This window comes from Ceratotherium simum, chromosome 27, assembly GCF_057802395.1.
Source record: "Ceratotherium simum simum isolate JZ-2026a chromosome 27, ASM5780239v1, whole genome shotgun sequence".
Lineage (NCBI taxonomy): Eukaryota > Metazoa > Chordata > Mammalia > Perissodactyla > Rhinocerotidae > Ceratotherium > Ceratotherium simum.
Genome location: NC_141926.1, coordinates 11,208,797 through 11,352,975, shown reverse-complemented (window position 1 = coordinate 11,352,975; position 144,179 = coordinate 11,208,797). Strand labels below are relative to the sequence as shown.

Genomic DNA, 144,179 nt, shown 5'->3' with positions numbered 1-144,179 from the left:
CTGGCCAGTAGCTTCGGGGTGTGGGCGACCCCCAGGGCCTGGCCCAAGTCAGAGCCTCTTCAGTGAGTGGCATAACCTTGCCGCTGATGGGGCATCTTCCCCTGAAATTTCCAAGAGCATGGTCCCACGCATTCTTGGAGAAAGAGGAGGGAGATGGCAGGGTCATGGAAGGTTCCAGATGCTCTCAAGTCCCTGAGTGCTGTGAGGGTGCAGTCCAGAACATTTATATGAGGGACCAGTGCATACCTGCCTCACGACACATCAGGCTCTAAAAAGCAAAGAGAAGTTAAGAACACAAAACCAGACGCGAGGGTCCATTGGAAGGCTTTTCTGCCAACCCCTTAAGCTGGCCTGTTTGTGACATGGACAATAGGTTTTTGGAGGACAAGGTGAAATCAACCCTATGTGTTCCTGTTCCAAATGCTCTCTATTCACTTACTACATGTGTCTCTTATGGATTGTCCTTGAGCTATAAGGGGAAAAAAAAATCAATTGAAGACTACATAATAGAAAACAACTTAATAACGCGTTTTTGAGAGAGGGATACGTACAATGTCATCTACTTTTTTGGTTAACAATGTGGAACAGAAAACTCCATTTAATAAAAGCAAAAATAATAAAATATATATGTTGGTTCAACATTGAGTTTAGTTAAGAGAAAGAGACAGAAAGTGGAGGAGAATAAGACTAGATAGAAATAGGAAAGATGGAGAGAGGTGGACACATAGAGGCAGAGAAGGAAAATAGAGGGAGAGAGAGAGAAAGATGATTGACAGAGGGGGAGAAAGGGACCCAATACATGCATAAAGCACATAGATGCTCAGAGGCAGAGAGAGACTCTCAGAGACTAATAAAAAAAGATACACACATGGGGGCGCACTTCTGAACATAGGAAGGCCCCAAGACCTGTTAAGGAGAAACGGTTCCAGCTTGGGATCTCTTAAAGCATCCCTAAAAGATTAAAAACGATGCTACTTTTCCACAACTGCAGCACAAATGAAGATTGTGCCTGATGCTTTCACCGTGATCAGATGGTATTAAGCTAAAGGTCAGGTATCAGATAGACTTTCCCTACACCTGATTTATTTGGATGACACACGGGTCCCAATTTAGTGATAAGCTTTTTTATTTCCATCCTCAGTTAAGACAGGTTTTTAAGCACCATTTATACCTTTAGAAGAATTTGTCACCAATTCATTGGGCATTGGGTAGGCATCATGGCCCCATAAAGCTGTCCAGATCCTAGTCTTCAGAACCTGTGACTATGTTATGTTACACATTAAGGGAAAATTGAGGTTACAGATGAAACCGAGGTTGTTTATCAGCTGACGTTAAAGAGATTCTCTTGGATTATATGGTGGGCTCGATGTAAGCATGAGGTCTTTAAATGGGGAAGAAGAAGAGTTGGAAGCAAAGAGGTGGCATCATGAGAAAGATTCAACCTGCCATTGCTAGATCTAGGATGGAGGAAGAGGCCACGAACCACGGAATATGGGAGGCCTCTAGAAGCTGGAAAAGGCAAGAAAATGGATTCTCCCCTAGAACCTCCAGAATGGAGTGCAGCCCTGCTGATAACCTAGATTTTAGCCCAGTGAGACCCATTTCAGACTTCTGGCCACCAAAACTGTAAGAGAATAAATTCGTGTTGTTTTTAAGCCACTAAGTCTGTGATAATTTGTTACAGCAGCCAAAGGAAATGAATACAGACATAAATCCATTGAAAATCCATTTGAAAAACTTAAAACTCTTTAGTACATGTGCAGTGAATACTTCTCTTTCAGGCAGCCTCTGTATCACATGTGTGTTTGAAAATCTAAAACCCTGATAATTCTGTCTTGCAGATCAACAAGCTAACCATTATGTTTTTTAAATAGCTGTTTATTAAATTCAGTTGAGGAGTTTTCATGACACTTCAATTAGTTGGGTGTGTGTTTGTGTGCAGGCATCACCTCAAAACCCACATTACACAGAGAACTTGAGGGGTGGCCCAAACTCTGGGGAGCTGTGGAAAGATTGTGATCATGCAGAGAGCTGGAAGTGTAGAGACCTCAGCCATTTAACCATATTTGCGGCCTTCTCACATTGATAAAAGCCTTCGTCTTTCCCCTTACATAGAGCTGAAGCCTCCAGAATTGCAAGTCTTTGGCTCAGAGAAGGCTTAGAACCGAGGTTTCTGATCCTGGTTGCATGTTAGCACTGCTTGGTAGCTTCTAGAAATCCTGATAACCAGGCCACAGCCTAGACCACATAAATTGGAATGTTTGGGAGTGCCACCAGGTATGAGTACTCTGTGAAGCTTCTCAGGTTATTCTAGTGTGCAGACAAGGTTAATAACTGATGCTTTAGCAGGATGGAAGGAGCAGATCCCAGGACCTTCAGGGGCATGGAGGCAGGCTCACCTTCTGTGGACTGGTTGCATGGGTAGACACAGAGATGGGGAAAGTGAAAGTCTACCTGACAAAGGAACACAGATTTGGGTCTTAGGTGGTGTACCAACTGTTAATTAAGACTGTAATAATGTTTGCAATGAAACCAAGATGCCTTGGGAAGCATTTCCATCAATTGCCTCACCCACATCAACATCAGACCATGATGGTCTTCAGCTCTCAGTACTCTGCACAAGGATTTGGTGTTGATGGATGCCCCTCGGCAGGCAGCACTCATAGAGGTAGAAGTCCCGGAGAGGTTCAAAGCTGGGATTGACAACTACCAAGTGGGTCAACCTCATCTTGCCTCAGTTGCCAACATATCCTCCTTGGTTACAGGGGCCCCACTTGTCCCCTCGCTTCTCTGCTTCATATGATTATGGGAGATAAGATGATGAAAGTCGTCCACTGGAGACAGATACCATGAACACTCAGATGTCTGTTGAATGAATGGGCAAACAAATGTGGGAATGGAATTTGTGTTAGTGTTGTTATCCCACACCGTCCTCTCTGCCCGCAGGTGGTAAAGGGGAAATAATTGAGTCCAGGGCTGTTCTTCCTTCTAATGTAATTGTCAAAACAAATCTAGCTGTAAAATCCTACCCTGCTTGTATAAATAAGCAGGAACCTCATAACTCTGAGCAAGTGGAAAGTTGGAAAGTTTTCTCAGGAAAAATTTGTAGGCACAGGCAACTTTTAAAGAACTATAATTTCTCAGTCACTGATACAGCAATAATGTCACTAATTTGGAGTCTGCTAATTTGGAATATGCAATAATTTATATTTGTCCAACTAATTCTTCTTGAAAAAATGCTCACAATAATATGTTTCAATGGAAAAAACTTGTATTTACGAGCCAAACTTTTGACTGAGTCCAAAGTTTGGAAGCCTAGGCTCAAATCCCAGATTGGCAACTTATTAGCTCTGTGATGTTGGAAGAGTAGAGCCTCTGTGGGTCTATTCTGCAAAACTGAAATAAAAATCTCTGGTTTGTTGTGAGCATAAAGGTGATGAAATCACGTGGCCAGCTGTAGAATGCTTTGTAACTTGTTTAGAGTCTTTCATATAATCCAAAACCAGCCTTCTTAAACTCAAGAGACATCAGATTCCTTCACATGGCTTCAACTTCTGGGCCTAGCAAGTGTTTACCATTAAATTGTACAAAATACAAAATTTGTAGGTACCACCTTTCTTTATCACATAGGCACTTAAAGTCTAGGGACAGTGTGTCTTTAAAATGTGTTTAATCTCAAAATCATCAAGGGGACACACACACTCATATGTATGTTATGTGTGTGTGTGTGTATGTATGTGTATGAGTGTATGTGCATATGTATGTGTATGTATAGGTATGTGTGTGTATGCATGTGCATATGTATGCGTAGGTGTGTGTGTATGTAGGTTTACGTGTGTATCTATATGTGCATGTATATATGTGTATATACACATACACGCACATATACACAATATATAGGAATATATATGAATCTATACTATATATAGTATGTAATATATATGTACATACATATATATCCGTATATATGCATGTACCTATATTCATTTATATGCATATATCCGTGTATAATATAAAATATGTATATACTGTATATGAATATGTGTATATGTATATGCACATATATGTGTGTGTACACACACACGCACATAGAATCTCCTTCCCCCGATTCAGTAAATTCTGGGTGGGGCCAGGGAATGTTTTTTTAAAGTTCCACATTAATTCTGATTATCAGCAGTCTGGGGGAGGCCTCCCCTCTCTTTTTGTTCAGGAAGAAACAGAAGTCCTGAGAGCTGGAGACTTGGCTGAGGGCACACAACTGGTTAGAGGCGAAGCTGGAAACAGCCCTGCTGTCCTGATGCAGCTCAGTGCAGATTACAGCAAACCACGCTGCCATTGTACCTACAGCCTGCTCATAACTGAGCTCTAAAAATATTATGTCTTGCAGATATTTGGCTCGCCGGGCTAGCTCCCTCTGCCATTTCTGCACGTCATTGCTCTAGAGTCAGGTGGAGGAACTGTCGCCGGCAGATGGCCCTGGAGCCCCTGTGTGCACCCTCCCACTTGCTCTCCCCAGGCCCAGCCCTCTGCATCCCGCTCCCAGCTCCCTCCAGGCAGGGGGGACTCATCGTGGGGGATGCTGTCTTTCTCCCTGGTGTACTTTCTGAGGAGGCTCTACGTTTGAGTCAGGCTCCAGCCTTCCAGGCCAAAATGGCAACGGGAGGGCAGTGGAAGTTTTGACGCAGAGGAATAAAGATCTTTATACTCTTTACCAAAGTCTGTCTGGTACCAAGTGGAGGATGGACTGTCAAGGAACAAGAATGGAGGCAGGAGATCTGTAGGGAGGATGTTTCAGTACCTTGGCAAGACATTTTGGTCAAGGGCAGAGGTCTGCTAACCACAGCCCTTCCGTTTGTGTGTGGCCTGTGAAGTAAGAACAGTGAACATTCTCAACTGATTTCATGATGGGGAACACTAACTCTGAACCCCAATAAAGTGAAATGTTATCCCCCTCAAAAACAGAATTCCATTCTTCTCCTTAGTTGACCTGTATTTAAAAAATTGTACTCGATTATTAATATTGTTATCTTTTAAATTTCATCAATAAAAATGTGTGGAAATATGTTTTCTCTCTTGTCCTGTGGGTACCTGCATAATATCCTTGATTTTGCCTCTTAGCTCACAACATCCAAAATATTTGCTATCTGACTCTTTACAGGAAAAGTTTGCTGACCCCTGGCCTAGGTGCTGGCGTTGAGGTGGAGAAAACGGGTGGACTCAGATACATTTTGGAGGGAGAGCCAATAGGACTTTGATGTTTAATGCTGGCAGAACACGGACCATAAGGCAGGAGGTTGATATGACATGGAGCTATCTGATCCCTAAGACCTTTTCTAAGACTGGAGGGGCAATGGGCCAGCAGCCGATGGGTCCAAGAGGCCGCCATTATGGCCACACAGTAGCCCTCCCTGTAGACCACTGTGGGCTGGATCTTTCCAGCTCCCGCCATCCCCTGGCTGAGCCTGCAAGTCTTATGTGTGTAAACAGCACTGTTGACTGGGATGAGCAGGGCCTGGTGCAGACGCTGGTACAGTCAGTAAACAATGACATGTTTATTGATCAATTATTATTGTCAGGTTTCCAGCCACCTCCCCACCTTCCATGTGACCAACAGGCTGGCTCATGGTTGGCACCGAGAACGAGTGGCTTAAAAATTTAATCAGGTTCAGGTAACAGGTAAGGACTGGTTCCCCAGCAAGGGGAAAAACACAGCAAATATTTTGGATTAAACTGTGTGTGCCGTATCTTGCTGGAGCTTGCAGGCCCTTTGGAGGCTCTCAGACGGCTCTTAATTAATTGCTGGAGCCAAGTGGGGCAATCTTGTAAACGCGGTTGGTTTTGCTAATCTGATCCAGTCGTGCTCAGGGGAGGGGGTGGGGCTGGCCTGGGGTTTGGGGGATGAGTGGGACAGGCTCGAGTGTGGGAAGAACTCACCCCGGATGGCTGGGACAAAGCTCAGAACCGCCAACCTGTTGTTCAAGCAAACAAATGGACAGACCTTCTCTTCTAGGCTTAGTTTCTTGGCTTGGAAAGGAGGGACCTGGAGTGGAATCCTAGCTCTGCCACCAAGTATCCCTGAGACCTTGGGCCAAGTAACACCTTTGAGCTTCAGTGTCTCATCTGTACAGTGAATTCAGGACTACAATCTCGCAGGATTTTGTGGGAATGAAATGAGACAAGGAGATGCTGTGTGACACAAGCCCGGGATCCGCCCCTGCAGGGTCGCTTGATCAGCTGGGCATGCTGGCAGCTAGAAGCAGTGCTGACCCTGGGGATGGAGGGTGGGGAAGAGATCTAGGGTGGGCCCATTTCCCTGAGGGCAGGACAAGCTGTGGGTCCCAGGGGCACCAAGTACAGGAGATGCTGGTGGTGGAAGGCTGCAAGTGCTGGGGACCGTCTCCCTAACTCCTCTGCAGCAGTGGAGGCAGCTCCCACAGAGCTTGGCAGAGCTGGGGCCTGGAGGGGGAATGTCCTGCCGACCTAGCCTAGGACCCGTTGGGTGTAAGGGGACCCTTCCCTTGGAGCTGGTCCTCTGTGGAGCCCCACTGTGCTTTCACTCGCCCTGACTTGGTCCGTGCCCTGGTCACAGAGGCTGAGGATTCCTTCCACATGCTCCCATGGAGGGCCACAGTTAGAACGCAGCCTCCTGGAGAATCAGAGTGGGCTGGACCTCAGGAAGGGCACGTGGACAGCTGCATTAGCCCCTCCTTCCTGTCCACACGGACACTTCAGTAATCCGTGCGGCTGGGACTTCCCTTATGTGCCTGGTTACATGTTTGTTCTTGCAGCTCTCTTTGCCTGGGACACCTTCCCCAATCCACCCTCTCCTGCAGAAGGTCCTCCCTGAGCGTACCGGAAGGGACAGCCCTCTTCCAGGCCCCAGATCTCCCTAGAGACACCTCTGGCGTGGTCCCTGCCACACTCTGTTACGCTTGTCCTTGTCGTGGCTGCTTCCTCCACCAGCCCGCGAGATGCTGAGGGCGGGCGCTGGATTTTATGCAGCTTTGAGTCTCCAGGATAGATGTCTCCTCCCAATAAATATTTGCTGAACCAAACTGATTCTTTTGTTTATAAGGCAAGAATTGACGCCACGAGAAGGATGGTGACCCACCTAAAGTCACATGCTTATCAGTAGACTCGACCCATGCTTCTCAGGCAGGGTCAGGCCCAGCCTAGATTCTCATCGCATTCTTATTAGGTTGAAGAATGTCATATTCATGACTCCATAGGTTCAGAATCAGTCAATCAGTAAACACTCCTTGAACATTTCAATGTGGAAGATACAGGTAGAGCAGGTAGTATATTTTTACAAGTCTCAATCTTGGGGGTGCAGAAATGCAAGTTTATTTTTTTTTCTTATTTTTCAATCGATCATACAATTATGTTACATAAAAGCAAAATATAAAAAAGCTGTAATTTAAGATGTCTTGCTCCCATTTTCCTGTGAATCCATTTAAAATAGAACAAATGTGGTATATATTCTTATTCCTCCCTTTTTACATAAAATGTGGTGTATCATTCACACTGCTCTGCACCTGGCTTTCTTCATTTCCTTTCCATATCATCATGTAGAGAGCGTCCTCATTGTTTTACAGCTATAGAATATTCCATTATTGATTTAACTGTCTCCTGTTGATGGACACTTGACTGTTTCCAATCTTTCTTTATTATAAACAAAACTGTAGTGAGTAACCATGTGCATGTCACTTTTCACAGGTGAAGGTAGATCAGTAGGAGAAATTTCCAGAAGTGGAATCACTGGATTAGAGGTAAACTCTTTTGTAAGTTTTATAGATATTCCCAAACCTCTCTCCACAGGGTTGCGGCAATTTAGACTCACATCCGCCCTGGAAAGAGTGCCTATTGGCACGACCCCACTAACAGAGCATCAACTCAGTCCCTGTTGGGAGTCCCCTTTCTCCCTAGTGGTAGCACCGTGGACTGAAGTGTGTCCTCCTAAATTCATATGTTGAAGCCCTTACCCCAAGTGTGACTACAGTTAGAGATGGGACCTTTAGGAGGTAATTAAGATCAAGTGAGGTCATGGGTTGTGGCCCTGATCCAACAGGATTGGTGGCCTTATAAGAAGAAAAAGAGAGGGGGTTTGCCCTGTGGTGTAGTGGTTAAGTCTGGTGCACTCTGCTTTGGTGGCCCAGAGTTCGTGGGTTCGGATCCTGGGCACGGACATGCACCACTCATCAGCCGTGCTGTGGCAGTGACCCACAAACAAAATAGAGGAATTGTGGCATAGATGTTAGCTCAGGGCAAATCTTCCTCATGATAACAAAAAAAAAAAAAAAAAAAAAGAAAAGGAAGAGAGAAATCATTCCCTTTTCTTGTGTATGCACAAAGAAGAGGTCATGTGAGGACAAGATAGCCATCCACAAATCAGGAAGAGAGCTCTCACCAGAAACTGAATCCTGCTGGACTGTGATCCAGGACTTCCAGCCTCCAGAACTGTGAGAAATAAATTTCTGTTGGTTAAGCCACCTAGTCTGTGATATTTTGTTATGACAGCCCAAGCAGACTAATATAGGTAGAAAAATCTTACTTACTTCTGTTACTTATTCATTTTGGTGTTCTTCTTGGTTGCTCTGGGATCACGCTCAGTGAGTTTAGGAGATTCTGCCTACCCCTTCCTTCCAGGGCAGCATCTGCCTAAAATCACGGCATATTTTCTCTAACTTTCTCTGCCCTCCTTGGCTTCAACTGAGAGGTCTATGGTCCCAACATGGTTGCCTCTAGGCAACCATGGTATGTCTTTCTCCTTATCATTTTTCTTCTTCTTCTGGCTCTCAGGTGTGCAGAACTGGATTAATCATAACCCTTGGTTCATGCCACACTATCACCAAGACCCATAGTTATTGAGTTAGTTATTTTTAATAATGAAAGGTTTCTAGTTATCAACCATGACTCCATTTCCTTCTTGTCCTGATTATGTGGCCCTGGGAACACAGCTTTCAGGGAGCAAGGAAACTTCTGATGCTCTCTGAGTCTCTCTAGTGCCATCTCAGGCCCTCTCTTCTAGCCCTGCTGCCTTTTCTATTCAACTGCTTTTGAGAGTGGGGGATAGGGGAGCAACTCTGTGAGGTTCCAGGCTCAGCTGTGCTGGCAAATGTCGGCAACTGGCTCTGATGTGGGGGGGAGAGGTGCAGAGAGGCCCACATTTGTAGCATTTGCTGGTTTCAGGGGTGTGAAAACTCCCACTAGGGCCAATTTCAAGCTACTAATCTCAACCAACTCACAAAATTCCTGAAAATTTAGCAATTGGCTGCTGGTATGAGTGGGCTCCAAACTCGCCACTGGAATAGGGCACAGGGGCCCTTTTTATACACCCATAACTTTCTCCCCTTCAGTTTTCACCTCCTAGGTTGGGCAGCCCTCTCCAGTCTCTAGAGAAAGAGTCATCTAGCTCTCTTTTGTGCTTTTTCAACCCATTATGCTTGACCTGGACTTGGCATTCTTTGGGGATTACCTTAGAAAATTTGACTCTTAGCTCTGTACTCTGTGTAACTCCTCTCATTAGTGAGTGCAGGAATTCCTGTTTCTGCAGGAATAGGAGAAGAGAGTTGTGGGGAGAACAAGGCAGCAAGAGAGAGAGTACCTCCACCATGGAAGGGATTTTGATCTGTTTTGTCTCTGTTGTCTTGCTCGTTGGTATATTGTTGATGCACAATAAAAATTTACGGAATTAATACGTATCTAAAAATCTTATCTTGCTCCTCAGAGAAGTAGAAGACAGTCTTTGGCCTCATGGAGCTTACAGTTTGTGTAAGATATGGAATGAACAAAGTGATAAGTGGCAAATGCCAAATTATGGTCCAGACAATGAGATTTGGTGGTTGTCTAGAGGATAGGCCAGGATGCTCAGAAAGTGCTCCATGGAGATGGGCTTTGTACTGAGCCTTGACGGATGCTGTTTCTGGAATAAGCCAATAACTAATTGAAGGCACATAATTGAACTTTGACATTATGTCATGGTGTCTCACAGAAAGCCAGCAGAATTCTTTTTGCTTGGCCAAGAGACATACGTACCATGTCACCACCAAGCAGCTTTGATGCTCAAGGGTACACTCTTGAGACTTTAGCTCCCCCAAGCAATCTATGGCCCAAATTTGAGAACAGTCATGTTGAGCCAACCAATGAGCAGTGAACCAGGAACTGAAGTGTGTGAGGCAAGATCCCTATTCTCTATGAGATACCAGTCTGATTAGGAAGATCTTGACACACTCGACTAACAGATACACGAGCAACAACAGAGAAATCCAATTTTCCTTGCTGTCCATCTCAGCATGGGTTGGAGACTTAGGGAGGGGATGTACACAGAGCCTCCCATCATAGCTCCACACAGCCAGAACTCAACCTACCACCTCCTCTCATAGATGTTCAACCTTTTGTGTTCTTTATCTCAAGGCCTGATGGCAACATCTACCTGGTTGCACAATTTGGAAAACTTAGCAGTAGCCCTAGCTTTCTGCATGGCATGTAGTAAACACTGAATCCATAGTTCCTTTCATTCACTCATTCATTAACTCATTCAGTAAACAAGAGCCTATTCGTAGGGAGGCGTTATAGTATATGGACCAAGAGCATGGGCTCTGGAGAGAGATTACTTAGGTTGGAACCCTGGTTCTGTCACTTATTAGCTGTGTGACCATGAGAAAGTTGCTTAACCTCTCTAAGGCTTGGGTACTTTATCTGTACTGTGAAAATAATAATATACCTCTCGTATGGTTATTTTAAAGATTAAATGAGATAATCCTTATAGAGTGCTTCAGAGGGTTAGGCACAGAGTTAGCACTCAATACAGGTTTGCTATTTATTATTATGATTGCTGGCAGCACCATCATTGTGTTTGTTCTCCTAATTTAGTAGGAGTATGGATGAATACGACCCTGCCCTTGCACCAGAGAAGTTCTGTTGTCTTTTTTCTAGAGAGTGCATGTCTCCCACACCAAAAGGGTGTGTGTGGTCCCTTTAATTCAATCACCTCTTGGAGGTAGTGTCGACTAGGTAGACTTGAGCCTTGAAGGGAAACTGTGAACCTGTCCTCTCCCTCGCCTGGAGATCCACGTGTGGAGGACCTCTATCTGGATCCTTCCCAATGCAGGGAATGGAGCCTCAACTCCTACCTCAAATGCCCTTGTGACTGTGGGCTGCCCCAATCCATGGCTGGTTGACTTCAGCTGCTTTTGTGTCTCAGCAGGTGCTGCACCCTCATTCCCAACTTTAGGATGGCAAAAGATGGTCCCAGATGCACTCTAGAAACATCCACCTCTTGCTGAAAGGATGTAGACATGCACAAAGGGACCAAAGAGGTAACCATTAAGCCAAGTACTAGCCAGGAACAGCCAATTATTCAAGCTGAGGCTTTGTGGTGGAGGCAGGGAGGACAATGCCACATAAACCACAGAACACCCCACAGGGAGCAAACATGAGGCCGCAATTATTGCATCACACCATCCAGACGTACTCAACTGTGATATTTGAGAAGGCTGGGCCACGTGGGTGTGTTTAGCAGCAGAACTCCGGTGAGGTGGCTGCCAACCCAGCACATATTGACACCTGTATTGAGAGATTCAGGCCTCTGAGCAGAGTCTCCAAAGGTGGCTTGGTGGGAAATTGGGTGTAAGGGGTAATATTGGAGCAGACAAACAGGCAATGGAGTCCGAGGCCTATGAGATTAAGTAAGCAGTCTCAGGTCTAGTTTTCTTTATGAGTTAATCAAGGGTCAACTTCATGGCTTCTGAGAAGGTTCCCTCTCTCCAACCCCACATCTTCCCCACCTACTTTCCTTTAACAAGGGACCAATCCTCCTGTAATTCTAGGGGATACTTGAAACGCATATTCTACCTGGAAAAACAAAACAAAACATAGTGAGTCCTAGTCACACTAGCACGTAAATCACTGGCCTGTGCTTTTTCTGAGAGTCGGTTGGAATGAGAGGACGTTGGAAAGGTGGAAAGAATCCTGACCATTTTACAAGCCTCCGTGGGGTGAGAGAGGTCATGAGAGAGAAGGACAAGGGCACAGAGAAAGAGGTTGGGGCGTTTAAAGACAAACCTTACTTTCTTTGCCCCCAAATTAATTTAATTTCCTTCCTTCCTCCCTTCCTTCTATAAAAAGTTTTTGAGATTCACTACATTATTTTTTTTGCACTAGGCATATAAAAATAAATAGTACACAGACCCTGTTCTTTCTGAGTTCCCAAGAGAAGACTAAGGGTAAACTAGCAAATTATCACAATGAAGTGTGACTATGCGCTCTAGAAAGGTTAAATAGAAGATGCAATGGGAGAAAAGGGGAAGGAGTGATTGCTTCTGCCTAGGGTGAGCCCTCTGTCTGCACAGCCTGATCTTGAGGGATTTAGGTGAAGTTTATGTGTCTCCCTCTTACCTTTAGCTGGGATGCAAGCAGAAACAGCATTTCTCCCCAGAGGAAAAGAAAGGTTGTTAGTGGTGGAGGATAGATCTATATAAGTTTGGGGAACACAGGTGGGTTTTAGATCTAGGTTTTAAGTCTAGCTTGGGCCTGACTAAGTAATGACCTTGAACGAATCAGTTCATCTGCAAGGGCCTCTGCTGGATTAGGTAAACTCAGGTGTCCATCTATGCCTTATTCCACTATTATTTGAAGGGCTTTTGAGTTGATCTTCAAGGAGCAGATGACTCATTTCCTTTATGAAGTTGGTGACTGGGAGGGAAGGCTGGAACCAATATAACTGAGCACCGGTCACTTTGAGGCACCACGCTAGGCAATTTTCCCGTGTCATCTTATTTACTCTTCACAACTTTATTGAGAGGCGTATTATTAGTCCCGTTTTGTAGATCAGGAAAATGATGCTTCGAGCAGTGAAGTACCAAGTCCAAGTTTACACAGTTAATCTGTGATAGAGTCTGGATTTTTCCCCCCAGATTTGATCTTACTTCGGAATCTATGCTCCATCCACCATTCCGCATGGGGTAATCTGGCTTTGAAAGGAAATAGGAAAAAGGGAATCTGTATAGCCATGTTCACGAATTTCGCCGAGATGGTCTAAATAAGGCTTGTTAAATTAGACTCCAAGGGGAAAATATGGTCAATGGTTCAATACTTCTGGATTGTTCTGTTGTGATTAGATGACCTGGCATTGTGCTAGTAGCTATACCATCTTGGATGAGTCACTGAACTTTTCAACATTTCAGTTTCTTCATCTGTGTACAGGGGATCATGATAATACACTCTACACTACCTCTGATGACTGAAGTGAAGAGCAAGTAAGGTAATGCACGTACGTACTTTTTTGAATTATAAAGTGCTATGCAATTTTGATTTGGTATAATGTGGCTTATTAGGTCTTAGATGTCTAAATGTCAGCTTTTAGTTTTGAAATTCAAATCCATTTAGATTTTTATTATAGTGAAGTATGCATAGATACAGAAAAATATACAAACCATAACTTGTGATTTAGCTTGTTGAACTATTACAAAATGAACACATTCCTATGGAACTACCACTCATATCAGAGACAGAACATTATTGGTGCACTAGAAGCCCCTCTTGTGCCCTCTCCCAATCACTATCCCCTTCTCCTTTCCTAGAGATAATTGCAATCCTGACCTCTATAACTTTAGATTAGTTTTGCCTATTTTTAAACTTTATATAGATGGAATCCTACAGTATGTATTCTTTTTTTGTTGAGCTTTTACTTGTTTAGCTAGTCTCTATTGATATGATGCTATCAGCTAGAAATGCCTGGGGGCGCTAACCTGGGCCCATGGCGAGCCCCACACAGACGTCTTCCCTTTCAGAACCAGTGTTATGGCTGGACTGGTCCTTGTGGTTCTTATTACGATTGTAAGACGTCCTCAGCAATAACCATTTAGAAACTGTAGGGCAGGAAGAACGTTTCCTCTACCCTCCAGGTCCTTCTGGCTGGCCTATGAATTAAATTGACATGAGAAAAAATAACAAAAGAAAAGCAAACAAAGCTTTATAACCTGTATACATGGGAGAAACTCAGGAAAACTGAGCAACTCACCAGAGTGACTGAGGTCACCACCTTAAATACCATTTTTAGATAAAGACAAATGAGGGTGTTGGGGGTAATGGTTTGGGACTTCAAGGGGGAGGAAGGCAATTTACAGGGAGATGGAAATGCAAATGGGCCAACTATAGACAATGACCTGAGAGACACATTTTACTTTACATTACAGTTATTTTATGGTATTAGCTCATTCCTAGAACAGTCCTTCTATTTCAAATTCTTTTAGGCAGTTGTGGGGGAGGTCAAAGTTTCTTTCAGTCTTTTGTTCTTAAAAATAATCAAGCCAAAGAGACACACTGTGGGGTGACCAATTCTGATCCCCCAGAAAACTTTGAAAAAAGACACAAGTCCTGGAGGGTACATAGCACACCTGGGGCCACAGTGAGGTCACTGGGAAAGAGAGAGAGAGTACAGGCCTGGGGTTCTGCTTTTATTGGGGTCAAGGATGGGGGCCTAGGGTTTTGCAAGTTCACTCTTTCTTGGTGAATTTAAAACATAAAAATGGGAATTAAAACACAGGCAGGGAAAAACAAGTGGCCAAATAGCAGAGATCTGGAAAACAAAGGAAACTTCAGGGGTGGGGTGGCCGGGCTCTTTATCTAGTCTGTGGCTGCCAATGTGTTTATTCAGACAGCTGTCTTTGAAGTGGATGCCTCTGCAATCAAAAGCTTAAGTCAGTCACTAGCATTACAATAAAAAAAGAAAAAAACTGTCAGGCACTTATACTACAATGGTTACTCTAGACTACAACATGCATCTCTGACATGAAAATCTACTATCAATTAGTATTTTTTATCACTCATGGACAATGCGAGTACCATAGGACACTTTAACTTTATTTCTTCCTGCCTTTGGTGTTATTACTATCACATATTTTAATGTTCTCTAAATTTTTTGAACCTCACACGACGTTATTAGTGTTTCACACCCATGTGTTTGACCATTCCCATTGCTCTTCATTCCATTGTATCCTTCCATATGAAACCACTTTCCTTCTACCCAAAGAACTCTGATTAGAATTGTTCTGTACTGCAGTCCTATTGGTGACAAATTCTCTGTTTTTGTTTGTCTGAAACTGTCTTTATTCTGTCTTCATCTACAAATATATTTTCACTGGGTAAGGAGTTCTAAGCTTGCAGTTATTTTTATGCAACACTTGGAAGATGCCACTCTATTATTTCCTGGCTTCTACTTCTTCTGTTTAAAAGTTATCCATCAGTCTTATGGTTACTCTTTTAAAGGTAACATGTCTCTTTTCCTCTCTCTGGCCTATTTTAAGAGTTTTTTTTTCTTTGTTTTTGGCTTTCAACAATTTTACTATGATGTACCTAGGTGTGTTTTCTTAGTATTTATACTGCTTGGTGTTTTTTTAACACTGTTAAATCTGTGACTTGATGATATTCGCTGTGGAAATTTCTTGGCTGTCATCTTTTTGAATATTGTTCCTATCTATTTCTTTTTCCTCTTCTGGAATTTTGATTACATGTATATTAGACCTTTTACCATGTACCTTATTTCTCTTATGCTCCATTCTGTATGTATTGCTTTTTTTTTTTCCAACTCTGTATTTCAGTCTGGCTATTTCCTTTGACCTATCTTCTAGTTCACTAATCCTCTCTTCAGCTATCTCTCATTTAATAGTAAATTTATTGGTTAAGTTCTTAATTTCAGTTCAAGTATTTTTCAGTTGTAGAATGTCCACTTTTTCTTTTTACAGTTTCAAGTTCTCTGCTGAGGGTCTACATATAGCCATCTAAGTTTCTTGCATTTATTAATTGCACATATTTTGAAGTTTTTATCCGATAACTCCTGTGGGACTGTTTCTTTTATCTATTTCCCTTGGTTTTCAGTTATTTGTTCATGTCTTTTGGTGTGCCAAGTAATTTCCAATTGAACACCAAGCATTGTGTATAAAAAAATTGTTGAGATAATATGAGGCTCTGTATGCTTTGGAAGGCAATGGAGTTTAGTGAAACTTACCTTAATCCATGCAGATTTTAAGGTGATTCAAATCTGGGTTTCAGTATTTGTGAGGCTGTACTCCCTAGTATAGCTCTTTGAGCATCCTAACAGAAAGCCTGGGCTATTTATCAGCACATCTTTCACTTCTCTTCCTTAAAGGGCCCTGAACCCCAATTTTTGTCCCTGTACCTTGTAAGACTAACAGAAGTATTTTCTTTTCAGAATCCTTGAGAAATAGAAGATGTTACTTTTCCCTGGAGGGGAAAAGCAAAAGCAGTGTCAAATGTCAGACTCACCTCAGTTTTTACTTCTTTTCCTCTTCCCTTTCGTTCTAGGATATTGGCTCCTTATGTCTCTGCTACCTTGATTTGATGTCTTCAAACACACGCGCGTACACACACACACACACACACACACTTCAACGTTTTCTTAAGTTGTTCCCTATGGGAATGTTGATCTGCAACCCATTACTCCACCATTACCAGAGGCAGAAATCTTTCAAAATCTACTTTTCACATACCAAATTCATAACTCTTCCTAACGTCAGGATAGGCAGCCTGATATAATTCTGAGAATCAGGTCTGCGAAACCTAAATTATTTTTATAATTTCAGGGAGTGCATCAATTTAAAGTCAAAGTTTCCAGTATTTTATTTCTTTATCTTCCAGTTTTACACTTCCTCATATCTGTTCCACAGTCATCTTAGTCTATGTAAGAAATACTTAAACGGTTTCAAAGGTCAGATTTGAACTCAGTGTTGAACTTAAAGACGTTGCCAAGAAAACACAAGGTAAACATGTAGAGACCACGACTGTTAAGCAGTGTGACTTGTTCCCCAGGCTGTACATGACTTGGGAGCCATTCTTTACACTTCAAGTTCTGGCAGGATCCAGAGAAGTGGTGTCTTGTGAGCTTTTACCTTTTTCCTGACTTTGTGATGGTTTCTTTTGTCAACATGACCAACCAATTTTGAATCAGAGTTATGGCATCTTCAGAATGACACATATGGAGGCTCAGATCTGCACGCTTTAACATTCAGCTCCATTAAAGGGAGACACTGAGCCCTTTAACATGTTGGAAATAGAGTTGAATCCTCCATTAAAGGCATTTCTTTACACAAACTATAGGATTCAGTGTTAAGAGAAGATGGAAAGAGCCTAATGGGCCCTTCTGAAAGAACTACCCGTTAGATGGTAAAGTACAGTATGTCTTAAAGTGACAAGCTCAAGAGCTGAAAATGACTCTTTGATCTTTAAAAGGCTCATAAACAGGGGCAGTGCACTTGCAGACCTATATTTATGTATGCAAATATTGGGAGAAAATCCAAGCAAAGTCTCAGGACTGCAGGAGTTTGCAGTTCAGATGAAAAGAGGCCAAGGAGGAGAGCAATTATGTCAAACTTTTTACAGCATGAAGCAAGCTTTCTTCCCTCCTTGTTAACCAATGAACTGAAATCTTGCTAAGGGCTTGTTTTTCAAGTGGGGCTTGAACCAATCATTACACAGACGTGAGGTATTTGTGAAGAAAGAAAGAGACAATTGAAACCAAAAGAAAGACTGTTTTGTTTCTGAATTAAATTTGTGGTTGTGCCACCTTCTTTTACTTTGATGAAGGGTCTCCAGTTATCTCCTACCCCTCAGTGCCACCCACAAACACATAGCCCCTTCTTTAGTATTGAAATCATTAACCACATCTGGAGAGTTAATCTATGGACAACAGGCCTATTTCTTCTTTTTCATGGAGCAAAGAGAGAGGGCTCATAAATAACTTCAGGGACATTGTCAGGGGTTTTTGGGAGGTTGTTGTGAAAAGACATTCAAAAGAAGTCAAGAAACATTGTGACTCACACCCATGGATACTTCTAGTCTCAACAGCATGTTGGTGTTTTTTCTTCCTCTGACCCAAATGATCCTATCCTTGAGAAGAAATAAATTCCACCTTGCATATAAGAACCATAGGCACTGGAATGTGGGATCTAAACTGTGGTTCCAACAGCAGCCATTTACTCTTTTACCTGGTTCCCATGGTGACCACAAGTATGTACTTGTCATGTGACAGGTTGGTTCAGGGGATCCAAGGGGACCTTGGAGCAGAGCAAACTCTATTGATCCAAAAGTGAGTTTTGATCTCACTAGCTGTCTACTTGAAACAAGCTCTATGGATAAAGATAAAATAAATATGCATATGTTCACCACCTAAGCTAAGAAATAGGACCTAACTGTGTCCCAGAATCTCTTATGTGTCCCTCCCTTGCCCGCCAAATGTATCCCGAATTTTGTGTTAATCATTCCCCTAATTTTCTTATGACATGTGTGCATCCCTAAAAAAGAATATTTAGTTTTGCTTGCTTTCAAAGTTTGTATAATAGAATTGTACTCTATATATTCTGACTTTTTCCCCGTATAATTTATCTTGCTTCGTGTAACGGTAGTCCATTCACTTTCATATCTACATACTATTCCATTGTAAGAATACAACACAACTTATTTATCCATCTTCTGTTGTGGACATTTGGGTTGTTTCCAGTTTTTGCTATTACAATCAGGGCCGCTATTAGCATTTGTACACCTCTCCTGGTGAGTATAAGAGAGTGTATGGGGTATTTTTTAGTAGTGGAAATGCTGGGACTTAGGGTAAGTATGTGTTCAGTTTTTTAAGGATAATTTCAAACTATTGTCCAAAGTGGTTACACCAATTTATACTCCTGCCTGCGAAACGTGAGAGTTGTAGTTACTCCTCATCCTCTCTAACATTTTCTATCGTCTTCCCTTCTAACTTTTGCCAAACATATTTATTATTCACAGTAGTTAAATGAAATGGACATTTTTATCTGTACTTTACAGGTGTGGAAGCTAAGGCTTAGAAGTTTCAAGTCATTTGATTAGGTTTAAGGAGCACAGATTCTGCAAATGTGTCATGTGTAGGAATGAGATCATATCAACCAAATTTCATAGAAAACCTTCCTAATGATCAATTGTTTAGTGGCCAATTCTCTTCAAATCCACCTATTTGAAGGTTTTGCATCTGTTCAGAAGTTTTTAATGTAAAACTAAATACAAAGCAACATAACTAAATAAAAAATAAAAAGCAATGTTGCTTAAAATTTGAGAAAAGAATCTTTAGAAAAACTGGCTAAAAAGTCCCTCATTTATTCACAAGGGAAAAAAGGACACCCAAATGTTGAAAAAAAAAAAAACCCAAAACAACCCATTATCCATAAAACACTGCAAATTTGATGACTGCTTACCAAAGTTTTTTTAAAAAAGTTAGAAATGCTCTTAGACATATTCAACAGTTGAAAAAACAAGATGGCAAATGAGGATGGGACATGGAAAAGAACCCAAAAACCTTTAAGCTGGTTTGAATTTCAGGAGATCTTGACTATCAGGCAAATAGACCACAGGCAAAGGGATTTCCGACAAACTGACCTAGATATTTTGGGTTGTTGGGATGAGCTATCTGGAGGCACCAGGCTGTTCATCATGGTGGATCCTGGAGCAACCCTACCACCTCCTCTCACTTCCTCACTACTTTGTAGTCCTGGGGCAGGACTCTTAAACAACTGGAAGGAATAAGAGTCTGAGAGAAGAGAAAGAATGTCTTCTCCCAGTCAGTACTTCTGCCAGAGGTAACACCATGGAAAACATTTTTATGTGTGTGTCACTTAGGATTAAGTTTGTCTGCAGTGATAGAAAATCTCACATATAGGTGGCTTAAGTGAGAGATAAATGTTTAGTTTTCTTTCATGTAGATGAATCCAAATGCAGGGAGTCCAAGGCTGGGATGGGGGCTCCACAAAGACATTGGACCAGGCTGCTTCTAAAGCCATCTGTCCTCCTTGGGATGTGGCTCTCGTCCTCTAGCCATCATCTCCTTATTCTAGGCAGCAAGGCTCGGGAAGGGATGAAGAAGAAAGGGCAAAGTATGCACACCAACTCTCCTTTAAGGAGGTTTTCCAGAAGCTGCCATACCCCACCTCCCTTTAGATAACATTGGCCAGAAATTTGTCACATGAGACACCAAGGTGCAAGGGAGGCTGGGAGGTGTGGTCTTTCTTCCAGGCAGTCATGTGCCCAAAGGAATCTATTATTAAGGAAAACAGAGTAGGCAACTAGCAGATTTTGGCTCTCTAAAATTCATTAATGGAAGGAAGGTACAAGTGTTTCAGCTATATTAATCCTATTGTTTTTACAGGTTTTAACATGCAGGCCATTCTGTTTGACAATCAAAATCAAGGCACACACAGACTTAGTGAAATCTTCCCTTCATCCTTGGGTGCCAGCTGGTTGGTGCAGGAAGAAAGTCAAGCCAATACCTACGCCATTGCTGTGGGACTGCTTGCCCATGGGTGGTAAGGCCAAAGGGAGAGGAAATTCCTTACCTATCAAAGTGGACAATGAGAACACGGAGAGGAGAGTTCAAGGGTCCCCCTGGTTTTGCAAAGAGTCAGATCTAGATCATGGAGTACTTGTGGAAAATGGAAAGCTGCTTTCCTATTACACCTATGTGTATGGCTCTCAAGCAGCATTCCCAACAAGCAAGGTGGACCAAACTTTTTCAGCTACCATGGCTTCTATTTCCACCTGGATGGATGAAATCTTGAAGAGCATATGTAGTCCAGTCTCCTCTTCCCCTGCCTCACCATGAGACTGGAGTCCCTAGACAAAGTCAATCTTCCCCAAATTTCCATCTCAGCGAATGGTCACTTCATTCTTCTAGTTTCTCAGGCCAAACACCTTGAAGGTATCCTTGACTCCTTTCTGTCTCACACACCATATCCAATCCTTCAGCACATCCTGTTGGCTCTACTTTGAAAACGGCTTCAGAACCCAACCACGTCTTACCTCCTGTACTGTAATAATCTCCTCCCTGGAGAACGCAGCTGAGCAAATGAATGGGAGCTGAAATCCAGCCCTGCTCTGCTTGCTGAGCTGTGTGCTTTGCTCCAAGGCTGCATCCCTTTGGAAGAAAGGGCACCCTTTTCCATTAGCACCAAGATGCCCTGTAGACAGGCAACTGCCTAGTAGGTGAGCTCATGTCACTCCTCTGCTCAAAACCCTCTCAGAAGAAAAACCAAAATCCCACAATGGTGGCTCTATGTGACCTGGCCCTGCTACTTCTTTTTTTTTTTTTTTTTTTTTATAATTTTATTTATTTTTTCCCCAAAGCCCCAGTAGATAGTTGTATGTCATAGCTGCACATCCTTCTAGTTGCTGTACGTGGGACGCAGCCTCAGCATGGCCGGAGAAGCGGTGCATCAGTGCGCACCCGGGATCCGAACCCGGGATCCGAACCCGGGCCGCCAGCAGTGGAGTGCGCACGCTTAACCGCTACGCCACGGAGCCGGCCCTGGCCCTGCTACTTCTGTGATGCCATCTCCTTTCACTTCAGCCCCACTGGCCTTCTTGGTCAATCTCAAATATGTCAAGCAAGGTCTTGCCTTGGAGCCTTTGCACTTCTTGTTCCCTTTCCCTAAAATGGCTCACTCTCCCACATCCTTTGAGTCTCTTCACAGGGAGCCGTTCCCTGGTATCTTAGCACTCCATCTCTGGTGCACCCCATCTTCCTTACCATCCATAGCCGTATCCTCATCTGTTGTGGGTTGAATTGTGTTCCCCAAAAGATATGTTCAAGTTCTAACTCCCAGTTTCTGTAAATGTCAATTTATTTGGAAATAGAGTCTTTGTAGATATAATCAATTTAAAATGAGGTCATACTGGATTAGAGTGGGTCCTAATCCAGTAACTGATGTCCTCATAAGGATAGGGAAATTTGGCTGCAGAGACACACAGAGGAGAATGCCTTAAGGAAGGAGGCAGAGACTGGAGTGATGAGTCCACAAGGCAAGGAACACCAAGGATTGGGGCAAGCACCAGAAGCAGATAAGTGTGGAACAGATTCAACCTTTCTGACACCTTGATCTCAGACTTCCAACTTCCAAAACTGTGAGACAATGAATTTCTGTTGTTGTAAGCCGTCCAGTTTGTGGTACTTTGTTACAGCAACCCTAGGAAATTAATATGCCATCTGACATACGATATGTTATTCGTTAATTTGTTTGGGGTCTGCCTCTCCCATTAGGAGGGAAAGGACTCTGCATTGTTCACTGCCATAGAATAAATTTTTGATGAAGCACAGCCATTTTGTAAGAGAGACACTGCAGCTTTTAACTGCCTGTAGAAACTCTCACATAAACACTGAGGTGAGGGAAGAAAGTGGCCGCATACAATTATTTGTAATAACAAACAATCATACTGTGTACGCGTGTAAGACTTTTCATCTTCAAAACACTCTCAAAACATTAATTAATCCTTACAACAGCATCAATGAAACGGAAACTGGAGGGGGAATTTGAAGTATGCAAAACTTAATTACCAATATTAAAATTTGGCGCACAACTAACACTCCTCCTGCTGGGGCAGTAAACACGTTCCATGCCGTCTCTCTCCCTTTGGAAAAACGAGTGGGGAACTTAGTTCTGTTATATGTCAGGAAGGAGGGAAAGCTATCCCTGAAGAACCCCGAGGGGTGTGGAGGGGTATTTATGCATCATTAGCTCACCTTAGAGTTCCCTTTGGATCCTGGGATCTAGGATTCTGAGACCCCACCTAAGGGGAGTCATGGACACAGGGTGGGTTGGTTTTGAACAAAGATGTGGGGAATTCTGTCAGCTCACAAGATAAAGCTCAGCCAACAATCCCAAAGGACCTTATCAGCATCATCTGGGGGGTGAAGGAAAGTTTGGTTTTGTACAAAGGCAGCCAGTGGGCCCAAAGGGACCAGACACCGTGGAGCAGCTTCTAGAACCCTGAACCTTTGGATTTTCTAGGCTGGAGGGGAGGAGATCAGGCACTCATGCATATAGAGGGGGAGGAGCTGCCTGTCCCCTCCGGAGCAGAGAGAGCCCTTCAGCCAGGGGCCATCAGTCCTCTGCATCCCACAGGGCATGCAACCTGCTGGCAGGGCTGTCCCAGTGATCTCAGCCAAGGACTCTTGCCTCCTGGAGGGACAGAGAGCATAATTCCCCATTTCTTAATGTAGTGACTTATGTAGTGACTTCCTTCCAAAGAGTACAGTGTGGAAAGGGGGAAATTGAAGGGTAGCTTTACAGAGGAGAACCTGACAAACATCACTTCTACCAGTTGATCAAGGTCAACATCAACAGTCATAAATCTTGTTGACAGTATATACCCTTGACATAATATGATAAAAACAGCACATTACTTCTGTGATCTTCCTCCACAAAGCCCATAACCATAGTCTAATCATGAGAAAAAACAGCAAATTCCAATAGAGGGGCATCCTACAAGCTACCTGACCATAAACACGAGAACTCTGAGAAACTGTCACAGCCAAGAGCAGCCTAAGGAGACATGACAACTAAAGGTAATGTGGTCTCCTGGATGGGATCCTGGAACAGAAAAAGGACATTAGGTGAAAACTAAGGCAATCTGAATAAAGTATGGATGTTAGTTAACAATAAAGTATCAATATTGGCTCAGTAATAGTTGTAAATGCACCATATTAACGTTTAAGGTGTTAATAACAGGGGAAGTTGTGTGCTAGGGTGGGGGGTGGGGGAGGTGGGAACCCTCCAGACTGTTTGCTCAATTTCTCTATAAATCTAAAACTGTTCTAAAAAGTAAAGTTTATTAATTAAACATAAATGAATAAATGAAGGGCAGAATGGAGAAGGTGTGGAGAATGCCCCCTGAGGATTCCACGCAGACTTCACAAGGTCTGCTTGACACCCTCGGTCATGCAGGGAAAGGCTTTTAGCCTGGAACATCTCCATGATCTTAAGCACTGAGCCAGGGTGAACAATTTCTTTGGAAGCCCTTGGGGCTCCCCTCCTTTTCCAGAAACTCTCATAGAGCAAGGAGTCAGCATTATTTGAAGAGACAGGCCACTGTTGAGAGTTTAGACAACTCTTCTGGCATCAACGAATCTCCAATGTTGCTCAGAGCTCCAGTAGAGAAAGGGGTTAACAGCAGGGAGCCCTGTGCCGGACTGCTGGGGCTCCAGTCCCTACTCCTGCACCCATAGCTGTGGGACCATGGGTGAATTGCTTAACCTCACTGTGACTCAGTTTCCTTATCTGCAAAATGGGGATAACAACAGCATCTCTCTCATTAGGGCCATTGTAAGAATTGAATAAGCTGGTCTATGTAAGGCAGTTAAACCAGAGCCTGGCTTGCAGTAAGCATTTACTAAATGTTTGTTGTTATTTTTTCTTCAAGCCTACATTCCTCCTCTGGAATACTCTGAGCACTTCAGAAAGTATAAAATCTCTCTGATGCTAAGGTCTGGTTTAAAAACCTGCTACAGACAGTGGTAATCAAGCATCTACCTGGCAAGTTTCTGTTTTCTTCTTCCTAGTGCACGGCCCCGACCCTAGAAATCTAATTGAATAAAGCTTTTGAAAGAGCGATCTGGAGGTATCTGTCAAAATGTAAAATCTTTTTGAACCAGCAGTTCCTTTTAAATGTGCAAAAATTCTAGCATAAGGGCATAAGATATATGCAGAGAACTGTTGTGATAGCAAGAGTTTGGGAGCAATCTTGATGCCCAACAACAGGGGAAGAGGTAAAGCAATTAGTACAACCATACAATTTGATGCAGTGCAGTCACTGAAAAGATTGAAGGAGATCTAAGTGTGCTGATGTGGAAGGATGCACATTAAGTGAAAAATGATATGATATGTGCGATGATATGTATTGTATGATGTCTTTTTGACCAGGTCAAGATAAAATATATGGTGTATATTATAAGTATAGAGAAACGTCTAGAATGATGGACACGAACCAGTTGACAGTAACAGCATGGCATGGATTGGGAGAAGTGCAAGACATTTTAACTTTTTGTTTGATATTGTTTACATTTTTAATAATGAGCAGTATCACTTTGCGTGTGTATTTAAGATTTCTTGATCACGTATTTCACGCCAAGCACTTTTTAAATTATTTGACTTGTATGAATGTATTTAAATTTCATAACTTAAAGCATTATTTTCTCTATTTTACAGCTGAGAAAAACTAGGCCACTAGTTTAATTGTTCCCTTGGGTGAGACAGAAGTGGGACTCAAACACAGGCAGTCTGACCACTGACACCTGCTTTGAGCTGCTCCCCTAGGCTCCCTTTCTGAACATAGACCATTTGATCTTTCCATCCATTTCCTGCCTCTGCTCAGTAGCCATTACTTCCTGTGTCAGATCCTTTCTTCGGATCCCACTTACCTTGGTCCCTGACATTCTTCGTGACCACCCTACAGACCATTTATTTTTTATTTTATTTTTTGTGTGAGGAAGATCAGCCCTGAGCTAACATCCGTTGCCAATCCTCCTCTTCTTTTTTTCTGAGGAAGATTGGCCCTGGGCTAACATCTGTGCCCATCTTCCTCTACTTTATATGGGACGCCGCCACAGCATGGCTTGACAAGCCGTGCAACAGTGCGCGCCCCGGATCTGAACCTGCGAACCCCGGGCCGCCACAGCAGAGCGTGTGCACTTAGGTGCTGCGCCACCAGGCCGGCCTGCCGGTAGACCATTTAAGACACTGAGACGGCAGTGACAGGAGTGGGAAGGAGCTTTCGATAGTGGTTCTTGGCTGGCAGGTGACTCGGATCACACACAGAATCTTGAGACTGAAATATTGATAACACTGCACAGGGGTGGTGGTGAGGGAAGAACTTCTTTTTAAAATCTCCCAACCACTCCTCAAGCCTGACTCCTGTAATTTACAGAAATGGAGGCACATGACGGTGATTTGCTTCAGGTTGAACATACACCCTTTCCACTTTGTGTTTGTAAACCCCACGTAGTTCTTTATTTTTTAAGCAAGTACTGAAGCATGCTCTTTCATGCCCAAGGAAGCAACACCAGGAGCCTGGGCCTTCCCTGGGCCATCATGCCCTCAGGAGCCAGGGTACATTGGAAGCACTGGGGGGAGAAGGCACAGACTTCAGCTTGAAGACCGGCAAGGCTGGGAGGGGCTTCTTGTGAAGGTATTTTCCTGTGTGTTGCAGTGGGCTTCATTCGCCTTCCCAGCCCTCCATCTCAGAGAAAAACGAAACCAATGTGATAAGGTGTAGGTACTTGCCAAACTGTTTATTTGCCATTCACTAGTTATAATATTGGATTTACAGAAGAAACTGTGGTACAAAGACAGTAAGGCTCCACTGGTTCCTGGGCAGCAGCAGTCCAGCTGCCCTGCACAGGCTGGGCACGATGAATGCTCCCGGCAGAGCGGGGCGGCCACTCTGACTACGGGCATTGGACCACGCACGATGGAGTGCCAGGTCTCCTGCACTATCTAGAAACACCTTGCAGAGGGGCTTCTGGGGTGTTTTCTCATATCGTGTCTGGTTTAAAACCGAAGATTGACAGTTCCCTTTCAGGAAGTGTTCAATATGTCAGTACCAGGGAGAAAGAAACACAAATTCCCAGGATGCTTTGTGAACAGATCCAGTAACTGCTACATAGAGACACTTGGTGGGGCCTGTTCAAGAAGGACTGTATTTCCCATCCTTATGTTTTCAATAGATGTGTTATACTGTCATTTCAATTTGGAAGTTTATTTTTTACCATTGATTTTTATACATCCAGAATAGCACAAATAATAACAGTTTTTTTTTGCACATTCATTTCCCCTAGAACAAAAAGTGAACTTTAAAAAAAATTGGAACCATGCTATGAGCTCTTTACAAAAGTGAATAAAAAGTAGCTCGTTTTTAAGTCTAAAATAAACAAAGTAGAAAGAAGCATTTTTTTTGTCTACAGTATTTAGCAAACATAAGAAAAAGTCTTTAGAAACACACAAAAAATTGAAAAAAGTTATTACAAGTATTAACAATATTTTATAATGAAGCTTAAAATCTATTTACATACATAAATACAATTAACTTCGTTGATGCAACTCTTCTGGAAGGAAAAAAAATGCCAAATGATCAGCTTCATCAATACTGATCTGGCTAAAGGGAGGAGAAAAACTCCAAACAGACAGACAAACAAACAAAAATCCCCAAATCATTGTATACTGCAGGTAAACAAAAAGGCATTTTGTTCAGATGTAAAAAATGTTTTCTGAGATTATTGTTAAACCGATTTTTCATGTATAAAAGATCCCAAACATGTCATTCCCCCAGAAAAACAAAAACCACCAGGACGGAATGTCCCAAGGAAACAGGTATTTCAAGACAGAAATCTGCAATCCTAAATTGCAGGACATTTGAGTGAAACCATTCATTTCCTTTCTAATCAGAGCATTTCTGTTTATCTGCACAGAAACCTTAGGCAGCAGAAAGGCTGTCTATTAACTCACTGATTGTAATTTGCCCAGGAAGGCTTCTGTTGCGGCACTTGGACAGCAAGCAGATCCAAAATGGTTGGCAATGTCTCTGTTCTGCTGGAAGAAACCCATAAGCAGGAGAAAGGCTGACTCACCACGTTCCTTTATGTAAAGGGAGGGGAACTGCAGCTCCGTGTGTTCCCGACAGTTGGTGTTGGGGGTGGGGGGTATGCTATCTCCTTACAGAAAGCCAGAGAAAGGAGGAGGGAGAGGAAGCGAGAAAGAGGGAGATATTGGGGAGGTGGAGAGAGAGAGAAATATAAGCATTTTCAGATAGTCAGAAAAACAAAAAGAACTGAAACGTGTCCATGTTGAAATTATAAATAAGGGCAGGAATAAGCAGAAGAAATGGCTTATTTAACCTTTCTTCTCTTGGACCAATGCTCCCAGATACATCCAGTTATTACATTATTGGCTTAAGGGTCTCCCTGATATAAAGACCACCTTAATTTTCCTGAAGGCAATGAATGCAATTCCTCAGGGAAAAAAAAATGCGTTGTGCGAGACCTATCTCCAAAACAACTAAGATTTCATATTTTTCTTCTGGAACGATTAAATACTATAAATGCTGGTAAGGGTCTGTGAAACTCTGAATGGCCAATCCAGTGGGTCTACAACAAGGTGACAAGCCCTCCTCATCCTTGGCTTTGAGAGTGAAGATTCAGTGTGAGACAATATTGGATTCCCCTTGTAGGGCATTAGGCTGGTTTTGAGTTGGAATATCTTCAGATACCAGAATTGAACTGAAAAATGTAAATTTTTTTCCTTCATTTTTTCCCAACATTTTGTCAGGTCAGATATGGCAACATGTGCTGAAAAGAACATTTAAGTCCACTTTGGGGTAAATGAGCTAAATGGTCCTTATCAGAAATAAAATTTTTAAATTTACTGAGAGTAATTTTAAATTGGAGGGCAATTTTGCTGCAAAAATGTAATAGAGACTAAACATGAAACGGAATTGTGGAGGGAGAATGATGTCGAAAATGAAAATGAATAGATTCTGAGTTTCTCCAAGATCTGCTTTAGCTCTTTTCTAGATAAAAACGACCTGACTGACAACAAACTGTTTTATTCTTTAACTCTTACCAAAGTGCTACTGCATCTGTGTAAAACAAATAATCAATATATATATATAAGAAAACTCAAAAACAAGTTGTTTTAAATAAGTCCAGCTGTTTTGCTGCCTGCAGCCAAAGATCTAATTTGAATCCTTAAATTTATAAAATAAAAATCAAACACTGTTCTGAAGTCCTGCTTTCAAATACTCTTCAGAGTTGACCTGAAATTGTTTCAACAAATTTAAGAGGTACATTAAATAACAAGCAGATCATTTTGAGCACACACGTCAAAATCAGCAGTTAGTATTTATGAGTTGTACTACAACTGCATTCTGACCAAATCCTCCAATAAAAATAGTGCCATAAAATTTACAGTGACATCGGATACACTTAAACTGTAGCCATGGGCAGCAGTGACATGAATCTTTCCTGTCATGCTGATGCACAGGGAAAAGTGCACACCCCCCACAGGGCAGGGTCTCAGCCTGGTGAGAGCAATGCAAAGATGGGTGGTGAATGAGCAGCAGGGCATGGGGTCCTGCACAGATGGGATGCTCTCCTACGTGACTCCACTGAGCACACAGGGAAATTGGCTTTTCAGGCCTGGGCCCACCCTATGAAAATTCAGCTGGAGACCTTCCGCCGTCAAAGGCAGCTGGTCTAGTCCCTTTCAGTCTCAGCCTTGGGGGACAGCTACAAGTTTTGTTCTGCATCAATGAACAGGTACTGTATCAAAGAGGAACATTTTCTTGGAACTAACAAATCTAAACTCTGTGTTCAGATGATCTCCTTCCTACCCCAGAATCCAGCCGGTAAGGAACCCCTAAATTCATCCCTCTGGTTCCCATGTGAATACTGCTCCTCCACACAGCTTACTTTGGATTCGTTTTGTTACAAAGTATGTTTGAAATGATCAAGAGGCCATGGAGTGAGCAAACCCTTAGGCAGAATATAAATCTTCTCCAGAGGTGCAATTATTGGCATCTACCTTAACCCTCTGGAAGCAGATTTGACCTTCTCTGTTTGAAAGGAGGGAGTCAGATATGAGACCCTTTGTTGAGCTTGGCAGAAAATTCCATACTTCAGATCCTTGGAGTGACCCTCAGTATCTAAAAAGCCTTTCAAAAACATTGCTGCATTAGCTACCAACTCGTTTGATTAACATGAAAGGGAGTTTAATGTAAACAATATTTAGATAACCAAGTGATCACAATACCCATCCTTTTTTTCCAGCCTTCTTCAATGTGATACATTTAACTTTGGCTACTATCAAAAACAAAAAATGTAGTACTTGATATTTTTCTTCTTAATATAAGTACATTTAAATAATAAAAAAAGTATCAACACATAAGTAAGTGTCTAAACATCAAGATACATAAATATCTAGGGATTCCTTGTGGGAATACAGTAGTTGAAAATGACCCAAAGCCGTAGCTGTTTCTCAAAAAAACAACTACACAAAAGTCCAAAAGAAAAGTTAAATAAAACTTAACAGGAAAAGGAATCATATTTCTTTCAATTGTCAAAGCAAGAAAGAAGCAAGCTCAAATTCATACATATAAAAATAAAAACCACCCCAAATGCAAATACGCATTTTGCAATTTATAAGGTGCTGGAAAAGAAAATTAAAAATATGAATCAGATGCCAAACAGGATGAGTTGCATTCCCCCCTCCCCCCCAACCCAAATTCCACACTCTTTGGAATAAACAACTTGGTTAAAAAGTGAAGTCAAGGGTATAAAATCTTTCTTTTATTCACAGCATTGCTAAATCAGAAGCATTCACAGTTTCCCTCTGGGAATCTTCCTGTTTGCCTTACAACGTGTCCACGTGGTGGTGGAACGGACAGCCTCAAGTTGTGTCAGGTTTGAAAACTCGGAGACGGGCCAACAGCGACGGCAAACTGCACGGACTTCAGAAGCCAGGCGGCCTGGGGGCCCAGGCCCGGAGCGAGATCCCCGATCACAGGGGGATGACACGGGGGTCACAGGGGCGCGCTGCCCCTAGACGGTGGCGGGGCCCACGCGGGTTTCAGAACAGAAGGCTGGGCCTGGAGGAGGCTCTTCCCGGGGCGACGTCCGGCGGCGCGGCCTGGAGGCCGGAGGCCCGAGGCCCGAGGCCCGAGGCCCGGCCGGCGCGGGCCGCTCAGTAGGGCCGCCACACGGCCTCCTCGAGGCGCGCGGCGGGGGCCATGTTGGTGGGGGAGTTGCTGTGGCTGCCCTCGGCCTCCACCACGTCGCTCTGGTTCGGGAGGCTGGGGTTGAGCAGCGCCGAGCCGGTGGAGGCGTTGGTGCAGGGCGGCAGGATGCGCGGCGGCGAGCGCTCGCCGCCCACCATGGAGAACTGGTAGGAGCCGGCCGAGGCGCCGTAGTACAGGTGGTAGGACGGCGAGCTGGCCTGGAACGGGCCGCCCTGCGCCTGCGACGAGCCCGGGTAGGGCGGCGGCAGGTACGTGTGGTAGCGCGTGGCCGAGCTCATGGCTGACATGCCGATGCCGATGCCCGACGTGACGGGCGTCGGGGAGTAGGTGAAGGCGCCGGGGTAGTGCATGCGAGGGTCTGAGATAGAGGGCAGCGCGGGGAACTGCCGCGGGTCTCCGAAGGCCGTGAGGTCCGGCGCCGCTGTGGGGCGGGCGGGAAAATACCGTCAGACGGGAGTTCAGGGAGGCCACGCCCCTTCCGCCGCTGCCCGCCCACAGGAGGATTACCCAGAATGCTGCTGCCCAGGGAGGAGATACGGACTTCCTAGAATGCTGCTGCCCAGGGAGAGGGGGTCTACCCAGAATGCTGCTGCCCAGGGAGAGGGGGACTACCCAGAATGCTGCTGCCCAGGGAGGAGATAGGGACTTCCCAGAATGCTGCTGCTGCTCGGGGAAATGGTATGATAATCTATAGTAATAGAAGATAGTAATATATGATATCATGTAATGTAATGTGGTATGTGATGTAGTATTGTTATAATATAATATATAATAATACAATATATAATACAGATAGTCTAGACGTAATATGTATAGTACAGATATAACATTGATATAATTCTGGGGTTGGCAAACCCACCTGCCAAATCCAGCTGCCACCAACGTTTGTATGGCTCACAAGCCAAGAATGAGGTTTACTTTTCAAAATGGTTGAGAAACAATCAAAAGAATAATAATTTTCCTGACGTGAAAATTGTATGAAGTTCAGATTTCAGCGTCCATATGTAAACTTTGATTGGAATAAACCTCACTCACTCTGTTATGTATTATCTACGGCTGCTTCTGAGCCACCACTGCAGAGTTGAGTGCTTGTGACACAGACCACAGGGTCCAGAAAGCCTAAAATATGTAGTATCTGGCTTTTTAAGAAAAAAAGTTTGCCAGCCCTCTATAGAACCAATATATTAATACACCAATGTTAATATAAATTTAATCTGTGCTATTAATATAACAATATATAACTTATAACACAATATAACACTATATAATAATTACTAGTGTAATGGATGCACTCCTAGATTAATATTAATAATTACTAGTGTAATGGATGCATTAATAGATTAATATTAATAGAATATATCATATGTAATATGATATTGTGTCATAAAAATATTAATATATAACATTTTAATACATTATACATAGTATTTAGGTTGAATCATAGGAAATTGCCATTTCTGTAAGCCTCGAACAATTAAAAATTGGCAATTTCCTATGATTCAACCTGATGCATGCCATAGTAAATGACGGTGAGTGAATGTCAGTGGATTTCAACACCACTCTTTCTCCCCCACATCCACCTTCAGACTAGTTCCACATTTTTAGAAACAATACAGCCTCGATTTCACCCAATATTCTCTACTATGTGCTTCACCGTTTTGTTAACATGAATAGCTGCAGGACCTGGTTTTATCTACTCCATTTTTTGCACATGTTGAAATTTTACCAGGAATGGCGAAGCTTTGTCTATAAAGCTCATTTTGTTAGGATTATGCATCTACAGTTTCACAAGCTGGTTTTGGCTGTCCTTCATTGCATCCTTCTGCATTTTTCTTAACCACAGGCTGCCCTTGGGAACTCCTAGGGGGTTTGGGTGCCAGGAAGGGTTCCCTGTGTCCTGTAGATTGGAGTTTTTCAACAGTGGCTCTATGACATTTTGAGCCAGATAGTTATTTGTTGGGGCGGTGGGGGGCTGTCCCGTGCATTGTAGGATTGCGGCAGCATCCTTGGCCTCTGCCCACCAGACGTCACTGGTGACCCCACTCCCTGCATTGTGACAACCAACAATGTCTCCAGACTGCCAAGTGTCCTGGGGGTAGGAGTGAGGGGTGCAAAACCACCCCCCGCTGAGAGCCACCACTGTAGACATGGCATCCTGGGGTACTTTCTGTTCCTCAGAGTTATTCATCAAATGACCAGGCCAGGACTATAGTCTTGATATCAGCAAACCCAAAAGACAGCAACAAAACAGAGCAGAGGCAAGAATTAATGTTTTAAAATTTGTTAAGTTCTCAAATCAACATAGAAAATAACTTCCAAGCTCAGGGTGGCATGTGGCTTGTGCCCTTTTGTGTTCGGGCCCATAGAGCAACTTGATGGAGCCAAAAGCTTGCTCTGAAAGGAAAGCTACCAGGGTGGATTAATCTGTTTTTGGAAGGCATCCGCTGTTGATCAACTTCCTCATATTTCAAGCCTATTATTCCAGCAGGGAGAGCTAGTGTTCTGGTTCTCTCTCTCTTTCTCTCCCTCTCCCCTCTCCCCTGTCTCCTTCCCTGGCCCTCCCTTCCTCCTTCCAAATGAACTCCTCTGTAAATTTGGGGTGAATGTCTTGAAGGGATATACTCCTCATCAGAGAGGTAATTAAAGTTTATAGAAACAACCGAAGTCTGCAGCAAATCTCTCCACTGATGAAGAAACCAGGAGTCTGACTTTCAAACAAACACTCCTGTTAATCTTTTCAAAGCGAGTCAGACATGTGGGCAGGGAAAAAGCTGTAAACTGACAGTGGTACTACGGCTGCCCTTGCATGGCCACTGCTCGTCCTGAAGCCAGGCCGCACCTCATTCCACAGGGTTTGTCCCTGCCTGCTCACTGAGGCCATCTCTGAGCAAGCCCTGTGTCACTTGTTTTTGCTCCCACGGAGAGCTGTGACATGTTTGAGAGTTAACAGGAAGCTTTACTCCATTTTTGCAGTTAGATTTCTATAGTCTAGGGAGAAGCCGAGGCAGGAGGAAAAGCATCAGGCAAATATAATCAATTTGTTGTCAACTGATGCAATACTCCGGACACAAATAAATGACTCCGCCCATTACTCCTCTTGCTTCACTTGCCCTGAGACAAAAAGGTGAATCCACTGCAAAATGAATGAAAGGTCACCCTGTTTCACGGCGATGTCTGGACATGCTCCGCCAGTCTGTTCCAACTACTATGTGGTAACCTGGTGATGGGACCAAGTTACCGGAATCCTGAGCGAGTCCGTGATTTGTCACGGACAGAAGTAATGGAATGATGTTACGGTCTCAGCTGTCAGGGGAAAAGAGTTGTTTCACTTGTGGGCAGAATATCTGAAAGATCTTAAATATCGCCCGTGATTCTTCTTCTATCCACACAGTCCCAGTGTCATACTACAAAAGATCATCCATTTGGTCAAATTATCCTTTTTATACACATTTTGAGAATAAAACAACTTTGGCCCTCTAGATGCTTAGATTCAAACGATCTATTCAAATATTTGTTTTCATTTCTGTGTCCAGTCTGACACCTCCTACCAAGCCCTATTGGTCATGCACAATTCACCCACCTGGCAGTAGCTCATTTGTCCTTTTGACTGGCCTGGTTCCCCCTTATTCAGTAGCAGTGTGGGCAGAGGTGGGGACCCCTGATAGTCACAGGGAGCTTTTAAAGAGTAGGAAATCTGGGGATTAGGAGAGTCAGGTATTTTAGTTGGAAATGTTTCCCCACCGCTGGGGCTAAATATTTGCCATGACAGCTCAAGCCTTCCTTCTGCAACTTGACATGGATGAAAGCAGCCCCCCTCCGGGCCCCTCCCACTGCCCCCAAAGGATTAAGCAGCCTGAGCAGATAATGGCTGCCTTAAAAGGATCTTTTGCATGACTCAGATTAATGCATGCTGTCTGTCGCCCAGGTTGGCAGCTAAACATTAATTTTTTGAAAAAAAGAAAAAAAGAGAAAGAAAAGAAAACCTCCAGATGACAACTCTTTTCAGACAAGGTATGGAGCCTGTCTGCAAGGAAAGAGAGAGAGACCGACAGAGTGCCGGTCTCCCATGCAGAAGAGGGCCCAGGTGGGGCTAGGGGCGGGGAGAGGGGCAGAGCACAGAGCTGGGGGGCGGGGTTAAGAGGAAGAGCAGGCACAGAGCAGTGTCGGGTTCTCAAAGCTGACCGCCAGGCAGCCACTTTTCTTTTATGCGTCCCACCCGCCTCCTTCCCCCAAGCGTATGACAACACTTTTCAGGCCTGTGCTCCAGGCTCGATTTCTCAGAGGGCAATCTGCCAAGTTGAAGAGCAGTCTCCCATGCTGTTCTTTGCCACTGGTGAAAGCTCATCTGGAATTCTCTCTGGTCCTGCCTCCACGGCAGCAGAGGATCATTCTTGGGTGCTAAAACGGGACGTGGTTTTTATCTGCTTCACACCCTCATGCCATAAAACGTCCTTCCATACTCCTTGGGTAATTGAAGTCTAGGTTATTCAAAAGTGTAACTGATATGACATGTGGGAGTACACACGTTACTCATTCCTTTAAAAGCAACAAGTCACCCTTGCATCTGAACACTGGTCAGTGGGAGCAGCTGGCCCCTAGGGTTCTTGGACTGTAAGGTGTCGATCTTGGGTGGTGACCAAGTCCAAAGACTTACATAATAAATTCCAAGGGACAGACCCACAGCAGGGACATTTCCAAGGAAAACAGTAATTCTTTCAGTTGTAGACCATAGCCAGTGGGCAGAGCAGTGCCACCGAGAAGAATCAATAAAAGCTGACAAATGCCCTTGGAATCAAACCAGTCTTGAGGGAGCAGAACTTCTAAAGCAACAAACTGGACAGACATCATGATTCCTATGCTTTTCCCTCAACTCCTTAGCCCAACAGGTGCCATGAAAATCTTGGCATTAATGGCCGAAAATATTGTGAAAACTGAGCAACTATGTTGGCTTTCCTATTTCACCGTAGAGCCCAAGAAACTTGAAGGCAATTTGTTGTCAACTGGGGAACAGTTTTGGCCTTTGGGACATTTGGAATGTCTGGAGACATTTTTGGTTGACACAATTAGGGGGTGCTACTGGCATCTACAGGTCAGAGATGCTGCTAAGTATCCTACGTTGCACAGCCCCGACCCCCCACAACAAAGAACTCTCTGGCCCAAAATGGCAATGGTGCTGCTGTTGAGAAGCTCTGAGAAGGTATTCTGTGAAGCTCTGAGAAGAAGCTAAAGCATTTGGTGAAATCTCAAGTAACACAATTGTCTGCAAAACACAACATTACACAACGTTTAAAATGGCAGACACGATGCCCTTGCCCCTTTGCCTCCCCCCCAATCTGCTATAATCTGATCCCAAGAGTTGAAAAGCAAAAATAACCGCCCTCCCCCCAACACACATGAAGTGTGTTTGCAGGCCTCATAATGCTGAAGTTCTCTGAAATGTTTTCACAGTTTGGTCCAGCTCCAATTTCAAAGCCCCAAAAAGGGAGTTTCTTCTTTTGCTTTCAACAAAGGAATTTTTCTCTGTAACTCTAATTTCCCTGCCCACGAGCAAGGGTGAGTGCCAAGCCCAGAGGTCTCATAGGTTAAATGACTAATATTTAATGAGTGCGTATTCACAACGATTATGCTAACCACGACACCTGAGCTTTCCAATCCAGTATGAGCAGTTCTTAGTTGGAAATGGCTCTTTTGGGGTATATTTGCTTCCCATTCTACATGTACCCCAGTGTGCTGTTCATGTGACCTGTGAAAGCTCACCCCCACCAGATGGACCAGTCCCATCTGAGTTCTAGAAGCTGACTACGTTGGCCTTTTATATTATTAACCCTTCAGCTGCCACCCTTGCCTGCCAAATGTGAGCAGCCCGCAAAGAATCCACTTCTCCAAGCCACTTCTGTCTCCACATCCATAATCGCTGCCTCTGGGTGTTAAGGAAAATCAGTGCATGGGTGTGGGACTTAGAGATAGACAACCTTGTCTTTAAAACATATTTTATCCAATTAAAAATGACTGCAACCCCTTCATGCATCTCCTCTAGTCTCCCGAACTTTCCACTCTAGCGTGACTTCAGAATGTGTTTTCAAGCAGCTTACTTGAGAGTCGACTGGAAAGCTCTGCAGAGAGGGTTGTCATGCCGCTGGCCCGGCCAGGCGAGATGGGTGTTGCTGGATGTACGGAAGGGGAGGCAATCGATCCCAGGTACTGGTAGGACTGATCATAGGACCACGGTGGGGACGGCTGGATCTGCCTTGTATCTGCAGAGAATCAGGGAGGTCAGTTATATGTAGAGTGGGGTGGGATTTAAAAAAATAAGATGTCTTTTAATAAGAAACTCCAGTCATGCACTGCATAACGATGGGGATCTGTTCTGAGAAATGCGTTTAGGCGATTTCATCATTGTGCGAACATCATAGAGTGTACTTACACAAACCTAGATGGTATAGCCTACTACACACCTAGGTACTAATCTTATGGGACCACCCTTGTAGGTGCAGTCCGTCATTGACTGAAATGTCGTTATGCGGCGTATTACTGTAGCCACCTTTGTTTAAATATGTTATACGTGTCTGTGGCCTGTTTACCAGTGTTCAGTAAGCCTACTTAAGTCCAAGTATTTGCTTTTGTTCTATGATTCCCCCCCCGAAGATACTGAAATATAGTTTATGTTTGATTCTTCAAGATTTTCATCTGATAACTGTTCCTTCCAAAGATTTTATTGAATCATGCTAATAATGATGAGAGGAGCTGATTATGCTTTCCAGGTAGAAGTGTTCTGTGGAACTACACCACGTATTGGCTGCTCAGACAATTACAGCCTTACCAAATAATTACAATTAGCATCATCATAAACATTTTATAAACTCAGATGATCCTCTATCTGTACTTAGTAAGCAAAAAAGAACATAGGGTTTTGGTATTTTTTTTGTACCTATGGCAAAAATATTCCATGGGCTTTTAAATGTTTTCTGTTTAGGTGGATTCTCTTCCAAGAACCACAGCAAAGGTCTAGCTGGGAAACTGGCAATGAGGCCTGATGACCAGTTCACCCAGTTCTCCATCACCCAGACTAACAGAGGTGACCTGCTCCTTTTCAAGACCTCCAGTTTGCAACTTTTACAGGGTCAAATGTTGAGCAAGTATTTTATAGATTGCCATTAAAAGAGGCCTGGGATAGAGAAGAGACGAAAGTCTGACTTCAGAAGATTTAGGTAAAATGGTTTTTGTAAATTTCACTCCAGCATTCACAGGAGTCTTAGATATCAGAAGCATCACACTGTTACAGATGAAAAGGAGGAGAAAAAAACCCCCTTCTATTCTTAGGCAAAATGTTGAGGAGATTTAAATTGAACAGTGTCCTACCACAAAATAGCTTTATATTTCTTTAGAGTTAAACATTCATTTTCTGTTTGTGTCCCACTTTCTTTGTGGACAAGGGTGATGGCAAACTGTCCACCTTCCAAGGGTCTTCATAGCCACGGCTTCATGATGCTGGGAGAAAATCTAGAATGAGCAAACTTCCTTAGGAAAATACTGGGTGTAGGTTTTGTATTTGCCATGACATAAAGAAATGAGTTGTTCCTACCCATTATAAAATATTCAGCTCTGCTCCCTCTAGGGGATTTCATTTGCAGCAGTCAAAATGTGCCTTTTCTGTTGATCTCTGAATTTGTATTGGACAACAGAATCAGGCATTTGGAGATCCCAGTCTTTCTCCTCACTCTTCTCCTGACAGCCCCTGCTTTCCCTCATACCGACCTATTTCTTTTCTTTAAAATAAGTGAATTTTTAAGTTTGAAAAACCTGGGCAAGGGCCCGGCCCGGTGGCACAAGCGGTTAAGTGCACGCACTCCGCTGCGGCGGCCCGGGGTTTGCCAGTTTGGATCCCGGGCGCACACCGACGCACTGCTTGGCAAACCATGCTGTGGCGGCTGCCATATAAAGTGGAGGAAGATGGGCATAGATGTTAGCCCAGGGCCAATCTTCCTCAGCAAAAAGAGGAGGATTGGCAGATGTTAGCTCAGGGCTGATCTTCCTCACAAAAAAAAGAAAAACCTGAGCAAATATTTTAACTTAGGATCTTTGAAATCTACATTAAAGAAAGGTCTTCATTTCATTCTGAACTTTAGAGAATTTGAGGAGATGGCAAGGAATAAGAGAGCTGGTCCATTCTAAAGTCAGTGGAAAATAAATGTTCAACCACAGTCAGAGATCCTGCGTAATCTTACAGCTAACAGTGTTTCCAGTAATTGAAAGCAAAGAGCAATCGCAGGTTGTTCAATATTCCCATATTACTACAAGTATTTTTCTCTAAGTGAAAAAAAAGATTATATACTCATATATTCTATAAGACATGTGTATGTCCTAGATACGCAGATTTGCTAAGTGAATATATAGTACTCAGCTATTTTAATCATTTAAAAAGCAAACAAAAGAGATTTTATAATTGTCATAAAGTCCTCCGGGGTGTGAATTGCGGTACAGAATTCATGCCTTGTTGTGTAGACAGCCCAGCACCCCACCCCCATGTCTAAAACCACAGTAAGCATAAAGTATTATGCCATGATTCATGCTCTGTCATGTTTTACTGTAGTGAAAAAGTTGTGCTAGGCTTTTCTAAACTCATAATTAAACCATGCAAACGTTGCATAATGTTTCACAGCCTTTTAAAAATATGCTTTGGTAAAATGATCTTTATGATTAAAGTCCAAGTTCCATGTTTTTTTTTTTTAACACAGGGTTTTAGATTCAATATATTTTTCCTTCCCACCACAACTTAGCTTTCCAGTGTTATAGGGGGCATAGCACTAAAGACCCAAAGGCCCCCTCTGCAATCAGTTTTCATTCATGTGACCACAGGGAACTATCCTTGGGTTCATTGCCAGCGGTGGGCCAGAAGGTGGTGATGGCGAGCTTCTCATGTTGAGTTGATTTTTTTCTTCTATATGTATTATTAATAAAAACCAAAAACCAGAAAAACAAAACACAATGCTAAGGACCAATAATATGGTGTATGCTGAGTTTACTATTCAGTTACCGTCCTCGCTCTGATGGCTAATGTGAATGCATGAAGGCAAGTATAGAAATGGCAGTGCTGTGGGCGGCCCCAAGCGCTGGACTGAGAGGCAGGAGAAGTGACCTCTGGGCTGGTCTGTGTGGGGACCTTGGATTACTTGCTCACACTTTCTTATTCTCATCTCTGAAAGGAGATGATCTCCCAGCCCCCTCCAATGTGACAGCACAGGATTCTAATTCAAATAGGTCCTTTACAGTACTTCTCTGCTTAACTTGTATGTTAAACAGAGTCAGAGAAGAATCAGGTGGAGGTGTGGGGTGAAGAACGGTGCTTGTAATAATAAATATGTGTATTCTGGGAAGAGGAAGTAGACAGGATAAGATGGGGGTTATCCAGAAAAGAAGTCATAGTTTGAGGAAAAGAACCACTGTCAGTCATTCTCCAGAGAGTAGGGCTACTTATTCTTGAAGGGACTGCCTCGGATAAATCAGTCCATCAAAAAAAAAACAAAAGTTTATTGAAAATTTCCTATGTGCCAGGCATGTGCTAATTTAGCTGGTAACAGAGTGACAAATAAGACCAGTATGGTCCCTGCCCCACTGGAGCTTATAGTGTGATATTAGTGAAGATCCCAGAACTATATGATGCTTGGAAAGGCTTCTTCCTATTGCATTAATCATCACGTGGGGAGTTCCTTCCTTCCTTCCTCCCTCCCTCCCTCCTTCCTTCCTTCCTTTCTCTATATGTTCATGAAGTTATTCACTTCCTCATTCATTCATGTTGCCAACGAACATTTTTGCTTTACTAGGGCCACTGTGTTGGGGACTCAGTAGTGAATGGATTATAGTCCTTGCCTTCAGGAAGTTACAGCTAGTGGGGGACCTATGGGCTGAATCCAGGCGAACTGTTGGATTATCTGCCTAACCTAGACTTGCAAACAGCTGTTCCCACGTTAGAGATGAGAACCGTAGTGGTACTTATGACATGCTTATGTTCTGCCTCTGAGAGGAGCAGACTAGGGAAAGCACCTAGTCTAAGTCATAGACAGATTTTGGGTTGAATCCTGCCTCTACCGTAAACTAGCTGTATGACTTTGGTTGAGTCACTTATTTTCTCTGATCCATAATTTTCCTACTTCAAAGGGTAATAGAGAGGAATAAGTGAGATAAGCTATATATAAAGGAGGTATCACAGTTTGGGGCCATATTAAATGCTCAATATGTCTGACTAATTTTTTATGATTATATTACCAAAAAGGAAAAGAAATCCAAGCCAAGGGACTTATCTGATATTTATTGATAAGGCCACACACACCTGCTCCAGGATGAGGCTCAGATGATACAGTTTTGTTCACAGAGGGCTTGACAGCCAGAGTCTTCAGCACTGGAGAGGAACTGGACTCAGGAGATTAAATGGTAAAGAGGGAAGAAAACTGGAGAATTGGGGTGAGGATGGAGAAGATGAAGATTCAATCTCGACCAGTTCATGTTTCATTAAAGAAACCTACTAGATTAGAAAATTTAAAGTCGAGCCTTTCTGCATCTGTTTTTTCTTGGGTACATATGTTTTTATGCATCCACTTTTCTGAGGCCATTTTGTGATGGGTTATTTTCAGCTTTTTGATCATCAAATAATGAGTAAAACACATCTCTTTCCATGTTCCTGAGCCCCAGCCCCTTCTGTTTGAAATGAGGTCAAAGAAGGGGGGAAGTTAAGGATAAGTGGGGTTGAGGCTAGTTATGAGCTCAGAGGTATCCGTGGCATAATTCACTCTATAAGAAAGTAGAGTGCTCTTACCTTTTGATGCAGCAATATCAAAAAGTCTCCAGAGTAAAAAATGACCCTATCATATAATTCATGTCAGAATGTTCTGCTGTTTCCAATTTTAGCTCCAAAATGTAAAGAGCTTGGGCATCATCACTTCCATCTTTACAATGAGAAAAAAGCTGAACAAACTGATGATCATGACTTTTCTTGGATCTGTTAGAGAATTGAGGTCATAGGGCAAACTGCCACCCCAAAATCTTGAGAGGCAGGCAAATACAGAGAATCACACTAAGGTCTGCTTACTGGGAGCAGAAGCCACTGGAGCCATAAATTGGAAGGAACACTGAAATGGTAATTTTAACAAATTGTTGGAGGCTGAATATAGACTAGTGTGAGAGTGAGAAATCCCTTGGGGCTTCAGTCCTGTGTGTGTGTATGTGGGGGTGGGGTGGGGACACTTTTGGGGTTTTTCATTCAGGAACTCCACCAGGTTCTCATGTGATCCAGTATAATAACAATGGGTTACAGCTGAAAGAGCTGCAAGACACAGACTATTTAAGGAGGAGTTCTTAGGGAAGCCCAAAGACAATAAGGGAGACAAAAACAAAGACACTAGAGGAATTTGAAGCCTCTGGCACCTACAGCTAAGAAAACATTAAACACAGCCTAACTCCTGACTGTATGAACATGACACCTCACACTAGAAGCCCATTTACCTCAGTTCCTATGACCTGATACATCATGTCCAGCTTTCAAAAGCAAAAATAACAAGGCATGCCAAAAGGCAAGAGAAAACACAATCTGAAGAGAGAAAACAAGCATCGGAAGAAGACTCAGATCTGACACAGATTTTGGAGTTACCAGACAGGGAACTTAACTATGATTAATATTTTTAGGGCTCTAATGAAAAAAGAAGACAACATGCAGGAACAGATGGGTAATATAAGTAGGGAGACGGAAACTCTAAAACTCAAAAAGAAATTCTAGGAATGAAAAACTGTAACAGATATGAGAAATCCTTTTGATGGGCTCATCAATAGATTAGATATGGCTGAGGAAAGAATCAATGAGCTTGAAAATATGTCAATAGAAACTTCCCAAACTAAAAGGTAAAGGGAAAGAAGAAGAAGAAGGAAAAAACCCAAAGAACAGAACATCCACAAAATTTGGGACAATTTCAAAAGGCGTAACATATGTGTAATGAAACTACCAGAAGGAAAAGGAAGAGAAAAGAGAGTGGGAGAAATATTTGAAGTATTAATGGCTCAGAATTTTCCAAAATTAATGACAGACGCCAAACCATAGATCCAGGAAGCTCAGAGAATATCTAGTAAGATAAATACCAAATAATCTACATCCAGGCATATCATATTGAAACTGCAGAAAACTCAAAGGCAAAGAGAAAATCTTGAAAGAAACCAGAAGTGGGGGAGTGAGGGACCCCTTACCTTGAGAGGAACAAAGATAAAAATTACCTCCGACTTCTCTTCAGAAACCATGCAAACAAAAAGAGAGTATAGTAAATATTTAAAGTGTTGAAAGAAAAAAAGCCACCAACCTAGAATTCTGTATTCAGCAAAATTATCCTTCAAAGGTGAAGGAGAAATAGACATTTTCTGACAAACAACAACTGAAATAATTTTTTGCCAGCAGACCTGCCCTACAAGAAATGTTAAAAGAAGTTCTTCAAGAAGAAGAAAAATGATGTAAGTCAGAAACTTGTATCTACATAAAGAAAAGGAGAGCATCAGAGAAGGAATAAATGAAGGTAAAATAAAGTCTTATTTTTCCTATTCTTAATTGACCTAAAAGATAACTGTCTGTTTGAAGTAATAAAAGTAATAATGTATTGGGTGATTATAACATATGGATAAGTGAAATGAATGAGAGCAATGACAGAAATGGGAAGGAAGAAGTGGTATAGTGTTATTTGATGGTGACTTACCTTCATTATAGATGTATTTTGCAAACTCTAGAGCAACCAGCAAAAAAATTTTTTTAAAAAGTATAATTGATATGCTAAGAGAGGAGATAAAGTGGAATCACATAAAATGCTCAGTTCAAGCCAGAGAAGGCAGCAAAAAGGGGGAAAAAGGAACAGGTGCAATAAATATAAAACAGTTACAAACATGGCAAATATTAATCTAACTCTATCAGTAATCACTTTAAATATGAATAGTCTACATGCACCAATTAAGACAGAGATTGTCAGTGTGGATTGAAAACAAGATTCAACTATATGTTGTTTACAAAGAACCCAGTTTAAAGATAAAGATTCAGGTTAAAAGTAAAGGGATGGAGAAAGATATACCATGCCAATACTAATCAAAAGAAAGCCAGATTAGCTATATTTATTTTATACAAAACTGACTTCAGAGGAAGAAAAAATTTCAGGGATAAAGAAGGGAATTACATGATGATAAAGGAGTCAGTTGTCTAAGAAGACATAACAATCCTTAACATGAATGCACCTAATAACAGAGTATCAAAAAAATAAGGCAAAAACTGATAGAACTACAAGGAGAAATAGAAAAATACACTATTACAGTTGAAGACTTCAACATCCTTCTTAGTATTTGATACATCAAGCAGGCAGAAAATTAGGGCATAGTTAACCTGAACAGTACTACCAACCAACTTGATCTAATTAACATTTATGGAATACTCCATCCAACAGCAGTAGAATGCACATTCTTCAGAAGCTCACGGGACATTCACCAAGATAGACCATATTCTGGGCCATAAAACACACCTTAACAAATTTAAAAGAACAGAAATCATACAAAGTATATATTCTCAGGCCACATGGATTTAAACTAAAAAATCAATAAAAGAAAGATAGTTGGAAAAATCTCCAAGTATTTGGAGCTTAAACAACATACTTCTAAATAACCATGGGTCAAATAAGAAGTCTCAAGAGAAATTATAATGTATTTTGAACTTAATGAAAATCCAACTTGTCACAATTTGTGGGGTGCAGCAAAAGCAGTGCTTAGAGGGAAATTTATAGCATTGAATGCAAATATTAGAAGAGAAGAAAGATCCAGATTCAATAATTTAAGCTTCCCCCTTAGGAAACGAGAGAAAAAAGAGGAATATAAACCTAAAGCAAGCAGAAGAAAAGAAATAATAAAAATTAGAGTAAAAGTCAATGAAATCAAATACAAGAAAGTAATAGAAAAAAATCAACAAAACCAAAAACTGTTCTTTGAAAAGTTTAAAACATCCTGCTTTGTCCTCATGCTCCCACCAGGCCATAGGAGAGGTTGTCCAGAAACACCTCCTGGGTCTACTCTGACCACCCACCTTTATGGGCTTTTTAACACCTACCCTCAAACCCTGGGTTCCCAACAGCACCATGTGCACTGGGACATCTCTCAGCCTGGGGCCAAGAGAAGGTTGCTGGGGCTCTGGTGCAGAAAGCCCTTTCCTTGGCTATTCCACTGATATCTTTAAAGACCTGCTCTTTCAGTCACCTTTCAGAGCCAGTAAAAAACAAAGAGCAGACAGGTATGTATGCCATGGGGCCCTAGCATCTATTTTTAAAAGAGCCAACCTGCCTGGTGAAGGTATAAACCCTCGGGCTGCCCTGGTTTTTTCCCTAGAGGATTTTTTTTTCCCTCTTTCAGCTTGGAAGAGGCAGAGCAGTTCCCAGGGTGCCCTCCAAGTTCACCTCAGTCATGGGTAGCTGGTGTAATGCCCTCTTGGATCCCTCAGAACACACAACAGGATGTGACTCAGGACTCAGAGATGTGAGTCAGTTTCCAGGGTGATGTGTCAGGGCGAGCCCCAGTGGTAGCTTGCAGCTCCCCCTCTGGGACCCCTGGGAGGAAAGAGCTGGGCTCCCCTACAAACAAAAGGGGTGCCCCCAGATGCTTCTCTGCTACCTTCAGAATTGTGTGATATCAAGCGTTCATGGCCCCAGGATTGGGTAATTCTCTGCTATGAAAGAGGCATTTCCTTGCAAGTTCCACCGTCTTGCAGTGTCTTCCAGGCTGTTTCTTCTGGCCTATGCGGTAAAAGTGCAACACAGCACAACAGGCAGAAATAGCAGTCACCCACGAATGCACCCAGGTAGCAGACACTGGATTAGCAGTCATTGCTATCGGTGAAACCTCATGATAACTTGAGCCAGTTCCCACCAGCTCTGGATCCTGGAAAAAGAGAGGTTGTGAAAGAGCTCTGTATTTGCCAACCGCTTGTCTCCGCTGGCTGCAGACATCTTGGTTAGTCATGTACAGCTAAGATGCATTCATTGTTCCAGCAATTACTTTGAAGGGAAGCATCCAGCACCAAGCTGGGGCAGAGACCTGCCCGGGGAGACTGTGTTTTAAAGGCCTTCAGGGTTTTGAGGGATTCCATCCTCACAGCCGACTGGTGGGCCTGGGAGGTGGCAGGCTGCCTGCGGGAGGGAGGAAGGGAGCTGTGTGGCCACGTCTCCACCACTCACTGCCTCTGGGACCCATATTCCGCTTGGGGAGGCTTCGTGGCTTTGCGGTCAGGGCGCTGGGAATCCAGAACGTTGGCTCCTAACATCAGAGCCGCCCCAAACCCTAGTGGTTCACTACAGTCCTTTTCCTCTCAAACCTCTGTTTCCTCATCCCTAAAAATGGAGGCAGCCAGGCTCACCTGCCTCACAGGTGTGAGAGTTAATTAATGTTTGTGGCGCAGCTTTGAGAGCCACAGATGAAAGGCGCTCCATAAATGCAAAGTGCTCTTCCTCATTAGAGTTGCCAGACGGTTCCCAGGGGAAACAGTTCAACCCTCACCAGGGAGCCTCTCCCCTCGGCCAGACCAGCCTGAGTTGCGTCTGGAAAAAGGCTCTGGACTCAGGCACCACTGTCTCCGAGGAAGGGTTCAGGGATAAGTCAGTGGCTTCTAGAAAAGACGGCAGCTTTGATAACACCTCTTATTCTCTGCCGGCACTATCTCCCTGAGCTGGAGGGAGAGTGGGCTTCAGTTCACACAGGTTAGAGGGATCGCGGTTCCGAGGGAACGGAAGGCACCTTCTGGCCTCTGCTCTGTCCTCTGTGGCAGATGAATTATTTCCCTACTTTGTTAAACAAACATCCATTGTAGACACCTTTCCCGTAAAGGTTTTCTGCCCCTCTGCCCCCTGTACACATTTTCTAGGCCTGAACTGATTCTACAGACAGGCTGGAGAGATCCCTGTAAGACTAGGCCATTATGTGGCATGTTCAAATTAATCTCTGACCACTCTGCTAATTTCCATCCGTTCCTCCATTCCTTCTCCTCCAAAAAAATCTCAAGTATGGAAGGTAAACATGGCTTTCTGTTCCCATCCACTCATTCTCTGGCATCTTTGCCTCCTTTGTTAGTTCCTTGAAAGGGATGAGCCAGAGATACTATGTCGAGGGCTGGGAAATGCAGGCGGCCTCTGGCGTGGGACCGGGCCCTTGGAGTAGAATGAGGACCCTCTGTGAGGAATGAAGAAACCAATGACTGACCCCTCAAAGTGGGAAGCTACAAGCGGGAGAGGCACAGCATGGCCCAGGACTGCCCAGAGCTGAAGAAACAGAATTTTCTGAAGGAACATTCCACTGAGGGTAGCACAGGCTATAAGAGGACCGTGCAGGTTTGAGAGTCTGTTCCATGGCCCAGGGTGGGAGACTGTCAGAGCCAAGCCACAGTCCAGACCGGCCATGGAAGGCCATGTGCTGACGAGTGGCGAGCCTACAGGACTTCCCAGAGAGGCCCCAGCGATCTCTCCAACTAAGTGGATACAGTAAGAGCTGTCCCTTGGGCAGATCCTATTAAATAACAAGGCCAGGGCTTTGCCAGGGTCCTTGTAATGCCTCAGGGTGGCAGCAGGCAAGAAAAAAAGGGGAGATGTTATCTTTGGGATTGCAGGGACTGTAAGATGATGGACCCCTGCCCCAGGAGTTGTCTGTATTGGAGAATACGCTCTTGAGCCCAGCTCAGAACGAGGTCTGGTGCACCACAGGTAACTCTCATGTCATTCTGTGGCCTGGCTTCCTCTGAGGCCACTTCATCCAGCTCTGTAGCCCACAGCTCTCTGTGCCAGCATGCTGCCCTTCAGCCAGCACCTGGCCTCAGGCAGACCTCTGGTGGAGAGGCAGAGGGGGCGTGGGACAGAGAGACCCCGAGGCCACCCACCCCACCAACCCGCCCGTGGCTTTCCCGTTGTGCATTCTCCTAGCTGCAACCCGAGTTTCTGCTTTAGCACTTTTGTGGTTTTGTAAAATGTTGGAACTGTTTGACACATTGTAGAGCAGCTTTAAGCCCTTCAAGCAGCCTCTGTGTCTTCTGCTCCCATGTGACAGGGGCTCTAATGCGTCCTTACTGGATCTTACGCCAGGCACTTGCATTTTAAGCAGCAAACTCTGAAGCACGGCATTCTAGTAAAATCAGAAGAAGAGCTCATGTGAATGGGGAAAGAGAATGTAACACAATGTGATCTGGAGAGTGCAGAAAGAGAACATGAAAGATGCTTAACTAGCCTTCGGTTTGTGTTGGCCCCAAACATTTCCAGGATTTGGGAAACTTGTCCCTGGGCTCTCCCTCATGGAGCCAGAAGGGCTTGAGCAAGGGCCTGGTTTGGGAGCCTGAGACATCAGGACTAAGCCCCTGGCTCACCCCTCACTCACTGTGTGCTGAGGCAAGCGACTTAACCCCTTGGAGACTCAGTTTCCCCATCTGTGAGGAGGGGTTACAGAGGATGAAATGCGATCCTGCGCTTGACCATGGTAATGCGGTACCTGGCACCTCGTAGGTAAGGCTTCTCTCCCCTGTCCCTTCAGAAAAAGATACTGTGTTCAGAGAGCACCCACTCACTGCCGCCTGCAGAGATTTCACACCCACGATGGACAGTGCCCCAAGTGAGGGAGGAGGGAGAGGCTCAGCCCCATGGAGCCACTAGCACCTTCCTTAGCCAGCCAGAGTTCCAAGGTGCAAACTGTCCCCGAGCCCCTCACTGGGGAAAACGTGGTTTAAAAATCAATGTGTGTGCTGTTGGGCTGTTCCAGCAGGGCTGTACACAGACTGCTAAAATGAAATGTAAGCCCTTCTGCCCACTGAGTACCAGCCTCCTTCAGAGAAAGGACCACGGCCGCCCTGCAGAAGGCAGCTGCATTGTGGCCACGTGGCCGAGTCTCGTGGTGCCGGCCACAGCACAGAAATCCGAAAGCTAAGTCTTGCAAATCGAGGACGCATCATTCTTTACCTTCTGAGGACTCACATTGAATGGCAAGAGCTCTTTCTTTAAGAGCTTCCATTCCACGCTCCCAACTTGAAGAAGAATATTCTGACAAGGGAAGTGGACTAACTCCGGCGAGCTGCAGTGCCTAGCCCCCTTTCCTAAAGGCTTGCTAGCTAAGCCAATGTTGCTTCAGCACTCTCCTGTTCCCCCATGCCTCGCCCCTGTCGACACTGTCCTGTCACCTCTTCTCTTTCCCTACGTGTCCCCTCTGCTTGTTTTCCTTTCCCACACACCAGGCCCCGGCTCCTGGAATTCCCAGCAGCAGGAGCCAGGAGGCCAGAACCCCTCAAGGAATCGCCCCTTCTGCGGCCCCTCTAGCATCCTGTCTTTCACAGGGGCAGGAACACCCAGTGTCTGCCTCGAGGGAGCAGCGAGCACCGTGTGAGTCCCGGCTGTCCCTTCACCTCCAACACTCTGAACTTCCATAAAACTATGGGGAGAGTCTCTGAATGTACATAACAACGAATATCCCCCTCTTAAAAGACACTGCCATTCTGCTTGGCCTTTGACCCCTTTATTCCTCCCCCTCTGCTATGCCAGAGATAATGACAGAGCCAGGAAGCATATTCGCTTCACATATGGAGGGGCCTTACCCCCCACTTCCTCCACTGGAGAAATAAGACATACACGATTCATGGATTTACTTGAGCTCAACATCGTCCTTCATGCCTAGAACGCAGCACCCTACAGACTCATCAGCTCTGGTTTATTTTTTGTAGACACATTTTTGGAGGAGCAGTGTTTATTACACTTCTCAAACTCAAAGCTTCTCCATACATAATAAGCCCCCAAGAAATAGCTCCCTTATGCTTCTCTTTATTTTTTGAAAACTGCTAAATGACTCAGATATTTGCTGTCAGAGCAACAGAGTGAGGAAGAAGAGTCCAAACTCTTTCCTCCTTCCATGGTATGTTCCTATGCGTGGGAGCCAGGGAGAATTGCTCAGTTTCTCCTGTGGGATCAGACGGCTCCCTCTTTCGTCTAATTCCTCTGCCGCAGTCTTCTCCCCCACTTCACGTGAGATCTACCGAAGAGGGATTTGTCCACTGGAGTCTGAAGTCATTTCACACACCCCAAAGAACTGACCTTGATGGGAATTAATTGGGATTGCAATAGATCGATAGCACAGGTTGCCGAGGTGGAGTTCTGCAGCATAAAGGAGACCTTTGAAGATAAGAGCCATGCGCGCTTTCATGGCTCATCCCTGGTGCTCCGAACAAAGGACACAAACTAATAAAGTCAGATTGATCTCGGGGCAATCTACACTCGCAAAGGAATATCACCCCAAACCCTGATTCAGAAAGGCAAATTGAAATCTGCCGGAATTCTTTTAAACTCCAACACAGCTCTTGATTGAAAAAATGACACACGCACACAAAAACTCTTGGTAATAAGCAGACCTCTGATGATCTAAAGACCCACAGCTTCAGTTATTGACTTAGAGAAAGTAAATGGCATTTCAAATACAACCTTCATACTTGAATAGATGAGGTCACCCTGAGAAAGATGATACTGAGCCCAGCAGTGGGAAACCTCCCTCCAGAGAACCTCTTTGATTTACAAGGTCAAGGAAGGCTTTCTCAGAGAAGCAACTGGTTTTCAGTGACTTGGACTAAAATGGAAGAATTAAAAAAAAAAATTAAAAGTAGAGGTTGAGATCACAGACAACTAGGAAGCTCTTGCTCAACGCAAGGGATGACCTATGAAGAACAGAGATCCTAGAGACCTAAAGAAGTCAAGAGTCAAAATGGATTTACTGCTGAGTGTAGATGCCCAGGCAACTCCCATTTGTTGCAGGTGTTCAGATCCTGCGTCGACTGACTAAATCCTTGTGCACTTCCCAGATTGGTCTAAACAGTTTCTCCTCCAGGGGACATTGAGCAATGTCTGGAGACATTTTTGGTTGTCACAATGGGGGTGAGGGCAGTGCTACTGGTATCTAGTGGGTGGAGGCCAGGGGTGCTGCTAGACATCCCCTATTGCCCGGGATGGTCCCCCACAGCAGAGAATGATCGGTCCCCAGATGTCAATGGTGCCTTAGGGCAACCCAGCCCAGGGTAGGAACACACCACCACCGTGGTTTTCAGTCACTGTGTCAAACCATGATGACAAGCTGGAAGATGTGACTTCTAGAGGTGCCCCCAGACTCGGAGAAATTTAATGCAGCATCATGCCCTGGGCAGAGAGCAAATGAAAACTGAGGGGTACAAGGAGATAAGGGGTGTGCTGGGCGCCTTCAGGAGCCCTTGTGGGAATGTAGGAGTGGCTGGAGGCCATTCGTCTGCCTGAGTAGGGTCAGCAGTCATGAGGTGCCCAGGAGAAATCTGTCCCCACACCAGGGTTTGGGACGACTGCTTTCTCACAGTCTCATGGCCTGGCACCCAGACTTGGGGCTGGCATGCCGAGCCCGGGTGAGCTGCAGGTGTCAAGGACCAACAGGATCACTCCTGAGCTGACCGTCAGCTTTGCCACCTGGGAAGGGACAGGCTAGTGCTTGCCTAGCCCGAGCTTCCCGGGCATGAGTCACATGTAACTAGATAATGATGCAAATCACTGTCAACATTTCTAAGGTTTCATTCCAACATCTCATGGAATGATAGGGCAGAAAGCAACCTCGGAGACTTTCCCAGCCAGCCCCATCTCCGAGAAAGGGTGGAGAGGAGAGGTGACAGGGCAAGCACAGACCTTCTGGTTCTTTGTAGAGTGCTGTTTTTACTATATGGTGATTGAAGCCATTTCCCCCCACACCTAGTTACCATATACCGACAAAACGAAAAAACTGGTCTAAACCTCGAAAAAAAAAAAAAAGATAGAAGTAATCACCAAGCGCAGTGCCTGCTGGCCACTGGGGAGGGGCACCTTTTCCTGCTTATAGGTCTGGGATTCTGATTGGAAAGTCCTTACTCCATTTACGTCTCCTTTCTGCCCTGAAACAACCCCAAATTTCAAATAAAGGTTGGTGTCTGTTGTCGCGAATTCATGAATAACCCGAGTCAAAATCGGGGCGAAAGGTTACCATTTTTCCCTCCTTCTGTGTTTTGGGGGTGTAGTGGGGGAGGAGGCAGAATTCCAGAAACAAGGAGGTGGCAGCAAGGATCACATGTCTCCCTGGTTCCGCCTTTTCTTCTAATGGCCTTAAACTGCCAAGTGGCTGCAACGGGCTGATTTTAAACCCTTTTATGGAAAGTGCCATACCCTTTTCTGCTCACATCACTTAAAATAATGAGTTAGCCGCACTTGTATTAGTCTGTCTTTCAAGTGGATTAAATTCATGGGCTCACTCTCCTCCAGTCTCGCAAGCTTTGGCCTGGCTGTCTGAACCTCCAGATTAGACTGATGAGCACATGCCAGACAGCAATGAAATGCAATTACCTAGGCAAACTTTTGAAGGATTTGAGCCCTGGGGCACAGGCTGTTTACGAAAGACTAAAAGCACCGTTTGTATTGAGCAGGACCAGTTGCCTCCATCTCTTGGAGCTCTGGATCCCGCCTGCCACTGGACTCCAGGCAGGATTTCTAGGGGCCCGATAACATCAGGCTTCTGTCCGCACCTCAGCACCTCAGGGTCTTTCCTCTGTTTTCCAACAAGAAAATACAAGTACCAACAAAAGCCTATTATAACATCTCCCTTTGTGTTCACTGACTCTCTCTGTCATTGGTTTATTTTTTGGTATTGTGTACCATCCTGAAAAAAGGCAGCGAGGAATCATCCTATGGCTGCTTGGCTCTGTAATGTCTCTGGAAACGAACAACCTTTCCAATAAACAGAAACTTCCCGTCTTCTTTGAAAAAAAAAGCTAACCAGTCTCAACAATACGTCCAAAGTACTTTCCCCTCAATTGGAACAAAAGAGGCTTCTGAGGAACCTAGGGAAGAAGGGACAAAGAAAGTGAAAGGGAAGATTGACAAGGAGGGTGACAAATGGCTTTCTCTCTGCTGGTCCACATTTTGTTATGTTTTTCAGACAGATACCTGAGGGGTGGCATAGATGGGTTGGAATGGTCCTTCATTCACCAGCTGAAAACGATAATGTGATGAGGCAAAGGAGAGTGCGGGAAGGGGTTACTTGGCTTCTGTGGTCCATGGTAGGTGGTGGCAGTGAAACATTTCAGTGTTTGGAGACCTGAGGCCCTGAGGCAGGTCAAGGGGTCAGTTTGGGAGAGAGGCTGTGCTTAGGGTGGGCAGGTGGGATCGCTAGCAAGATAGAGTGAACTTGGGAGGATGGACTTGATAAGTGCTGGAATGAAGAAGCTAGGAATGCTCTTAGGGAAGGAGGCAACACAGGGACACCTGTACATGGGGAACAGGGCAGGACGCAGGTGCCCAGGAGATAGCAGTGAGGTGGGGGGGATGGGGTTACAAGAAGTAGTGGATAAACAACCTATTCTTAGGCTAGGGTCCAAATCTCTACTTAAATGTGTATAACCAGGTTTGGGTATTTGGAAGACAGCCTCCAGTGAGCTGTCTGAGGAGCAAGGAAGATGGGAAGGAAAAGGGTGACACAAGAGAGTTTGGCCTGGGGGAAGGGGGGGACAGCAAAAGGGAAGGGTAGCCCACTGGCTTTAGTTAACAGAGGCTGTAGAAGGTAATGGGGTCAGAAAGTCAAGAAGTGTAGACTTCCCGTTTTTCTCCTTGTCACAAAAGCAAAGGGAAAGGCCCACGGAGGGGTGGGTGTGCTGTCACCTGATGGGACAGCCGGGTTGTCTCTGTCAGGCTCCCAGCTGGGCTCTGTGAGGTAGGGAAAGAGCAGATCAAGGAATAAGAAGCGAAGGGCCCTACCGATTGGTGCTTTGGGAAGAAGGAAATCATTTGGGGCAGATTTTGAAACTGGGATTAAAACCTGCAAATAACCAGTTTTGACCTGCTGTCCTGAGAGCAGGGGACATGCTCTTCAACTACTCCCACTGATCACTGACCCCGGAGATCTGGGCTAGGGCCGTGGGGGTCTGGAGAAGTTGGAGAGAGAGTTCCTGCCTGCCTGGGACTTCTAGAACTTGTCATTCTCGGACGCACGATCCCAGAAGTGGGGGGAGGAGAAGGTGGAGTGTGTGGGGCTCAGGGAGCACGTTCAGTGTTGACTGCCTGGCAGGCATCTCATCAGTGGGTTTTGACGTTTCAATGATCCTGCAGCACAGAGGGAAATCTCAAGTCCTTGCTCCCCAGAAGCCCATTACAGCTGAGGACACAGCAGTCAAACATGCGCCCTATCAGGTAACAATGGAGGGCAACAAATGGGGAGATGGCGAAGTCAGAGCCACAAACAGATGGGGCCAGGAGTTGGGGAAGGGAGTCAGTTTGGTCCTCAGCAGGGACAAAGATACCCTGAAGGAGAGGGGGCAGGCGAGGCACCCTGAAGACTGGCGGAATTGGATGAGGTGGAGGGGATGATAGGAAGGAGCTTTCTGGGTAGGACACAAGCATGGATCAAAGCTGGCGGGCAGGGCAGGTGTTCAGAGGCCAGAGGAGAAGGCAGGTAAGAAGAGAGCAGCTCACAGCCACCTCGGTGCCCCAGCTTCCCTCTGGCTCGTCCACTTGACTTTTGGTCATTTCAGAGCATGGATGGGCTCAGGGGAGGAATGGAGAGTCTCATGGCTGGGAGAGAGGCAGGGAGCTTGAGAAAGAGCTCTGAAATCAGTGGTTGAAGTGATCTTAGTAGGCAGCATCCTTTATTTCTGTATCGGGCCCTCCTTGGCCATGAGATGGCCTGAAAAGGCACCGTCTGCTTCCTCAGCCACGTCGCCCGCAGGTGGCGTGCTCAGGCAGAGTGGGCTCAAGGAGGAGTGCAGGCCTGAGGGGAGGCTGTGTGGCGCCGTCCTGGCCTCCCTGAAGGCCAAGGTCTCAACAGTGATGCCACTTCCACTGCACAGGGTCTTCACACGCATTGTCACTCAAGGTCCCATAGAAGGAATTCAAACCCAGGTTGGAGGGGAGCCAGAAGACTCCAGATTTTCTATCATACATTGCTGTTTACCTCGCCTCACTCTGCTGCCTTTGAAAAGTTGTCATTTTATCCCTCTGGGGATGTTGGCTGATATGCATATAGAGATACTTGGGTGGCTGAGTTAAAAGTGATTTACACTAAGAAGAATGGACAGGCCCCACTTCATCCCTGAAGTCCTAGGTCTCAGAGGAAATAAACAGCATGTACATTTCCCCAGCTGTGTCTCTGAGGCTGAAGTTAGGAGTCAGCAATGGGGCTTAGTGCTTAAATAGTTATTTGCAGGCGAGAAGGATGGGCGCTGCCTATCTTGTGTTGGAGGACAAGCAGCACCTGGCGACCACTGGAACCCAAATACCTCCCAACCCAGGTAAGAGCCTAGTTTATAGAGAAGGGAGCTGTGAGACCTGTTGAGTCCTCAAGCCCCCAAGATGACAGCTACATGGGAAAGGAATCATGAGGTGCTCCTACGTGGCCTCCCTACTGTGGGCTCTTGCAGGAAAGAGTGGCTTTCATAACTCTGGGAAACTCTTTTCTTGACTCTTATCCTAAGGGCCTCCACATCAAGTGCGGTCCTATGAAAAGAAATTCATTTCATATGGCTTTGATTGAATAACGACCATCCAGAGCCATTAGCCTAGAGAGGTGCCGACCTGGACCAAAGAGGTCATGTCCAGTGGCTGCCTCGAATCAGGGTCCCTGGAAAGGTAGATTTGCAAAGGGTCCACAGACTTAAGTGCTGGTGGCCAGCCCTGTCCTCTCTGTTGGTAAGGCTGACCTGGGACAGAACAGTTTGCTATTTCATCAGTGAGTAACGTAGAGCCAAGGAAAAAGTTCTCCTCTGCTTTCTGCTCCCATCACCGACACTTAACGATGGAAGGGAAAACCAAGAAGAGAAAACCTTCCACCGACAGACCCCATCCATGTGGAAAGGGCTCATGTTTCAGCGCTGGGGGGCTACACCCCTACCCCTGCACCCTACTTCTCCACTGCGTGGCTCAACTCCCAAGACGACTGAATTTCTTCTCCCGCAGGCCTCAAGCCCCTTGTTTTGCAGTAGGAAATTCCCCTTCATAAGAGGGCTACTGTTGGTATTGTTTGTTTGTTTTTTAGTTTCCAAAAATAAGGAAAAGTTTATAAATGGGGGCAGGGGTGGGCAGGGAGGATGGAGAAGGAGAGGGCAAGGGAGGCAGCCGACCCCAGCGTTTCCCAGTCTTAACTTGGCTTCTGCCCGGCCGCCAGAACCCCCCTTCCCTGTTCTGAATGTGAAAAACAAGCAGCCTGAGCCGCCTCGACTGGAGATGTGTCTAACAAGGCCTTCATTGTCTCAGACAGGTGTGAGATCGGACTTGATGCGAGGCCAACACCTCCAGTCCCAGAGCCAGCTCTGAGAGCTGAAAACATGCACCAACCCTCCAGTAATACCACTGCAGCCAGCCAGAGCCTCAACAATTTAAGGCTTAACACACACAACATAAATCAGAGGAGGATGGCCCAGCCGACCGGCAGCATCTTGGGCGGATGCCTGCAGACTGTCTGCAGATCAGACCCTGCCTGTTTGGGTTATTTGAGACTTTTTTTTTTTGGTAACATAAAGATGAGAAACTGGGTGGAGCAGTGCACAGAGGCACACTGGGGTTTGCCCAATCTTGTTCCAACAGCCCCTCTCTCACATAAGTGCTGTTTTGAAGGGACTGCTCAGGAAAGTTCCCTTTGCTGTATCCAAAGACGAGGAAGGTATTCAAGCTGGGGAGGACAGGACGGGCAGAGAAGAGCCGAGCGCTTGAATACAGGAGCTGTCTGTGTGATCTTCCACAAGTCACTTAACTTCTCTGGGCTTTCAGTTTCTCGTCTATCTAATGAGGGGGCTGGCCATCTCCTTCTGGTCTAGCTTTCTGATTCACTCATCTCCAGTGGTCAGAAGTTCAAAGTCACTGTAAGAACTGCCCGTATCAGGGGAAATCATTACCCTTGGGAGAAAATTTTCAACACCGCTGAATGCCGTGTTTCTGAGTGGATCTGTTTCTATGAGCAAGAGAAGGCCATTCCACAGCATTCCCCTTCATTGGCTTCCTCCTCTTATCTGTTCCTTAGGCACTTGTGATTCTCAGACCGTGAGACAAGCCCTGAGAGACGTGCACGGCCTGGAGCTGAAGCCCCTTGCGGGGGGTGGAGTGTGGTCAGGACACGTCAAGAGCTACAGGCTCTGGGAGGCGAAGAGGGAGATGACAGGTCCACACGGCTAGTGAGTGAGGACCTCAAGTCCCCGTTTCTCCCGATTAACTCTTAACTAAGTTCCATTTAGAAGTGACTGTGGCGTCACCAAGGCTTAGCAATGGAGGGGAGCCCAGAAGCCACTTATTAATGCAGTGCCTCCGAGTGGGCATTTGTCTCTGCTCACGGGATTCCTGTGACATTCCTGGGGTAGCTTTGGCCTTGCTATATGTGACCCTGACCCTGACTTCATGGACGAGGGCGTGGCCATCGCAGGGACGCCTGTATCTGGCTGAGCTCCTGCACTCCCACTGCCATGCACTGTGCAGGGAGTAAATGGCGTGAAGTTGGCAGCCGTGTGCTGAACTGGGGCGAGGGGACTGTCACTCAGCACCAGCCCCCAGCCCTCCCAGCGCCGGCCTGCCAGAGCCGCCTCACCGCGTTCCCACAGCTGTGGCTCCCTGCTCTGCCCTGTCACTCTCACACACCTGTTTGTTGGTCTACTTCTGGCCCGCCAACCCAAGCCACAAGCAGGCTTTCAAAGCCCGGACTTGTGGGTGGAATCAGCACAGGGAGGTATTTACTTAAAATCACACAGGAAGGTGAAACTTGGTTCAGAGAAATCCTTTTGTACATGGTTTATTAAAAATGCCAAAGAGGCTGACCATTCACATTCTCTGAATGTGTCCAATTCATGTGAGTAAGGGGACGGGTCAGGGTTCATCCTTGAGTGCCGCCCACGTGGGCCCTGTGGTCAGGGAGTGTCCGTCAGCCTCCCTGCAGCTGTTTGCTCCCCCCAGGGAGCAGGGTTGGGGGCGCTTGGTGGAGCCGAGAAGGACAGAGAGTGGCCTTGAGACCTATCCTTGCTTTTAAAAAAAAATCCCTATTCCTTAAGTATGAAATTCAACATTTTAAAAATGGAGACATAAAGAAACACATGATATAGAACCCAACTGTGGGGATCTCTCATCTCATCGAGGAGATAGCATACTTCTAGAAAAAGGTAGTGGAAGGCAGATTTCCTAATGAGCGTTCCATACTGACGACAGAGACTACATTCTGTGACCACCTCTGAGGCAGAGGCAGGACAGACCAATGGGACAAGCACTGGACCAGGAGTCCCAAGACTTGGAGTTCAGGTCTGCCTCCAACTGGGCCAATCACTGACGCTCCCTGGGCCTCAAGTGTCTCATGAATAAAAGAAAGGGCTTTGAGCGGAGAAGTTTAAGGTCCCTTTCAACTTGAACACTCTTCCATTCCCATTTGACCTAGTGGAGCAGTGGTTATGGGCTCTCCTGTTAGAGTTTACCCAAGGAAACAAAACTTGAAGACACCACTAAAACCACCGCTGCCCTGATCTGCCCCAGGACTGTGCTCACTCCTGGGGAATAAGGAGATGCTCGAGGTAATTAGCACAGAGTAGCTGTGTGGCTCAGGTGAGAGGACAGATGTGCAACGCCCTGGTGGCACACTAGTGTCACAAACAAGGGCACAACAATAGCAGTAACAGTCAAAAGAATAACACTGACCATTTATTTACTGTTTAAAGTGTACCAGGCCCTATGCTAAATATTGACAAAAATATATCTCAATCCTTGTGACAAGTTCATGACATAATAAGAGTAAACACATGCAATGCTTACCGTGTGCCAGGCATCCTGGGCTTTCTGCATATTAACTCGTTTAATCCTCACAACTCTCCAGTGAGTTAAGGATTATTATTATCATGCCCATTTTTCAGATGGGGAACAGCGGCGCAGAGGACCTAAGTAATTCTTACAAGGTCACATAACTAGGAAGTGGCCAACCTGGGATTTGAATTCCAAAGTCCATACCCATTATCCACCATATACATTTTAGCATTAACTTATGGATCCAGATTCTGCTTTCCTCATAAAGTGCATTCTGGGGGCTCCCTTCTGATGATAAGCAGGGAGGAAGAGCTCCATAGTGACTGATGGGATGGATGGACAGAAGAAGTGGCGTTCTGCCTTGACCTCTCCAGGCTGCTGTGTCTCCCTGTGAGGGAGCCATGAATGACCAGGGAGAAAGTGAAAAATAAGAGAAACTCCTTACAGACCCTCTAATGCATCTCCCCCGATCCCCTCCCCCAAGGCGTGAAAGAATCAAATGAGGAAATCGGGAAGAGATTCTGGAATAAGAATAACAAGATTTCCTCTCCCTTCCACCTGAATTGGCCATCCGTAATTTTGCACAAATTCAATTTTAAAGTCATGCTTTGTAATTTGTGGAAAATCATATTAAATTAAACAGATCCACGTCTGGGCGATGACTTCTCTCATTTAGCAACATATGGTGGCTCAGAAAACCTGATCACACAGCAAAAATATTACCAAAAAAAAGCCTTTTAATCAGGGACAGCAGAGTGAGGGGCTCGGGGACATCCCTACTGGCTTCCCTGAGAATGTCAGGCATGGCCATTAGTCCTCTAGAGCAGCAGTTTCCAGAATTACAGAATATTAGAGTGTAAGACCACCTCCTTAATTGCTTACATGATAGACAAGGGGCCTGGGACTTGGTGGTAAAGAAAAGAGTACCAGGTCACATGGCTGCTCAGCGCCTAAGCAGGCATAGTAGGCAGGACCCTCTGGGACAAAGTCATGCACCTCATGGGTGGCTGGTTGTGGGTATTAAATGAACCAACAACATCAGCCCTTTCTATATATGTGAGCTATAATTATTTTGGTGTTGCCTTTGGTAAACATGTGAACCAGGCAATGGCCTTGTCATAATCTCGCTGCAGCAACTGCTCCAATAACCACTCAAGTAAAGACACCATCACAGACACATGCTGCATTTTCCAAACTGGGGGGAAAATAATTGCATGTTTCAAAAACTTCTGCATTCATCCTTAAGATGCCAGCCCTCTTGGACGACCGACAGAAGCACGGCTTAAAACTCAAGCAATTACCCTTGTTCCACATAGCGGGCAATTGACAACAAAGTACAGATGAAGATTAACAGACCTCAAGAGGAGCGATCTAAACAAACCACTTAACGGGCAGAAAGGCCAAGTCAAGCCCTTGAGCTTGTGCTGACTTTTACAGATATTTTAATAACTTTATCATTATATAATTTGCCATCTGATATGTTCCGAGTGATGCACTAATGGAGTGTGAGTGGCTACAACAGTGCAGTAACCCCATGGGACTTAATAAAACAACCACGTTCGCTTTCCTGCGATGACCTGCAACTCCAAGAAATGCAATCACTTGTCAGATTACTTCTTCCTCTCTTTTTACCTCAAGGTGTTCTTTTAAAACCCCGCATAAGGGTATGTCTGTAGCCCTTCCAAGGATGGAAAGAGGAATCGGCTCAGTATAAGCTCTCTGGGTCTTGGATCTGGCCTTCGAATGACTCAGGTTGAACATGTAAATTGAACCGTAGAGTAAAGAGGACTTCTTCTGCTGTGGGAACCCGAAAGTTACAGATCTGGGAGACTTAACAGCCCCAGACGGGTGAGCTACTGACGCCCAGAGTAGCGCTGACTGGTTCTGGCCCCTCAGAGGCCTGACTCACAGCCTTTCTTAGGGAAGCTCTGCTTTTATGACACCAGTGTGGTCACACCCAGATCCTGGAGCTGAAGGATCATAGTCCATCCTCCACCACACTCCCAGGATGGAGCTCACCACTGCAGCGGCCTAAATCTTGTTAGCCAGAACTGATTACATTGACCTATGACTTCAATTTGGTGACCTTGGGTGAAAGAACCAAGATGGTGTGCAGAAATAAGCACTATTTCAGTTCGTGGTGTGTGTTTTAAAGCTGAGGTGTCATGGCCACCCGGTAGCTGTTAGGGGACACGAGATGCACGGGTCAGAGTCCCCCACTGCCTCCTCCTCCCTTTTGTCTACACTCCCTCCAGGTAGAAAAGCAGGGGGTTCCATCTTAAAAGAATCACCTTTACAAAACGGGTAGTTAACTCTTGCTATTGATGACAATTGGAAGATGTTTTTCAAAATCCTGAAACTATATTTGGAATGTTCTAAATCCTAAACATGACCCCAAAATGGTGTGAAATCACGATGGTGCCCAGGACTGTGGCACTTGAGCCCATGTCTGGAGGAAGTGACTGTCTTTGTTGCCCAAGCTCTCCTACCCATGGCTCATTCAGGTTCTGTTTGCTCTTGAAAATGCTTATTTCTTTTAAACATAAATGTTACATTCCATGCCATTTAGGAGAGCCTGAACTGACTACCACTCAATCTGAAGACTTTCCATAGCTTAATAATCAAAAATCCACTGGATAAGAAGGGCTACATTCCTTTTTTCCTTATCAAGCCCCAGGGGCACACAAAGAAACAGAAAATAAACATGATTGGCCAATGTTTGTTTTTAGGGTGAGTTCTATAGTATTTTTTTTCCTTATTATTTTGTTTTATTTACTGTGGTTGGTAACTGAATCTCTAGTATCAAGACATAAAATGTTCTGCCAGAAAGAGATTATGGAAGAAAAGTCTATGGAAAGAAACTGGGTTTGTCAGTGAGGATTTTATTTACAGGCGTTTTGCAATCCGTATCTTTAATTTCCCCAACAATTGGGCTGTTCTACTGCTTTGAAGGCAATTGTTCAATAATGAGAAAGCTCCTGTGTGGCTAAGGCTTTGAAAGTAAAATGTGAAAATATAATACAAATATGCACGGAGGTGTGTCTTACTAATCGAGGCCAGAGAACCCCTCTGCCTCTGCACATTGTCCCCTAAAAGTCTGGTGGTAGTGCTCTGAGAGCCAGAGGGAAATAAGGAAAGACAGAATTACAGTTCCTCAGTGTTATTTAAATCATACATGTTGAATTTTAAAGAGCCCTAAAATAACTGAATTACAGTGGGCCTGCGTTTCTGTTCACGACATGAGAAAAAATAATGCAAATGAGTAAAACCAACTCAGTTTGGAGAACTACTACTGACAAGAAAACACAAGTCGCTTTCTAACCAGAGCCTTTTTCAGCATAAACTGTTTCTTCTTCTCTTGGTACAAACTTTTGGTAAAGTTTGACACTACTTCATGGCTGCAGTCAAAGTTTCTTTTTTAAATATCCAAATTTGAAAGGCTATCTTCAGGTGATTTGTAAATTCGGGATTATGAGATATGCAAAGTGAATCACCAGCCTTTTGAAATGGGTGTCTGGTCAACAATACCTTGCAATAAAGCCACTTTTAAAGAGGCAGCTTGTTCAAAACAACAGTGGTATGCCTAGCTGCTCCTGGAGGTCAAATTCTTGAGTCTATCCCAACTGGCTGGCTGTGTCACCCACTGTTCCTATGCTTACTACCATCCGTGATGTCATGAGATTTTAGGGGCTAGTGGAGGAGACACTCAGGCCCCCTGTCTCCTGGTCTGCACTGCTCCCATAACACAGGGCAGAGCACCCTTTCTCTACTTAGCACTGTTGGGCCCTCTGGTTCCATCTGCATAGGTGCAGAAAGTATTAAGAAATATCTGATTTCATCTAGAAAAAAAATTATACATTCTCGTGGCTAAGAAATAAAAGTACCACGATACTGAGTTCCAGCAACTGATGGGCTGAACTGATAGTAGCCAGAAGACATGATTGAGGTGTTCAGGCATGAGACCCTGAGTTCACATCTACCTGTTCTGGGGGATGGGCATGGGAAAGTTATCCCTGGACTCACCTGTTGGCCCCTATCCTTTCTACCTTGGTGTAATGGGTAGAATGCCCCCCCTCCCCCAAAGTATGTCCATGTTCTGACCCATGGAACTGTGAATGTCACCTTATTTGGAAAAAGGGTCTTTGCAGATGTAATTAAGTGAAGGATGAGATGAGATCATCCTGGGTTATCTAGGTGGGGCCTAAATCCAATGACAAGCATCCTCACAAGAGACAGAAGAGGAGATGACACAGAGAAGGCCGTGTGAAGATGGAGGCAGAGGTGGGAGTGATGCAGCCTCAAGCCAAGGAATGTCTGGAGCCACCAGAGGTTGGAAGAGGCGAGGAAGGATCCTTCCCTAGGGTCTTCAGAGGGAGTATGGCCCTGCTGACGCCTCGATTTTGGATCCTGGCCTCCAGAACTGTGAGAGGATAAATTTCTGTTGTTTTAAGCCACCAAGTTTGTGGTAACTTGTTACAGCAGCCACAAGAAATGAATACTCTTGGTTTGGTGAGGCTGATCATTACAGCTGACGGTGATTAAGTGCTACCCATGGGCTGGCTCTAATGCCCACTGCTTCATGTTTCATGGTGGTCCTAGGATCTCCAAGTAAAATTATGACTCCCATTTTGCAGATAGGGAAACTGAGACTTTAAGAAGTCAAGTAACTTGCCAAAAGTCCTATAGCAATACGTGGTGGAGGCCAGTTTTGGACCCAGTTGGTCTGCCTGTTGAGCCCTCATTCTTAGCCACTGTGCTCTGCTATCGTTCTTGGCCGTTAGATTTTCAGGTTAACCCACCTACTGTTTAACCATTGATATTAAATAAGTGCTCCAACTACAGCTTTGTGAAAAACTTACTTTTCTGAACAAAACCTTTGTGAGTGTGTCTGTGTGTGTGTGTGCATGCATGCTGGCCCACAGATTACAAGAATAAGGGAAAAGTTCAGAATGTATCAAATCCACGGAAGGAATATTTTATCATTAAGATCAAGCCTTAAAGTGAACCCTTCCTTCTTTTAATTAGAAAAGATGTCCACAAGGCATTAACAACACGCTCCAGAGAACACAGTCTGGTCACCTTGAACGACATCCATGAGAACATTTGGTCTGAAAACGCAGTCCCGCTAAAATGTGGTTTATGACAACGAGGGTGCTGACAGCTCGCCAGGTTGGTGGCTCCTTTGAAAGGCTAGTTTATTAAGTACTTAGCTGCGAGGTGCTTGTAAAGACATCCCAGGCCTCTGAGCAGTGCTATTCAAGGGAGTTCTGTGTTGGTAACTGTGCCCATCCGTAAATAGCGTGCGGAGAGTAAACGGCAGGTTGCTACCTCTCAGCCCCATTACGTAACTCACGGGAGTGAATGGAAAGCAAGGGCGATGGACACTGCGGCCACATCAGACTCCAGCAACAAAGGCCACAGGCCAGCTGGGAAGCAAGGGCCTTAGGGCTTTTTTTTAAGGGAGAAAACAAGGACTTAGCTTTCTCCCCATCCTTCTTACCCCTTTTCTGAATGTCTATGATGCAATTCATTAGTATGAGCTTTTCAAACTTTCCTTAAACTTACAGTGTATGTTGCACCAGCCAAGAACAGAGAAACCAGTTAACTGGGTTCTCAGTTCCTGCCTTGAGAGTGCTTCTAGTTCTGTTAACTTGTCACCTCTCTGTCCGAGGGGGCGGGGTGTGGCTGTAGCACTGTGACCTTGCTTACACCCACATGAAAGCTCTTCCTTCTGCATCCGTCCCACTGTTTCCCTTTCTTCCCTCCCTCCCTTTCCCCTCCCTTCCTCTCTTCCTTCCTTCCTTCTCATATTTATTTATTTTTATTTATTCATAGCGACATCTGATTCAGGCTTGTTTTCAGTGTAAGATTCTGATGCTATAGACCTTGAAAGGCTCTCAAACTCTACTACACTTGGGTAAGAGTTATTTTTAAATCCTGCACTTTTCATGTTTACAGCAAGTCTCATAAGTTGCTTTCTAGCACCCCAAATATTTTGCTTTGTGTAACGATTAAATGACCATTTATAGATTTACGTATGAGAATTTCTGGTCTTTGACTGTCCCTCTACTTCCACGGTAATCAAGCAGCCTCCAGCTCTACTTTGTGTTTGAACTTCTAGAATTGCAGGAAGAGAAAGGAAGGAGAGAAAGAGAGAGAGAGAGAAAGGGGAGGGAGGAGATGCCGCGCAGTTTGATAGTTTACCCCCAAGGCTGGAGAGGGGATTTCTCTCTCCTCCCACAGGAAAGTGGAAAGCGTTTTTTCCTTTTGTCAATCTAGCTGATAAAGGGGGGCATAAGCACCCTGTACAGCTGTACAGAAACAAAGTCGATTCAGTATCTCAAAGAGCTTCACAGACAGGAGCACCAGAATACGGTCTTTCCAAAGTAACTTTAGCTTTTGGGGACAATCTCTAGCAAAACAAAAATCATTTGGAATACTAAAAATCAGGAGATCATTCGGAGAGGTCAGCCACACCCCCCATCCCTGGCCATATGGAACTCTCAAAGCCAGGCACCCACACTCTTAAAGGCTAATCAGATGTTGCCTGGGTTTGGACGTTAAGAAGGCTTTGGTCCCAATGGATCCCACGAGAGAGACTCTTACATGTAGGAAGGTCAGGCTGTTGTCCCAATAAAATAAACAAAGAGTGGCTGGCTGGGAAGCCCTCTCTCCACTCACGCATCCTTTGTTCACTCATGATTAGAGATGCATTATTCTGATTTAAGTTTTTCTTTCTCTCCATCTTTAAAAACAAATGTACGTGTCCCAAAAGGAGACAATTTTTAAGGTGCCCACCCAGAGTCTGCCCTACTGTGATTATTATCAACATCTAGTGATAACAAAATACGTTCAGTACAGGACTGCCAAATGAATGAGCCATCCAGCACTTCTCCCATCTCCCCTTTGGCAATTGGGATTCTTCTTGACATGGGTCAACCCTGTGGCTAATCGATCCTTGAGTTAGGAGAGCGATCCCAGGAGAGCCTGCTACCCCATCAGCACTGGCTTTGTAGCCAGAAAGGTCTGGGTTTGAGTGCCAGTGGGTCGCTTATGATCTTGGAGATGTTGGGCAATTGTTAACCTTTGAGGTTCAGTTTTTCTGTCTGTAAACCATACCACAGCAGGATTGTGGTGATAACGGAATAATGTATACAAAAGGTCTGACCTGTGCCAAACTCCGTCATAACTGGTCCAATTAAAGAGTTAAACGTCAAGCCTTGATGTTTATGGCAACACACCCAAGAAAAATAAAGCTGGCCTCTTAGTTTCCATAGTTTTGACAGTTTTCTACACCAGCAGATATCACTCTCTCTCCATCTTCCCAGAAAGGTGGGAGCTATGCAGCCTTAAATGTGGTTCATCATTTTTGATAAATCAGGAGTCAAATTCCTAAAATTACTTGCTCGGTTGCCTGAAGCCATCTCCAACAGGCAGGTGTGATTCAGCACCAGCGCCTTGTCTCTCTAGAATCTGCCCTGTTCCATCTTCCAAAAGGACACGTGTCCTTTTTCTTTCCCATGACCGTAAAAGAATTCTAAAACTTGGCTCTAGAAGTTCACGGTGATGTCTTGACTTGCATAAACGGGTAGCCATGACAAAAATGGCTTTCTAGTCAATTTTAAGACCTGGTCAAATAGGAAGTTGAAATTAACCTCAGCCCTTTTAGTGAAAACCTCAACAAATAAACAGTGGTTTGGTGGCATGGCAACCTGCTCCCCTTTTCCATCTGTACCCTGCTTCAGATCATTTGAGATGTCTATTTTGAGTGATTCTCAGGCACATCTGATTCTGGATAAATAGAGGCATTTTTCTGTATCTGTGATTTCCTACTGACAGACTTAAAGGGATAGGCATAAGACTCCCGATGAAGTCCTAGCAAGACAGGGTGTATCAGCCTCTCTTTTAACCTGTGATCTCTCTGAGCCCCCGGTTACCGACATTTCCACGATGCTGAAAACATTTACACATCCATATGGCACCAGTGTGGAACTGCTCTGACTACCTTTGGGATATTTTTCTTACAACTAGCGCTGCCATTTCAAAGAGAGCTATCAACACATGCTGAATTTTTATATAAAGCATCTTCTTAAATATAATATAGAAGCTCCAGAGCTAAGCCGGGAAAATAACCGTTTTCCTACCTGTCAAGAACAAAATGAAGGTTCTGGCTGAAAGAGACTTCACTCTTATCCCTGTTAACTTTCTAATTTCAGGCAGGAAAAAATCCTAAGGGTCTACTCAAAACATGACTAGGATAAAAATAGCATTTTTTTAATTAAAAAGAAAAAAAGAAAGAAAAAGGAAAAGTAGTTTTACATGAAAATATCCTGGATACTTATTTTTCAAAAGTTCTTCCTACCATTTTACAAGTGAAGTACTGACTAGCAAATCATATTTTGGAGAGAAAATATCAGCAACATAGTTAACACATTCTTTAGAGTGGCAATTAAGCCCCAGTGTACTGTAAAAGCGAGTTATTATTTCTTAGATGCTGCAGAAGTAAAAAGTTTTTAAAAGGAACAAGAAAGGGGCGATGCTCTGGGGTAAACCTGATACTCTGCTAAGCATACAGTATTCCAAAGAGCTAAAGAATGCCCGTCCACGGTAATGCCTCCACCCAAGTGTTGCTGACTGCTGAGGACAAGAATTCACCCTCCCCTCTTCTTCTTTTTGGTAAAGAGAGCATATCTGACAAGGAGAGAAATCAGATCTGATTCATTCCTCACCAGAACCGTCTGAAACAAGGCTGACGTCATGGTGACAATTTCAACTTGCCTCCACATGGTTGAATTTCCCATTGCCTTTAAAAATCCTTAATATTTTTGGTTCTAATATCAGTAGAAGAAGGCAAATCCCTTTAACAACTCAGTAGCATAAACGTTCACTTATGTGATGAGAGAATAAGAAAACAGACGTCTTCCCTTGGATGTGACAAATGGAATCCAGAAGATGGCAAAAATGAATTGAAATGGTCCTAAACACAAGATCAAGGAATCTCCCTGAGAATTTTATTCTCTTTAGAAGAAAAGTGTCATTTCCCTCCAAGCCCATCTCTCTCACTTAACGTGCCATTTGATCACATTTACCACACACACTTGCATTTTAGAATTTTTAAAAATCAATATGCATATTTTGAATAAGTACTCATGATTATTAAGCACCAGGAAACCAATGATTTCATGGGACTTCGTCCTACATACACCTAAGATGAGACCACAGATGAGAGGTAGCCCCAGACGTCTAGCTTTAGGTTTCTGTTTGTATACAAAAGGGCCGCTCTATGGATAGGCCACTTAACAGCTGTGCGCATAGTATCTTATGGGAAGATTTCTTGGGGAATTTTCCACTCAAGTAGAAGAACCTCCCCCAGAAACATAATGGTGAGAGCTTATGGCCTGGACCATCAGGCTCGTGCAAGAGCGTGGGCGTGCCTTTCGAGAGTGCCACATGTGCTAACCCCAAGAGACAGCTATTGAGCGGGAAACCCTAAAGAACTTATGACACTTGCACATCCCACAATACCACTCACACTGAGAAAATGCCTGGGGAAGCTAATTTCTGCTGTCCCAGAAGGGCAAGTGGCACCTTCCTTGCTGGCTCCCTGCCCTTCCCCCAGATGTGTTGCTTATCTTTTCCTTTGAGTTGAACAAGCCTGCCACTTTGAGAAAGGAATCTTACTGTGACCATATCACATCCAGCTGTGTCCTGCACGGCACAGAGAAAATGACAGCATTTTGGAAATTTGAAATGGTATCACAGAGCAAATAATCATTGACGTCAGCCGTTTCTGCAGTGTAAATGAACTTTGTGTATTATCTAACTTGGCACAGTGTGTTTTATGCAATTACTGTATTTTACAGTGTTTTTGCAAGTGCCAGCTAGCCCCATGGAGAGGGCGCCACCTGCATTCTTTATTGACTGCAAATTTATTTCTTGCAAATAATACCCTTGATGTGATGGTATCCAGACCTTTCTCCTCTTCTTTATATTTTCAAAAGAAGGTATATTAGATAGCAACCCCACAAATAATCTGAAGACAATAAGAACTTGAAACAGGCTCACCTTCACCTTGCTTCTTGTGTGAGTGTGTGTGTGTGTGTGTGTGTGTGTGTCTTCAAGCCTAAAGCGTAGATAAGGAAATAGCATAGCCAAAGCTAACTCGCAAAAAATTCGAGATATTATCTACATACAGATATCTCGTTCCATATCCTCTCTCTATCCTACGTAGCAGAGCTTTTAATCTGGGGATCTTGTTACAATGCGGATCTGACTCAGTGGGTCTGGGGCGGCCTGAGACTCTGCATGTCTAACCAGCTCCCAGGCAGCTGGTCTGTAGCCCACCCTTGGAACACGGAAGAGGGCTGCTCTGGGTGGGTTCTGCCTGAGGGCAAGGCGGGAAGCGGGCTCGTCCAGGTACTTACCCTGCATCTGACTCTGAGGCTGAGGGTTAAAGGCAGTGGAGTGGTTCAAGGAGGCCCGAGGGTTGGGTGTGGGGGCTGGGTGGTGCGGACTGACCCTCATGGCTGTGCGCCGCAGCTGCTCCAGTTCACTGAGCCGCTCGGAAAAGGACAAGCTCCCAGGCTTGGTCTGATCATCTAGTTTCTGACGATGTCCTATTGTGGGGAGGGGTGGGAAGGGGAGAGGGAGGCAGGGAAGAAGGGAGGGAAGAGATCAGAAAACGTATTGTGGATTTTCTAAAGTTTGGGGTTTTCTTGTCTGTCCCCTCCCTCTCCCCTCACCCCCAGTGGGAATTTGGGGCTGTTGCGCCCACAGCAGACTGGGGCCCCTTTGGTCACACTGGGGTGGGCCCTGGTACCCACCCCAACCCTCTGCACCATCTCCATTGTGCAGAACACAGTGGGCATACAGGGCTTGGTGGCGGTGGTGATGGCAGGAGGGAGAGAGGGTGCATTAATTGTTGGCAGTTGCCACGCGCTGTGCGCTAAACTATGGCAGCCAGGAAAGGTGCCCTTCCAGTGGCATCAGAACAGCCGCTCCTTACTGCAAACCCAACCACCGGCAGGTTTTAGAGGCAGCAAAGTGGGCCCTAGAGCTTAGCGGCAAGCCCCTTCCAACAGGAAATGAGGTATGGCTGCAAACCCACAGCCCCTGGGGAGGTCAGAATCCCCGTGAAATGCCGGGCCCCAGCAGCCCCTCGGCCCCTCTCGCTCTCCTCTGCCTCTCCTCGAAAGCTTTTCACGAGCCTTCTTTCTTCCCTGAAGCTGACTTCCCCAGGTGCACCCCCCTCAGAGGGAACTGACAGGAAGGTGTAGCCGGCCTTGTCCAGTCCAATCTTCCCAGCAGGCGGGCCTACTGGAGCCCAGAGGGAGCTGCCAGCTGACTGGATGAGCTTCCCCAGGGGGCTCAGGAATCCAGGGTGGGAAGGGGGGCCCCTCAGTGTCTGTACAGACAGTAAGTGTCCTTGCTTTGCTCCTTGTCAAAATCACCGTCACCAGGATGCAGGGAGCAGAGGCCACTTACGGGGACGGGCCAGGACGGTTGGGCCTCCTGTTTCCTCCCTTAATCCCCCATGAAAACATCTTTAAACTGGAACTCAGGCCTGTCAAGCAGAGCTGAGGCTCCGATGGACCGATACAGCCACAGGGGGCCAGGGCGAGTCCTTCCTCTTTCAAAGACGATGCTGCCCTTCTCCTTCCTCACCCCTGGGGTTGGAATAAAGAGTTACTAACCAATTTCACAACCCCCCTGCATCGTCAGGTGGTCTCAGATTGGAGAAGCAGCTGCTTGCGGCCACAATCAAATGCTCTCTAACGTGCCCTGACCCCACCCTCAGTGAGAAAGAGGATCCCTCGACTCTACTGCCCCAGTACGGGGTGGGAGAAGTACCTTTCAGCCCAGCTCCCAATCGCTACAATTATAAAATTAAATTTTATAACTCGTATTATGGTTCCAAATCTCCGTGGCTTGCCATTTCTTCCTGCTGCCAGGCCCCTTGGCACAGTTGACACTGTCTCAAATTCCAGACCAGAAAAAGGACCCACTATACTGCAGCGATTTTATCACGAACAAGACCTGTTTGGCTCCAAAATGAGGAAAAATTCTTCAGCATAATATTTGTGTAGTTCAAATGCAACGCTCCCTCTTTTCATGTGTCACCAAGGCAAATCTGGACTCTGATTCAGCCCTGCAGCCCACAATACTCGACCTGAACACAAACAGCCTGAGTCACGCAGGCCCAGCACACATGTGAGAGGCCTCTTACCGGCTGAGTATTTTAAGCACCAGCCTTGCGGGCGAAAGGCCGTGGGGCCAGGTCCCGGAACAACCCCCGTCATCTCTTTCCCTCAGAAGTATGAAAACGTCTTTTTCTAGAACATTCTATCTCAGTCAATCATGGTGTAATTCAGTGTCTCTGGACAGAGCTTTCCTTGACTCCTCCCTCCTCTTATCCTTGTGACTGATTCTCAGCTTCCTGATGATCAGACTGAAAAATCTGAAGTTTTCTTGCAGAAAAACAAACAATTCCAACTCAAAAACCATTTAAAGCCTAATAATTCAGCCCTTTAAATGCCTACCATGACCTTACGCCCGGTATTAGGAGTTAAGAGGAGAAGGCAGGAAAAATGATTCTGGAGACTTCTAGCACCTCAGAAGGAATGCCGGTTGGCGAAGTAATGGTGCAGAGGCTTCCAGCAGGTTTTGTACCCATTTCAAAACTTCACATTCCTTGGGCACCCAGTGGCATTTTTGAAGAACACCGTGTCAAGGACAGCGGGTGATCCAGGGAAATGATGTGTACGAGATCATTCTGGATGCATGGCATTTGGCGTTTTGGAGTTGATGGTCAGCCTTTGAAGAAAGGCCGTCAGTTGTGTCTGCCTCAGCCACCAAGAAACCAAACAGGAATAAGTCATCTCAGGTAAGTCACTACTAGGCCAACACAACATGAGATTTTTTTATTAGTCCCCTCTGATTGCCCTCTGCTTAAAAAAAAAAAAAAATGTTTTAACATGTGAGCCATTTCTGTACCAGCTGACACCTGCCAAAATCGCAGTCATTTACAGAGATTAACCGATGACTGTCTGCTTTAGCAGGAATGTTCGGGCATAACTCTCAGAGAAAACAATTCTTCACTCTAAGCTATTTCCTAAGCCCCGAGAGTCCCGGGGCTGAGTTCATGCCGGAGGAGAGGGGGAAGAGTTCATTCCACACCCTCCCCACGTGTGATCTGGGAGTAAGGGAGAGCGTTACTGCCTTTGCAGGGAATCTTGACCCCCTTCCCCTCTTCCTGACACGGTGCTAGAGAGTTGTAACACCAAGGCACTGGGGGAGTAAAAAGCATTATCATACCCAAGGTGTGGTTCAGATGCATTTATAAGCTAGATCAAAGGAACACCTAATTCTTCTTTTCTGAAACCATCCGATTTCACGTGCCAAAGAGCAATGTTTTGTGTGAAATACAGAAGCTTCCGATACAAACTTTCAAGCTGGGGAAAATGAGTGCTTTATGTCTCCAATTTCCCGTATCTGTGTGCTATTAAAACGTCAATTTGCCCCCTGCATTTTAAATACAGGCGTATGGAAAATGTGCACTATCAAATTCACTTTTCTTCTTTCTTACTGAGTACTGGGCTTCAGGTGGCGCCAGGGAATTCAACCCTGGATCAGACCTTCTGGTAGAATTATATGCATGTTGGTAGCCTGGCTTTTTGTGCATGTTGCAAGTCAACTGTGAGTGTTCACACGGTGGGCCTTAAAATAGTGGCTACCTCAAGGTTTCATACTGGGACATCTTATTGGATCATAAGCAGAGTTGAAAAAGATCCTAAATTATGTTCTCTATTACCATTTTCACATTTTTAAAAACAGTACTTGATTAGAATTTTATCACATATGCAAAACCATGAAAAGCCAAATGGAAAAAAAGGGAATAAAAATAAATTAATCTCATCCACTAAATTTTACTTCTTCATTCTAAAGACATACTTCTTCATTCTAATGACATCTCGTCATTTTCTGTGATGGAGGCCCATAGGGCATCCCTAAATGTTATGCTTTTGTGATGGATAATGAGACCAGCTTTCAGTTTTCTGCTATAAAAACTAGACTGAGTAGGTATGCATATTTCATTGGTAACTGAACTTACTTTTTCAAGAAAGCATCTGTGGCTGTAAGTAACCGAAATACAGTATATAATCTTCTATCATGGAAAATAGATAAGGCTAAATTGTCATCTTTTCTTGGAAAATTTTGGCTAGAGAGAATAATTTTCTGGCAATCAACATGTGAGTCCATGTTTCTGATATGGGTTTACTAGTTTCGTTGATAGATTCTCAGCAGAAAAATTAGGAAGCTGTATATTCAAAGCATTGTCACGATGAGCAGTTGAGAAAAATCTATGCAAAATGATAATACCAAGAAGATATCTATCTCTATAAGTGTGTGTGTGTGTATACATCTACATATCTATCTGTCTATCTATCTATCACACTCTGATTCTTCCAAAAGGATATATGTATTTTAAAAGATGTTTGCCAATCAATCTGATACTAACAACATGGATCTGGATATAAAACCATGGATTTTTCTTTCCTTAATTTGCTACTGCTTTATGCCTATGGAAAAGAAATTGATGTGTATAGAGAACAGCTCATTTTTCCCGGTATAACACTCTAACCTCTAGGTTCCAGGGTCATTAAAGTCACTAGGACTTGACAGCAAAGGTACTGAATGTGAATGTGATCCTCCTTAAAGCACCTTGCAGGTGGTGAAGTAAACCTTCCTAACCACAAACCCATCCATCTGCTAGCTAATTTAATGTTGCGCAGTATTGTCCCATATTATATATTGTGCATATATTATATATTCAATATATAATGTAATATAAAATATATAATGATATATAATATGTTAATATATTATATATTAGAATACATATTATATATACATGTTTATATATCATCCAATGTTATATAAACATGGGAATTCTAACTTTTACCCCAATCTCTTCCTATATTCTTCAATCAAGAGAATAGCCCGGGGGCCGGCCCCATGGCTTGGCGGTGAAGTGCGTGCGCTCTGCTACTGGCGGCCCGGGTTCGGATCCTGGGCACGCACTGACGCACCACTTCTCCAGCCATGCTGAGGCGGCGTCCCACATACAGCAACTAGAAGGATGTGCAACTATGACATACAATTATCTACTGGGGCTTTGGGGGGAAAAAAAAAAGGAGGAGGATTGGCAATAGATGTTAGCTCAGAGCTGGTCTTCTTCAGCAAAAAGAGGAGGATCAGTGTGGATGTTAGCTCAGGGCTGATCTTCCTCACAAAAAAAAAAAAAAAAAAAGAGAGAATAGCCCAAGCTTGGCGAACTTCGGAAGTGGAGAAGGGCCAGAGAAAGCAGCCTTGTTTTTTAACCAATGTGTGGGAAGTGAAGTTCAGAGAGGTTGTGTCATTTACCCAATCTCACACAGCCAATGAGAGGAAGAGGGCAGGTCTGAAAACACACCCACACCCTCAAGTGCCCCCCCACCCCCGACCTCATGCTCAGTGCACCTAGAAATACCAATTTCTGTGAACCCCAGGTGAATAGAGAGGAGAGGCATCCTCTGTTACGTAGTCGCAGATCACAGGGCCACTAGAATAGATTTGCACACTCTGCCTCACAATCCCACTGCTGTTCCCCTCTTGTGCTTACAAGAGAAGAGAGCTTGGACCATCCTGTGACCCTGGAGTAGAGAGCCACATCTCACACATCTGAGTGGGCACTGGAATCACCCTGACGTTCTGGTGGGGTAGGTCTGGGTGGGACCCGGGAATTCACATTTCTGATAAGGTCCAGGTAATGCTGCCGCTGGTCCGGGGAACACCTGGGAGTGTGAGTGTGAGAGGGGGCGACTTCTCCCTATGAGCACGTGCTTTCAATGTGCTTCTACTTTGCCATGGGCTGGTAATCGAAACACCAAACATACCCGAACTGTGTTTGGCCTAAGTGTCCATGGGCCCTGAGTGAGGGCCTTGTTCTGGTGATAACTATTTGGTGGACTTTTCCTTAATTTTAAAATTCTTCGATGTATATGGAGCAGCTGAAAATGCCCAAACTCTGCCCTGCAAGGAGGCGGGTTGTGACTGTCTCTCTCCCACCATCACTGAGATTCTATCTGAGTCATGGTCACGATAATCAGGCTGAACAGAGAACTCTCCCCTGGGATGTAACTTCTGTCCTGCCATCTACGGAGACTTTCGGGATCAGCCGGAGAAGGTTGCGTGGAACCCAATATTCCATTCCAGAAATGCAGCACTTAAGACCTCGGAGCCCCCACGAGGATGGGGCTGTCAACACAGACGTTCTAATCCTTGTCTCCCTGGGGAAACAACATGGCACCAGGGAGACGTGACCGCCAGTCTGCCTGTTAAGAACGCTCCATTCTAAATCTGCTTTTCCACCCAACTTTCCTGCAGACAAGAGCAAGTCTTTTCACCTCTCAGCCTCCTTATCTGGAAGCCTGGAGTTAAAGGGCTAAGATGGATTACTCCGGGGGGGCTCTAAAGGCATTCGCGGCAATTGCATTGGCAGCCATCAGCTACTCAACTGGTTCTGGTCCGATGGCTCTAAGCATGTTGAGTGAACACCTTCATACGACGTTAGGACTTTCAAAGTTTTCTTTCTGTCTTTTTTCAGGTGGGTACCTGGCCCTTGGGAGCAAGCCCCAAGTCCAACTGTCAAGTTGGTCTTCAGAGCTCTCACTGGAACCTGGGTTTCCACCCTGCCTGCCCCACCCTTCTGCATGCTGGTGGTCGGCCGCTTTGCACCATGCATCCTGAGAATTTGCTCTTCCTCCGTCTCCTGCTGTTCCTCAGTGGCCTTTTGGACAGTAATTAGTGACCTTGGATGTCAGTTCTCACAGATCCTTTCCTCTCTCCCCTCAAGCCTTCACTGAGACTTCCCTGCTACCCACCCACGGACTGGGACACCACATTTTGTTTTTGCCTCTTCTCCATTATCACCCAGATAATCCTCTCCATCCACAGGGAGTGGGCCATTAAACTCTCCTTAAAACCTGCCAGGAAATTGTCAAGGGCTGCAGCTGGGAAGAAAGCCACTCAGCCGAACCTTAATCCAGGGTCTCATTTCCCTGCTTCTCTGACTGGTTAGAAAATAGTGATACTTTTTGGTCCCCTGCCCATCCCCTCCATCAGTGGGAAGAGGAATGTAACTCTGAGGTTAAGGCTCATCACCCTGCCTGTACAGTGTCTGACCCCCGACCCACGGGCCCTGCTCAGGGCTTCTGCTCCCCTGGGCCCTCTGACCTCCTACGGGAGGATAGATCACACCAAGCCAGTGGGGAAAAGTCCACTAGGCAACTTCCTTAGGGATCCTACACACGCGATGCTTTAACCCCAGGAGAATCACCAACAGGGACAGCGGTGCTTTGGTTGGGAAGAGCTCTGTCCTCTTACAGGTGGCAACAGGTAGGCAAGTGAAACCAAGTCTGCCTGTGCCTGGGGCTTCCCTACCCTGGGTTTTCTCACACCATGGTCCTGCAGTGGTCCCCACACAGGGCTTAAAGCATCTATTTCAGAGGTCAGGCTGGCATTTTTCTAAGCCTGCTTTCTGAGGTGAAGACCCCCTATTTGAAACTAGAAGGCAGACAGTTTGAATTCCCCACTCTGCTCCAGGCACACTGGTCACCTTGCTCTAGCTCCTATATGCCTGCCTCAGGCCCTTTGCACTTGCTGTTTCCTTTGCCCAGAACACTGTTTCTCCAGATACCTGTGGACCAGATCCCTCTTATCCTTCACATCTTTGCTTAAATTTCGTCTCCTCCCTGAGGACTTCCTGAACACCCTATTTTAAGTTGCAAACTGTCCCTTACCTGACCAATCCCTGGCCATTTGGCTTCAGTTTTCTCCACAGCACTCATTAATATTATGGTCTGTCTGTGTCCACTGGACTGTAAGTTCCAGGAGGGTGGGATTTTGTCTCTTTTCTTCACAGCTGTATCCTTCACACCTGGCACATAGGAAGCTCACTAAATGTTGACTGATTGACCACCTGACTGACTGAATGTCCAGATCTTTCATGATTGGTGCCATCCAGCTGTCCTCCATTGGACTGTAGGAAAGTAGAATTCATTTGGGGCAAAGGAAGTTTGAGCTCAAGTTTTCAGCTGACATGGAATTGTAGAGGGCTCAGAAAAGCTACTGGTTGAGGAAAAATGTCATAACGGAACATAACAGAGTTTCATGGAGAATTGTCTCATTAGAAGTTAAATAGATGGTAAAACTTGTCTTCTCTATTTTTTTCTTTTATTTCACCAAAAAATAAAAAAGAATGGATAAAAGGCCCTTGTGCTGAGTTGAGCCTCGCCCCCTCACAGAAGCAAAGAGCTGTTGCAGCTTCTTGTTTTTCTGTAGTATCTTCACACACTCACACACGCAGTGTCCCACAGTAGCCCTCAAGACGTGGGCTAAGACACCACGGCAAAGCTAGCTGGGGCCCAAACAAGATCAACAACCAACACAGATGTCAGGCCCAGGGCCCCTCCCTCCCTAAACCAGGCCCCCCAAACTCACAGGACAAAAGCAGAAACAAAACTGAGTTCCCTGAAGTTCAAGGCTCACAGTGACAGGCAGTGGAGTTTTTAGCTCAGTCTCATAAGCTTTTCGAGACCGGGGCCTCCCTAAAAGCAGAGGAATCAAAATCTGTAGTCATCGGTCGCCATGGGTTACCTCCTGTTTCTGTCTGGTGACTAAGGAGGTAATTGCAGCTCAGGGCCCAGAATCTGCCTGGTTTCCTTTGCTCTTGACCAGAGGTAGCCCTCTGTGGGGGCGGCGGAGGAAACCTCCATAGAGCGGTGCAGACAGCTCACAAGTTCAAGGTTCCTTCTCCTCTACCAGCCTGTAATTCCAAGTGCTATCAACCTTCCCTCAGTGCAGGGATTGTCTCGAGAAAACCCCCTGTTAGAGAGTAATTAAAAAGTAACCCAAGAGTGGTAACTGCTGGTAATGTAGATTCATTTATCCCAGTAGCTCCTGCCTCCATGATGGGCTCTGAATGGAAGGTGACCTTGGGAGGGTAGGTGTTGGTGGCAGGGTAGGGGTAGTATTGAGAGCTGAGTATCGACTCAGGAAATGCCGCCTGGAGCGTTTTGACCTGGCTTTGGAGTTCAGGTCTTCAGCAGAGCTAGCCCAGGCTGGACAGGTAAGGCCTGGGGGAAAGAAGGAAAGATCTCAGAGGTTCACACACTCCACCTGTTCCATCGTGTTCCTGGGCATTCCTGTTCTCCACACAGGCCTCTTGACCTCCCGACACGTCTCCAGTCCCCTCCTGCACTGGCGCATACCGTGCATAACTAGCAGAGGCCCTGAGCATGACCGGACAGGACCGAGGTAACTGAGGGCCCTTTCAAGGTTCGGTGGTGCCCCAATAAATGCTGGGTGAATGAAGAAATGAATGAATGAATGAATGAATGAGCGAATAAACTCCCTTTCCTGGTCTAGACTCATTCTGGGACGCACACCCAGCAACGTGTAGGATGATCTCTATTCCTCTGAACTTCTGGAAAAGGGTAAGAAAATTCCTTCCTATTCCCAAAAGCCTGCCCGCTGGGCCCCAGGGGTTTCCCGGCCGCAGGGAGGGGAGATCTGACTCCCACCCCCCTCTCATGTCACAAATGCCAACTGAATTCTGGGCTGGCCTCACAGAAGCCGGAGACTGAGAAGCCAGCCAAAGTCTTTTAATAGATGCCCGAGCGGGCCTTGGCTGGTACAAAAGGACTGTGGTACTCTAGCCACTCACAGCTCCCGAGCACTAACTAGTTAGAAAGCCTATTGTGACCAGTAGCTGTTTTTAACAGGCCATTAGCCCTACCTCACACCATTGAGAGGAAAAGCTTTCAGGTTGTTTGATAGATGATGGCCTCACTCAGGCTAACTTTCATCTACCACGGTCAACGTGCAGCTGAGATGGAGCATTTGTGGGGGAAGGAGTCCTCCCCCTCTGGTTACCCGAATGGGCAAGTGGCTATTTGCCTGGGACTCCCAAAGAGCCACAGCACAGTGATGAGCATGCTGGTCCCACTGTGTGCCAGGTGATGTTGGGAGGGAAAGTTCTATTTATTCCAAGAAGTGCCCCCATTCACCCGGGTGACCACATCTGAGCCAGTGATGGAGCGAAGGACGAGAACGCTGTCAATCCTTGCCTCGCAAACCCCGGCAACAGTCTCCCATCCAAATCCTGTCCAGATCTGACAGTAACAGACCTTCTCCCTTCTCTGTCTTGACCTTGGGACTCTGCCTCTGGAAGGCCGGCTTGGAGACCAGCTTCCCAGCTCCACTCTGCTACCAGTGCAATAGGAGAACCACCTTTTCAATGCACGTTTTGAACTTTTTCTCCTTTTAACTCCGCAAACAGTCCCTCTTCTGTATGAACACTCTGGTGTGAGAACGCAATCTCAGCCCAGTAGAGAGAGCCCTCCTCAACTGCTGCTGATTATGCTGAGTCTTTTCCCAGCCTGAGGGGGGCCCCCACCTCACGTGCTTCCCTGTCTCTTCCCCACCCTCAACCTTTTTTTTTTAACCACTTCTGCTTCCTTCGTTTTCTCCGCAGCTGCAGCAGAGAGATATAGTAAAGCTACTGTATAGGATTTTGAAAGCAGGGCCTCTGAGAGCTTTCCAAACTCCATACAAGCCGGTTATTCTCTGGCTTGTTTTCTTTGGCTTCAGGTTAGTAACACAGAATGAGTCAAACAGTATTAACTTTCAATAGGGAAGTGGTGTGGTCAACCAAAGCTGTTTGTGGCTAGATTGTGAAGATAGGTAGGGCAGGTAATGAAGAACAGCCCATAATACTGCGAGGAGGCAAAGGAGGAAGGCAGCCTCGCTCGGCAACATCCAACAATTAAGTCAAAAGGACTCCAACCATCTTTTTGAGTTGGCTGAGGAATTAACACCGAGGTCTCTGACCGGCCAGCTTCAGGAAGTTGGCCATGTTGGGGCTCTGTGGCTTGCACAATTGAGCACTTTGTGGGTATAAAGGTGTCTTTTTTTTTTATTCTTAATGATGCCAAAGCCATGGGAAATCTAGTTAGGATGATTTCCCCCACTACAGCACGTCACTCTGGAGTGGATTTTTCTTCATTTCTTTCCCCAGCTTGGGGAGTGAGTAGGTGCAGCCTCCCTCGCTCTTCCTCCACCCAGCCCTCCCCCATCTTCTCAGTCCTGGATCTCTGTCTCCCCAGGCTGGCAGGCTGGCTACAGTGCCCGGGCTCTCCTTCTCCTGGTTAGAAGATGATGCATTGCAAGTGCAATCATGCCTACAGACATCGAATCGTACTTTTAGAAGCTGATAAGGATCTTAAAATCATCAAATCCTCTCTCTCTCTTTCTGCAGATGAAGAAACTGAGGCTCTGAGAGGGGATGTGGGCTGCTGAGCTAGGGCCAGGGCCAGAAGCTAGACTCCCAGGCCAGCTGTCTTTCCACTAGGCAGGCCGCTCCCCCGCCCGGGGCTCAGAATTCCTGGTACTACAGGTCAACAGAGCAGCTCCCGAGAAAATCCCAGTCCTCAAGACTCAAATTTCAGCGGTTTCCAGTTCTTTCTCCCTGCACTCTGCTACCTATTTATTTTGAGACTGGCTGAATCACCCAAGGAATAGAACGAGTTTCTCCCAACCTGCTCCCGGCAGCCTGTCAGCAAATGAACAGGACAGCAAGCCGGAGCCTTGAAAGATTCTCACCTCAGAGCAGCTGCAGTTTTGACTCGTCCTGGGAAACTGGCACGGAGGCTCAGGGTGTAACATTTCACCTCTCTGAAATCTAATCCAGAAATCTCAGGCGAGCAAGCATATATAAAAAGCCACGGGCGAGAAAAAAGGGATAAGAACCCAGCAAGTTACACTACGGCTTTACATGCTTCGAAACTCTTCCCAAGACTTTCATTGCAAGAAAATGGAATAATAGAATTATACAGGAAAAACTGTATTTGGTTTTGGAAAAGAAATACATATTAAAAGAAAACTCAGCTCTCTTAACTGTCAAGGCTGCTTCTTTTTGTCTCAAGTATTCTTAAAAGATATATAGTACTAGGCAAAGAAAATATTAAGATATTCTAATGGCAACAGCTAAAGTTTCTAAAAATATGGATTCACAGTGGGGGCTGATTTAAATATCTCTATTTTTTCTCTACAATTTCCTTCTCATTGGTCATGACATGATGAGATAAAATCTACCTTCAAGAAACCAATAATTATTTTATTTAAAATCCCTAAGATTTTTGTATCATATACACATAATAATAAATTTTTCTATTATTTTTCTAATTATTTGTTATATTTCTGTTACATAATTGATAGACTGTTTACAAAGCAGCTTGATATATATTATCTCAGTTCACCCAAAATGATCCCATGCAGTAGACAGAGCTCATATTATTATTCCCATCTTATAGATGACCCAGTGGAAGCTTCTAGATGTTAAGAGTCTTGGCTGGTCACACAGCAGCAGAGGTGCTAACATTCAGTTAAGAAACAGCTACATTTTGAGAAAATCTTTGTTTGGAAAAAGACCACTCTCTCCAAGGAAAGAGGGCAATATGGTTAACATGGTTTTGCTTCAATAAGGAATAAGTTCTTGAAGTCGATTCTGTGACCTGGTATTTGGAGTTAATAATAGGTAGGGTGAAAGGAAAAAGAGAAAAAAGCCCTTATTGTATTGTATCCTAAGGACCCAACCTGCCAGGATTTTTTTTTTTTTTAATAACCTGGCAGTGGCAAATATTTGGCCTCCGCTTGGGCAGAATTCCAGTTGCTTCCCCTGGTAAGGGCTACGGGATGAGGGCAAGGGATCTAACTGTGTCCACAGCATGTGCTTTAATAGTAACAGCTAATATTTAAGAAGCATGTCTGTGCCAGGCACCATGCTGTCATCAGAGGTGTTGCTTTATTCAATCTGCACCAGAATCCCCCAAGACAGGGATGTCATCGTCCTGGTTTGACACCTGAGGAGGCTGAGAATGGGGAAGCCAATCTGATCAGGGAGGAGAGGCGAGGTTGAATCAGACAGCCAGCTCTGGAGCCTGGGCTGCCACCCACACCTCCAGTCTGCCTCCCGGGCTGTCTCATCTAATCCTCACATCCCCCAGCAAGGCAGGTGCCACTAAGCCCGTTCTACAGATGGGGAGACTGACACGCAGCTAGTAAGCAGTAGGGATCAGACTCATAGGCCAAGTTGGTCTGGCTCCAAACTCCTCTCACTCCCTCAGGCTCAGAGCGCTCTGCTTCATTTCTGCAACTCAGAGCTATGCCCTGTTGGCAAGGTCAGAGACGAACGAAAGGATGTGACGAGGCGTATTTCTCCTTAGCTCTTTAACGTGAGTGAATTGGAAATATCATAAAACCACTTCAAAGGTAAGTCAAAACAAGGCAACACCAGGAACAAATCCAAAAAGGGCCATAAATGTATATAGCACTTAAGAACTTACTTATTCCCAATGTTTACTTTTTATCTCAAATGACCAGAACACTGACTTCTAAGCCATAGTGAACAAAAACAAAAATAAAACCAAACAAATGGAATCTCAAATGTTCAGCGTTTCGGTATATGAAAGCACACTGGAAGATTTCGATAACAGTCTTGAGTTTTAGTCAATAGTTGCTTTAATGGAACCTGAGTATATGTGAATCGTGGAAGTACCCAACTAATGTATTGCCATTAACTTACTTTATAGGGGTCTAGGGAGTTGGCAGATTAATTCGATTGTGTTACTTTTTAAAAAGGCACACAGAAAAGAACTCTGGGTACTTAAAATTTTTTTTACCTTGGCTTTCATCTATAAATGTAGAGCCAGAATATTTGGCTATTGGCTATAGTGAATTTTCCCAGGCACACTGCATAACTTACTTCACATAGAACTTGATATAAATATACCACGTGTAAGAGTGTCTTGTGATGCGTCTCATAATACAGTAATGCCCAGTAATAGATTACACCTAATTTACCCCTTCTTTATTGTCAACTTTTCATAGCAAAAGAACAAACCATTAAAACAAATTGTTTATAAAGAAAAAGGATATGAAAAGAATGGGAGAACACAGACATTGCAAGTTAGCGCAGATGAAAAACACAGATCTAGTGCGAGGGGGTAGCTTTTACTTATTTAAGCTGCACTTCTCGATTTTTTTTTTCTGGGACCCACTGGATCCAGTTCTTATTAATGCCTTTCTTAGCTACATGGCTTACAGGAAAAAAATCAAACCTCTACTGCACGCTGTGGGTCCACCCGGGCCGTGGGAGATGCACACACAGCACTGGACCACCTGTTCTGGCAGTACCCACAGTAACCAACGGTGCGGCTTAGGAACTCCCCACAATGCAACTAGACGGCACACACGCACCTCAGCTGAGCTGCTCCCCAGCCTTCCCAGGTGAGGGGCTGCTCCCTCAGGCCACAAGGGACGCGGGGAACAAACCAAGGCGCTGCGCCACGCATGCACAGAAAGGTCTCCAACACTGCACATGAGGGCACCGTGTCACTGAAATGTGCCACCAAATGTCTTTGGGGGGAAATAAAGAAAAGCCCTACCAAACAGATATCGAAAAAATCCAGAAAACTCGGAACACGTCTAGAAAGACAGCTTGGTTTAGGAAATTCAGAGGGTGTCTGAGCGTGTTTTCTGTGCCTGCAAAGCTTGGCTGTGGCTAGCACGTGCAGGCACCCCTGGAGGTGAGCTGCATTCGTCTGGGGCAAGAATTCAGACCCCCAGAGATGCTGGCACATTTCATGTCAGTTTTCTAGAACATGTGGAAGAGACTCTCCTACAGCTGTGTCATGCCTACATTGGAAAGGACCCACACGTTAGATCTCAGGTACCGACTTTCCATGTTACTCAGACAGGATATCTCCCCTGAGTTTTTCACGAAGTTCAACTTTTGGAGGCAAGGCCATTTTGTCCATGAGGGACTTAGGAACAGTGCCCAGAGTGTTTCAGGGGTCTGTAAAAATGCCAGACAGGAAACTTTACTGGGTCTAAATACAAAACGAAAACTGAAAAAAAAATCAAAATTTATAAATGTTTAATTAAATGTCTAAAAAAATGCAACATTATGGCAACTTCATGAATTTTTAAACTTAGGGTTCACAAATCTTTTTTTGTTTCGAGTTTTCTCGTATCCAAAAGGACTCCAAGACCAAATGCAAATCATTGCTATATCTTCCGAACACTTATGTATGCCAGCTGTGATTCTAAATGTTCTGCGGAGGCTGTGGCATTCAGCCTCCCAGCCCTGTGGGGTGAATAAGGCCACTGCCCTTGTTTTATAGAGGCTCAGCCAGGCCAGCCGCGAGCCCTAGGTATGGTCAACCACACAGCTAGGATCTCAAATGGGGATCTCCAGCCCTCAGTGTAATCACATGTTGATGGCAGAGAAATCAGGGCCTCAGGAAATTAAACAAGTTCCCCATAGCCAGACAATTTCAAAAACAAATGATAAAAGCCCTTTCAAAAATTTATATCAAAAAATGACATCTATCATATGACCTGGGTGCACGTGGACATGTCTGATGGGATGAGGATGGTGTCGCCCAGGGAAGGAGGCCTGAAGGGCTGGGCCTCTAGGGCCACTGTTCATGGGGAGCCTCTGGCTCTATTTTTCTGACAATATTTTGTTACCCCTTCTGAGTGGGACCTAATTTAGAGATTATCTCCTCCTGTTGCCTGGTTAGACAGAAGAGGAAAGTGAGGATGAAAGTACTTAAGATAATTGCCCCGGGTCACACCCACCAGCCTGGTGGCGCCAGTGTGAAACCCAGGTTCCCCCAGTTCAGGATCCAGAAACCTATTACATGTGTTAAGATTAAGAAACGGAAGCCTAAACGCAGATAGGATATATATATATTTTTTTTAGCACTTCATCTACTAAATCCTACAAGGACTGTGATATATTAGCTTAGATCTCGACCTCACTGGCATTCAAAATAGTGATATGGGGGGGCCAGCCCTGAGGCCTAGTGATTAAGTTCGGCACACTCCACTTCGGCGGCCTGGGTTCGCGGGTTTGGTTCCCAGGCGTGGACCTACACCACTCATCGGCAGCCATGCTGTGGCAGTGACCCACATACAAAATAGAGGAAGATTGGCATGAATGTTAGCTCAGGACGAACCTTCCTCAGCAAAAAAAAAAAATAGTGACATGGGTTTGCACTGGTCCAGATGGAAAGAGACAGCCAAAGTAATGGTGTAAGTTTCAGTCCACGTGTCTTCTCTCCCTCCTGCCCTCTATATCAGACTGAGAATGTGCCTACCTCATTTCTTTGGCTTCTCACTGGTATCTGAAAGGAACTTTTTCCCCTTTCTTTCTGCAGCTATACAAATGCCCTCCAAAAATTCTTACTGACTTCTGTGTGAGATAGGGCTAGTTACCAAGAGGTCACAGGCCTGCCCAGGTCTCAGCGAGCTGATGAGGTGGGTTATCAATGCTCCCGGGGGCAGAAGCACATTCCCTCTTCCATTTCTATTCATCCAATGGATCCTTTCAGACCTTAGTCTGAATTAAGTCCACTGAAAACTCAAGGGTCTTTATGTGTATAAAATTCTTGATCTAGTTTGATGCTACTAAAAATAATAAACAGAAAGAGATTCTCACATTCATTGGAAACACTTAGCAGGGTTATCATTACAGCTTTAAAAACTGCTTTTGCTGGGGCCAGTCTGGTGGTGCAGCGGTAAAGTGCGCGCGCTCTGCTGCGGCGGCCCGGGTTTGCGGGTTCGGATCCGGGCGCGCACCGACGCACGGCTTGTTAGGCCATGCTGTGGTGTGTCCCATATAGAGTAGAGGAAGACTGGCACGGATGTTAGCCCAGGGTCAATCTTCCTCAAGGAAAAAGGGGAGGATTGGCATTGGTGTTAGCTCAGGGCTAGTCCTCCTCGCCAAAAAAAAAAAAAAAAAAAACTGCTTCTGCTAAGTCTTCTGGTAGTTGGGGAGCTTAGGGCAATGGGAATTACAGCTCCAGGGGAAGTCACCCCAGAATGTCCATCTTAGCACCGAAGTGCCTTTCACAATGGGGAGGAGGAACGGAAGTAGGCAGGACATTCTCTCCTCTTTGACTCTCTGTCTCCTACTCTATAATCAGGTGGGAGGGAAGAAAGAATGATTTCCTTTTTCTTTTATGGATCAGGATTTCGTCTAGAAAGAACTAAAAGTCCAAATCTGATATTTGAAGGACTTCAGGGAAGAGGGAATAAATAGATCACTGTTTATTACCTGGAAGATACATGTGAAGCAATTCCCAGAGAACTGTGGGCTGTGGATGGATACTTATAATCCTAAGATCACGTATCTAGCAAACTGTCTGGCATTCCACTAACCCAACAGGAGCAAAGAATGACACAAATTTTCAACCTCCCAGAGGGCTGCACACTCTGCACACGAGCCTTCTAAGAAGCTCTCTGCCAAAGGGGGAGTTGGACTTGTGCTGTTCACTCGGTGGTCATTTTTGTCACAATATGCATCTTTCCTGCATGCCAACACTGGAGGGAGATGTTTATGTTGTGCTCCATCCCCGCTTCAGGTCCCCACTGATGCCAGGCCCCGAAGCAGACCCTGGCGACAGACACAAAACCAACCGGCATGTGTGACAGCGTGGCTGTGTCCTGGGTCACGCCCCCTGTCCCCCAGGGTGGACTCACTGTGGTCCTGAAAATACTGATTCCCTCCCGTCAGTACAAAAATGACAACTGCCAAGGCTACGAGGCTCTGCTTTCTCAAAGAAAACTGTATTTGAACCAGAAGTGTATTGATAAACTCTCCTAATAAAAAAATTTCTGAAACAGAAATTTCAATACAATAAAGCCCAAGTGGCAGTCGGTGCAGTTCTTAAAAACAGGTGCTGGTGTCTGCGGCGGCAGTGTCTGGACTGCTTCGTTTCAATTCCGACTTACTAATAGTGTGACCCTGGGAAAGGGACTTAATTTCTCTCTGCTTCCATTTTCTTACTTGTTCTTGTGAAGATTTTATCCATTAATATATGTGAAGCACTTTGAACAGTATTGGGCAAACAATTAGCACTAAATGTTAGCTATTATTCTTATGAGGTGTTTTTATTACTATGAGAAAATAACATTTTTAAAAAGAACTGTATATTAGTCAATGATAAGAGCAGTCCATAAACATTTCTGCTCATTCCAAACTTTTCTGGATAAACTTGGTTTCAAAGATCTTTAGGTCCATTCTCACCATAAGATTACAGGTACATTTCATGCATTCTTCTTTTTCACTTGAAACATACTGGCCATATATAAAGATCCTATTTCTTCTCTCTATATATACATTATAGGTTTGCTATTTACATTTGAAATCATAAAAGAAAGTTATATTCATGTGACATAAACTCAATGATATCTTTAACAAAGCAATTGGGTGATGGGGAGTGAGTTAGGCTCTTCAGTGGACCTATCTTAACTACGACCCCCTATAAAAAAAGGTTAGTTGGCCAGAAGGCCAGCACCCCAGAAAGTAGTGTATTCTCAAGTTAAGTAACGGCTCCACCTAGCTATCCGTTACAGCCAATCTCAAGAGCTCAGACACAACAGTTACTGTGAAGAACTCCTTTAACCCGAGGGCAGAAGTTCTCCCAGAAATGGCCAATATTTGTTTTATTAACCGTCTCAATTTTTAATTAGGTTACTCAGTGTTCCAGATGTAACAGATGCCTGGCCAGACAGGTGATGGTTTGTGACATCAGAATGACTGTCCAATCCACACCACCGAGACGGCCCTCCCTATGCCCACTCCCCCCCACCAGTGGGTCAGCTAGGGTCCCAACTGCTCGCCCTCCTCAACCTCTCCTTAGCAAAATACCTTTCTCCATGGCACTGAGCTAATTCATGCAGTCAAATTCTTTAGTGAAATATCTGCAGATAATATGCTTTGCTATCCAATATTATCATATTACAGACACATGGGCTAAATTACAGACACATGGGCTGAGAGCTAGAGTTTTTCATTAGATCCCCTGAAATATATTTTAAAAAAATACATAAAAACAACTCTCAGATATCCATTTCTTAAAAAAATCCTTTTACTCTATCTTTCATGCTTTAAGAGAAGACTATCTCTGAAGCCATTAAACAAGCTATTAACTGTTCTACTTATGAAATGAGAACAGACCCTCCACTGCTGCTTAGAAGAACTGATCCCAGGAAAGAACACCTTCTGACGGTGCTTTTTCTCCATAATAAATTTCATTTGTCAACAATTAATAATTTCTCTATTGGTCTGAGAGGTAAAAAGAAAAAATCCCATGAAATGTGGGAAAAATGAGTTTTGACTCACTGAGTGGCAGGTCAGTTACTATAAAAGAGCAAGTAACCGTCTGAAATGAAAAACATTTTCAATTCTCTTTGGAATACACTTTCACTTTTTGCTACAACTTCACCACTGAAAACTAGGAAAGTGGGGTGGGAAACATCAAGTTATCCCATTGGCCTGGTCAACAGACGGCTGTGGCCTGTTCTTTAATTCTTAGTCTTGAGTGGCAGGTTGAATGAGATAACCTTTGCTTCTGGTTTTTGGCACGAATGCTTCGGTTGAAGGCTCCCTGCCTGCAATGAGGCACTGCCATTTGCCCTTTCTAGACTATCTTAGAGCCGGGATGAAGGTGAGAAGTCATAAAAGGCAACATCTCATTTCAAACACGCGGACACCGAGGCCAGGTCAGCGAGTTTAGAATAGATGATGCATATTATGGATATAATAGGGTATGGATGGAGAGGTGCATGGACAGATGGACATGAGGATCCAAGCAGACAGGATTCGGTCTCAGGAGCTCCTCATTCTATTTCTGGCTTCATCACTAACTATTTCTTTTCAACCTAGGCAAATCATTTCATTTATCTGGAGCTGCTTTCTCTTGTCTATGAGGCTATTAGGTCTGAAGGCTCTCTCAGGTCCCTTCTAGGTCTCATAGTCTTTGACTTCAGGAAACAATAGACTTTTCAAAACTATTCGACTTCACGATGCCAGGGCCATTTTGCCAGAATCGCCGAGAATTCATCGCACCATGATAGAAGGGACTGGGACGTCTTAGTAATCCACAGATTTGACACTATCTGGGTGTCCTGATTTACACGCAATGACCTCTCTTAAAATTACATTAGAAAGTGGCTGTGAATTATTTACAATACTCAAAACAAGGAAACAACCTAAGTGTCCAACGATGGATGAATGGATAAAGAAAATGTGGTATATACATACAATGGAATATTATTCAGCCTTCATTTCTGCCATTTGCAACAACATGGATAAACCTTGAAGACATTATGTTAAGTGAAACAAGTCAGACAGAAAAACAAATACAGTATTTGTCTTTCTCGTTTATAAGTGGAATCCAAAAAAAGACGAACTCATAGAAACAGAGAGTATATTGGTGGTTGCCAGGGCAGGGGGTGAGGGCAGGGGTGGAGTGGGAGGGTGGGGAAATGAGTGAAGGAGGTCAAAGGGTACAAACGTCCAGCTATAAGATGAATGTCTCAGGGATGTAATGTACAGCATGGTGACTCTACATGGGGAGCACACAAGACTGCATTGTATATTTGAAAGTTACTAAGAGAGTAGATCTTCAAAGTTCTCAATTCACACACGTGCGCACACACACGTAACAACTGTAATCTTATTGCGGTAATCATTTCGTAATATATACATATATCAAATCATCATGTTGTAAACCTCAAACTTACAGAATGTTGTATGTCAATTATATCGCAATAAAGCTGGGAAAAAAATTCTGTTAACTTTCTCTTAAAAAGAAAAGAAAGTGGCTGTGAGCAGAGCTTCATCAAAAAGTAGTTCCCATCTTGAATCAAGATGTTCAAATAACGAAGAAAACAATAAGCTAAAATTAGCAGTGATGGCCACCCTTGCTTCACAGGGGAATAGAAAAGTCAGCATTACTCAAGACACCCTGGAAGCCTGTGTGCATTTGACTTTTTTTTCCTAGAAACCCCTTGTGAAATGTGAGACTATCTACCTGGGGCTATAACACACCTCTTTATATCATACTTATTACCTCTCATTTAATTTTTCCCTGGACCCCGAATGAATTCCCTTTGGCAAGAAAGACTCCATAAAAATGGATGCTGCTTCGGAGCAAATCCCTTCTGTCTGTTCAAAGAACCCTTCTCAATAATGACTGTTTTCTTAAGTTATAAAACAGCAGGAAGCAGAGTAAACTGTATATACAGACAGGCCATTACAATCGCATATTTTTCCCCTCTGACTGCCAATTCTTAAAAGTCAGGGCGGCCACCATTTGTTTTCTGAAGCTCAACCACTTCGTTAGTTCTTTGAATGTTATAGGAAATACTAGCAGTGGGGCACAAACCACCCTTTTTTACGCATGAGAGAACAACAGAAGAAGAGGTACATCAAGGGTCACCTGGTTTAAGCTTCTTCCTCCAGGCAGGTCAGCATTTGAACTGACCAAGAGATGGCTGTTGCTTCTATTTTTGAAGCCAGAGATTCTAAGACAGCTGAGTGAGTCTTTCTCGAAGTTTACCCTCGAAGTCAATTTCCTTACACTTCACCACTGCCTGTCCCCAACCCCATGCCTTGCTATGATTTAAGCCTGCTTCCTGTTTGGTCCTCTGTGGAGAGCCAAGCCCCTACTTGGTGTTTCTGTTGTGTTTAATGCAGGGTCACTATTAGTCTTTGGTTTGTCCATCATTTCTACTTTGGAAACCTACGAAGTTGGGTTTGGCTGGAACTGTGTGGTCCTGTGCCTACGGCTTTTCACATATCCATTGGAATCAGAGGATGGTACCAAGCCCCAGAGTTTCCTGAGTCTGGGCATGGCCAGAAAGTCTCCATGGGCTTAAAGAGAAAAAGCTGAGAGGGAGAAAATGAGGTCAGAGATAAAGAGAGTCTCACGGAGCAGGCAAATGGCACGAAGTGGATAGAACACGAATGGAACACTGTGTCCTGCGGTGCTGTTCCTGGTGGGCATGGTGGTTCTCTGCAGGGCTTTGCCCAGTCTGGGGCATTGGGAAGGCTGCACCTGGGATGGTGCTAGCAGGTGATCGAGATGCTATAAGGCTGTGCTTAGGACTGCAGGAAAGGCTGCCACAGGCTGCGGTGATCACAGTGTCACCCGTAGAGAGCCACACCCCAGGGGCAACCTTAGAGCCTCCATTGGCACCACTACGATGAGAGGGTCCTCTGGAGGACTGGCCCCAGCGGGCAGCAGCCAGAGATGCAGGCCGGGGATCACAAACGTTTCCTAAGTTCAGTCCCTGCACCAGGCACACAGCATTGTTTCATTCAATCTTATAAAGAAGCTCTCACTATTATCCTCATTTTGCAGATGAGGAAACTGAGGTTCCGAGAAGCTCTGTAACTTGCCAAAGGCTTAAGCGTCTGCACCAGAACTCCACTTGTTTGCTCTCAGAACCTAAATTCTCAACCACTCTGTTTTACGACCCGACCTCACTGCATCTCATCTTCTGGGCACAGCAAGAAGCCCTGTGGTTGAATCTCTCTCCCTGAGAAGAGAGAATATCCATTTTCTACTGGGCACCTGATACTTTCTGGAGGCATGTAGATGCCGGGCAGGGGCTGCAGTCAGCTCCACAGACCTGAACTGTAACCCAGCCTCCATCCCGGCGTAGGGTGTGGTTCTGGAAAAGAGTGTTACTCTTGTGTTTACTCAAAGATAGTCATTAAGTCACCGTGAAGACATCTTTCTGCAGACTAAACAACCCCACTCCTTTTTTAAAAAGCTTTCCTCACAGGAGTTATTTTTTTGGTACCATCTTTCTATATTTACTGGTTTTCCCCTGGGCGCTCTTCTACCCTCCCATTCTCTATTTTAAACAATCCTGTAATAAGATTTTGATCTATGCCACAGAAAGAAAAGGGTCATTTTCATCTCCAGCCTTAACAAATGAATAAAAGGCCAGCATGGATGGTAATCAGCCCCTTGTGGTCCACTCTGACCCTCAGGCTTTTTTTGGCCACCCCTATGTCTGGCCAATCTTCCATTCACTGTTTGTTTCAGATCCTCTTGAACTTCACTGTGTATTTGAGGGACTAGTCTTTAGCCTCATGCAGCCCTGAAATGGTTCTAACATGCACTTGAGTCAGCCTAATTTTCTTCTGCCCTCTAAAAGGATGCTTCAGAAAGAGCCCAGTGCTCAGAAATAACACTTGAGGAGGGAGAGTGTCAACAATAAAATTCTTTCTCCTTGCAGGGGCCTGACATCCCCCTCTGGCAGAGGTTTTAGCCACATTTGAGCGAGGCCAGTCAAACCTAAGGATTCTGAGACACCATCCCCAGTGCCCGATGTACCAGCCTAGAGAGTGTGCCAGCCCCAGGGGGGCCCACTTACTTCGAGGTTCTCGGGGTCCATCCACTGTGATTTTGATGGCTCTGTGATAAGTGGCAACTTGTGGTGGGTTTGTGAAGACGGTAATGGTCAGAGTGAAGCTTTTCCCTGTGGGAACACAAAAGAGAACACAGAAGGATGAGGGGACGGCCTGAATCTACCTGCTGCGTAATTGACCATGAATTTGTGCTTTCCAGCCCTCAAACTGGAAAGGTGGCAGAACTTTAGCACACGTGATTGGTTTTTCCAATATTCCCTTGAGTTTGGCTTTGCTTAAATTCTGGAATGCACACCTCTGGTGTCTGTCTAGACGTAACACCTCGCAGAGTCACATGGCTTTCGTTTAATCATCAATAAACAACACAGGATCAAGAGAGATTCAGATTTGTTTTCTTTCAAGTCAAGACCCCAGGGAACATAGGATCAGATGGGCAGCTATCCACTCCCCACCCTACCACGGTCCCCGCCTTTTATAAACTCAGGGCAAAAAAGAGTAAAAGAAACCACAGCTATCTTTCCCTCTAACGTTGTTTGCCTCCAAGGATTAGGAAAGATAGAATTCCTAAGTTTGAAGGTAGGCGAGATTAAAATTATTCCCGCTGACTCTCAAAAATACTAATTGCTGATTGATTTTAAATATTATTTTTAAATGCTGGATGTTATTAGAGGCCCTCATGGGACTGGACAGGCAAAATTCATAGTCAATAAATGGACTCAAGAATATGTAACTGACAGATGGAGATTCAGTAAGTCTTATAAACATCTATATGCACATGATTTCCATCTGAACATTTTACAGATACTTATGAAATGTGAGCGTGTCTTCATCGCATATGTCTAATGCGATGCTTTTAATAACTTTTTTTATACACTGTTTTAATTTTTTTTTTTTTCCTGAGGAAGATTTTCCCTGAGCTAACATCTGTGCCAGTTTTCCTCTATTTTATATATGGGTCACCGCCATAGCATGGCTGATGACTGGTGTGGGTCCACGTCTGGGATCCGAACCCACAAACCCAGGCTGCCGAAGCAGAGCATGTGAAACTTAACCATTAGGTTACAGGGCCAGCCTGCTTTTAATAACTTTTAAAAATTATTTAAAAAATATATTTATAATTTATAATACAGTTACTAACTTATAAATAATATAGTAATTAATATTAATAATATAATTATTAATATGTAAATATATTAATGATTTCAAACATTTCTTCTTGGCCAAGTAGTTCAGAGGATGGACTCTGGGTTTCAATTCTGGCTAGCTGAACTTTGCCAAGGCACTTGACCTCTCTGTGCCTCAGTGTCCTTACATGGAAGATGGGTACATATAACTTTTTCTACCTTATAGAATTTAGAGGGAGGTAAAATGTGTTAATATGAGTAAAACTGTTAAAACAGTATCTGGCACACGGTATTCAAAGGGGTGTGTGTGTGTGCTCACTTCCATTATTTCTCTTCTCTGTTTCTCATAGCTACACAAGAGGATCCTAAGGTTTGACTAAGCCTGATGTTCAGACCTCCTACATCAATTAATAATTAACACAGAGTTTCTCCTCTTAATCATGCAGCATGAAATGAAAGCAAAACAAAAGGAGAGGAAAGCAAAACAGGACCACCCATTCCCCAACTTGCTAACAAAATCAAATCGCCTTCTTTCCCCAAGTTAGTAAGAACAGAATTTTTTCAACCCTCACGTATGTTTTAATACAAAAGACGGCCAGGGAAAAATGCCCAATGACAATATAATCTTTGGCCACAGCAAGCCAGTGATGCCTAATCATGAAAATCCCCACCAAACAATCCCCAAGGATTCGTATTCTGTCTGAATGAAAGACTATGGCAAGAAGAATTGCCAGTGATGATGACACTGGCCTTGTCTGGCATGGCTGCATAACCAAAGTCAAGGGCGACCTGTCTAACAGGTTAGGCAAGGATGCTGTCTGGGGAGGGGTGCACCATGGGGTCGGAGCTCTGGCGGAGACCAGGAGGGCCTCAACCAAATTCGTCTTCCGCATCAGCTGGCCTCGTCTCCTGGAACCTGGAGACGAATCCTTTGGGGCGTTAGGGATTTGCAATCTTTAGGACATCCTTCAAATGTCACCAGGTGACACCCAGACTGTTTTCTCCCCTGGCAAGTAGCTAAAGGGGAGGAATGGGCAGGAGAGGCTGCGGGCCAGGCCCAGCAAGGATGGCCTGCCGAGGTGGAGGCAGGCACCCAGGTCCACTCCCATCTCGCTGTGTAGTTTTGGGCTTTCCAAGCACCAGTCAAAGGAGCAAAGGCAGCCGCAGCCCTGGGAGCAGCCCCATCCACGTGGTCCTCTGAGCATTAGGGCCAGTCTGTCCCTTCTCCATCAAGAACCTATTAGAGTTATTACCTATACCATCAAGATGGAATCCCACCACCAGCTTCTAGGATCTTCTCACTAATAAGTCCCCACCCACGAGTTATTTCTCACCCACTCCTCCTCCTCCCCCGCCTGGCTCCTCTCCTCTGTGTTCCAGAAGCCAGGGCGTTTCTGCTTTGGGCTCTTTCTTCCTCCAGACCCTTTGTCAGCCATCAAGGCCTCCTGGCTGCACACCCCCTTCCTGGCTTCAAGGTCAGGCGTCAGTCACTCATCTTTTAGGTGGCCTTCATTGATGACTACAGTTCGCTTTGTGGCTGTTTTGGCGCCTCTTAAAGCATTCTTCCCCTTTGATTGATCACGATGTTGGGCTGAATGGGGTCTGTGGCTGTAAAGGCCTTAGAGCAGGGGTCATGTTCTATACCCACCATGTGTCCCTCACAAGAAGATGAGAGAGGATGACAATGGGAGGGGGCTTCAGGGTAGAGGGGGGATTGAAATGAAAAAAAAAAAAGATTCCTTGAAGATATAAGCAATGAACAATCACATTGCCCCAGTGACCGAGCAGGGTGTGTGTGTGTGTGTGTGTGTGTGTGTGTGTGTGTGTGTGTGGCGGGCGGGACGTGGGGGTTCTTCCTGAAAAAGAGTTAGAAGATTTGAGCGTGTGTACAAATGATTTAATGATTTGACTTTTCCAGATCTGTTTCCTGCTCTGCAAAACAAGGCGGATGCTGGGATACATACAACATCATTTTCAGCTCTGATTTTATCTTCTGAGCATGCAGCCCCCCCGCCCCCCCCCCACCCCCGGTGCCCGTCTCCCTGTGTAGGTGTGCGCATGCCCCTGAGTGCTTCCTCTGCTGCCTGCAACTTCAGCATTTCAGAAATTCTGTGAAAATCCTGTAGTAGCTTCCTGTGGCTGCTGTAACAAACTACCACAACCTGTGTGGCTTAAAACAACTGACATTTATTGTCTCACAGTTCTGGAGGCCAGAAGTCCAAAATCAAGGTGTCAGCAGGGCCATGCTTCCTCTGAAGGCTCTAGGGAAGAATCCGTCTGTCCTTGCCTTGCCAACCCTCTTCTGGTGGTTCCTAGAGGCCTCGGCTTGTAGCAGCATCACTCCAGTCTCTGTGTCTGTCCCCACATGGCCTTCCTCTCTCTGTGTGTCTCTTGTTCCCAAACCTCCCTCTCCTCATAAGGACACTGGTCATTGGATGCAGGATCTACCCTAAACCAGCAGGACCTCACCTTAACTTGATTCCATCTGCAAAGCCCTTCTTTCTAAATAAGATCACATTCTGAGGTTACTGGTGGACATGAATTTTTAGGGAACACTACTGAATCCAGTACAAACAACAAAATGTCATAAGGGTTCTGGTCTTGGCACTACAAGTCACAACTGCTCTAAGGCACCTGTGCGTTTGACCCCTGGGAATGGTCCCACCCCTGGGGTGGCCCTCCTACAATCACCCTATTCTTGATTTCCTAAATGACAACAAAGAATCGTTGTCTTCATAATATTCGCATTTTTAGGTCTGTGTAGAATTTACAACTTTTCAAACACTTTCCCATTTACTATGTCATTTGGTCCTTACATGCTCTCATGAAATAAACAAGATAGATTTTATTGTCCTGGATTAATAGGTAGCAAAGCTAATGCTCAGAGAGGTTAAGTAATTTTCCCAAAGTCACACAGCTCACATACACAGCAGAACCCAGATCTCCCAGCTTTATGCTCACCATTCTTCACATTACTGTCATGAGGTCATAAATCTTGACTTGCAAACTTAGAGGCATCAGCACCATGACTCTGGACTTGTGGTACTGTTTCCATGCTCTACCACTACCCAAAAAAGTGACAGTAGTGTCGGTGACTCTAATGTACCCATACTGTACTCGATGGCTAACTGTTAGCCCGGGTTATAGTTCAAAAGCAGTTTCTTATTGAGCCGAATTTGGGCTCCTGGCAGTCAAGTGCTTAATGACGCCCCCTGGTTAACCACAGACTGGCCTACGTAATTGGGAATGAAATTCAACGAAAGTGAATATTTGTGACATCACTGCGCATAATACAATTCTATGATTTTACGCCCATCATTTTATGTGCAGTCACAACAAGTGTCTATCTAGCAAATAGGTGGGGCATTTCAGCCACAACAATATGGTTTACGAAGGCGGAGGTATCCTGGTCCTTTCCCTCACAATGGGCTCTTGTTTATAGCTTTGAGCACGGGGACCTCTGCTTCTTGCCCCACAGACAGAGGTAATACGTGCTGACCTTTTGTTCACCGGTGTGTGTGGCCTCTTTTCACTCGGGGAAAACCCTGCCATCTACTTCTTGTATTCTTCCCACCAGACCCGGCACCGTGCTCAACGGCTGGCGACAGTCGGCCAGTGGGCACATCTGACTGACATTCTGAGCTTTGGGAGCCACTGCGCTCAGCCCTCCGCCCGCCCCGGCCCATCCCCGCCGAGACACAGCCCTTCTTGGCTAGCACCTGCAGAAATGGTAGCTGCAGCCCAGAGCACACGTGTTATTGGCCAGATTCCCTCGTTAAAATGACCTATGGGCCTGGTATTTTAAGTGCGTGGGTGTGGAGAGTGCAAGATTCTCAAGTGTTTTTCTCAGCAAGCTGCGGCCAGACTGGTAAGTCAGAGGAGAGCAGAGGAGGACAGGCGGGCTCAGTAACAACAGTCCCCAATCCGCTCTGCAGGACCAAATGCCGGGCGGGAGGAGGGGGCTGCCATAGAGACAACTGACGGATGCTCTCTTCTGTAGCCTGCAGCTAGTCCTTGCCAGGAGACCTGGAAGGCTCCCTGCAGGCCTGGCTTTGGCCTCATGAGACAAACAGAGGCCTTGGCCGGTGCACAGGTGGCCGTGACTCTGAAAGCTGCAGCTCTTGGCTCCCCAGGGGGCAAGCTGCAGGGTTACAGGTGCCCTGTGCGAGGATTCACAGTGGAAGGAGCACAGGAAAGGGGAGCACCATGACCTTCTTTCCCCACTGACGGAAACCTAACGCAAACAGCAGCCACGGTTCTGGCCAGTGGTTGGGTTCCAGTAGGAATACGAGTTAGAAGCACAAACACCAGGACTGAATAAGGTGGGAAGAAATGGCAAGGGAGGGAGGGGTTGTCTTGACTTATGCCTGGAAGCAGCAAAAGATGAGGGGTTGATTATACAATCCCATGAAAGCAGAAATGCATAGGGCGCTAGTTAAGAGTGTCAACCCTCAAGTTGAACCGCCTTTCTTCAAATCCCAGCTCTACTACTTGCTAGCTGTGTGACCTTGGGAAAGTTACTTAACCTCTCTGGGGCCTCTGCTTTGTCATCAGTAAAACGGAGGTAATAACAGTCCTTCCATCTCATAGTGTTGTTATGCAAGTTAAATGAAATCATGAATCAGCGAATATCAGTTTAATTATCATTAAAGATGTGAGAAATATAAATCCACAAAGACCAGAGTTGTGGGTGACCCGGTGAGTGATGAAGTGGTATTGAGGTCTGATGGGGGAAGGCGGGTGTGGGTGTCAGCGTTCGGCAGGCGGTGCTGGCAGAGCTCCACCAGGCCCATCCTCTTCTCTAGGAATTCCAGCAAAGCAGAGAGGGCAGCGGGCAGGCTGGTGGAATGAGATCCAAGGACCCATCAGGAAAGCTGCACACTGGACTCGGACTTCAAGTTCAAGTTCACTCCCGCCCCGCCAGCTGGCGACCTGCGTAAGGAACACCTGTGACTGGCTGATCCTGCTTTATAAACAAGCCAGCCAAATGCTCCCCACTGGAGCATGTGTCGCCCCCCTTGACGCCAGCTTGTTCATCCAAATGCCAGCGCAAAATATTCCCTGCTTTATTTAGTTGGGAAGAAGGTCACGGGGTGAGTCTTCCTGGACACTTGCTGCCGTGACACAGTCTCCAAGGCCCATGAGGCCCCGGGGCTGTGCTCTATTAGCCAGCCCGATCACGGCCCGGGGCCGGTGAACTCCAACAGCTGACTGCGGTCTAATAAATCCACAGCTGGACCCTGTAGTTCCGCAGGGCCCGGGACACCCTCTGCTTCTTCACCACATCTGGGAAGTGGCTAAATCCCAGGACTGTTGCACATGCGCACGCTGCTCCCCAAAGGGCGAGGGCAGGCAGAAGAACAGAAGGCGAAAAGGCGACTGGAAATCGTTTCTTGTCCGGGAGTGGAATCCTATATTTAGAAGATCGTGCCTGTCACATCACAGCTCTGTCCTCCTATGCCAGCGGGTGTCTGAGACGAGACCCTCTGACTGCTGTCCTGTTGTGGGCATCCTTCTCTAGGTTTGGTGCGTGGGTAGCCAGTCCGCCTGTGTTGGCTCCTCAGCCACTTGCCTCTGTTTCTGTCCCTCTCCTTGGTGTAGGTTTGGATCCGAGTCATCTTCTCCTTTTCGGGGCAGTTTCGGTGGGATGTGAAACTTGCTCTTTGTCACGCAAGGGTAGGCTGTGTGCACGGAGGACGACGGTCTGCCCTGGGGGTCATGCAGCTTAGGAAACGCAATCACAACATTTTTCACATCTCAACATGTTCATCACAATCTCGACACATTTGTGCATCTCTGCAGGAAAGCCACTCGTGCTCGCAAACGTTAAAAAACCAGAGAGCAATAAAAAGTCCAAGAAAAAAAAACACAGCTTCTGAGAACCAAGAAAAGCCAGGGAAGGCTCAAGTTTTGCTCTTTGCAAATTCTGGAAATCCCAAAAGATTCTGAAATGTTGCAGGAAGACTTCTCATTTTACTGTGTAGATTGTGCTGGGTCTAATATTGATCACGGGTAACTAAGTATTAAAATTAATGCATCCCCAGATTCTGGGCGAAATCTGAATTTGGGGTATTTTTCACAAAGTATTTTTAATTTACGTCTCTCACTTTTCCACTGAAACAACCTAATGGTCAAAATTCATGCTTTCGCTCCTCATCCATTTCCTTACCCAAACACTTACCATTATTTTTGACAGTGGAGCTGTATAATTATTTATTTGGGGATTTTTGAATAGGGTACAAAAGCTTCACCTTGCACAAAATTTCCTGATTTCACTAAATTGAACTGAAATTAAGATGTCAGTGTACTTGTGTGCAAAGTGCCCTTGTGCCTGCAGAGGCATTTATCTAGTTCCACCTGCCTCCAAAATGCAGACGAGAGGCCCAAGCTATTGGCACAAGGACAACCCCCAAAAGTCGACTGAAAGTCAGGTGCTTTAAACACAGAACTCAGTTTTCCATAAAAAATACATTTTTTTTTGAAATGATGGATCATTTGAAAAATAGCTGTTTAAGAAAGCCAAAAACATGCAAAGCGTTTTCTCTGGAGATGTTCTATAAAAATGAGTTGTTTGAGGACAGGGGCAACGTTTTATTAATCTTTGCATCTTCTGTTCTGAGGCATGAAAAAATGTTTCATAAATGGATCAATGAATTATTCTGTGAACTTTCAGTTTGACAGCTGGTTCTTTATGATGGCTGATTCCACTTGGAAAGCACGGCTTTCCTTTTCCGTGGCATGGGTGTGAACTCCGCCTTATAGACGGAATGGTGGGCCAGCCTGTCTCCGCAGGAAGAATATTTACCAAACCCCAAGGCGCCACGATGCTCACGAGATTTTGCATTTCTTTTCCCCAGATTTCGCGGTCCCTTTCTGATCTTTCTTTTCTCTTGGTATCACAGTTCCTGGGTATCTTGGTTGAGGAATCAAGTTTTAATCCTTTTAGCCCAAACACCCTCAAGACCCTGAGTTCACAGCCCTCTTGAGGTCATGGCCTCGCCTACTGCCAGGAGAACCTTCTGGTTGGCGCATCCAAATTCTCCCGTCGCCACTCATGGGGCTAGAGGTTAACACAGGGCAGGTGACCAAAGTGACCTCCCGGGGCTGACCTAGTCCTCACCCTGACCCTGCTTGTGCCCATCGCCCAGTGCCTCAAACACACAGCCAACACCACGGGGCACTGCGCAGAGAGGCCGGAGGGGTGGACGTTCTGATGGGAAGGCAGCCTCGGGGTCTCAGTTCCCGTTGCCCAGCTTTTAACTCCCACAGCAGCTGCTGCAGGAAGCAGTGAGGGCAGATGGGGGCGGAGGCTGAGCGGGCAAAAGAGAGAAGCTGAGGCAAGGCTAGGGGGTGCAGTGGGCATGGCCTGGCCTGTGGGAGCTGACGTCTAGGTACAGCGACATTTACCAAATGGGGTGTTTGCAAGCTGGATATACACATGTCTGAGGCTGCCTGAAAGGAGAAATGGGAGTTTTCAGTCTCTGGATTGGTCTCTAAGCCCCCGAGTCCCCTCCAAACGCACCTTCCATCCTTCTGCGTGCAATCTGAGCATCTTTCTACCATTTGTACCTGGTGATGTCAATTCCTTGCTTTAAACCTGTGAGTGGGTCTCCATATTCCACTAGGACCGGACCAGATTCCCAATGTGGGTGTCACAGCCCTTCACAGCTCTCCCAGTCTCATCCCGCTCCAAGGCCTCCCCCAGCTGGCTGCCCAAGCATGTCTTGGCTCCTCAACCGGCCGGATGTTCCTCCCCAACTCTGTTTTCTCTGCTTGGATCCTCTTCTGGATGCCGTCACCTGGACAGCCTCCTCCACACCCTGAAATGTCTCAGCTGAGATGACAATTTGACCAGGAGACCCCTAGCCTCTTCACTAGGTTAAGCACTGCTGCTCATGTGCTCCCGTCACACCTATCCATTGCACTGACCACTCAGAACGGCCATGGCCTGCTGAGTTGTTGGTCCCTCACTGGCGCCCAAAGGCTGTGGCTCCTCTTTGGCTGAACTTTGTATCTGCAATGGGAACCCAGTGCCTGGCACACAGTTGGTACACAATGCATATCTGATGAATGAATGAATGAATGAAATGCCCTCACTAAATGACCTCTAGGAGGGTGGGGGACAGTTCTAATAAAATAGCAATGGACGCTATACTTCCCTGATTGGAAAGGGTCCCAAGGCTATGAGAGGCTCACCAATTAAAACAGAGAACACAAGGTCCGTCACATGATCAGTGCCCAGCTGGAATGATTATATTACTATTATTCATGTATTTATTTATGGATATTTATGTAGTTCCTGCTGTGTCTCAGGCACTCTCATTTTATAGGTTCTTAGTAGGATAAAGGAATACAAATTCCTTGCCATCGAGGAGCGGATAGTGGAAAATAGCATCATTCCTGCCTTTCTGATTCAGCAAGACACATGCTAACTCCTCCCTGCTCTTTCCTTCCTCAGCGAGTCTGTCTGTAGCAGGAAGAACAACGCCAAGGCAAGTGGTAGCTCTTTTTCCTAAGTCTTGTTACACACACATCATCTCATTTAAATCATTCTAACAACTTTTCAAGGCGTATATGAAAAGCACTGTCATAGCTATTGCACAGACGGGGAGACTGAGGCCAGCACATCTCAGTGAGTCCTGCAAGAACACCCACTTCTCATACTATGTCACTCTACCTTCCAAACGCCTGCAGAATCATTACAAATGGAGGTGCATGTTTCTATGTTGTTGTGAATCCGAGGACTATCAATGAGACATAATAGCTTTGGTGTAACCTAGACCTCATGGATTTGGGCAGAATGCAAGATAATAGTGTAGTAAGATACTTCTCCAAGTCACAGCCCGATGAATCAATTCTCCACTTATATGTGGCCAAAAAAAGAAAAACAAGCATGGATGTTCACATGCAGTTTCTGCAGACGCTGAGATACAACCTTAAAATGGCTTCCTTGGAACAGCCGGGATGTCCTTAAGTACAGTCCAAGGCGAGGCGCCGTGGCACTACTATAAAACTCCCCTCGACTTGGGTGGAGCCGGCAATTACCACGCAGGAAGAATGTGATGCTGCTGGGTGCCAGCCTGCAGAGCCTAGTGACAGGACAAAGGGATTATTCTGCTTCATTGTTAAAGCGCAGTGTTGATTGTGAAAATACGATCGGGAATTAAAGGGGCATGTATGAATCATAAATATTTGCACGCCATTAATGTTTGGACAAAAGAGCTGGAAGGGCTGAGTTGGGAGAACTCCTTTTCCCATGAAAACAGTGCTTCGAATTACAGTACATATGTAATTTCGTCTCTTCCATTGCTAATCTGAAATCCCAGGGCCTGCTGTGGATAACCCTTTCGGGACCTGAGAACTCTGTGGGGCTGAAGAAGGAGGATAAGGGTTGATGTTCCCTCCTGGAAAACTCATCCACTTAGAGAAACAAAAAAGGAGGTCCTGGTTGCTCTTGTTTGTTACCAGCTCACAGAGTTTCCATCATCTACTCTGCAGAGTGAGTGTCACTGCACCAGATCTTACCATGCAAAGTAGTAACCTCTAAAGTGTGTCTTATCTCAGGTAATCCTCACTGTATCCCCCGGCCCCATAGACAAAGGCAGAATCGGCCTCAGACAGGTTAAGTAACTTGCTCAGGACACACAGCTTTAAGCCAGTGTTCTCAACCAGGGGCGATCATCCACCCCACCTCCCCAGGGGACATTTGGCAATGTCTGCAGACATTCCTGGTTGTCAGACTGGGAGGGACAAGGCTACTGGCTACTTGGTAGAGGCCAGGGATGCTGCTAACTATCCAGCAATGCACAGGATGGCCCCACAACAAAGAGTAATAAGCCCTAAATGTCGATAGTGCCGGGCAAGAGACATCTTCCTCTGAGTGGAGAAGCCAGTCAAGTCTGTGTACTAACCACTAGGCTCTAAGGCCCAGAGTAGAAAGAGTCCTGGGGTAGTCACTCATTTGAAGATTCTTTTTTTTTTCTTTCTGGTGAGGAAGATTAGCCCTGAGCTAGCATCTGTTGCCAATCCTCCCCTTTTTGCTGAGGAAGATTGGCCCTGGGCTAATAGCCGTGCCCATCCTCCTCTACTTTATATGTGGGACACCTGCCACTGCATGGCTTGATAAGCAGTGTGTAGGTCTGCACCCGGGATCTGAACCTGCGAACCTCGGGCTGCCAAAGTGGAGCACGTGAACTTAACAGCTATGCCACTGGGCCGGCCCCTCATGTAAAGATTTTTAATGAGACCCTGCTCTGTGTTGGCACTGATCTAACTACTGATGACACCCCAGGGTGCTTTTCTGGTTAAGGACTGAATCTTTGGGATTTGAAAATTCTTGGGAGTCCCCCTCCTGGGGGCTTCCGGCCACATCTTCATGTCTTTTCCATGGGTCTCAGTTACCACTGCCGTGCACCCGTGCATGCCACAGCTGTTCCCGAGCTCCTTCCCCAGCGACCTTCACTCCCAGGCACATCTAGGAGCAGCATGTGGGCCTGTGCCGTCCTGGTGCAGACGCTGCCCGGGAACTCCCATTTGGACGGTTCACTCTTCCTAGTCTCATTTATTTGACACGCAACTGATCTCCATGCTGAATCGGGGAGCTGGTTGCTTTACTGAGGGGAGCTTAAAGAAGCAGATGTATACTTGGGGCAAGAAAGTTAGGAATGAGGGTCCCCATGCAGTGTAAAAGCAAGCAAGCAAACATAACCAGGGAGAGCGCGCCCAGCAAAACGTATTCACGACACTCGACCTGCGGCAGCCACCACCTTGATGCACCAAAAACACCTAGAAGACTCTTTTCTCAGACTTTTCTCTCCAGCAATCTTTCCCTGAATCTCAGTATGGAGAACAGGTGATGATGGCAGAACTAACACGTCAGGGCAGGTGGGAGAAAGCCCTGGAGGAACCAGGCCAGCTGTCTGCCTGTGGCACCTGCAAACCCAGCCTGTGGCAGCAAACCCAGGGCTGTCTCAGAGATGGCCGGCATATTGGCCTCGGTTCCTTCTCCACCCCTTTCATGCATTTCCTCCGTTTTTATTTCAGGTGTGCAGACCGAGCCCTTTTTGGTGCCTGCAAGGTGTCTGTAGGTGATGCATACCAGGACCTTGCTTTTAGCATTTTTTAGTTCAAGTGGACAGTGTCCACTCACATCAATTCGTGTTTCTGTATCTGTGGTCCCCTGGCTGAAGCATTGGGAGGGGGTGGGGGGTGGTGCTGAGCACTGAGAAGCCAACAGTGCACTTTTATTGTTTCTGACGGTCCCTGTGGACCTGCACCTGTGTGACATTCCTGAGGGTGTGGCTGCATCGGGTGTGTCCTCCAGGAAGAGCTTCCTCTGCTGGGTTGCCCACCCGGCCCCAGCCTCCCTCCAGCCACCATACATTCCCCGAGCCAGGATGTGCCGAGATGGTACAATTCTATGCACACAGGACACTCGTACGTTTCCTATTTTTTAAAAAGACTTCAATATTCAGTGATGCTCTCTAATTTTTTGTGTGAACTTTTTAAATACGTTTTTCATAAATTTTGTAGAGAGGCAAGAAGTGTTAGGAAAGAGGGCCAGAGGAGACATTTTACAACTTACTCTGAAGGAGTGTGGAGCTGGATACGGGTGTCTCAGTCTCAGCATGACTGACATTCTGGATCGGGCAGATCTCTGCTCTCGGGGGGCTGCCCTGGGCACTGGGGGGTGCTGAGCAGCACCCCTGGCTCCCACCCACTGGATGCCAGTGACACTGCTTCCACCTCAGTGGTGACAAAAAAAAACGTCTGCAGGCATCGCCAAATGTCCCTGGTGGTCAAAATCACCCCAGTTGGGCACCACTCAGTGAGACCATCACCAAAATTGATAAGCAGATAGGTAGATAAGATACCCACTCTGACCTGGCCTGAGGTTTCAAATAGGATGACGAAGGCAGAACATTTGGAAAGACCCAGTGTTGTACAAACTGGAGAGACATCATTTAAAGAGGCAAATTCGGCCTGGTGGCATAGCGGTTAAGGTTGCATGCTCCGCTTTGGTGGCCGGGGGTTTGCAGGTTCGGATCCCGGCCTCGGACCGATGCACTGCTTGTCAAGCCATGCTGTGGCAGCGTCCCATATAAAGTAGAGGAAGATGGACATGGATGTTAGCCCAGGGCCAATCTTCCTCAGCAAAAAAAGAGGAGGATTAGCAACAGATGTTAGCTCAGGGCTAATCTTCCTCACACACAAAAAAATAAAACATAAAAAAATAAAGAGGCAAATGAAGCCTGATTATGAGATGAGCTTAGACCAGTTCCTCAGTAATGACAGATAGATACATAGCTAGCTAGATAGGTAGGTAGGTAGGTAGGTAGGTAGATAGATAGATAGATAGATACATACATAGATGCTGACTGTACTCTATACACTGGTTTCAAGTAGAATGAAGGAAAAACATCTATAAAAACTTAAAACCAATGCCTTGAGCAAACTGGAGCCTTTCCACCTCCAAACGGGCCCATCCCTCCTCGCCTTGTCTGCCGAGATCTGATAAGCACACAGATCACCAACTGTGTGTGCTCAGACCGCCCATATTCCTGTGCATTGCCTTTGTCTGAGCCAAGGAAAGTCTCCTTTGTTTGCATAAGGTGACTCAGGCAGGGCCACACACCACTGTGAGGGTACAGGCCAGCCCTCCCATTAACCAGACTGGGAGTTTCCCTGAATGAGGAGGTTGGGGGCAGGTGGTGGGTTCTGCAGTCGGGGCTGCCTGTGCATTCTTCATGACGGTCTTAAATCTCAAGGTAAAAGCAGGGATTAATCTGAGCTGAAAAATAAACAGGAAATTTGCTTACATCCTCTTTGCGAAAAACACAATTTTAAGTGGCTCCTAAATGAACGCTTCCTCACCGGGGAAATCAGAGGAAGCGCATTTTGAATCCTGCAGCAGAACGGCCACGAGTCTCTCGAAGGAGGTTATTGCGATCACTTTACGATTTATGGGTCCTCAACTCCCTGAAACTCTCATTGGAGAAAGTTCAGTGACATAAAATGGAATTTCTAAATGGGATACGCTTCCCCATATAGGCTAATAGAGGCTGAGCAACATGCTGGAAGCCCAAATCAGCGCCAAACAAAACGAATCGCTCACATAGCTCCGTTCTTAATACGGAACGAGATGTCTCTTTTGAATGCGGGACTCTCACCAGAACCAATATTGGAGGGTAGGCGTGCCTGATGTCCACTAATGCATGTTTATAAATACAAAAATCTTGAAGAGAAGCAATGTCCCCCACGCCCCACGAGTGAGCGGATAAAACCGGCACATTTGAAAGTACTCATAGGCAGCTCGTTAAATCCACGCTGCTCACTTATTAATTTCTGTTAATTGCTTCATTTGGGCTTCAGATGAGATGTTATGAGCATGGATTCAGTCCCCAAAGATAATTTGGTCCGAAGAGTCTTCTCAGTGGAAGTATGGGCGCACACACACACTCACACACACGCACCCCACTGGCTAAAAGTCCAACATAACCTCTCCATATGGACAGTATGTGGTTATGCATAAACATCCTCTTACTGATCTGAACTTGTTTTTTAATCAACAGAAAGAAAACAGTCATCAGAGAGTACACCCTCTCTCTTTTTCAACAAGTAATTTTTCTTTAAAAATAAAAAAAGACACCGAATATGTTCTTCCATAGCCAGTCTTCTCCACCCTTTCTTGCCCCTCGCCAACCGGCACAAAAAGAAAATACGAAACTGATTTATTAGAACCAGAGCAGCGTTGCAGCCGTTGGCCGGATCACTGTTTATGTCTATGATGCTTGCTGCTGAAACAGGAAGCTCTAAAAATCACTCAACCATTTCTCTCAGAGGCACTTTCTGATTGATAGTCCTCTGTCCCCACCAAAAAGAACGACCTCAACCCCATGCAAGCTGGCTGGCAAGGAAGGGGTGGAGGGTGGGTGGAGAGAAGTCTAGCTTCTGCCCATCAACTCTGAAATATCGTTCATACAAATAATCTCAATTTAAGCAAGCTGTCTGACACCATCAGCTTTGCCTGGCACTTCATAAAATCAGCAAGCACACCAAGAAGGAATAAATTGTGAAACAGCGTGTTCCAGGCACAAGCAGTTTTCAAGAAAGCTTTTCTCCTTGGTCCCTGCCATGGCATTAAGCAGGACAGAGACTGGTTATTGGGTGACTGATGGTGGCAGTGATTGGGGGCAGGGAGCAACTTGCTTTAAGAAAGTGTTGTTACTCTTTTATTGGCAAATGTGCAACAGAACGAGAAACCTGATCTCTCGAGATGAATTCTACATGGACACAAGCTGTGGACCTGCCATCTAAAGGGATTATTTGCTAGGGCTGCCTGGGGCTTGGCGTATCAGAGGCTGGGTCTTTTTTCATCCATATTTGCCCACACTGAAATCTGGAAACAGATTTATATATATATAATATATATAATACATAATATTATAATAATATATATATTATTTTAACATATAGATCAATAACAACCAAGAAAAAAGGAGAAAAAATAGGAGAGTTGGTTTTAATACAATTCATGTCTTTTCCTTAGAATTCTCTCCAGGAGGTCTGACAGCCAGCTTATTATCTTGAATGTTATCCATGAACAACTCTGGGGTTGTCAGATGAATTTTTCCTTCCCCTATTATATGAGTCTGTGATGGACTAGAGAATGACTTGGATCCTATGACAGTATTGTGAGTCATTCAGACCATTTCTCAGTAATAACCACTCCATAAAGACATGTCTCTTTTCATTTAAAATACCAGTACAGTTTATCCTTTTCTAAATGTACCTTCTCTTCATCTCAACCACAGTCTTTCCCTCATCTGAGAGGCTACCTCCTCACACTGTTCCCCAAATAATGTAAAATAACTTAAGAATGAACATGCCTTAAGTAACAAACATTACCCAAATATGCAATAACCTAGATTGTGACCGAGTAAATATTATGTCTGGGAAGGCATCCACAGCAAGAACATAATGAAGGAATTTCATTTTATAAAAGCGTTGGGAAAGGGTACTATTTTGAAAGTGGGCAAGATTAAAGTTGCCAGGGAGGTCAACATAAACTCAAATTCCACCGAGAAATTAAACCCTGTCCCAACAGACCGGAGAACATGTGTCCTCACTGGGCTGGTGGCGGAATGCACATTGCAACTCTGCAGCCAGAGGCCCAGGCAGTCGCTAGAGAAGAGGCTGCCACTTCAATGATAAAATGGGTCCTTCCTCGTTGCAAGGAGCTACGTGCGGGCACACCTGATGGCCTTTCAAAGGTCTGGACCAGCAGTTTGAACGGGATCTACATTCCTAACTAAACAAACCAGGTCCCGGCTATAATAAAAACAGGTGTAACCAAAACAGCACAGGGGCCAAGAAGAACATCTACCTCATTTATTCATTTATTTATTCATTTTCCAGTTATCTACAATGCGCAGCACAGTGCTAGGCTGACCCTCCATGGTCAAGGAAAATTTCAAATATGTAGATTCTTGGCTTGGGGGTCCATGGATCCCCGGAAGGCCCATAAACGCGCTTTAGTAGCCCTGGAAACCGAAATATACATGAAACTGTGTGTGTTAAGTGCACATATGCATTTTTTTCTCTTGGGAGAAGGCTTCCAAAGGATTTTCAAAATTATCTATGATGTTCCCAAAGGATTAAAAATCATATTCTTAGAAAAATTAGAAGGAAATTTGGAGTGGATTCTCTCCCCCCATTTACTATGTGGTTGATGATATGGTCTGGTAGATTTCCTCTTTGGTTCTAAAATGAATTAACTAAAGTCGTATTACCCAATTGATCGATGCCTTTCCAACTGATTAAGTACTCCAACAAGACGGAAGCACTCACAGATTTCACTGCTAAAATTTGTTAAATGTCTCTCAGCTGCAGCTGTGATGCACTTTCTTGTAACTGAAAGTATCAATAGCACCTGCCTGAACTGCAGGTGTAAACTGATGTAAACAGCTACTAACTAACCTCGACAAAGAGAATTCCTTTTGATCCTGAACTTGGATTCTCTGCAGGTAAGGGAGAGTCCCAGAACCAGTGGTTAAGTGTGGATGGTTCTGAACAACAACGTGTGTGCTCAACATAATCTCTCATCTCCAGGGAGCCGCTGTCTCTTCTTCCATTGTAAAGGAACGCCAATTTATATGGAGATACTGAATTAAATTGAGAAAATTCCAAGGATGAGATATACCCTAAGCAAGATTTAAATTGACAGGGAGAGAAAGGAGGGGAAGGAAGAAAAGGAAGAAGGTTCAGACTGCTGAAGCCTTCATGAATATTTTTTAGGGGCCAGTGTTGTCAGCAAGGCCTTAAAAGCTGGACGGGCAGGTTTTCCCAGTTGCAGGCTGAACCCGAGGTTAGGAGCTGTGATCCTGGACGTCAGCCAACGCCCAGACAGATCAGTTTTGTAGAACAGAGAAAAACCCTTCCATGTTCAACCTCTGGCAATTCTACGAGGTTTTACAATCCCCATGGACTGGTGGCTGGGAAAAGAAAAAAGATTTTCTTTCTCTACCCTTCATTTGGAACTGAGCACCAGGCCCCTTTGAGAATCCATCAGCCCAGTGCCATTTGACAGAATGTGAAATTGGCATTGAAATGTTGAGATGAGCCAACAGCCGGGACCTTCTCGGCCACTGCGTGGTGTGTGGATGTCAATGACATGTTTTCAGGCACATTTTCAAAAACAGAAAATGAAACAGTAGATATTCTTAAGATCGCTTCATAAAATGTAATGAAACTTTTAAAGGAAAAGATTCAGGGAGGAAGATTAAGACTAATTGTCAAAATTAGTGAGAATCATCTGCTCTCTCTGTAATGGGAAGCAAATTGCAAAAAAAAAAAAATCTGGCAGGCTTTGATGTTGACACTTACACTTGAAAGAGTAAAATCAAGTTGTATTTTACGAGTCTGGAGAGAAATTATGAGACAGACTCGAAGGGGGCCTTTTCACAGCTTGTAGTACCCACCCCCCCAAAAAAATCACTCAAGACCGACAACATACGTGGTAAGCATAATTGGGTCAAATGTGCAGTTGGGGTTCCTGTATTTTAGATTGCTTTTTATCACTCGTGGGAACAGAGCCCGTTCAAAACAGAGAGTGTCCATTTATGGCGTTTCAATTAATTTTCCTGTTCCAAGTTATCAAAAGACAGCCCAGCCTTGGTTACGGCTATTTTACTATTTGGGGTTTATGCAAACCCAAGGGCATACTGGCACGAATCAGGCAGCCGAATGCAAACAATCCACACCTTGGGGAAACAGTTCACTGCTACCCAAGTAAACACAAGCACCTCTTAGTCACCCACTCAAAACAGAGATGGCCAATGGGGGACGAGAGACCAGCCCTCCACGCCAGAAAAGGAAGCTCGCCGCTTTCAAAATCTCATTCTTCATTATCACCGACTTACTGCACATTGCCAGAAAGCCACCACTGAACTTCTTACGGGAAAATGTCCCTGGCATGGGCCATTAAATAGTTTCCAAAACTTTTATAACCAAAACCTGACACGTAGATTGCAAATGATGATATTACTTTCTCTGGAAATGCAACCAAATGACACTCGGCAATCGATTCCTAATAGCAGAAATCCACAAGAATTGAATTAAGAGTCTTAGCTAGGCTGGTAGGCATGGACCAGGCAGTGGGGCCTTGGTTTTTTATTGGCTTCTCATCCACTCCGCCAGCTACTCATCCAAAGCCTTCAAGATCTTTTCTAAACACACATCTCTGAATCATAATGTGAATTCCATTTACTGAAAGGCGGGGACTTTTAATATAACAAGTGAACCCATTTAATGACTTATGCTTTTATACCTTATAGCATCTCTCATACTGTCAATAAGTAGATATAATTTTCTTTGTATTACCCTATTATTAACATACTTAGTACTATGAACATATATGTTCAATCACGGTATAAGTTTTTTTAATTTTCTCCACCTATGATTCTATTTTGAAAATGTTCCAGACAGCTAGGATAGTAAAAACAATAGCCAAAAAAATCAACACGCCTTTATCCCCTTCCCCTCCTCAACTAATCAAATTCCCTAAGAACACAGACTGTCATATTTTTGAATGCCTTCACAAAGAGTTATGATTACTCTCATATTTAAATATCCATTGGTTATACTTTTATTTTTTTCAATACAAGAGCCATCTACTGTTATTTAGGTATTTATCGGGTCTTTTTATTATACTCGAAATAACTGTTATTCGTAAGCTTATCCAATACTATATTACAAAAATGAGTTTTGCAAAACAAGCTATCCTACCTCCTTCAGTTAAATTTCTCGTACTATTGCTATTTATAAAATACAACTTAGGTTCTTAAAATCCAGAGAAAACACAATATTTGAAAATAATTGAAAACCAAAGGAGATTACAACGAGCCAATATTCCTCTTCCTGCTCTAATACTTTGATAAGGGGCAAAGAAAAACAAAACAACACATAGAACCTCATTGATGGAATAGTTCCTCTGAATAATCCAGTTTTCAATATCATTCATACCTAAAATATTAACTGGGCCCAACCTCTCCCCCAAATAATAATAACACATCCAAATTATATATAACAGGAAGGTCATATTGCCATCAAATTTACCAAATCAGAATGATACTAACATTATTTCTTCATATTTTACCATAAATACATAAGGTTACTTGAAACCACATTTCAATAATCCTTACACTATAGATCCCTTAAAATTATTAGAAGTGACATTTGAAGCTCTGTCACTTGTCACAGATGACACATGGATCCTAAGTTAAAGGCTTCCATTAAGTAGATTTCTGATAATTACCAAACAGAGAACTCCAATTGTATAATCCTAGTTTCCATCATGGTAAGTTTTATATTTTTACATTTTAGTAAAGATCTGAGGGGTTTCTTTGAAATTCACAATTCAGGTTTTGCATGTTCCAAATCAGTCTTAAACCAATTCAATAATAGAAGGCAATAATGTAAAGCTAGATTCCATTAAAAAAATTAAATTTTAAATAAATATTTTTTAAAAGCTTGATGTAATAGTAATAACAAGAAGAAAGACCGTTTCAAGGGATCCCATGACAGAAATTTCTAGAAGTTTTGAAATTTGGCTTTGTTGCCATGTAAATACTTTGTGATTCAAGTTCAGTTTTGACAGATACATACCTCTTCCGCTCCGACCGACAAACCTGAGGTCATTGAATCTTGCGACTTGGTTTTTCATGGCTGCGGTAGCATTTCTCAGTTCGGCTGAGTAGTTTTCATCATTGCCCGCCATCACAGTGACCAGAGTACCATCTGGAACGTCCCCCAGTGCCACTACCTAAACACCAGCCAAGGGACAAATGCAGACATCAGGAATGTTATAAACTTTTATGTCATTTGCGTAGTAATTGTTCTAAAATTAAATGTACATTAAGTGATACTTTTTTTTTTGGTGAGGAAGATTGGCCCTGAGCTAACGTCTGTTGCTAATCTTCCTGTTTTTGCTCTAGGAAGACTCTTCCTGAGCTAACATCTATGCCAATCCTCCTCCATTTTGTACATGGGATGCCACCACAGCATGGCCTGAGGAGCAGTGTATAGGTCTGTGCCCGGGATCTGAACCCATGAAGCCCGGCCACTGAAGCTGAGTGTGTGAACTTAAAACCACTATGCCACCAGGCCTGCCCCTTAGCTGATACTTTTTAGTTTGCAAAGGAATAGCAATCACAAGTTAAGCAAAATGACAGAAAAGCTATTAATGGGAAGATTTACTTTTAATTCCATCATGCGTAACTAAATACAAACTTTCAAATCATAAAACATCCACCTAATATAGCCATGTAAGGTCACACGGCACCGTTGGAACAAGACTAACTATAGCAAGGACTTTAAAAGCTATGCCTTCTCATGAATACAATTATCTCTTCTTAATTCTTCATATTTGAGAAACAGAATGTCTGGTTTTGGTAAGTTTATAACCTAACCCATCTTTCACCTGTCCAGATCTCCAATGACAGGCCTAACAGGGCCAACCTTACTTTTAAGTGTTAAAACTTATTTCTGCTAAAAATAAATTCAATCGTTACAACTGAATTGCTGACAATTCTTGAATGACTTAAACTGTCCCTTTGCAGTTGATCTTTGAAACTCCTTGCTTGCTTCTATTATCTTGATTTTCACTAGCAGTGAATTCTGGCATGCAAGGAAAAAATTCAGAAATATCCTCTTTGCTTATTACTAATTACAGAATCAACAGACCTCAGAGAGGGGGGGTGCTCACTCTTACGTGCTCCTCTGAATTCAGGAGTGGAACTGCATCGCATTTTCATACCTGTGAGTCCCTGATACATAACTATGTCCTGATAGATGACTGAGGTTTTCTCCAAACCCAGCTCATCTTGAAGAGGAATTCCTTTAATGTAATTGAATAGGAATGGATTTCCTATCAGAGCTATTGAAGAAAACTGGTAGATAAATATTTTTGATACTCAGGTAATAAAAAAGCAATGATTTCCAGGTAAAATGCTCTGAAGAGCATGGCACAACTATGCTTCGTGCAGTAGTATCCATTTCTTGGTCATCATTTGACCCTTCTAGAAACTATTTCTTGGTCTAGACATTTATTGTTAGCTATATTTCCATTGTTTCTATTTTCTAAAAGTGGTCATAGAATTTCAAATGAAAATGCCTCAAGTTGTACTTGTTCCTATCCTTTCTGATACTCTTTATGGTACTTTCTCAGTAAAGAGTGAAATTTGTGTTAATCATTGTAATTATATAATCATTTTCTTCATTTTGTTTTTGAGTTGTGAGAGTAAAGCAATCCACAGTGATTATTTTTTCCCGTTTTGCACCTCCCCATTTTTACCTAGTAATTGCTACATAATTTGGGGAGGTAATACCTATATTTTCAGTCCTCTGTTTCTGCCTGTAAATAAGGCTGCCGTAGGCTCGCTCGTATGATAGCAAAGCCATGTTTCTCAAATTTCCCATCTTCTTCGTCTGCTTAGTCATTACCCCTTCCCGTGTCATCTAGATGACTGTCTATTGTTTTTATTCCTTACGATGCTTCAGCTCTTGGCTTCTAAGGTGTGTGACAGGGAAAATGAACTAACTTACTATGAGGAGTGGACCTCCTTCACACCTCAAGACCACACCAGGAGAATCAACTCTCCTGGCAATAGGCAGGCATTTTCCCCATCTATTTTATCCAACTTGCACTGTCAAGCAAGGTGTAGGCCTTTTATCTTTCTTTCTAATCCTCTCCATCCAAATGTCAGCCATGTTTTCTATCAGGGAGATTTAAAAACACAGCTATTTATTCCTGTATCTAATTAGGTATTTAATTCCCATGTTAAGTATGTTTGTTGCCAATTAATTAAGAGCAGTAATATGACAATTCCCTTTTGTTTCAAGAACATCATTAAAGTAAATCTCCCTGCTCAGTTATTTATTGTTACCATTTTTTTCTATTCCCACAAAATGTGCTTGCTTTATTTTTCTCGTTTCAGTCTCTTAAAAATTTTTCCACTTTTTTCCCCCCTATTTTCACTTCCCTCTGTAAAATTAGCTCACAGTGTTGAAATGCCCTCCTGGAACCCATAATTTTACTTCCTCAACCCCATCTCCCTGTGGCGACCTGGCTTCTCTATTTTAACTCAACATTCAGTAAGTATACAGGGACTGCATCAACGACATGGTTTTCCAACTCAATAACTCTTGTTGGGACAAAATCTGTAAAGAAGTTAAAATAAATAAATCTGGTTTTATAACTACTAAAATGTATTCTAAATCACCTTCCTTCCCCTGGCTCCTCCCAGAGTGCTCCATGCCTGCGCCTCACTCATCTTTCCAAAACTATCCTCATCAGTTACTTGGCAAATCCATGAGACCTTCACCAAGCAGAAACAAATACAGACTAAAAAGATGATCGTGGCTAAATAAGAAAAGATTGTTGATGTTGGAATTTGAGATTCAAAAAAATCGGAGTTTAACTCCCACTTCTCCCTTGTTAAAAAAGGCAGCAGAAGTCCAAGATATTTTGGTGCTCAAAGATCATTAACTTGGCCTTTTATTGATCTCGGAGGGATTATTTTGGCCGGGGAAATGGCGAGAATATTAAATCCAGTGAAATTACATTAATAATGCCTATCATCTAATTATTAAAAAGCACACTTAGACTAGGTAAAAATTTTTTTTAAAAAATTAAAACTAACATATCAGCTAATTTGATACAGATTTTGTCATTGATAGGCAATATAAAGAGAATTAAAAAAAAAAAAACCTAACTTCAAACAGAAAAAAGAAGCATCTGGAATGAAAAGCTATAAACAATAGTTAAAGAAACACAAACATTTACATTTTAACACAGACCAAACAGACAAGAAAAGACTTGCTGGCCAAAGGATATCTCATATTTTGTTTTACTTCTCTGTTTTTACAGTATCAGGAAGTTGGGCAGAATATCAACCCTGCTCTATACTACATGAATCTCTCTCAACTGCTCTGGCTAGCCTGTTCATAGTTCAAACTGGCATTTTAAACCAACTCTAATTAGGCTGAAATTACAGTTACAATTCATTTATTTCAAATCCCTTAATTTTCCAGTGTTTCAAAGAAAGCTGTGGAGTGGAACTTAAGAATTCAGCTGAGATGACATTTAAGGCATAGCTAGGGACCTTGATCTTGACGACAGACACATTACTTATTTCTTTCTCAGGAAAAGAATATAACTGTCAGCATCCAAGGCCCTTGAACTTGCAAAAGGCATGTTCATGCCTTCTGACTCTGGTGTACGAGGGCCTAAACAAACTGTAATATTACACTATGACAAAATAGATCCTAAGTCATCCAAACAGCTTTTTAGGCTGCTTCTGTAAATAATGGGTAATATGTAGCAAATTTAAGATTTTCTCAGTAGAAAAATATGTATCCGTCTTACGCTAAAAAAATAAAGGTATTCCATGGGAAAAATGGAGAGATGGGTACATTTTGGGGTCCAGGATAAGCCATTAGGATGATTTTAATCTATTTTAAGGAAAATTCATAATTTTAAATCTCCCTTTAGTTTCAAAGAGTAAAGCAGAGGATTTACATGCAGAATTTCAGAAGACTCCTAAAGAATCACTTAAATGCTCTTTTCATCAATGTCATCAGATTTTATCAGTTTCACACTGTCTCCTCCTTATTACAGGGAATACAATAATTCTGTACTGATTAACTTCTTAAAGAGGTTGTCTGAGGCTTATTTAAAATTCAAATTGTAAAGTAATAATTTTTTGTCGAAACTGCTCGGGAGGTGGGTGGGTGGAGAGGGACACACAGTGAATCAGCTGGGCCACGGTCACGTTTTAAGTTTGGTTTGCTTTTATCCAGAACCTTTGCATTTCCCCTCTCACTGAAAATTTTGTCTGCTCCTTCAGTTATGCAGTGAGCAGGTCTCCTTCAGAAAAGGCCTTTCTTTACAGGGACAGGAGTGGTGACAGATATTAATCAAGCGGTCTGATTTCTCTGCTGTCCTTTCCCGTCCCCAAATGTTCTCAAGACCTACTTGAACTTTCTCAAGAGATCTATACCTTGACCTTTTAGTAGCCTACAAACTCTCACTCAGTAAAACAAAATAGATTTGTTTTTCAGTGAATTGTCAAAAGCTATTTTTAAAAGGAAACTTCTATCATTAAGATTTCTGCTAAAAGGAATTCCCTGATGGTTCATAAAAGCAATTTATACAATTTTTTTCATTCTTTTAGAAAAAAATAAATACTTTCATGGGGTGGCTTGAGAAACTACATCACTTCAACTCCTGAAGATTCTTTATTAATCACTCAGTTTTCTGAATATATGTGGGCGTGGGTTCCCTGGCAGAGGAGGGGAGATCCAGAAGAGAGTCTGATTTACCCCAAAGGAAGCCACAGATCCCTTAGAAGCCACTCCCTTGGTGTGTCAGGGGCACCCCGGTTTAAATGACCCTTTGATTGATTATCAGCCTGTCTTCCCTGTGCCCTTATCTGAAAGTGACCCCAGGGCCCAACCTTGTCAGGTCCCCTTTCACAGAGAAAGAGCTTTGGGGATCCGCTGGCTGAGTCTGTTTATGTAAAGGGATTAGAATAACAAAATTGAAATGGGCTCCCAACCCAAATCTACATACATGGAGGAAGAGAAAGGAAAGAGTCCAGGGGCTGGTCCACCCTGTCCTCATTTCCATCCCCCTCAAAAACTCTTGCTTTCAGAAAACTGAGAGGAAAAGGAGGCAATTCCAAAGACATAGCCAACTGCACATTTTGTTTGTGTTGTTTTAGAAATCATAATCTAAGTTTGGAAGGCTTTGTATAAAGCTTTAAAAGTAAAGAACTCGGACAGCACTTCTTAAAAAAGTGAACATTATTCATTGTTAACTAGATCAAGATCCGGTCGAGGCCTGGAACTTATATTAAATTTATCTCCCCTTAAAGGGAACAATTATTTAACCAGATTAAAAATAAAGTGAGAGGGCAGCTGATCTTTACAGCTTTTTTTTCACCTGCCTGCCTTCGCCCTTTAAATGAACAGCAATAAATGCACTGATTGTACTAAAAAGCTGCCCCATCTGAATCCCACCCAAGACCCAAGAACCGAATCCCCATCGCCGAAATTAAATTTCTGCTGTTTGCGGCCAGGGTGGTGGGATGGTTGTTTAAAAACGCCCGGGGTTGTTTATATATCCCCGTTGAAGGCCAAGGTTTTTAAAGGCAGCTGAAAGCTAGGGCAAGATCAGGGGTGAAAAGGGAACGGATCCCTCTGGAGCTGCTCCGCCGAGGCCGCCTGGTCCACGCCGCCCCCTCCTCAAACAGAAATGCGGGCGATTAGACTCCAGGCTCGCGGAAGACAGCTTTGTCACCTTTCGCTGCCCCGGGCTTAATCTAGGTGAGCCAGTGATAACGTTCAGGAGGGTTCCAGGAAAAGAAACAGGACTCGCTACTTGCGGCTTCTGGCAGGAGCGGGCTGGAAGCTCGCAAAAACTCTTCAGAAAACTTTTGCAAACTTAACTACGCCCGCTGTGGACTTTGAACATGCTAATTCCTATCGGGCTGTTAAGAGGGGGTGGCGGTGGGAAGCCCTGACAATTTTCCTTATCAGTTTACTTGCACTGACCCGAAGGTATAAAAGTATGTCCGTTTTATTTCCTGATGCCTCCATCTGAGGGAGTCAGGATGGTTTGGAAGTCAAGCCGGAGGTGGGGGAGAAGCACGGGAGCAGACAGGCTAGTCCTTGCTGGGGTTATAACTTTTCCTACTTTGTATCAAAGCTAAGGACCCCTGCCAGGGAGGTCCCCACCGGCCCACTGTGGACGTCTTCGGGGGCATCCTGATTTTTTCCGCCCTCCGGGAGTCAGCCTTGGCGGGCTGAGGCGGGTCCCCGGGAGGGTCGCCACGGCAACGCAGCATCCCCCGTCTCCCGAGCGCAGGGGGATGGACCAGGGGCCGCCGAGGGCAGCGCCGGCCCCTCCTAGAAGCCGGCCCCGCCCGCCAGGCCGCTGCCCTCCCGGATCGCCCCCGGCCTCGGCCGGCCTCCGCCCGTCCTCCCGCCACCCGCTCCGGGCCGAGTACCTTGAAAGCGATGGGCAGGGTCTTGTTGCAGCGCCAGTGCGTGGGCAGCACGGAGCAGAGAAAGTTGGGGCTGTCGGTGCGCACCAGCTCGCCCGGGTGGTCGGCCAGCACCTCCACCATGGTGCGGTCGCCGCTCCTCAGCTTGCCGGCCAGGGCGGCGCTGGCGTCCGGGGCGCCCAGCGGCAGCGCCTCGCTCATCTTGCCCGGGCTCAGCGCGGTGGAAGGCGGCGTGAAGCGGCGGCTCGTGCTGGCATCTACGGGGATACGCATCACAACAAGCCGATTGAGTTAGGACCCTGCAAACAGCTCCTACCAGACGGCGACAGGGGCGCGGATCTTCAGCAAGCAGCTCCTGGGAGACCAACATACAAGTTCGGGGCCTTTATTGCTGCGGGGGGGCTGGGGGAGGGGAAAGACTAAGTTTACTAACAGTCCAGGAGGGGGCAAGTTCTCGTTATGCCGATGAGCCTCAGACTCGGTCAGGGCTCCTAGCAACCGACCGCTTAGTGCCTTAAAAAGTAGGCGACCAGAATCCAAAGTCAAATGCCAAGGGAGACTATCTTCTTCTGAGTCTTGTTTTGAGAGTTTAAGTTCAGTTTTAGCTGTTACAAAAGTTCCCGGAGGCAAAATTCCCATACACTTCCTAAAATATTTATGCGGAGAGCAGAAGGACCAGCAAATACATTGTTTGGAAGCTCCAGTAGTTAATCGCCTGTCAGTTTTTTCCCAGGTGAGTTTTGTCTAAAGTCCCAACACAACACCAAATACACGAGTGTCTTCCATATTCAGAGCCACTTTTATCATGCAAAACAGGCTTCGGTCCTCAAAAGCAAGAGCTGAGACTTCCAAAATGTGCTACTAATGTATGTGCACATATATATATAAATATATACATATGCTCTACTTCATAAAATATTTACAATACAATCTGTAGAGAATTTAAACACAACAGAAATCCATTAATGTTCGCTGCAGATTTTTTTTAAGTAGCCTTGAAAAACAGCTTCAGTAGTTGGAGAAGGGCTGGGCTAGAAGTACTTGTCATGTTCTCTCCAATTCTGGCAAAATTCTCAGTTCAGAAAATTCAGCTTTTCAAAGAAAAGCTAATCTTAAAAAATAAAATAAGGTCCAAGTCGATGACACTCAGGGTACAGCTCTCCACATCTGAGAACTCGGGTTTGGGGATGTTGGTTAAGTTTGTGGCTGATCCTGTGGTTTGGTGGGAGTTGAGCAGCAGCCGAGTCACACGCACGCAGACACGCACTCTTCAGAAGCCAGCCACTGTCTACGCTGACTCCCTGAGTCAGCCCCGACTCAGGCGGTACGAGATCAGATCTTCCTCCAACGTCGCCCCAGAGCCGGCCGGTTAACTACGCGGACACGCCAATACCCACGATCACCGCGTAACCGCAGCAGGTGGAGCGGGCCTTGCAGGAGGCTCTGCAGCGCAGATCGAAACAGACAGAGCGGCTCGAGTTACACACGCAGGCACACACTCCCACGCACACTGCCACGCACACGCAACTTCACGGCTCGCCTCGAAGCACAGCGTACTTTCTCTTGCAGTTGTCAAAGGAAACAACCGGAGAAAAGTTCACAGCCAGGAAAGAAGTTAAACCATCCAGCCAAGAAACCAGTTCATTCAAAAGTAAGAAAGAAAGAAAAAAACAAATCGAAACTCCAACGCAGGTCAAGGAGAAGCAGCAAAGGTTGACTTTCTTCTGGTGTCCCCAGGGGCCCCAGGAAGAGATGCCTGCCGGCGCAGGGCCGGGCAGCGTGGTACCCTTGCTGGGTCCGGCCGCGGGGCGCCCGTCCCGCCTGCGCCCGCTGGCTCTATGAATGAGAGTGCCTGGAAATGAACGTGCTTTTACTGTAAGCCCGGCCCGAGGAATTCCATTCCCTCAGCTCGTTTGCATAGGGGCGGCCGCCGGCCAATCACAGGCCTTTCCGGTATCAGCCAGGGCGCGGCTCGCGGCCGCGGGCTCCTGGAATTGGCCCGCGCGCCCCCGCCGCCGCCGCGCGCTACTGTACGCAGCCCGGATGGAGAGTCCGCGGCCGCCGCGGTCACCCCGCGCTCCTCGCGCACCCTCATCCACGCACACACACGCACACGCTCCCACGCTCGCCCGAGGCCCCGCCCCGGTGCAGACCGCGGCCCTGCGGCTTTGCAGAAGCGCGCGGTTGCGCGGCTGGCGGCCACGGGGCTGCAGTGGGCAGGGGCGCCACGGGCGGCTGCGGTCCGGAGACCGAGGAGGTGGAAAGAGGAGGCTGGCCGGCTTGGGGAGGACTCGGGCTACGCGCAGCGCCCGGAGCGGCCGGGGCCTGTAGACCAGGCGTAGGGAGGCGCCCCGCGCGTCCTGGAGATGCAGTGGCCCCCACGGGGCTCCCGGGCCCGGGGCGGGAGTCCCCGAGCGGCTCCAGGCCCTGCGCGGCCGCCCACGGCCGAGCCTCTGCTTCCCCGGCGTGGGTGGGATTCGGCCGCGAGGGAGCCGGAGGGCCGAGGGCCTGGCCGGAGAGCGGCTCTGCGCGGCCCCACGGCCCGGTTGGCAGCTGCAGCGAAGTGGCGCTGATTCATTTAATGAGGCCAGACGGCTCTCACAACATGGTTTTGTGTTTTTAGTTTTCTCTCTCGGTTTGTTTTCTTTAATTGGTGTTTTTCGCCGCGTCTGGGCTGCGGCTTAATTACGCAGCGCGCCTCACTCAGGCTGTGTGTGCTGAGCGGCGAGCACAGGAGTTTCCTAATCAGACAAGGCCCCCAAGAACGTGCGGCTGGAAGGAAAGTTGAAAGCATCCGCCGGGCTCGCTCCCCGCCCTCGGAGCGTCGGCTCCTCCGCAGGCGGCGAGGAAGCCCGTCGCCGGGCCCGGGTCGCTCGAGCCCCGCACCCACCTCCAGCTCCCCGGAAACGGCCCCGGCTCCTCTCCCTGTCCCCCTGCCCGCGAGCGGCCCGGGGCGCTGAACCCACCCCGGCTCTGCGCGCGGGCGGAAACTTCTCCCGGGGCCCGTCCCCGCGGCGCCGCGGGCATTTTCGCGGAGCTTAACGGGGCCCCGCCCCCGTCCCGGCGCGCAGGGCCCGTTCCCCCCGCCGCGGGGCTCCCTCTCTGCCCACGGAGCCCAGCCTGGCTGTCCCCCGCGGGGCTCCTCATCCCCTGGGGAGGGCGCTCACCCACTCCCCCCTCGCAGGAGCCCCTCCCCACTTTCCTCAAGGAGCCCTCAATTTCACCCCGAGCGTGGGTCCCTCACTCGGTCCCCGCGGGGGCCCTCCCTCCCGCCGCCTCCTGCCCCTCTGCGGACACGCGGCTGGGGTCCTGGGGGGCTGCCGCGCCAGACTTTCTTCGGGCTCCGCCGCTGGGGCCTGACGGAAGCCAGGGCCGTGCGGTCGGCCGCAGAGGCCTTCCCGGGCGCCCAGGCCGCTTCCCTTGCCCCAGGCCCCGAGCGGCCGGGCGAGCTGCCGGGAGGCGGACACTGGCCGCGGGGGAGGCGCTTCGGGCCGCGGGCTCAGGGCGGACGCCAGGGGGCAGCAGCAGCCCTCGCTCGCCTCCCCGGGCGCCCGGCGGCCGCGCTGTGCGCCCGGGAACGCCCCCGACGGCGCGGGGCTCCGCCGGCCCTCCGCGCGGCCTTCGGATCGCTCTTGTAAGAACTTCAGTTTGGGGAGAAACGACAGGAAACGGCCGCTGGAGCCAGCCTTGGGCGGCCGCGTCCCGCCCCCGCTACCCCCGCGGCGGAGCTGATGGCGCGGGAACCTCAGGCAGGGTGTTGGGTCTCCCGACCGGCCCGCGTTGGGGGTCTCTTCCCGAAACCCCTTTGCGCGGACACCGCAGTCGGCCGCCCCAGGCCGTCCGTGCTGCAGGCGCCCCGGGCGCCCTCGCCGGGCCCTCGGCACAGGCTGCGTCCTGCCTTCCGCGCTTCTCCCCAGGTGGGCCTGTCCTTGACACTCCCCGGAACCCCCCAGCATCCAGCTGCACTTTGTTTTAATAGGTCTAGCAGATAGAAAACTCCTTTGTGTGTTTTTTTTTAAGTGATTTTGAAGAAACCTCATTTAAGGTGTAAAGACCCCCAAACGGCCGCTCTCCGCCTTGGCCGAGCAATTCCAAATATTGTGCAGTCGCCAAACCTCCCCGTCTGCTGTCCCCTGCCCAGGATCAACGCTGCTCGCTTTAGAGGCGTGTTCCAAGTGCAACCCTTTGCTTCGGCTCAAATGCATTCCCTTAAGAGCCAACCAAGCGCTCCTGCGAGCCGCCTCCAAGCGCATCCCCAGGAACCCCTGGGGACGCGGGGTGGGGCTCCGGAGTGCAGCGAAGGCAAGAATGGGCTCTGACTCGGGGATATAGCGGACTGGGGCGATCCGCCGCTCAGAAAGGTCAGAGAAGGCTCCTCTGGGGCTCGAGCGGTATGAAACCCTAAACCCTGCGAGGGGCTGCGGGTTGGATTGTCCTTGGCAGTCTCCCGGGCGAGGGTCAAGTTCCTTTCCTTGGTAAGAAAAGAGGTGCAATTATAGATGCACTAAGTTTCGCCTTTCAAGAGCGGCACGGTGGGCGCTACTCAGCTAAGAGATTCAACCAATAAATCCCAAGTTCGAACGCCGGCAAGGACGATAATAGCAAAGAAAGCTACTGCTGATTTATTCTAAATCGGGCCGCCGGGCATTTGGGGTTCCCGGGATCTGCGCGAGCTGTAACCGCCCTGCTCGGTGCACACTTTAAAACCAGAAACAAAAAAACACTGCGCCTTCCTTAGTGAGGAACTAAAATGAATGGAAAGCAGGCAGCATGTGGCTCAGCTAAGAGGTGCCGGGAACCCCTCAGTCTGAACGGCTTGTAACAGAGCTTATAAAGTTCAGTAACAGCGTGTAGGAAATGAAGAATTCCTTTCCACCGAGAGCGCTCGTTTTAGCGGCAATGTAGAATTTCCCTTCCTCTGCCTCTCGAAGAGAGGAAGGAAAGGAAACATTGCCACATTCACTCCTGGTGTTCCCCTGGAATAATACTAAAATTTACTTTTGTCATAATACAAAATAAAAAAATACAACGAAGCGGTATGTTGGGCGAACGCTATGTGACATATTCTTCCAAATTTGCTGCATGGGGGACATTTCAAAAAGGCTCATAATAGGAATGAAATGTAAGTTTTCACAGTAAATTTTTAAAGTAGTATTTGGTTAGTTGGAAGAAAAATAACAATTGCACTGGAAAACAATAACAGCTCATTGACGTTTTTCTTCTGCAACTTTAGGTAAATATATAATTGTAGGTGGTCTCAGAAAATATCTAAATATTTTACAGTTTTGCTGTTTTAAAATGCTCAAAAATAAAACATACATAAAGGTAGGATTTGAATCTCAACCATTCTCTTAAATCAGAATTTCCCTCTGTGAGTAATATATTTTAAAAATTACATTTCTAAGAACATAATGTTTCTAAAAGAATTATTTCTATTTTCAGTGATCGTTTCAATGAAAATAAAAATCAGAGGATGTATTTTGCTAGTGGTTCTGGACCAAATTGCTGCCTTTGGTACTAATGTCACAGGGGAGGAGAATGTTTCGATGAAAAGTAACAAGTTAATGTATGTACAAATAACCTGCTGGATACCACATCCAGTTTTCAACACTGAAATTTAATTAAACCTTTTTTTCCCTCTTGAGTGGCTTTGAGATTATTTCCCTGTTGAAATCTAATTACTTTGGGGTTGAGATTCTTTAGTTCTTCTGCTACACACTTCTTCCATATGAGTGTTTCCATGGGATGCTGTGGTTGATGTGTGACTATTTCACTCTGACTTCATAAGTCAATTGTGCAGCTCACAAGAGCAAACTGAGAAAATTTTCAAATTAATCTTTTTCAAATTTAGGGATGCTTAGTAAACATTTTACCTTCATAAAATTTTTGCATTGCCATGCTATAATGAAGGTAATAAACTAGGTTATAACAGATAGAAGCCAAGCTCTATTTGTTTTTGAGAGTCATATTGTCATTTAATAACAGCAGAATGCACCTGTGTTAAATGCTGTAGGACTGAGGGCATTATTTAAGCTTTCATTGGAATGTTTTATATGGTTTGACATTTACAATAGGGAGAACAGCTTTTAAGTATTTTTGAATCAGCAAAAAAACCCACCTTAATTATTTGGTTAATTTATATCATAAGTTATTTATAGAGATACATAGATAAAAAATCATATATGTGCATATTTTATAAAAATATAATTTGGAATCTAACATACCGTGAATGTCTCTAGATGGATTCATTCCGTGTACACATTCTGAAAGAATAGAAAGTAGGAAAATAATAATTGTGTGAATATACTGACAGCAAGCCCCAAATTTACTGATAGTTGATGAATTTCATTCTAATTGCAATCAATGAAGGTATAAAAACTAAACTCCCCCCTCTTATGTTTTTGCTAGTTTATTGCCTCTCACACTTTTTAGCACTAGAGATTTTTATAGCATATTGTCCAGTTTTGGCACAAAAATAAAACAGTAAATCAGCAAATAAAAAATGGACTGTTACATATGCACATGATTTTATGTGCCTTCAACCAACGTTTTCCATTGATAGCTGATACTGAATCTTTATTTTTCATAGAATCACCTCTTTTCAGCTCTATATGTGATGCAAATGTGATTTATTTAATGAACATTAGAAATACATTTGGAGGGTGGAGGAATGAATCAGAATTTGAGGTGAAATTAAAACTAAACCCTAACTTAATGCAGACATTTAAAAATATGTAATACAGCAGAGGCTAAATGCAAGAAATAAAAATATGAATTTTTTAAAGCAATGAAAATAAACAATTTGGAATCCATCTTTTGAAAGAAACAAACTGATAGATAAACATGATCATTTACTTCCAATGATAGGACATTTTAGAAATATTTTCTCCTTGCTTGATTTCCTTTCTTTCCCTTTGCTAAGATGGCAGATTATTTATACTGAAACTTCTCAATCTTGAAATAACAGATGATATCAATTATTATTGAAAATAATTGTTATTGATAATTTCCAACTATGAATTGCTTACTATATACTGCTGCATATACAGTTACAGGTAAATCCATTAAGCAAAGTCATATGTAGCTATTTCTCTTTCCCTTGAATATCTACATATAATATTCTGAATTTGAAATTACTCTACCAGCCTTATATATTGATAATGGTCAGCACTGAATGATTAATATGGAGGAAATCCTATTTTTCAAAGCCTTAGGATTTGAGTATTTCAGATACTGCAGACCTAAAGCTTTCAACTCCACAATATTAATATTAATATAGCTTAAAAAAACTTTAAAATTAAGAAAGGAGGTAATTATTTCAGATTTCCAGACGCTGTTTAAATAGGCAAGAGAACAAGATTTGCAGCTCCTTAGTCTTATATTTTTGCCAAAGCAAAAAGAGCAACTAAAATAATAAGGAGTTCTGTAGGACTGCCCTATGATGAAAGATTAAAGGAATTAAATATGTATGGTCTCCTAGGAAAACCAACATTGCGGTTTACATGTACATAAAATGACTCCATAAAGATTTTTTTTAAGAAAAACAGGGCAGGGAAAGAATCATTTGCACTAATTATGAATGATAAGGTAAGAAATAACACATGTACCCAGAAGTTAGTAAGTTCAGTTTTAATAGGCATGGGGGGGAAAATCCTCAACAGGAAGGTTGACCAGACAGCTGAATTTATACTAAAGAGACCCAGCGGAATCAATCACCATGGAAATTCTCTCGTGAGACCCTGAGAAGCCTTTCCGTGTCTGAGGCTGAGAAATAGGAGCAGAGTGGAAAGGCAAGTGTTTCGACTACACACCTAATATTTCAGTGATTTTGAGAGAAAAGCCAAGATTTTTTTTGACCTAAGAACAAAGGCAAAAGTGAGTGAATTTTGAAAGAGGTGCGTGTTGTCTGTTGAAAGCTTTCTTAGTTTTGAGGACACAGCACACACCATTAAGCTGGTGGGGAGGAGGCAGGGGGAGGAGGTGGATACTCTGTAGGTCAAGTAGGACCTGTGGAGATTTGACGTGCTTAGCCCAAGGAGATGTTAAAGATGTTAGAACCTGAACTGTAAGAGAGAAGTCTTGTGTGTTCACGACAGTGAGAGCTGCATCTGGCTAGCTTATCCTCCAGCTACCTCCCTCCCTCCGTTTCTTTTTCTCTCTTCCTCTCCCTCATTGCATGCTACTACATGCCAAGCAATGGCCAAAATGCTTTTATATACCCTGCCTGATCTAATCCTTGCAACAACGCCATTAACACCACCATTTCACAGACAAGGAACCTCACACTTGGAGAGTTTGGGAAATTTGACAAGGTCCCTTCACTCTTGATCTCTGTGCGCACACACACACATGCATATCTACATATGGGTCTGAAGGCATGATAAGCTATATTTCTTTTTGACCACAATGATGTATTTTTTTTTTTTATAATTTTATTTATTTTCCCCCAAAGCCCCAGTAGATAGTTGTATGTCATAGCTGCACATCCTTCTAGTTGCTGTATGTGGGACACGGCCTCAGCATGGCCGGACAAGCGGTGCGTCGGTGCGCGCCCGGGATCCGAACCCGGGCCGCCAGTAGGGGAGCGCGCGCACTCAACCGCTAAGCCATGGGGCCGGCCCCACAATGATGTATTTTTATGGGTGTCCTTTATAGAGTTCTGAAAAATTAAACTCTGATCTCAACTTTCACTTTTATCCTCCCCTGTCTCATGGTCTCTATCAGAAAATATCCCTGAAATTCTTCACCATGCAAATCTCAAATAGTTAGGGATAACATCTTGAAGTTATTTCAGGCCATCCACAGAGTTTGAGGAGCAGATGAAGGTCTGTTTGGCTGAGAGGTTTTTAAATTCATAATAAATATAAAATGGCTTTCTAGTCTTTCCCTGCCTCCACTCATTCAAAATGGCAGCTTGAAGACTTTCCCAGCTATGAAGTATTTGATTTTCTTCCCTTCTGCATTCCTCTAATGCTTTCTATGTATCAGGCAGGGTGCTAGGCTAGTTGGTACCAAGCACAAATAGAGGGGAGCAATGGAGCGTCATGGCTGCTGATGGACATGTGTCAGGGTCCAGGGAGGTGGTGGGAGGAGACACAGGAGGAAGAAGGGGTGGCACCACCTGGTGGGCTTGGGGAAGTCTTCTCTCCTAGTAGATGTGATCTTTGATTTGACTCTTGGAGGTTGGGTGGATTTTTACCAGGTGGTTGAGAGGGCCAGAGGAAGGCTTTAGGGAGGTGGGAAGGGGCAGGGGGAAAAGTCACTCCAGGCAGAAGGATCAGCGTGAGAGAGGCATGAATTTGTGAAGCAGATCCGCATGTCAGTGCTAGTATAGTTGGAGTGTAGGTTTGGGATCAGGTTGGGGAGTGGCAGCTCATAAATAACACAATGCTGGCAGACATGAACACAGACAAGTCACACACAGCTTACACAACCTGGAGAAATCTGAACTTCAACATGAGGGCAATGGATTCTACCAGAGCCTTGAAATCTGGGAAACAACATAATTAATACATATTTTAGGAAAAATAAACCTGTCAGAGGGGGATAGGTGAATTGGAGGGGGTAGAGATGAAGAACAGGGGGGCTACTGCAGTTGTCAGACAAGGAATCGTGAGCATCTGCATTAAGGTGGAAACAATGGAGATGGAAGCGGGGGGCTGAGGTGAGGGAGGGAGAGGAGTCTCCTCCATTTCTGGCCCCGGTGTCATTACTAGCAGTAGAGGAGACCAGAAGAGGACAAGTTTGGAGGTAGACATCAGGATTCAGCACTGGATGTACAGAACACAATTGTAGGTGCTGGTGGGAAAAACAGGAGTTCAGGGCAGAGGTCTAGTGTGGAAATATTGAGTTGAGAGTCCTCACATATCTGCGGTAGCTTCAGATTGAATGTACAGAGACTGTGTGCGGTGAGAAGAGAGCATTGATGGAGTTTGAGATGGTCAGCATTTAAGGGGTTGATGAGAAGAAGATGGAACAACCAAGGAGATTGAGCTAGGAAGAGAAAGAGGAGAGAAACAGTTCTTAAAAACCAAACGAAGATGGGATTTTTGAGAGGAAAGGCATGTCCCAAAAGCCAAGGAGGGGCCATGAGGACCAAGACTGAAAGGATTATATTGGATTTGTCTACAGGGAAGCCATGGTAACCTTTGCTAAAAGAGATTCAGAGGAGCAGAGAATGGGAAAGTGAATGGGATGTAGGGAGAGGGAGGCAGTTGCTTGTTGGAGGAGGGAGGAAATGGGAGTGTGTGTACATAGGTGTGTGTGTGCTTAAGATGAAGACAGATGAGAAAATTAACACTTGCCATACACATTTTACTGAAGTTCGAACTCATCAGCTCAACCTCAAACCAGCTCTTCTTGCTTTCCCCATCGCACCATCATTCTCCCAGTTTCCAGAGTTGGATCCATGGATTTGTCTTTGACCTCATCCAATCTGTTGCCAATTCCTCTTTCTGGTTTCTTTGTTGTAATTTATCCCCCTTCTCTATCCCTATTGCCATCATTCTGGTTCAAGTTCTTGCAATCTCTCACCAGATCTCTTGCAGAGGTCTCCTAAAAAGGGATTTCCATTAATTTCAAACAGTACTTCCAGATTAATCTCCTACACCACAGTTATGCAGATTCTATCACAGAATGCATCCCCTAGGCACCCCAAATTTAGTGCAAGCTCTTTAGCACAGTCCCACATGGTTAAGGGCTACCCTCCCTGTCTCCATCTTGGAATGGGGTCAGATCCCTCTGCCTCAGGTGACATTTCCTCTTAAGGACCAACCATATGCTTCATCAGGGTCTCCATGTCCTCTGCGTGACCCTTGAACTATATTTTACTTTAGTTATAGCTGTTTGAATATATGGAGGGGTGGGGTGGGTAAGAGGGAGGTGTTGGAACCGATTCTTCCCTGGCTTCAAGTTTCTGTGTGGAATGACATTCCTGGTTTCTATGTGGAGTGACATTCCTTGGTGTAAAACTCTTGTCCTTTTTCCACATTTTCATTCATCCTCCACCAGAAAAGCCTGAATTTCTGGGTTAGTAGCTTTGGGAACAGAAACCAGGTACAGCAGGCAGAATCCTAAAATGAACCCCCAAGATTTCCCATCCTAATCCCTAGGACTGAAAATATAATGAGATATCAGGCCCTGGTCATGTTACGTGGCAAAAGAGATTTTTCTGATGTAATTAAGGTTGCTAATCAGTTGGCGTTGAGTCAAACAAAAGGGAGGTTATCCTGGTGGGCCTAATCTAATCACATGAGACCTTTAAAAGCAAAGCATTTTCTCAGGCTGGGGCAGAAGTAAGGCCAGAGAAGCATCTGATGTGTTTGCACTGTTGGCTGGGAGATGGAGGGAGCCACTTACAAGAACAGATGAGCAGTCTCTATAGGTGACCCTTGGCTGACAACCAGCAAGAAAATAGGACCCCATCCTACAGCTACATGGAACAGCATTCTGCCAACAACCTGTAGGAGACTGGAAGTGCATTTTCCTTAAGCCTTCAGATAAGAGCTCAGCCTGGTCCACACCTTGATTTTGGGCCTCATGAGTCCCTGAGCTGGGAACTAGTTGAGCCCAGCTGGACTTCTGACCTACAGAACTGTGAACTAATGAACGGGTGTGGTGTAAGCTTCGAAATTGTGATAATTTGATAGTTTGGCAGCAGTAGAAAACTAGGACAGCAAGCTTGCCTTTCCCTGCCCCTTATCGTTTTGGGGAGACACTGCCTGTGTGCTAATGAGTAAGGCTCTCCATTTCTGAGGTTCAGTGGCAGGAAGTCACACAAGTAAGCCAGGTTCTTCAAAAGTTTTGTCAGCGATAAAGCTGATATTTTGATTCCTGTCTCATGGTTGGTTCTGGATCATTGGGGAGCAAGGGTATCTTTTATTAGACCCCCTCAATGACGATTGTATTATTGTCTTCTTCTCTTCTGATTCACCCTCACCCCCCACACAAACACATAACCACTAGCTTTTGAACACCTTGCCAGTGAGGCTGTCTATACTCCTCTTTGAATCTCTAGGCAGCACTGCATGAACTGAATGTGTTTCTGAAGCCCCTGGGGATCTGGTTAAGAGAAGACTCTGATTCAATAGGTTTGGGTGGGGCCTGAGATTCTGCATTTCCAACAAGCTCCCAGTGCTTGTTGGAAGCCTCTTCCAACAAGATGCCAGTGTTGCTGCTGCTTCAAAGACCACATTCAGAGTTGGCAAGGCCACCTGCTCAGTATCCAGCCAAAATTGTGCCCAGCACACACTACATTGCAGTGTCTGAAAGGTTTTCGTAAACAGCATTGCAAAATGCAAATGGACATCAAAGCTATCTCTGATTGGACTTTTTAGACTGTTGTGATGGACTGAATGTGTCACCCCCAAATTCATAGTTGAAGCCCTAACTCCCAATGTGATGGTATTTGGAGAATCTTGTATTTTACATTTATAGCACGTCTCGATTTGGTCTAGCCACGTTTCAAATCCTCAATGGTCACTTGTGGCTAGTCGCTACCGTACTGGACAGCGCATTTCTAGAATGACCACTCAAAACACAGTTCACTCTGAAGAGCTATTTTGCTGCTATTCTGCTAATGCCGAAGTAAGCCCTGTTTTTAACCTGCTGTTGGTGCAGGCCATTAAGTAATGCATCTTTCTTGACTCACGTTTGCCCTCCAAGCTGTCCTGAAGTAAAGTTCAGAATTTTTATTACAGCATCACTTGATTGACTCAGAGGTGGAAGGACACACACACACAGCTACAATAACTGAACAGCAACGGCCTACTAATCACTGTCAACACCACCAATGCATTTTCACAGCTGCGGATGGGCCACAAGGCAACTGCATGCATTGTTCATTTCCACTTAACATCTACCAGCCACTGATGGCTCAGCCTATAAAATAGTGCTTTGGTTTCTTTGAGCTCTGAAAGAATATTGCTAAAGCATCTCTTGTCCCTTTGTTTTCCAGCAAAGCTAGTTTTCTATGAAATTCATACAAGCAACACAGATTGGAATAAGAAGTTCTATTTTTCATAGGGCGTGATTTTAAAATAGAGTAGCAAAGTGGTTAAATTAAACTCATTCTTAACAGCAATTCCTATAAACAGGTTTATTTTAAAGTATAGCATATAGATTTTTCAAAAAACCACTCAATATGTCAGTTTGCTAGCAAGCTTTCAGTTAAAATACAGTAATAGGTCAAATCGGCACGGCAGCTCTTGGTCTAAGCTATGGAGTGGATCCACTGCTCTTTCTTCCAGCCCTCAGAAGAAATAACAGAGGAGAAGAAATATGCAGCCAGATCTATGACAGCAACCACTGGGCCTACCTCACTCCATTGGTTCCTCAGGGGCTGTGGGAAACTTTGAAGGTCTGAACATCGCTTTAGGGCAAACACACCTGGTTTCCACCCCTTAATCTTGTGGACTGAGTACAGAGGTCAAGGGGCTGATGTGGACCCTAGAAGGGGCGTGGATCTTTTCCACATTCTCTTTGGTTCCATTAGCCGTAGATAGAAGGTGTGTTTTAAGTGATAGGCTGAGAAATCACTCTCTGTGCATGAAACTCAACTCCTCTTTGAGTGTCTCTCTTATCCAAGCACTATGGGAAAGTACCCAAGTGTCAAGAAGAGTCTCAAAATCTACTTCACTTGTGAAAAAGGGAGGTGAGTCTACACACTTTCCCATGGCTTTGCGTCTCCTAATTGGGGAATGTTACAGCAACAAAGATTTCTGGTGGATGATAGGAGTAGAGTCTATCAAACAACTATTACTTTTAGAGTCTGCTTTACTTGAGGCATTTTCATTAATATATTTAAAACCATTGCTGCCACAATGAATTAGAAACAAAACACAATTTTTCAAAGTTGAGTGAAAAAGTAAATGAAAAAATGTACGAATAAACAAACACGAGTCTTGTTCTTCATTTCCCACATCATGCCACAGTGAACTCTCCTCTCCAAAGTGAGCACTTTATTTTATTCTTTATGTTTATGATTTGTCTTTACTCTCTCACTGGGAGAATTATGAAATGGGAAGGTATGATTTTTTTCCTTATGCAACATTTATGTTTAAAAATAACAAGATAAGTCAATTTAACTGTTCTTAAACTGATAGACATAGGGAGGAGGATTGGGGATTAACCATAGGTCAGTTTGATAAATGAGCCCAGTGACTCTTTGTGAGCTGGTAGAGCAGAGTGGGTGCACGTGAGATGTTAAATATGAATAATGATGAGTAACAGGACAGGCAAAGGAAATTCCCTAAAACTGGATTTCTGCATAAGCAACTCATTCTTGGACACTTGGAGTAAGCATATGAATATATAAAAATATTATTAATATATAATTAATTATATATTACTGATATGCAGTTAATAATATATTATTTATATATAATTATATATATATCTCTCTCCAAATGATGGAATGGTGGCTGGGTAATCATTCACTCAATCCCAATAGCAAAAGTTAAGTTTTAGAGTTGTTGATGACATGATTGAATGAACGACTGCATTCGTTCATGCGATCAACATAAACCCAATATTTGAACGCAAGAGTACTCAACTTGTCTCATAACGATGGAGGGATACTGGGAAGGAGGCCTCAGTCTGTTAGTAGCTGGGTGGCCTAGGGCCAATTAGATATGTGCCTTGTCCCAGCCTCAGTTTCTTCACCTGCAAAATGAGGGACTTGCACAAGGGAGCTTTTCAGTTCCACGAACACATATAAATGCCATTTGGAATTGGGAGAAATCAACCTGCTCTGGGGCTGACCCAGGTCAGCATATGGCTGGAGTGAACTTGGATTGAGTGGGGAGGGGAAGGAAGGACAAAGGTGAACACAGAATCAACTCAACACAATACATTTTAATGACTTTACCATTTTACATATGGTCCTTCTAATTTCACATAAGTGATATCTATCCATTCAAGCAGGCCCAAGGAGCTGGGATTCAAACAAATGACAACTTTGAGATTCTGCATCTTCTTGAAAATAACAGAAATGCTGTTCCATTCTATAATTTACTCAGGACTGAGATTAGAGAGAAACACATAGTTACTCATAGATGTTACTGATAATAATTTGTTATTACAATTATTTAAAAATATTAAAATCCAGCCTTTTCACTAGTTCTGTTTTCTCCATGCCAACCCAATTAGTGAGGTTTCCCTATGTATTGTATCATAAAATAATAATTTAAAAAAATTATGTGGATGTACAACATAGTTTTCTTCCTTTAGAATAAACAGCTTTAAGGCTCCTCATTATTATTATAACTGTTAGTACCTCAAATTGGTGGGTTTTTTTCACTGAAATAAAAATTTTCCTATCTATGATCCCATACAGACTGTAGAGAAATTTCCCACAACAGAACTCCTTAGAAAGGAATGTAGAAGCTTGAGATAAATCTTGGGTGCCAAATCACCCATCTATCCTGGACACTGGAAGTCTACCTAAGAATCAAGCGTAAGAAGTATAGTTATCTGTGAAGGAATTTCTAAGATATCTATATTGATCAATTACATAATAAATTACCAATGTTGGTGTTAGAATGTTCTCCAGGAACATAGACAAGAAGACAAATCCTTTTATATTAATCCTTCTATCTTCAGATTTGTAAAACAGAATTTTATATGGAATAATGGGCTAAGACTATCATTATCCCGCTTTCTTGTGAGGTCATGGAATTATTATACTCCACAAAAGCTTTAAAATTTTATGTAGTAGTATGAAATAAAAAATAGCTACAAAAGTCAGCAACAATGGAAGTGATCGCTCTATGTAATTACATAATTATATTTTCTAAGTTTTATAAAAATCCTCAAATCTGCATTGTAATGGTTATGTATTTTCAGATTACATTAATATTGTATAATTGATGTTCTAGTAATAATCACATTTTTATGGATGATGTACCATACACTAAATGGAATATTAAACATTTTTAGGGAGACTTATGAAATATCATTGTTCATTTCTCAATCAAAAAATCGTTGTCAGATTTAAACTTTTTGATACGATTGTTTTAGACTTGCTTAGAATAACACTATAATTCAAACCCATTTTCCAAAAAAGGAAGCAAATTTTGCTACCTTTCTTTGAATGAATAAATAGCGCTAATTCTATAGAGTTCATTTCTTCTTAAAAGGTAGAGAGGAAGAATGAAAATGATTTTTAACAAAATTAAACAAAAACACCTGAAAATAGGTATTACCTATTAGCTAATTTCCAATTTATACTTATATGTACAATGAAGGCTATATACAGAGATCATCCAAAAATTATTAAAAATGTTTAAGCACACAAACAAAACTTTAAGGGTTTTTGTCACATATTTTTTGCAGAGCAGGTAGTTTTTTTTTAAAATAGCAAGAGCAAAGGAACAGATGAATGCCCATATGATGACAACTGAGCCCCAAAATGAACTCTAGCCCATTTTTAGTTGAACTATGACCAATGAGTGCACTGAGGTTTAGTGACTTTAAAACACTCTCATTTTTCTTGCTTCTCCAGTTACCTTAACAATTCAAATGCATATAAAGATATTCAACTTGAGGAGAACTGCAAAAGCATTATTGGTAAATACAGCACTCTAGGCTAAGTTTTGAAGAGGGGCATGCATCAAATATTTATATGAATATGGATTTTAAGAATTTTTAAGAAACATTCAATTATCACTTCTGTAATTGTCAAGTTCTCAATTTAGGGAGCATCTCATTTTTTAGAGAAAAATATCTTAGATCAAGTCTATTTCCTTACCACAGAAATTGTATAGTTTCTAAAATAGGAACTATTTGTTTAGTCAAGAACTTTTTTCACTGAAGACATCAAATAATGAAATGGACTACTGAGGAGGAAAGAAGAGAAATTTTCCAAATATGCCAGTGGGGGTCCACTTTTTGGCTGCAAACACCATGCTCAGTTGTCACACGGAGCTGGCTCCAAGTTTAGCTGAATGAAGGACAAACAGCGTAGTGAACCCCTTCTAGGAGACCTGGGCAGAACCCTTCTCTTGATTCACACACTGTTCTGGAGACAATTATTTACACCGGCGAATTGAGGAATGACATGAAGCAAAGTGCGAGATGTAGATTTTTTCCCCCTCACTAACCAATCTCACAAGAGAATTCATTCCTTTTCTTTTTGCCTCAGGCATATATAGCCTAGCAATTTTCATTTCGTTACTGAAATGATTTTTCCCCTACCCTTCCCAATTAGAGTGGAAATGGATTAAGACTTCAGGTTAACCCCTTGGTTACTAGGAGTGAGAAGGAAATAAAGTTACTTGAAAGTTTTATTTTCACTTTTGTGTGTGATTTTTTTTTTTAGATCATGATTAATGAAAGTTTGATTAATCATAGTCTCCTTAAAAGACGTTTCCTTAGTGAAAATGTAACACTGCCTTAAAGTAAAGCAACGAAAGAAAAAGCTTCCTTAATGAGAGTGTTATTCTGTTACTTGTCATCTTTATATTTAAAAGTGTTCCAGAATTCTTATGAGTAAAATTAGATACAAATTAACCTACAAACTAGGAAGTTATCCTAAAGCAACAAACGCACATTGCTTCCCCATATTATAGAGAATGGATACAGCAAAAGTGGAATGCTTTCTTGTTTTTTATTTAGCTTGAAATATCTGGACCTAAAAAAGAAAAGTGTGCATAAATATCCAGAAACTTCTGGATCACTTGAAACTTATAAAGTAGCTTTTTCCCCTCCAGAACCTAAAAATAAAAACTTCTGTAGAAAAATATCCTTCTCTTTGTTGATCTTTAAGATTTTAGAATGTTGATGTCCAAAGTACATACACCTCAAATAACTCCTCGATAGCATCCTGAGAAATAGGAATCTTCTCTCTGCCGGAGCCCTGTTTATTTTGCTTTGAACAGAAGGAAAGGGGGCACTTCTGACTTGTGTTATAAGTCAGCATTCCTGAAAAAAGCTAAATTCCCCTCTGAGACAAATTTTTGGATCTTTAAAAGTAAACATGGTTCTTTTCTATTTTTTTTAAAGAAAACTAATATATAAGTGTATATACTATTGGCTTAGTAGGTCAAGGAAGTAATTTATCATGTCAGGAATAGCCTGGCTGGCATTAGCAGCAGCTCAGCAATGCATTGAATTTTGGCAGTGCTAGGTTTTAACAGGTTTGGGGGCTCATCTACCTGAAGACAAGAGACTAAGTCGTTTGACCTCTGGGGATCCATCAAATGTTCCTAGTCTATGAGAACAGAGGAAGCTATGGAATTGATTTGTCAGAAGTGAAAGCTTTCTTTATGCTAATGGGGTTATGATGACTGAGCAAATTTTAGTGGACAAATAATAATGGTCTCTAACATTTATTGAGCTATTTCTGAGTGCCAGGCATTGTGGCAAGGGCTTTGCATGAATTATCTCATTTAATCCTCTTGATAATCCTATTAAGTTTGTAACTATTATCCCCTTAGTCTTAAAGAGGTTAAACAACTTGCCCTTGGCCACATAGAGAAGGAGCGGTGAAAGTAAGAGCTGGACCAAGGGCACAGGGAAATCAATCTTTGAATTGAGCGTATTTTTAAAAAACAATGTCGTTCTTCCTATTTCTCATTCAAGAAGTTTCATAGACAATGACTTTCCAAAAGGACTGCCTTTGCTTCCGACAGGTAGCCCCTCTTCAGGTCAAGGGGATTTGCAAACAGATCCACTCTCGACTTGTGGTATAAGGGCAGTGAGCTGCTTCAGGAACACTGAACCCAGATAGATGGATAAATATTTCAACAACTTTTCCAGAATGGTACTTAAGGAGCAGAGCCCATCTCAATTTGGGTTTGAGCCCATGGCCTTATGGTTTAAATATAAAATGCATTAAGGCCCTTTATTTAGAGAGCCATATGCCATTTTTAGGGAGTGGCCCCAGTTCACCTTCTGACTTTATTGGGCGTACAATGCAAATAAGTGTCTGATATTGTCATTAGTATTCATTATTTATTAGGACTTGATGGTGTATTCAAAGCCAGGAGAGTCATGAGCCGCCTACAGTGGAAGGCTTGACTCTAAGGACAGTGGTTCCTTAGTGTACAGACTTGGGGGGTTCTTTACAGAGTGAGAAAACCATAACAGGAGAACCTCACTCAGCATTCACCAAAGGGTCAGGAACTCAGAGAAGCATATCGCCACTTCCGATTTAGAAAAAAGCAGAAGGACACTGCCCTGTGAAAAGTTTCTGAACGATGACTTGTAAGCCATGGATTGTGATCCATTAATTGGTTCTGAATTAAAAATAATAATGATAATTATTATTATAACAAAAATAAAGGGAAGAAAAAGTCATAGCAGAAAATAAATGGAAAATAGAGCACTTCATAAGTAGTAAGAGTAAGTATTGCTTCCTGAAGCCCTTTTTTTGGTTGACAGATCCATCTCCTGAGTCATGCATACAATTTACTTCGTACTGTTGTGTGCTATTCAAAAAAGTTTGAAAGCTTCTGGCCTAAAATGTCTTTTTTCCTTAGTGCTCATTTTGTTTGGTGACTCGGTGTGTGATTCTCTGTGACTCTCTGCAGGTCTTCTAATGTTACTGTGCCTCAGTTTCCTCATTGGCCAAGTCTAGAGCCCTGTCATTGTCAAAGGTTATCTAGAAGACCAAATTAAATCATAACTGCTGAAGCACTTTGAAAAGCCAAACGTGGTCATCAAAGGTAAAGGATTATTATAGAACAAATCAGAGTGACACGGTTTTGAAGGTCATCCTTCTGTGGAATGGCATCAAATCAATTTGAGAGGTGAAAAGAGTCTTAGCAAACACTCTCTACAACCCAGTCCAGAGAGTCTGATGTGGGACCCCTGACCCCTTAATTAGTGCCCTTCCCCCCAAACTTGCTGCTGTTCCAACAGCCGTGTTGTTACTTCTCAAAAAAAGGGAGAGTCTTGTGAAATTTTATTTACAGAAAATTTACAACTCACGAAAATCTCAATTGATTTCTTCCCTTTCAAAGTGGTTTCCTGATTGCAATTACATAAATTAAACTCTGGCCTGAAGAAGTCACAGGTACTGAGTCATAAATCTCCAAGAACAGGTACCAAGAATCCTTTGAAAGTCTCAAGAAACAGTGCAATAGGATGCAAAGAGTAAATATTACTAATCTCCCACCTGAAATGTCAGTGGGGAAAGGGCTTTTAAATTGTATTCGAACAGAAGAAGGAAGACTGTCTCTTTCTTTTATTTTTTATTTTTTTTTGTGAGGAAACCGGCCCTGAGCTAACATCTATTGCCAGTCCTCCTCCTTTTTTTTTTCCCTTTGTCTCCCCAAAGCCCCAGTAGATAGTTGTATGTCATAGCTGCACATCCTTCTAGTTGCTGTATGTGGGAAGCGGCCTCAGCATGGCCGGACAAACGGTGCGTTGGTGTACGCCCGGGATCCAAACCCGGGCCGCCAGTAGCGGAGCGCACGCACTTAACTGCTAAACCACGGGGCCAGCCTCTCTTTCCTCTTTTTAATAATCTAAACTAAAAGTAAGGGGAGAATCAAAAACTGTCACCCAAAATGTCCCATTTGTCTCTCCAGCGGGAAAAAGTGGGGTAAAACATAGACTTGGATGACACAGCAAGGTCGTTGCTCAATGGTGTGTTGTAACACGATTTAACTGTCACCGAGGGCTGGGATGGCAAATGTTGCATCAACTCTTCTGCAAGGTGTTTCCTGGGCTTTGCAGCCAGGGTGGTTCGGGGGAGGTGCAATCTCTATTCTTGTGGAGGCCAGATAAAGCCTGGTGCTCGGGGCAGCTATCTTTTAGTGCTGAAGCTGCAGATAACATAGTTTTACACCCTGCTGCCCAAGTCCTGCTTCCCAACTTGCAGGTCTTTATTGCTAAAGTCTTTTGTGTGTGTTTTATCAGACACATTTTATCATCCTTCTCCAAACGCCCTTTGTCAAAGTCAGCCTTTGAATTTCTTTTTCATATACATTGAATGGGACCAATGAGTCAGAATACGTAAAAGGCTTATTTTATAATTCTAAAGAAAGAGGAACAGAGTCATCGATCTTTCTGCCACAATAGATTTTCTTGGGGCTTGTGTGTGTGCGTGTGTGTGTGCGCGTGTGCGTGTGTGTGTGTGTGTGCACGCGCACGCAAGCTGGGGGCAAGAGGTATGATCTTGTTATTTCTCTTTAGGATATACGGAAAAGATGACCTATGCAAATATTTTATGTCTTTTGTTTTCCCCCAAATTAAACCTGAATCCTGGGACAGTGCAAAAATGCTAACAATCAGCTTGTCCTGGATTGTACTAAAAGCCCACTGTGGGTGGGGCTGACTTCAGGGTCCTGTTCACAGGACGCTCTGCGTGGACACACACCAGAGTGACTCTGGGCTCTCTTCCTTGTGCGGTTTGTGGTCAGATGACAGCAAGGGCCTCAATAAGACTCTTGCTTTGCTCCCATTTGAACTGAGCCCCAATCCTTGCAAGAGGAATTAATGCTTGCTCACATTATTTATATCTCCTTTATGTGGAAAACAGATGGAACCCATTTGGATTACATCAGATAGGTTTATAACTTTGTCCGTCCTTTTTTATTTTTTGCATGTCTCGTGTCAAACCCTACCCTGCAACTCTGAAAATCAGACTAGAAAGGAGGAGAGTTGGGGATAGATGAAGGTGGCGCTCCTCCCTTCCCTGGGCACAGAGGCAACTTCTTAATGCTGTTCATGCCCTGCTGCAAACACGGAGAACGTCATGCCCTTACAGGGACTGCATTGCATCTCTTAAAAAAAAAAAAAGAAAAATAGATGCTGTTCTGTTTGATGTCCTGCAGGTCTCCAGAGGGAGATGCAGGGGGTGGTGAGCTTCTCGGCTGAGTCAGGATGGCTTGCCTTGGCTCTCTGGCTCCATCCAGCAGGGCCTGTCTTCAGCAGAGAAGATGAACTTATTTCATTGTTGCAAAGTACAGAGGAGCGGATACGTCTTTGCAAGATTAAAACTGGATCTTCAGGGTTCTGAGTCCTTTCTCCAAATTTCCTCCATTCACATCACATCTTTCTCTCCTTCTTCCTCATCCTCTTTGAAACTATTTCCTTCCAGGCTTTGCATGGGCCACCACGAGGTATTTCTTGGGGTGAAGAGCATCTATAGGCCAGCACAGCCGTTGAAACAAGCCAATGGATTCAGTTTCAAATAAATCAAGATTTACATCAACTGGCCCTGAAATCAGCTTTCACAAACCAGCTCTGAAGCTTGCTGTGTTCATGGCTTAACTCTCTCTTCCCCATGGGATTATGACTTTCCACTCACCCTCTGCCTGCATCCTGGGAAACCAAAGCTGGCATTCGTGGCCCTGAGTCATGCTTCGAGGCTCCCCGGTGTCTAGCGAGTGAGCAGAGGGTCGTGCTTCTCTGGCTTTCCCCACCTTTCCCCCACTGGCTGGAGTGCTTAAGGCTCTCCTAGGTCCTATTTTTCTCCTTTTTGCAATTTCCTGATCGAATCATCAGCGATGGAGATAATTTTCAAAAAAAAATTTTTTTTTTTCTGGTGGAGAATTAATTTAGTCTTCTGGGAACTGAGAACAAATGAACTGCCTTTCTGAAGTCAAAACTGCATAATGAAAGCTAAATGCAGAGGCCAAAGGCCCTCTCTCCCTCCTTCCTCTCCATCACTAGCCATCACTGTGGGAGCAAATCTCCCCTGTCCCCACTGGAACCTGGAAATTGTCCTGGGTGCACCTAACAGAGCCCTCTGCACACTAGACAGAGTCCAGACACTGCCTCCGAGCAGGCGCCATCCTCGCCTCAGTCAGCACCGGGCACTACGGGTGGGCTTCCTCACGAATCACACACGGGTCAGGACGCCTAAAGTTCGTGCTGGCATTCTATTTAAATATTGCATAATACTTCAGTATAAGGCCTGTGAGGGGGGCACAGAGAGCCTTTGCTGGAGTTTCCTGGGGACAGTAGGAGCTATCAGTGTGGGGGCAGGGGATGCGTCCTGATTTTCGCTCATAAAGCTGCTCCTTGTGGTGGCGCAGGACCCAGGGGATAAAGAGTAAGTGCTCAATAAATGTTTGCTGGACAAAAGTTGATGAAAATCAACATAAAAAATACATTTATGGGGGGCCGGCCTGGTGGCATAGTGGTTGGGTTCACGAGCTCAGCTTCGGCAGCCCAAGGTTCATGGGTTCGGATCCCGGGTGTGGATATACACACTGCTCATCAAACCATGCCGTGGCAGGCATCCCACATATGAAAACAGCGGAAGATTAGCATGGATGTTAGCTCAGGGACAATCTTCCTCACCAAAAAAAAAAAAAAAAAAAAAATATATATATATATATATATATACATTTATTGGGATAATGTAGGGAATAAAGGTGATGTTAACAATAGCAGCAACCAGTGTCTATGAAACGAGAAACCGAGTACCAGACACCTTGCAGACAGTGGCTCTGGGAGGGGGGTCTTGTTTCTTGACCAGACATGTGAGGCCCAGAGAGATGGGGAGATCTGCCAAGGTTAGGCACCTGACAGTCACATTTGAACCCATGCTCCGACAGAGGAGTGGCCTGCAGTCTGCGCAGGGTTGGAGTTTGTGGTGGGGAGAAAAGGCAGCAGCCCCTCCAGCCAGCCCCACTGCAGTTTAGTAGCCAGAGACCAGTGTAAATTGGATCATTTCTCTCCTCTACCCAAACTCTGTGAGGATGTTCCAGGGCACTCTGAATTCCAGGCCCTGAGTACGCTGGCCCAGCCAGCACTCTGACCTCACAGAGCACCTGTACCCTCAGCGTGCTCTGCCATGGCCTCCATTCTGACCCTCAGAAATGCTGAGCTCCTCCAGCCTCAGGACCTTTCCACATGCTTTCCCTCTGCCTGCACCACTTGGCCCCCCAGTTTTTTCCATGGCTGCTCAAATGTCATCTATTAAAATAACACCTAAAGTAACCTCACTTCCTAGCCCTCTGCTATCCCTCAGATCATACCACACATGCTGATTTATTCTCATCATTGCATTTGTCTTATTTAATTTCTGTGTTTACTTATTTATCATCTGCCTCCATCCTTGAAGTGAGTGGGTGGAGTGAGGGAGAGACTTTGTCCTTTGCAAGTGAGCACCCAGCATCAAGAAAAGTGCTTGGAACTGAGCAGATTCTCAGTAAATACTTTTGATGAATGAATGAATGAATGAGTGGATAATGGTGAACTGTAGCTGCCACATCCTCTCCAGCCTGTTGTACCCTGAGTCAGCTCAGATGTCAGAATGAGGAGATAACGACTTCCAGGTGTTGAATAGTGAAAAAAACCTCCCCTTACAACACGCTTTTTTAACCACTGGGGCCGCGGGAACCTCCTCTCTGTTTTGTGACTTTTGGTGCCTTGACGGCTTTGGAAGTTGACATAGTCAACAACCTAGGAAATCCCCTCTGAGTTTTGGACACGGTGATAACCACAATTGGTCAGCAGTGTAGGAGTCCTCTTCCCAAAACAGAGTTTCTGACACTTTGGTTACGCAAATGTAGTTTTCCTCACTCAGATGGTAAACACTTCTGGCTAGATCAAAAGCAAAGACACACGGCAAGAAAGACTCATCTGTGGAGCCCCAGTCCCCGTGCCCCAGCCTGCTCCCTCATTTCACAACTGCAGATTACTGTTCCTACTGCTTTCCTAGTCTTTGGGGCGCAGGCTAAGTTGAGATGGGAAGGGATTCTCTCTACACTTGGGGAATCCATGTCTGAGGCACACCTGAAACTCCAGGTCGGTGTTAGAATTATTCCCAGATATATAGGACGTGTGTGGATGAGCGTGACTGGACCTGAGCTAAACATTCCAAGTCAATGCAAGCCAGGCCCTGGGAGAAGGCCCTGGCCTCCCATCCAGGGGGCTTCCCTGGTCTTGTCCAGGCTGGAGGCAGGCAGAGAACTGGCAGGTGCAGGAGCGAGCGGTGGGTCTTGCTTGAGCTTTTCTCTGGGATGAGCAGGGCTCTGGGAAAGGAAGAAACCTGTAAGGCTCTGAGACAGGGCTGTCCATCCGCAAACGAGCAGAGCTGCACAGATGGGAGTAGATTGTCTGCAGCCATTGTCTAAAGAGATAGGTGCATGTGTTGGAAAACCCAGGACAGGCAGGATCAGGGCTGGGGGCAGCGTTCAGCAGCATTGACAAACTCTTGCCTCTGCCGGGCACCCCGCCTCTTAAGCCTTGTCACTTTCTCTCTTTTTCTTGGTCCCTTCAACTTTGTACTATTTTCAATTAGAATTCAGGGCAGAATGAATCTTTTGCATCACCCTATGACCCAGGGCTGCAGTTTGGGGCGTGGGTGGGGACCTTTATGTTGTATTCTTTAATAATTCACAGGGCAGCATGGAAGGAATATTCTTAACTGCTTCTTAAAAGTAATTAATTGATTTTCTGACATCTCAGTTAACAATGTATTACACTGACACAAAGTTGTGTTTACTCTCTTGATTGGACCGGAGGACTGTGTGGATTAAATTCAGCCCAGAGTTTAGCTTCGCAGACTCTAAAAATACACCTCTATAAAAGGAAAGCCTTTTTACACAGAGTGTTGTCTAAAAATCTAAACCATATGTCCTTTCCGGGCCTGTCAATGGAGTAAAATACAGGTTGGAGTGTGTGTAGCCGCTCAGACTTCGAACATTCAAGAGGCATGAAATAACCTACTGTTACTCTATATGCTCAACACTGCATGAAAAGTCGCCCAGGCAGTGCCGAGGGAATTCTCTCTCAGCCGGCATCGAACAAGAGGATCTCCATCAAAACATGGTTTGCTAAGGACTCTTGGAATAAG

At 44.8% G+C, this 144,179-nt stretch overlaps 1 protein-coding gene across 2 annotated transcripts; it reads right to left on the bottom strand.

The window, feature by feature from the left end:
• Positions 1-30,066: 30,066 nt before the first annotated feature.
• RUNX1 (RUNX family transcription factor 1) lies at positions 30,067-120,342 on the bottom strand. 2 transcript variants are annotated; one of them, XM_087418121.1, is made up of 6 exons: positions 118,427-120,333; positions 112,023-112,179; positions 91,740-91,844; positions 68,822-69,013; positions 36,687-36,848; positions 30,068-31,015 (listed from the first exon to the last, which is right to left on the bottom strand). In XM_087418121.1, exons 1-6 carry the CDS (start codon positions 118,694-118,696, stop codon positions 30,540-30,542), a joined length of 1,362 nt encoding a protein of 453 aa, XP_087274247.1. In that variant the 5' UTR covers positions 118,697-120,333; the 3' UTR covers positions 30,068-30,539. The 2 variants fall into 2 exon arrangements, with proteins under 2 accessions (XP_014642319.1, XP_087274247.1); XM_014786833.2 differs by lacking the exon at positions 68,822-69,013 and having other exon boundaries at positions 30,067-31,015; positions 118,427-120,342.
• Between the last annotated feature and the right edge of the window lie 23,837 nt (positions 120,343-144,179).

What these genes read in the sequence shown, in the direction of transcription:
- RUNX1 (XM_087418121.1), bottom strand. Translation starts at nt 118,696, where the DNA reads ATGCGTATCCCCGTAGATGCCAGCACGAGCCGCCGCTTCACGCCGCCT. An exon ending in TGGACCCCGAGAACCTCGAA is followed by an intron (nt 69,014 to 91,739) that starts GTAAGTGGGCCC and finishes TCCCCACAATAG; the next exon opens with GACATCGTCAGAAACTAGAT. An exon ending in GCTTTCCAGTCGACTCTCAA is followed by an intron (nt 31,016 to 36,686) that starts GTAAGCTGCTTG and finishes CCCGCCCCACAG; the next exon opens with CGGCGCCGGACCTCACGGCC.